General features: G+C 36.8%; 2 protein-coding genes across 2 annotated transcripts in view; one reads left to right on the top strand and one right to left on the bottom strand.

The window, feature by feature from the left end:
• Window positions 1-14,542: 14,542 nt before the first annotated feature.
• On the bottom strand, window positions 14,543-86,747 carry HFM1 (helicase for meiosis 1). The gene is made up of 37 exons (XM_029285721.1): window positions 86,561-86,747; window positions 60,864-61,070; window positions 59,057-59,104; window positions 58,476-58,546; window positions 55,292-55,424; window positions 54,095-54,246; window positions 53,568-53,645; window positions 53,326-53,487; window positions 49,397-49,597; window positions 49,221-49,309; window positions 47,775-47,818; window positions 47,582-47,683; window positions 46,155-46,300; window positions 43,832-43,926; window positions 41,673-41,806; window positions 39,036-39,083; window positions 38,044-38,124; window positions 36,664-36,755; window positions 33,781-33,887; window positions 32,298-32,345; window positions 31,774-31,871; window positions 31,114-31,245; window positions 30,102-30,187; window positions 28,701-28,784; window positions 26,471-26,628; window positions 26,277-26,380; window positions 24,887-24,990; window positions 24,343-24,399; window positions 23,903-24,041; window positions 22,515-22,633; window positions 21,315-21,397; window positions 19,750-19,853; window positions 19,044-19,280; window positions 18,246-18,337; window positions 16,747-16,849; window positions 15,292-15,508; window positions 14,543-14,606 (listed from the first exon to the last, which is right to left on the bottom strand). Exons 1-37 carry the CDS (start codon window positions 86,745-86,747, stop codon window positions 14,543-14,545), a joined length of 4,206 nt encoding a protein of 1,401 aa, XP_029141554.1.
• Window positions 86,748-98,855: 12,108 nt separating this feature from the next.
• CDC7 (cell division cycle 7) overlaps window positions 98,856-103,222 on the top strand; it is an 18,519-nt gene continuing 14,152 nt past the window's right edge. Inside the window, exons 1-3 of the mRNA XM_015824103.1 lie at window positions 98,856-99,102; window positions 99,986-100,070; window positions 101,800-101,883. Of these exons, the coding sequence (XP_015679589.1) occupies window positions 98,980-99,102; window positions 99,986-100,070; window positions 101,800-101,883 (292 nt within the window). The 5' untranslated portion in view covers window positions 98,856-98,979. The remainder of the gene's footprint in view (window positions 99,103-99,985; window positions 100,071-101,799; window positions 101,884-103,222) is intronic.

The raw sequence follows: 103,222 nt of genomic DNA, 5'->3' as shown, positions 1-103,222 counted from the left end.
AATAATAATAATAATAATAATAATAATAATAAAAAGTTGGAAGGGACCTTGGAGGTCATCTAGTCCAACCCCCTGCTCAGGCAGGAAACCCTATACCATTTCAGACAAATGGCTGTCCAGTCTCTTCTTAAAAACTTCCAGTGTTGGAGTATTCACCACTTCTGGAGGCAGGTTGTTCCACTGGTTAATTGTTCTAACTCTCAGGAAGTTTCTCCTTAGTTCTAGGTCGCTTCTCTCCTTGATTAGTTTCCATCCGTTGCTTCTTGTCCTGCCCTCAGGTGCCTTGGAAAATAGCTTGACTCCCTCTTCTTTGTGGCAGCCCCTGAGATTTTGGAACACTGCTATCATGTCCCCCCTCGTCCTTCTTTTCATTAAACTAGACATACCCAATTCCAGCAGCCTTTCCTTATATGCTTTAGCCTCCAGTCCCCTAATCATCTTTGTTGCTCTTCTCTGTACTCTTTCTAGAGTCTCAACATCTTTTTTACATCGTGGTGACCAAAACTGGATGCAGTATTCCAAATGTGGCATTACCAAGGCATTGTAAAGTGGTATTACCACTTCATGTGATCTTGATTCTATCCCTCTATTAATGCAGCCTAGCACTGTGTTGGCCTTTTGGCAGCTGCAGCACACTGCTGGCTCATATTTAAGTGATTGTCCACTAGGACTCCGAGGTCCCTCTCACAGTTACTACTGTTGAGCAAGGTACCCCCTATACTATACCTGTACATTTGGTTTTTCTTGCCTAAATGTAGAACCTTACTTTTTTCACCATTGAATTTCATTTTGTTAGATAGCACCCAGTGTTCAAGTCTGTCCAGATCCTCCTGTATCCGAGGAATTTGGCAGGCATGTCCAGTTGGGGAGAACCAGTTTGGCGTAGTAGTTAAGGTAGTAGAGTAAAAATCTGTGAGTTGTAGTCTCATCTTAGGCAGGAAGCCAGTTAGCTGACCTCAGGCCAGTCACTTTCTCACAGCCCTAAGAAAAATATGGTCAACCACTTCTGAAACACCTTGCCAAGAAAACTGCAAGGACCCCAAATTGAAATTAGTGTGCCCTCAGTTGTCTTTATCATGATCCCTCATGTTCAGGAAATGGGAATGAAAGTGATATTAAAAGGACCTCAAGATGATTTTTCCAAACATCCCCCCCTAAGTTCTTCCCATTTGCATCACTGGTTGCTGGTCTTGGGAGAGAGCAGATATCCTTAAAGAGATTCCATATGGAATAGATTCATCCTGGGTCATTCTTTTCTTTAATCTAAGCAATAGACATATGCTTATCATTTGCTTATCTGTTCTTTGTTAACCAAAAGAACATCCTTTTAGGGCCCTCAACCTATTGTTCAGGCTAAGAGATCTGTTTTGCTGACTGGCTCTCTCTTTTCTCTTTGAAGCATTTTATCAGACTCTCTTTTGTTAGTCTTGACTGCAACTTTTGTTCCCTATTTTCCCAAGGTTAATCTAACCTTTGCTTTGGGCCAACATTTCTTATAAAATGAGAAGTAAATTCCACCTTTCTGTCTTGCTCTAACCTCCCCTCTTGTCTCTTCTCTTTATCCATAGCTGAAGTCACTCAAGGAAAAATTCAGAAAGAGCCAAGTATGGATAGTAATAACTCATTGTGTAGAAATGCCAACAGAACTGGGGCTGTGGCAAGACCCAAGGTCATAATAGGAGAAAACATTGAAGAAGATTCAAATGAACTTTATCTTTCTGACTCTTTTTCTGACTCTCTCTGTCAATATTGAATAACCATGAAGTTGTTCCATAACTCACTGTTAAGCACCAGGAAATATACTGCTCACAAAAATAAAGGGAACATTTTACCATGGAACTGAAGGGGTTTGCGTTCCCTTTATTTTTGTGAGCAGTATATATTTAGAGGGCTACTAAAATTGTCTCAAAATGTTAATTGGAAGAGGTATAAATCACCTTAATCCAAAAAGTTAATAGCCATAGAATACTTACCTACTAGGACTGGAACTTTAGGGAGAAGAAGGTATTTATTTCACTTTAGATATATGCACATAAAATTTATCATCTCTTTGGGAAAGGTCAAATTAAGGAATAAACAATTCACAGATTACTGGATTACTCTATTGTTATAGATATAATAACAGAATCTTGACCATTGAAATTCTGCCAAGTATCCTTTTAATTCTAAAGAAAATCAAAGTGGGATTATCTTGAGTTTCTTTCTCACCCCTTCTTCTTTCCCAGGATTGTCACTTACTTCATGGGATTCTTTCATTCCTTGGATTATCTGCATACACTTCTACAAAATTGCATTCTTAAAATTTGTGGGCGGGGGCTTCCTAAATGCATAGCTTCTTTACTACCACTGTTTCTGTAGTTTTGTTAAAAACTTTATTTTTAATTCTGAAAAGCTGCTTTTGATTGCCTGGGAAGGACAAGCATGACATCTGTCATTGACCCATTAAAGTAGATACCTCTTTTTCCAAGACCACACAGCTGGAGCAGCTGGTATAAAATGCTGCTAAATGGCATTGCATAATTAATGAGTCATAGATAAGTGGTACATTCATGCTCCTATACTTCCCCTCTTCCTTTTGGGAACTGAATCTGAAGCCTTGCTCGTTCCTAAATCATCATATTTTTTTAGAAGTACAAGAAAGCATATCAACCTTTGACGTTCCTAGAATTCTTTTTAGCATTTTTTCAAATTATTACTTTTTAAAATAATCCTTTCCTAACATGGCCCTCTTCAGTTTCATGGGGACTAGAATTTTCATCACCCCCATGCTGGCTAAGGAACTAATGGGCTTGGATTAATTCATTAGCAGTCACCAGATTGTGAATGGTGTTTCATTTTATTTTTGTTTTTAATACGTAATCAAGCTTACAAAAAGGTAGTTTAATTAGTACAGATTTTAAAATATACAGAGTGGGTAAAATTAACACTACTTACACACATTTGGAAATGCAATCAATTTTTGCCTCTGCCAAGAATAAACTAGGGAGGGGAGAATGGGAATGACACAATCTGACCTTAATATGTGTAGTTCTCCAAACTTGCACTGTAGATACGTATATTTTTCAATATTCCTCTCTGAGCTGAAATCATGTCATTTATATGCAAATGAGACCACATTCTGCAGCTGTATCTTCTCTCCTGAAGCTATGGGAATTATTTGCACTTAATAATATCTCATAAATAGATTTTTGGCTTTAAACAGGTGGGGGAGTAGCAAATTGATCATATCAATTTTCAGTTGCAAGTTTCTTTTCATATTTTGAAGCTAGGCATCTTTTAATAGAAAGTTTCACAGTTACAAGTAAATCACAATTTCATTTACACAAACAAAAGCTTTCTCCCATGTATGTATTATTTTACCATCAATAAGAAGGAGGCTTTTTAAAAAAAAAAATAACACAAAACATAATTCTAAATGTTGTAATGTTTGATATTTTATAAAATGAACCATCCTCCTAGAAAGGCATAAAAGACCACTATCTTCTAAATAGCCTGGATAGTGACCTTTAAGAGTTTTTGAATTTTTCTATTGCATGGCTTTCTTGCCTGAAGAATTATATATGTTACTTGTACTAAACTCTTTGAGTTGTTCAAGTAGGGACTGCTAGGAACCAGGAATGGTAAATGGATGCATTAAAGAAATCTTTCTCCAAAAAATGACATTTTCAAGGTGTGGGAAGTCAGCCCCCCAGAGAAGGAAATATTAAAAGGGCAGAAAAATATATTTCCTCAAAGGATCTTAAAGAGACAGAAAAGCATGCCAAGTTTTTCTTGATAGCCCCAGGTCTCCCTCCCCCAAGCAGAAGCCAGCTCTGTACAAATGCAGATGTAAACCATCAGGAAGATTGAAGCTAGGAGACAAAGACACCTAAAATCTGCATACCTCACCCAAACTCTAAGAGTCATTAGCTGGAGACCCAGGGAAGCAAGATATGACCTTTGGGACATAATAGGATTAACCCATCACCATCAGAATACCAGAAAAGCACACTCAGACTCAGGTCAAAGTTCATGCCACAGGAACAACTCCAAACAAAAGGCTCCAGAGGGTATAAAAACACACTCCCTACATGTGCTCAACCCTTTTTTTTCTCTCTTTTCTGCGAGACCCATCTTTCTGTCTGGCTCTTCTCTTCAATAAACTGCAACCTTCTTTCTAAAGCAGTCGCCATGTTTATTCCCAGCTTGGACTGAGCCACGATGAAGACTTTCCTTCCAACAAGGGAACACAATACTATTGTGGGGCCAGTTTTGCAGATGGATATTTTTTTTTGATTATTGTCCAGACACATTTATTGTTTATTTATTAACTTACTTATCCATTTGTATACCACCCAGAGTCATTTTAGAGGGAGATGGATGGTCTCTAAATACGATCATAAACAAACAAATAGATAAATAAATTTAGGTACCACCCATCTCACTGCATAGCTGACTCAGGAATTCTGGGAGTTGAAGTCCATGAGCCAAGGTTGCCTACCCCTGACCTACAGTAGGAAAATGCTATGATATTGATTCCTTGTCTGTGTTGGCATTTGGAACCCTCACTTCTAGAGACATTCAGAACAGGTGGCTGCGCTCTGGGAAGAGGAGCGCTCTGGTTTGAAATTTATTTTATTTATTAGGTTTTTTTAATCCTGTCTTTATTACTTTTATAAGTGATTCCAGGCAGCGAACATACCTAATCCTCCTTCCTCCTCCTATTTTCCCCACAAAAACAACCCTGTAGGAACTGAGAGAGAATGATTTGCCCAAAGTCACCCAGCCAGCTTTCATGCCTGAGGCCAGGCTAGAACAAACAGTATCCTGGTTTCTAGGCCAGCATCTTAATAACCACTAACCAAACTCCAAATCAAAGATGCCTCATTATTCAATTATTTCCCTTTGCTACAGAATATGTCTTCACCAAGGGACAGTATGCTGGTATTGTACATCTTACCCTATAAATCAGTGATGGCAAACCTTTTAGAGACCGAATGCCCCAAAATTGCCCCCCTGCCCCCATTCCTCCTCTCACCCTGCCTGCTCTGCCCCTGCCTGCCCCCTGCCCCGCCCACCCACAGGGCCACGCGCCGCCTCCATGGCCTGCTGCAGCAGATCACTTAGGCAGCCCTGCAGCGCCATGTCAGCCATGCCCTCCATCCACACCCCGCAGCATCATCTGCATGCTATGGGGCGCTATGTCCCTGCTACCCGGCTACGTCCTTGGCTGCGCTGCTCCATGTGTGCCGTGCCCGGGGGCGATTCTCCTCCAGGGGGACTGCTGGTGAGGGGGGCCATGGGGGAGGTGGGGCTGTGGTGACGGCACACGTGCCCACAGAGAGGGCTCCGAGTGCCGCCTCTGGCACGCGTGCCATAGGTTCGCCACCACTGCTATAAATCATGACCTACAACTATCATGGCTAGTGTTGAATGAAAAATCTTCATCAGGGTCCAGTCCAAGCCGGAAATAAACAAAATGGAGACTGCTTTAGAAAGAAGGTTGTGATTTATTGAAGAGAAGAACCACAAAGACATGAGGCTCTGGAGCAGCTGACCACATGTAGTTCGGAGTGGTGGGGGTTTTTATACCTTCTGGGGCTTTTGTGTTTGGAGTTCCTGTTTCTGTGGCATGAACTTTGGCCTGAGCTTTTGAGTGTGCCCTTTTTGGTATTGGTGGGTTAATCCTTTTATATCCCAAAGGTCATATCCTGCTTCTTTGGGGCTGTGACTGATGGCTTACTTCCTGTGTTGGATTTCATGGGCGAGGGGTGGCTGGTTCTAATTCTATCACTCTGCTATGGTTATCTATCAGTTTTGCTGCAAGGGATTTCAAAAGATCCTGTCTTGAATGGGCTTCTGCCTGGTAGTATTTGTTCATGAATGGGGCCTCAGACTTTCTGAATGGGATTATCAAATCTTCATTTCTACAGACCTGACCTCTGCCTGGGGCTATTAAGAAAAACTGGGCCTGCTTTTCTGCCTTTAAGACCTTTATAATATTCCCCAAAATATTTCTTTCTCGGGGGGGAGGGCGATGCTGTCCTCCCACACTAGTTACACTTATTTTACAACAAATCCAAACAAAGAAGATTCATCTCCTTCAGGATGATTGCTTCCCAATGAGCCAGCAGAAGGATAGAAAACACCCAAATTCTACAGGGAAAGTGAACAGAAAGGGTCAATGGGAGTTTGCCAGGGCAATGAGCTAAAGGCAGTGGTGGGATTCAGTCGGTTCGCACCACTTTGGCAGAACCGGTAGCTAATTTTCTGTTGCCCAGTCCCAGAATGGACCTCCGGAAGCGGCATCCACACAGAGAACCGGTTGTTCACATATTTGAATCCCACCACTGTCTAAATGTAGTCTTTAACCAATTTTCCCTTTTAAATCAAGAGGTTAATCTGAAAGCCTGAGCATAAAGGGAATAAAGAAAATATAAGGCTACCACTAGCAATGCCTCTAGGGACAAATGAAAAGGAACAGATAGAAAGAAGTCTGCAGATCTTGTGGGATGTTTATATCACTGCCTGACAATAAGGCAGTGTTATTTGCAGCAAGTACAGTCTTGTGGCAGTCCTTGAAGCAAATGGCCCCATTTCAGGTGACAAAGAATTTGTCACATCAAATAAGATTTTATAGCAGAAGCAGGCAAAGAGCACACTTTCTGCAAAGAAGACAAGTGAATAAAGGAGTAACCCTACTGGTTGAGAATAAAAACTAGAAATAAGAGACATTAGAAGAGGTCTCTGTTTCCCTGCAATTCAGAAAGTATCCAGAGACTCACAGAAGAAATGGGTCTGAACCTTCCGGGGAAGTAAAGACATTAAAGGAGCAGCTATGTTCTGCAATAAGACAGAAGTATTGTCTTATCTTCACTTCAACAAAAAGCTAAAATTAGATCCAAATTGGTCCTTTTCTCACTTTACTCAGAAATATTGGAGTAGCTGATACCTCACTATTCCAAGGCTTTGAAACAAATGTGTGCCAGCAGGTGTGTGAAATGTATTGTCTACCAAAAGCAAGAATGTGACAGAACAACTTTCAACATTTATTTATTTATTTATTTATTTAATACGATTTAGAGCAGGGCTTTTCCACCTTTTCACCCATTGTACCACTTTTAGGATATGGCAACATCCGAGTACCACCAGTCGCCTAGCAAGGTGTCAAAAACTTGAGAAAGTACAGGTAGTCCTCAACTTACAACAGTTCGCTTAGTGACTGTTCGAAGTTACAATGGCACTGAAAAAAGTGCCCCCCAAGCCACAGCCGAGCAAGACGCCTGCCTGGCGGTGCTTTTCCTCCTGTCTGAGGTTTTCATTGTTGTGAGCATTTCTGTTGAGGATTGGCAGCAGGGGTGGGGGGTGTTTGGTTTTTATTTCCCCGTCTGCTGGGTGGTTGCAGCAGGTTTTGGTCACTTCACATGACCCTGGGACACTGTGACTGTCATAAATATGAATCAGTTGCCAAGCATCTGAATGTAAATCACAAGACCCTGGAGATGCTGCAACATTCCAGCTGATCGGCGCTTCTTCTGGGCTCAGCAGAAGCGCCAGGATCAGCACCAAGCTCCAGCTGGAGCCTGGCGCTCATCCTGGCACTTCCGCTGAGCCCTGACAGCCCTGCAGCTCCAGCCATCTCTCGCTCAGGCTTGTGCGGTGCTGCCACTTGTTCAGCTCATTCCCCTCCCCCGCTACCACTTTTCTAGGATGGTCGCGTACCACCTTCCAGGTGCCAATGTACCACAGGTGGTACCCGTACCACTGGTTGAAAAGCCCTGATTTAGAGGCTGCCTGACTTCAGGCCACTTTGGGTGGCTTACAAAAAGTAGAAATGTATCAAGTCCATTGAAGGCCATTTTTTCCTGCTAATTCACGCTAATTCACAAGGAAGCTATAAATATATCACGAAGACTTAAAAGATTTTGTAAGGAAGTATAACATTCTGGAAGTTTGGATGATGTTTTCATCCGTTCTTGAAGTCTATGGAAAGAGATGAGAAAGGGAAGCAAGAAATTGACTTTAAGTACCATGGGAGGAGAATTTTGGTCTCTGGAATCATAACTAGAATGATCTAGATCAGTGTTTCTCAACCTTGGCAACTTTGAGAGGTGTGAATTTCAACTCCCAGAATTCCCCAACCAGTGCGGTGGCAAATTGGATTAGGGGAAGTTTTAAACTATGGGATCGGAGAATTAAAAAAATAAATTACTGAACAGAGTTTGCCATAAAGACTTATGAGCTGCTAAAAGAATTAGGATGTAACAGTCAGGTTTTTAGAACTAATTGTAAAATAGTAATGAATATCAAGCAACAGATATAATTACTTTTCATTATTCAACATTTACTTTGGACCTAATCAAATATAATGGAAAGCACTTTGCTGGCTATTTTATGTTTCTATTTTGAACTATTTCATTTCAAAATAAACTACAAAATATAAAACTGCATCTTGCTCTTAAAACAATGTGCCTCCATACTACTGAGCTTATCTGATGTGTGATATTGTATGCTCTGATGTGTTACTGGAAACATGTCTAAGCAGTAAAAGCAAAAGTATTTTTCTGGCAATTCCTTTGAGGCCCTTTTTTTCAGAGAAGGGAGTTTTTTTAAAAAAAATGTTTCCCTTTCATGTCCAGGTGCAGATTCTGTCAAACTCACTTTATAATTCAAATCAATACACCTGGTAAGACAAACCAAACATATAATGGTGCTGAAATAAAATTAAAAACAGGTAGCAACATGTACAGTAGTTTATTACCAAACTCAAACCAGTATGATGGCAAATGTGACTCTTGTTATATTGAATTTTCCTTTGTTTACCTTGTTATAAGAAAAATATAGTTGTGATGCAAATTGTATAGACTCTTCTATTGAATAACAGCTTTAGCATTCTACTATATCATGGGGGTGGGTGAGATATCTCATTTCTTTCCTTTCTGAATAAGGAATGCCATATAGTGTTACATTTTAGTTCAAGAAATACGTGATACTAATGATTTACCGTAAGTAAGCATCTTCACTTGGAGTAATTTCTGTAGCAGCTAGATCATTGTCCCATATGAGTTCCATGTAACTCTAGTAAAACTTTGTTTCAGCAATCATCTTTTAGAGAAACTATAAAGGTACAGGAGTCCTTGGCTTTCAACCATTTGTTTACTGACCATTCAAAGTAGCACTGAAAAAAAAAGACTTATGACAGTTTTTCACACTTACGACCATTGTAACATCCCCATGGTCATGTGATCAAAATTTGGATGCTTGACAACTGACTCATATTTATGATGGTTGCAGTGTCCCAGGATCATGTAATCACTTTTTGTGACCTTCTGACAAGCAAAGTCAATGGGGAAGCCAGATTCACATTACAACCGTTTTACTAACTTAACAACTGCAGTGATTCACTTAACATCTGTGGCAAGAAAGGTTGTAAAATGGGGAAAAATTCATTTAACAACTGTCTTGCTTAGCAATGGAAATTTTGGGCTCAATTGTGGTCGTAAGTTGAGGTCTACCTGTAGGCACTCAAACTTCCAAAATTTCTCTCATGGCTTTAAAACAGGGCACCCCAAAGTGGTCAATATCAACCTCCAAGCTTCAATGGGACTATCTAAGGCAGGGATAGAGAACCTTGGCTCTTTTATGACTTGTGGACTTCAACTCCCAGAATTCCTGAGTCAGCATGGCTGGTTCAGGAATTCTGGGAGTTGAAGTCCACGAGTCATAAAAGAGCCAAGGTTCCTTGCCCCTGATCTAAGGAAATGATTATTTTTACTATGATTATTGTTTTTGGTAGCTATATTATACTTAGTTAAAGAAGGATTTATTAAATTATTTTTCTATAATAAATGATTGGAGATTGATGAACAAGCTGAAACTTTATCAAGGGGTCAATGAGCTGAAGAGTTTGGGGATGCCTACTTTAAAAGTCACAGACCATGCATGACCTTGGCATCCTTCCCTATCCCACTCCTTCAAGAGTCATGGAAACTTCCACTACTGCAAAATTACATGCGGGTATAACCTGACAGTTCTGTTTCTTTTGCTTTCCTGACTAAAACAGACTTATCTGGTAAAGGTTACAAGCAGTGCTTTTTTTCTAAAAAAAAAAAAAAAAAGGTGCCGGAACTCACACACGTCATACAACCCGCCTTGCCTACCCTACAAGGTTCCATCCAAAAAAGGTGCCGGAACTCCGTTCTGGGCGTTCTATGACAAAAAAAGCCCTGGGTACAAGTATGCAGTAGAGTCAACTAGGTTGCTGATAAGGGTGTAAACAGAGCAACTAACAAGCATATGCAAGGTGGACATTGTCATGTGTCTGATTAACAAAACACTTAAAAGGACTTTCAGGCATATTTTTTCCTAAAAGCATTTATTAAGGTTACAGAGACGTCAGTACAGCATGGTGGAAATGCTTAGGTCTGGCTTCTTTTCCGTTACGCATATACATTCTAAGCATTTCCCCCCCTTATTTTGGGGTCATGGTTCACATCTTCCAATCAACTTGGAAGATGTGATTTACTTCCGGTTTCTTTTTCCCGGGCTATCCTTATTCTCCTCCCTTTTTCCCTGTTGCCTGGTTTAACTATAAAAATACCAGACAGTCCTGCATATTGTCAAAGCAAGAATATACAGTATTTGCAGCGTTGACAGACATTTCTTTTTTAACTTCTAATCTGGAGGTTTAGGGCAGTGTTATCCTGCAGTTTTCCACAGTATATTATTCCTAATGTTGTTCATTTCTGATGAAACCTTAATGCAATAAAAAATGAACCACCAGAATAGGGCTTACAGTATGAAACCATCTCACATGTTACTATAAGAACAAGTTGAGGTTGGGCCAAAGTATGTTCCTGGAAATTAGGAAGCTAATATGGAAAATGTTCTGGATGCTGCCTCATGTTCTCCATTGTCCTAAGAAATGCTGGTATGGTTTCAGAGAGATCTTGGGGTTTTCCCTGTGGATTTGGTGGGTAGTTTAGCTGAGGCTTTGGGACACATTTCCTCTATGTGGCCACTCCCTATGTGCCAATCCAGGATGCCTCTTGGTTTATTGGAAAGCTCTTGGAAATGAAGCACAAGAAGAAACACTAAGCACCATTGGAGAAAATTTGAAGCAAATCTGACCAGACAGGTAAGAACCCACATTAGGGATTACCTTGTAATGATAAGGGCAATGAAACATTAATGTGTTTCTGCCATTATTATATCCGTTGATAGCCGTCCCTATTGGGTAAGGAGGGCTCTCTGGAATATCTGCTGAGCCACCATGAAGACTATTTACCCTATCTAGTGGATGGAAGTCATTCAAATCTACTCCAACTTAGACAGGGCAGGGCAAGCTGAGGTACATGAGGCACAATCTGGGGCTGTTCACAATCTGGGGATAAAATTGAGTGGGTGACTCCTGAGAAGGGGACAGGACTCTCTGTAATGTCAGCACAACCAGCTATTTTGCTTATTAGATTGAACCTCTTCAAGGTCATGAAAGCTGCCAGGAAAGTCAGCTGCAGTTGGGTCCATGCTGTGCTGTCAAATCTCTTTACAAAAAGGGAGTGACGCTTCTTGCCTTGAAAGTGGAGATGGTGTACCCTTTCTCAAGAATCTATTCTTGGACCTAACTATTGTCAATAAAATGTAAACCATTATATTTATTTTTGAAAATATCAATCATTATCATCCTCAAATTCAGTTGTCCCAAAAGTTGCTTTTTTAATTGAAAGTTAATAGCAAACCCTGTATGTTGAACAGGGGCAGAAACCTGGCAGCTTCACTAGGCAGGCCCAAGGTCGAAAGATACTGTATAATTGGGTATCATCAATGTACTGATGACACTGAACTGTAAGATGGTGGATGGCCTTGCCCAACGGTAAGATGGTGGATAGCCTTGCCCAACATGTAGATGTTGAAGAGGAGGGTAGAGAGAGTAAAACCCTGTGGCACCCCATAAAGGAGCCTATTGATCAATCTCTCTCCCCTGACTACATTTTATGATTCTCCTCAATGTAGTTGTTGAATATGCCCAAGGAAGAACTGTCTCAAATTAAATCCTGTTAAAATTAGCAGAATACAGGGGAACAAAAGGGCAGAGATTGTGGGAGATAGGCAAGTGAGGGTTGTTGAAGTGCACCCATTGTTGGAGTTGGGCAATGTAAACATTTAATTAAACATTAAACAAACGTTTGAGAACATATTGAAACAGTTATCAAAAAGATTCCCCTGAAATTGATTTCTGGGGGAGGTTAGACTCTAAAAGAAACATGAATCCAGCCAAAATTAATTAGTGGAGAAAACAATATTTTTTTTTGTTTGGCACAACACAGATTTTATACTTCTGTAGATTTCATATTTATTATAAGACATTCTTAACAAGAAATGTAGTTACTAGAGATGTAGTGGAAATTGTTTGTTAAAAGTTTTATTGGACACAGTCTATCAGAAATATGTTCTATCATTCATAACTTCAAAACTTGCTGATGGATTTCACTCTTATCCTGTGGTTGAATATGGAAATTAAAGCCTCTTAAAATAAAAAGCACAGTGTAAAGTATATTGCAAAAAGAACTGAAGCTGTTCCCTAAGGTATGAAAGACAGATTATTGATGAGCAGCATATGAAAATTGAAGGCAGTATTACATAAAGAAAAAAAGTTGTAAGAAGAAACTTCAAATTTATCTTTTGAACATTAATCACTTTTAAGACTGAAATAAAAACATTAATAACTACTAATCCCACCCTTGGGCAAAATTTAATTTGAGAAGCAAAAGAAAGTAACCCAGAGAGTAATTTTTTTCCATGGTGCTATCTGATATAAAATCTACCCAAAATGTAAGATGGGAGGATAATATTCCATTCATTTCATCTAAGAGTCAGACTGATAATCCTCATATATCTACTAAGAATTAAACCCCACTTATGCCATTGGATTTTCTCCCGGGTAGATAAGTAAACAGTAGGACTAAATCTGTTTATATTGATCAATTGTTTCCAGTATGATGGTGGAATGCTCTAGTAAGCTGCAAATCATTTTAACATCTAATTTTGAGATGAGAGCCACAGATGACTGAAGAGGAAAGCAAGTAATAGGTATGACTGAAGAAAGAACAAAGATTTGAGTCTAATATATACCAGTCGCCACACCAAAATTAAAAAAGACTTGTTTCTTTGGCTATTTTCATTACTGTATTAGTTTCTGAGAACTTGGATCTTTTAAAACTCAAACAATTTAATTAATCAATTTCTATTGATTGCCCTTAAGTTTCTGCATACAACCTGAACACATAGTAAGATTCAGTGAATGACAATGGAATATTTACAAACATTTGAGCAAAACTTCTTAGAGCTATACATTTCTGTTTTTATGATTGACATATATATAAACATAAATGGCCAAAGATCACTGTATGTGCTGCCTTTTGTTCTTTAGTATAATTTTTTCTTTAAGTAGAACCCATGGGCTCCTCCAAAGAAGCTCCGATATTGGGGAAAGTTTTTTTAGAGGTCACCAGAATTGCATGCAGAAGGAACAGCTGAGAAACATACATACAATTACAGTATGCTCATGGTTTTTTTTATAAACACCATTTTATTCTATGTGGTAATATCCTAATGTCCAATTAAAATATATATTTTGCATTATTCTGAGTTTATTTCTCCAATTAAGATGCAAATATATTAGACAGATTGAATCCAAAGATTTTATTCTGTTCATGAAAGAAGGGTTCTGCTTATGGGGGGGGGGTTGTTTCGTTTTATTCATAGAAAACTGTTTTCTATGACAAAAAAAAACCCCATTCATGAAAATATTTGGATCCAACGCATTCTTACCCTTGCTGAATAAAACCCAATTTGAGATAATAGTATTTAAAACTACAAAGAGTTGGCAATACACTCACAAACACACACTTAATTTTAAAATGCAAAGTTAATACAAGTAATTGACAGATATAAAAATCTGGAAAAAAAGTATTTTTTCCAGTAATAATTTAAGAATAAAGCTATTGTGGTGTAGTGGTTAAAGGTGCTGAGTTAGAGGTCTTGAGGCCATGAGTTCTAGTCCTGCCTTAGGTTTAAAGCCAACTGGACAGCCTTGGGCTAGTCCCACTCTCTCTCGGTCCTAAAAAGAATGCAAAGGCAAGTTGCTTCTGAAATCTTGCCAAGAAAACTGCGGGGATTTGTCTAAGCAGCCACTAGTTGTCGACACTGACCAAAGGAAAGAAAACAATAAAAAAAATAATAAAAAGTAGTTCACAAAGATATTTATTTAAGAGATATATTTAGCAAAGATAATATTATTTTCCAGAATAAAACTGTAAAATTCAAAATTCAAAAATAGTATATTTTGAATACAATCTTATCTAATGAAACACTTTGACATTTAAATAATATTACAAATTAAGTATATGAATAAGTAAATATATAGTGTTTTGGTAATTACGGTATTATCCATATAGCAATATTGACTATCAATGAATTATTATAAACCGAAAAAGTAGAAAATTCTCATCCTCAAAATTAAGATTGATTCTTCTCCACTGATAAAATATTATCTTTATGAACATTAGAAAAGGCCATCAAATATGCCAAGAAAAGGCTTAATATCACCATCGTCCTCAAGCTGTTGCCTAGGATAAAAAAAAAAATCACAAAGAATATATTATTTGTACTATATAAACCTTACAAAAATTACTATGTTTAACATAATATGGAAGAGCTGTTAAACCAAAATATTGTACTAAAGTATAAATATAGGCAGGATGTGCAAATCGAAAGAGAATTTACTCCTGGAAACCACTATATAATTTCAGAATGACAATGGTCCTGATATTGATCTGGACGAGGAACAAAGTGTTCCAGGGTTTTCTAGAATATTTCATTCCTAAAGCAATGAGTTTTGCACAACCCTAATTATTTGTATGTCTTGTCTTATGTCAATAATGAGCATTCTGAAGGGTATACAGAGAACAGTCAAATATCCATTAATTCAGTCAGGAAGAAAACGTTTAGAATCTATATCTATAGATTCTATATTTTGGAGCATACAGACACATAGCACTGTGTACTGCAATAGACAATCTTCTGTGTTTATGGTTTTACTGTTGTCTGAAATAAAGAAACTAGTTGAGTTGTGTCTATATACAGTTCCAGAGAGTTCAGATTTGCAGCCATACGTGGGAGAAGTCTGAGATATATAGTAGGAAGGTAAAAAAAAAAGTTGGTTAGTTGTGAGTTTATGACCGTTGAAATACATGTTCAGAAATCATTATGCAAATTTCAGTTTGGTGATTCTATTAAAATGTTTCTTAATACCTAAGATCAGCCCCCTTTGTCATATTTCTGCTGGTAATAAAAAAGTCTCCCTTTCCATCAATTTGGTAAGATCTCAAGGCTGTTTCTGAGTTTGCAGTTAATTGTGCCATTTTCAGATTTTCTGGTGGATTATATTCTTCTTGAAGTCTAAACTGTAACACAAAACCCCACCAAAACAAGTAGATATATTTAGCATCATATGATGAACAATTTACTTCTATATTACATAATTTTACACAATTGAGTCTTAAATAAAAACTTAAGGCCTAATATTATAACAGGGTGATTCTATGCCATATTGTAAAGAGGATATTTCTCAAGGGTCCAAGTATCAAGAGTGACATTAAATTCAGAAATATTTCCCAGTGTATTTCTCTTTACCACAATACAAATATCAAATAAACAATGAAGTCACAACTGATCTTTTCCCCTAGATATCTTCCCTGTAAAATACCCTAGTTCAGTGATGGTGAACCTTTTAGAGACCGAGTGCCCAAAACCTGCCCCCCCGCCCCATCCACGCTCTGCTCCCCACTCCACTCCCACTCTGCGCTCCGCCTCGCCCAGCACATGGCCTGCCGCAGCACATTGCCCAGGGGGCCCAGCAGTGCCATGGTGGCCATGCCCTCTGCCTGCGCCCCGCAGCACCAACTGCGCACGATGGGGCACGAGGGCAGAGTCTTGTCCCTGCTGCCTGGCTGCCATGTCCTTGGCTGCGCTGCTCTACGCGGGCCACGCTCGGGGGCAACTCCCCACTGGGAGGGCTGCTGGTGAGGAGGGAGCCATGGGGGGAACCGGGGCTGGGGCAATGGTACGCGTGCCCACAGAGAGGGCTCTGAGTGCCACCTCTGGCACGCGTGCCATAGGTTCGCCATCACTGCCCTAGTTAAACTTAAAATTGATAATTCCTTAGCAAAAAAGAAAACTATGTAGGAGAAGCTGAGGAGGTAGGGCCCGAGTAGATACTTAAGGCACTGTGGGCCACATTGGTCCCATGGATTGGCACCTTGCTATTCATAATATAGTAAATCAACTACAGAGCTAACTAGTGAAAAAAAATAAAGATAGCAAAACAAAATGTGGCCCCCTACTTCCCAAACTTGTAGATATGACCAGGACCAGACCCATTTCACCACTGTACTTAATTCCATCACAGCCATAAACGAGCATCCCTGCCTTCAGAGAGAGCTCCCCGTTCCATTCTATCTAACCAAAGAACAGAAGCTTCACTCACTGCTTATGCTATAACCTAAGGACAGCCTTAATAAAGAATTGCAATAAAATAACTAGGTAATTAAGGTATCATCCTTAATCAAAGTCAGGCAGTTGATTAGCATCTCCTTAACAATGAACTTCCGCAGTGCCGCTGCCTCTTCTGAAAGTGGCGCTTTTGCCTAACGACAGAAATGTCCCAGGCACACAGTCAAGGACCTGCTGAATTTCCCCAATATTTACCAACAAATTCAAATCTTAGGATTTTCTTCCGGTAGCCCTCAACTTCTATAAAACTCTTTGCTTTCCTATTGGTTGGCGTTCCACTTTCTTGTAAAACCAGGGCCTAGCAATCATTGAATAAATGTTTGGTTATTTCTACTCATTGTGGAACCCCTTTCTTTCTTCTGAATTTTTCACAACAGCAACAATCTTCCAGAAAATGTTACCAAATCAACTGCTGTTTCTGTCTCAGTCATGTACACAGACAAACGTCAGAAAAATTTAACAGATACAATTGGTAATAAACATAATAAAAACTAGGCATGTTCTCAATATACATTTAGCACAATATTAGACCAGCAAGATTATCAGATTTGAGTATCATCACTTACAATATTTTGATTTCCACAGTCTGTAAATAATTTGCTACTGGATGGAGGAGTCAGTGAGGGAGAGTAAGAATTTTGCAGGTAGATATCAGGTTTTGTGTTATCTATGGAATAACTAAAAAAAAACCCAGAACCCAAAACAAAATTAAATACTGTGAAATAAAAGATTATTGTATAAGATTTTAAAAATGAGTTATGTAACATTTTGAAGCATTTTCACTCTAGACATACAAGAAGGTGCATAGCAAGTGTAACAACTCTTATTCTTGTGAACCAGAAGTACTAAAATGTTCTACAGAACAGCCCTTTGAAAATAATGAACATATATTCCTGTGAAAAAGCAGACTGTTAGAGAGGGCCAGAAGACAAGTGGGGTAGTGTATCCCTGGGAGATTTACATTTGGAAGTCTTTGTATATGCAAACATAACTGAAAATATATAAGTAGAGGTAGTCCTCGACTTACAACAGTTCATTTAATGACTGTTTGAAGTTGCAACAGCACTGAAAAAAGTGACTTATGACCCTTTATCACAGTTATGACTGTTGCAGCATCTCCATGGTCATGTAATCAAAATTCAAAATTCAGATGCTTGGCAACTGACTCATATTTATTGCAACCATCATAAATATGAGTCAGTTGCCAAGCATCTGAATTTTGAATTTTGATTACATGACCATGGAGATGCTTGAGGACATGTGACTTTCTGACAAGCAAAGTCAATGGGAAGACCAGATTTACTTAACAACCATGTTACTATCTTAACAACTACAGTGGTTCACTTAACAACTGTGGCAAGAAAGGTCATAAAATGGAGCAAAACTCACTTTATTATTATTTTATTATTTATTATTATTATTTATCAAATTTATACCCCTCCCTTCTCCTAACGGACTCAGGGCGGCTTACAGCCAGTTAAAACAGATAACTAATACAATAATACTAATTTTAAAATATGATTAAAATGAAATATTCATTATTGGCCGTTTCTTTTTAAAATTATTTTAAAAACCAAATTAAAATACCCCTTAGGCCAGTCCGGCTAGCTGAAATAGCCACAAAATGTTGGGCTCAGTTGTGGTCATAACCTGCAGTTATTTTACTACATTTATAGATACCTTTTAAAAGGTACCCCAGGAGGTTTATTCTGAGTATTTTGGCAAAATGATGAGTTTTTTCTCAAATTCTGCATGCACATGTTTCTGGATTCCAGCGGAGAAGATTCTAAAACATAAAAATAATGCCAAACATCTTGCAAATAGTAGCCAAAGATATCTGACATTGATCTGATATATTTAGCATTTTAGTACTATAATAAAATCTTGGCTGATTTTGAAAAAAAAAGAAGGATTGGTCCTTGATTGATAAAAAAAAACCCAAATAGCTGTAGACTAAATAAGTAAAAAGTAATCCTGTAAAAAGGCAGTGGAAAGCCACTTCTGCATTTTAATACAGTCACAGGAGTTAAACTCAGCAAAACAGAATCTTTATCAAAACAAAATCTAATCAATCATACAGCTTGCTTATTTGTGGTTTAAATCTATCATCTTCCTTCGTGATATACTGCAAACTACATTTTTCTTTTTAATGTCCTGCTTGTCTATATTCCTAAAGTCAATACATGGAAAGATCAGATATGACAATTAAGTGTATTTGGCTCTAGTTTTCCAAATTATTAAGGAATTATCCGGGCATGCCACAATGGGTATGCTATGTTATGTTTTAGAAACTGTATTCTATTATTTTATTTATCCCTTTTTATATAATAAAAATAATATTTGAGCCACTTGTTAAAAACATTTTTTGCACTGTTTTTGTGGCTGGAGAAGTTTTTTTTTTCTTTTTTAGCTGAAACTAATAATGCAGATTTTATATACAAAATATTAGTACATAGTTTAAACTAAAATTAGATACTACATTTAATTTTTACCTGGATCTTTTAACTTCTGAATATTAGCAGTAAAAGGGTTGCCATGTACAAAACTCCCATCATCATAATCATTCCAAATTTCATTTCCTAATTCAAAATTTATATTCAAAGTTTCAGAAAACAAAGAGATGCTTTTATCTGCATCAGTCAAGTTGCTCATTGAAGATTCTTCAAGACTTTTGTTTGAGCTCATTATCGGGTTATTGTTTTCCTCAGACTGCTTGATAGCAAAGAAACCTAAAATTCGGCATAACAATAATATTCAAATGCAATTTTTTACATTATTAAAATAATACGTTTATCCAATTTAAACAAAAAGACAAGTGAACCCACAACACCATTTTTGGAAGCAAGTATTTAATAGGGAGCAGATATTTATTTATAAAATGTGCATTGGATTGCATTCATTTTTACAAGCTTTTCTAATTATTATATACTGATCTGAAACATTCATATTCAGATACTTATGACACTGTCTTGGACAGTACTTGTATAATTTTGTGTCAAAATCTACAAAATAAGAATAGTCTGGGATAATTAAGATAACCCAGTTATTCCTTTATGTTACTATATAATGAAGTAGCATGATATTCCCCAATACTTAGTGGAATTAATTTATATTATTGAAACTACAGGAATTAAAAGCATTGAACTGTGACTAAATTGTGGCCAAGTAAAATAAATGTTAGAATCGTTAGAAATGTACCATTCATTTTGCGAACTTCAGGTTCCAGTTGAAATCTTTGAGAAACATCAGAACTGTAGATGTCTTCTGCTAAAGGGGATCTTGGATGTTGTACATGCTCTAATCTTTAGAAAAATGAAAAATGAATTAGCCTTTTAGCCTCATAAAGCCTTGTAGCTGTTGTCATTAGTTTGGTCTTCTTTATGTATAATTTTAATCCAAGTTTTTAACTGTGCTCTTTGATATTCACTACCAGAGCTTGCAGATCCTTTGCATTTTCAGCTTTCCAAGTTGGGTCATCAGCATACAGCAGTTTACTGATGTTTCTTCTTCCAGTTTTAAAACCATTCTTATCTTCTTCAAAGTCCTACTTCTCTTAATGTATACAATATTCATGAGGGCTGGATAAGATATGGATTGGAATGTAGATTGACCTCTTAGCTATTATGTCGTTCTCCAGATTTGCTGGTGTAGCTTGGTTAGAACCTTGACTGATTCTTATCTTCCTTGCCATATTTCTGATTTCATCAGTTCCTGTAGCCTTCCTACTAAGTAAAATGTGCCAATACCTATTGATTCTATGAGTGCTGCTCTAACTTCACCTTCTAGTACAAGAGACTCTAGTAGAAGTAGGTATCTTGGATATTGAATTTCTGCTGTATATATTTTCAATATACTCCTTCCATCTTTGTTCTTCTTTGAATCAATTACTATCTGCCATTGGCATCCTTTAGCATACCAATTCGAGGTGGGAATCTCCTTATGAGGTCAAAGATGCCTTTGCCATTATCACTAAAGTGATCTTGCATTTCCAGCATCTTCCTGTATTGGTACTGCCCAATTATAAGTGCCTACTTGCTTTAGCTGGGCAACTTGCAGAATCTTTATGCCTTGTGTTTTTTAGCCCTTCCTCTGACAAACACCTCCTGTTGTGTGTGTGTGTGTCTGTGTGTGTGGTTAGGAATGTTCACTTTAAATCTAGATGATATACAGTATAGTCATAACTAACGCAGGGCTTCATCTTGGCATGCCCCTTAATTTCTTCCAGATATTGAACTTCAGTATACAGTAATTTAGCAACACTCTCAGATTATATTGTTTCCTAGTAAATCAACGGAATCACAACCTGCATACTATTTGTTCAAGTTATTCTGTATTCATTTTCCAAGCATGTTTTAATGCCCTTCCCTCTGCAGTTATGGATGGCACATATAAAGGAATCCCTTGTGTTTCAGGTGAAACTGAAACACTAAAACATGTTTTTCTAAGATGTAAATTCTATGCAGAACTGTGTTGTCAATTAATTCACTTTCTGGAAATGCTGCCTTGCCCCCAGATCAAGGTTATCTAGATGTTTTCTTAAATCACAGACATTCTAAAATCACTGTTTTAACATTCAAATGTTGTGCTGTAGTGATAAAGCTATGTCATATCCAGATTTGTTATTAAAGTACATCATGTATTAAACTGTTACATTATTATATTTTGGGATTGTATCAGATTTGTTCTAATTTATGTCTTACTAATCTTGAACCTTAATAAAGAAAGACAATGATGATAGATGACTCTTACTATTACTATAGTACCTTGGCAATGCTGGAAGAAAAGCTTTTGGAATATAACTAAATTGTTTAAGATCAACTTTTTGAGATTTATTTGACATCTGCATCTAAAATGTAGAAAAAGATTATTATTATTATTATAATAATATATACGGACACATATACTTGTTTCCTGTATAGAAAATGAGATACCATAACTAATAAAATCTATATATGAACATTATGTTTCATACTTGATATGTTTTTATATAGTAGAAAATAGCACTTTGGGTATGTAGTAGAGAAAGAGAGAGATCTACTTATCTATGGGTCACCTGTTATTCTCTCTCAGACTTAGATCTGGAAGCTGAAAAATATCTTGCTACCAACATGTACTAAACCAACATAGTAGATAACAGGGCATAACCTTCAGTGAAAATGGCTTTACATGGGAATGGATTGATCTGGAATGTTGATAGAGATTTTAGTGAATAGCAGCTTTGAATTATGCAAAGACCTCATCAAACAGAGGGTGGCTATAAATCTATTTATAGTTTATTATTATAGTGTATTATAGAAATATAATGTATTATATTTCATTTACTATCATGTTGTAATCGTTTTACGGTAAGAGAAAATTCCTACAAAAAGGAAGAATAGTTTGAAATCTGTACATTTGTTTAAGTTTAGCAAAGGGGAAGAATAGATGGCGATCCCATAGAAATAAAAAAGATTGCACTGTAAAATTTTAAGAGCAGAGCACAGAATTCATCCCCAAACCCTGCTTAGTTGGCAGGCAAGAAACACTGTCAAACTTTTGTCTGCAAAAAGTAGCACAAGGTACAATATTCAATCTTGATTTGCGATTCAATCCAACAATCGTATTCAAATTAGCCACTAATGCTTGAAGAAATCACATATGCCCAAATGCATATAACTTTTTCATTTCAAAGCTACCTCCTGTGGAATACTGGTGTCAGCTTCTACCCTACACTGATTCCAAATAAATTGTCTAGAAGATTATAAAACATTTATTTCCCAATAGTTTTTCTGGAATAATTTGTACTATCACCTTAATCTTTTTTGTAGGCATTTTTAATGTTAATATAATGTTCTGCCTCTTTTCCTATTTTACAGAAAATATCCAACATTAGATATTATATTTCACTAACTAAAATGCTCTTAATTGCAAATATAGCTATTTTTGTTTAAAAAGGGCACACATATTCTTCCAGATTCATATACCTTTAGTCGCTTGACTGGGGGAATGGCAGATTCAGCATTCCGGTTTCTTAAGTCAGTAAGATATGAAGAAAAAACTGACTCATTCTTCATGTTCGATTTCTCTGAAACTCCAATTTTACCTTAAAAATGTAATATATATTTTCATTTTATATTTAAATTTTATTTTTGTTACAGAAAACTAGAAATAAAAGAAAAATAGTTTATAGAAATTTTAAATAAACTCTTGTATGGCAACAGCCAGCCACTTCTATAATTGCACGTACCAATTATTTCTAAATAATTCTTAAATCCATTTTTAATGAAAAAACAAAAACCCAGAAGCAGTGAGGAATATGGTTTAGGTTTTTTATTAAAATGGGACATTTTTGAGTAAAATGCAATGATGATCTGTTCATTTTTATTGACTTTTGGTCTGTTTTTTATTTTACTCTTCCAGATGGATATTTTTAAAAATTGTTTGTGGGTTTGGGCTGTGTATTGTACGGCATCAAGAGTCATTAGGGAGTCAAGCAGTATTCAAATTGAATAAATAAATATTGAGGCAATGCCGTAACATTCACAGAATAAGGCAGATTAATTTAAAATCTTAGCTCAAAAAAACCCCACAAATAAACCCCAAACCAACAACCCTTTTCTGAATATATAGCAGCTTAGACCATCAATATTTTCTTAAGCTAGCCTAGGCATGGTCTTAACATATATACTGTGAAAGAATGATTACTACCTAGTTACATTTTTCATGGCTGTGTTTACTATAAATGTGCATCCAATCATTTGTTAAAGATACGTTTTTGGCAGTGAAACAAGAGAGAGACTTGGATATCTTTCTTTAAAATGTCTACCTTTTGCTATGGGATATCTGTAGCAAGTATGAAATAATCTTGAACAGCAAATTAGAGAAGGCCTGAGAAAACAGCTACATCTTGAGGAGCATTTTAAAAACAAAAGCTATATTGTTGTTTTAAGATGATGGTAGTTTCTGATCTTGTACTTTGAAATGCTTTTAGTCCCAATGGCATAGGTCCAATTTACAAAATTACTCCTCAAATGCCAGAATAAGGAATAGAATAAGACTCTAAGAAATCTTAAAGATGTCAAAATTATATATCAATTTTAAATTAGAAATTTAATTTTTTTTTAAAAAAAATCACATTATGATTTATGAGACAATATAATTCCTTACCTCATTCCTCTACTCAACTATCTGTCATGTTCCAAATGCAAAACATCCTCCAATATGCCCACTTTTAAAAGATCCACAAGAGTTTACATTTATGAGCATGTACACATTTTCTAAATCTAAACTCAAGAGATTGAGTGAATCCTTCTCATAATTCTTTATATGCAAACTGTATCATTCATAAGTTACAATAAGAAAATGAACTCACAACAGTCATGTCCACATGTTTCTTTATTTTTGCAGTGGTGATTGCATTTTCTATTTCCATTCTTTATGCTTACTGATTCTTGGCTACAAGTGGCTTCTTTTGTTTTATGATAGTTTGATGACATAAAAGGGAAAAAAAGCTTTAAACATTATATCACAATCAAATACATGGTAATCAGTGAAAAATCACAGCATTTTCACAATATTTTACTGTTATTTTTCATAAATTCTATAATGTAATACAAAAGTGAAGATGGAAAAGATAGAAAACATTTGAAAATGATCATGTAGGAAATAGGATATGAGGTGATAAGCCTACTAAAAGTTTACTATAATTTAAGTGAATTTATCCTTAATCTACAAGTGTATACACTGGCACTTTAACGTCAGAACGAAAGGAAAAGGCATACAGTATACATTCTGTTTCTAAAACTTTTGTACCAAATTAAATCCCACTGTGTTCAATAAGGCTATCACTAGAAAATTCATCTGAGAATCCTACAATTTAAATAAAAAACCAACTAAAAATATACAGATTAAAAAAAACAAGATATATATACATTAGGAATCCATTTTATATATTATTTTTAATGGATTGGCCTAAAGTCATAAGAAAATTACATGCTATTTAAAGTATTAGAAACAACCCTTAAAACAAAAAAAAATCCATCAGAATTTATCATCACAAAGAGAAAACCTCAGGCAAATTTCAAATATCTACTAAATAAGTGGGATTTGCATTTTCAATATTAACCCAAAAGCACATTGATTTTTCTTGTTTGCCAACTCATCTCATAATTATTTTAATATTCTCAATCAAAAACTTTTGAAGTAGGCCTATACCCTTTATATTCATACATTATTCACCATCAGACTGGGTTCTGACATCAAACACTTAACCCAAAATCTATTCTGCTGCTAGCAATAAATATTTAGTATGGAATTTTTGTTTACCTTTATTTGTTCTTAATTTTGATGACCCTACCGAAGAAGTTTGAGAGCTATCAGGTTTTCCACGAGTGATCATAATTCCAACCTTCTTTGGTCCTAAGTAAAATGGTTTATATTTCTGCTGAACATCCAGTCCAACTATTAGGGGAGAAAATTATATATTTAGCTTTGCAAATATATCTGCCTATATATGAATGGAGGGAACAGAAGAAAAAGCAAGTTTAATGCAAATCCCACTTTCTTGCCAACAGAATGTTACGATCGCTACATGAACTATGCCCTTCAGGATTTAAATCCAGCCACCACTCGTGCAGTAGCAAAAGTTTGTACTGCTGCAATGTTAATAAGGGTAAAACACCTCAAGAACTAAAGATCCTTATTCGTATTACTACTTTGTTTGTTATTTTCCAATACTTTTTAGAGAATGTATTTATTTTAATGTTTACCTTTTGTGCTGATCTGTGACCATAATAGATCGATTCTGATGCTGAATGTTACAATCGATGCATTTTATATTGTAAATAGTAGGCAAAAGAGTGTAATACTGGATCAGAAGCTAATTTGAATATTTAAATATATCTGCCACTGAACTTCGCCCTTTTTCTTTTTCCAATGTTTTCTTTTCTACTGATTGTATCTTTCAACAAGGCAGCAGAGAGTGGGAGAAAATATAGGTATGCATTCTATTCGATAACGATAACACTTTTTATAGGTCCACACGATCCAGGAGCTATATACTAGCTAAAATATACATACTGTACATAATATTGACTTGCCATTATAAAAATAAACCTAGTTTGTTTCATTTTTTTATTATTTTATATAATAAAAATTATTATAAAATAACAATTATTTTATTATTTATTGTATGTATAATTATTATTTTTATAAATAATACAAGGTGGTGAATATCCTTTCTCCTACTTTCCCCACAAAAACCACCATGTGAGGTGGGTTAGGCTGAGTGACTGGCCCAAAGTCACCCAGCTGGCTTTCGTGGCTAAGGCACTAGAACTCATGGTCACACAGTCTCTAGCCTAGAAGCTTAACCCTGGGCTAAATTAGTTTAAAAGCTTCAACTTCATTCCGAGCCCCATCCTTAAAACACAGTTATATAAATGTGTCATTATCTTCTATGACAATCTTTGTCAATCTATTGTTGGGCTTTTCTGACAGTTTGGCTGGGAGCCTAGTATCATTGTTTTAGGATATTTCAATCAATAACTTATGTTTCAGATCGCCATCGCTTTTTGTTCAAATTCACTGCATAACATTTTTGCATTACACAAAATAGTGTAAAGCGGAAATGTAGTTCCACTATAAAATCAGCATATATTGATTTAAAAAAACATGTAACCCAAAAGGTTCTCGGTTTAAAACTTAGAAGACTTATTTTTAAAATCCAAATCCATAAATGAATTTACCATATTCAGAACTGATTAGATTTATATTAAGCTCATCAGAATTAACAGCTCTTCTCACTTCAATCTTTTTTGTCCAGTTTCCAGTTTTCAGCAAAGCAGAATCCCTGCAAAGTATATAATGAATCAATAGCTTAAAATTGAATATACAAAAATGTACAATTGTTAAACTTTCAAAATAGTTTAAATTTACTCACATAATCCTTTGTCTAAAAATCACATTATTATCATTATCTCCTATTACTAGGGTTGCATAATGAGAATCTGGAGCAGTTCTTTTTATCTGCAGCTGTTCAAAGTTGGTTAATATGATTGTCACTATGATTTCAGCTACTGCTTCGTTGTACTTTACCAGCTTGAAAATAAATGACATACAATTCAAAAATAAAACTAGCTTTGGCATACAATATGGTAAAGAAATATGAATAGCTTCATATTGACTGGAGTCAGATACCATACTAAGCTAGTTCAATGTTATAACACATGTGTAATGATGCCATCCCCCCAAATACCACCATCAGATCCCAAAGTCTGATACATAAATTATAAAATGTAGAATGCAGAATAACAGAGTTGGAAGGGACTAGAAGTCCAACCCCGTGCTCAAGCAGGAGACCCTATACCATTCCGGACAAATAACTGTCCAATCATTTCTTAAAAATCTCCAGTGATGGAGCACCCACAACTTCTGAAGGCAAGCTGTTCTCACTGCCAGATAATTTTTCCCTACTTCTACATTGGACCTCTCTTTAATAAGTTTCCATCCATTACTTCTTGTCTTGCCTTCAAGTGCTTTGGAGAATAGGTTGACCCACTCTTCTTTGTGACATTCTCTCAAATATTGGAAGTCTGCTATTGTGTCACCCCTAGTTGGAGCATTTGTATGATGATCTTGTCACTCATAGATAATTTCCCTTGCCTTTGCCCTATTGTATATACCCATAGTATTAACAAGCATTTAGAAAAGCAAGGCATATCAAACTGAGGAGAAAACATGGATGATGAGGAGATGCCTCTTAAGTAGCTGCTATATCTAGTTCCTAGATCATTCTTGCTTTGCAGGATTCATAGGCCTAGAGATCATACCTGGGTGCATTGCTTTTACCCTCCATACCATAGAATTAAATAATCCCAGGCAGAGTTAGACAATAGTTCTTTAAGCGCAAACATCACTCATTAGTGTTATGGCAGATAATATGACCAAATAGTGTTATCTTGCTATATTGTAATGAAGCATCTGTTGTTCTTGCCACAGAGCTCAATCTCAATTTTTCCAATCTATGATTAGAAATCTTCACTATAGGCTTTTTAGTGTATCACACTTCATACTGTACTAGCTACTACATTTGACTCCAGTACATCATAATGAACTACTGGCTCCACAATTTAAAGACTTTTTTTGGTAATTATTTAGTGCAGCACCTAAATCACAAATGTAGAATAGAATAGAATAGAATAGAATAGAATAGAATAGAATAGAATAGAATAGAATAGAATAGAATAGAATAGAATAGAAGCTGGAAGGGACTTGGAAGTCTTCTAGTCCAGCCCCCTGCTCAAGCAGGAGAACCTATACCATCTTCAGACAAGTGACTGTCTAGTCCAGACATGTCAAACACAAGGCCCGGGGGCCGGATGCAGCCCGCGAAGTGGTTTCATGTGGCCCGCAAAGCCATCCTGGAAACAGTGAGGGAACAGCCCCCGCTGCCTTGGCCCTGGCTCAGGCCAGCCGGGAGCCAATGTACAATTTTGTGGTGGCCATCTTGGCACTTGCCCCGGTCCCACCCCCTTCTGCCAGAGACCCTCAGATCTGTCCCACTCCTGCCCAGGCCCCTATAGGCACCCTTGACGTGAATGATGTAGAACTGGCCACGCCCACCCAGTAGGGCACACCCACTCTGGCCACACCCACCCGCCCTCCTCCCCAGGACAACCGCAATGCTGATGCGGTCCTCAGTGAAATTGAGTTTGACACCCCTGGTCTAGTCTCCTCTTAAAAACCCTCCAGTGATGGAGCACCCACGATTTCTGAAGGCAAGCTCTTCCACTAGTTAATTGTCTTCACTTTTAGGAGGTTTGTCCTTAATTCCAGGTTGCTTGTCTCTTTGGCCAGTTTCCAACCATTGTTTCTCATCCTTCCCTCTGGTGTTTTGATGAACAACCTGACCCCCTCTGCCTTGTGGCAGCCCCTCAGATACTGGAACATTGCTATCATGTCACCGCTATTTCTTCTTTTCTTTAGACTAGCCAAACCCAAGTCCTGCAGCTGTTATTCATATGCGTTGATCTCCAGGCCTCTGATCATTTTAGTTGCTCTTCTCTGAACTTTTTCCAAAGTCTCAACAGCTTTTTTAGGAAGGAGAGTTTCTTCTAAGTTTTCTTTTCAATTCAATTCTTTTGCAATGAGAACACAAAACAAAAATATACCTGCTCTATGTTAAGTTCATATTTTGGAAGATGTACTACTGATTCTTTAATTTGATTTCCAAAAGGAGGATGTCTGTTCAAAATCTGGAAATTTAAATTCAGATAGCATTCATATTAATTTAGAACATAGACCAGTATTTGCTTAACAGAGCACAAAAGCTATTCACAAAACATTGTTCTCCTAGCATTATATTGTTATCATTTTTCTTTAAATCAATCAAAATGGCAACAGTGCCATTTTGGGATAATTTATGCCAGTTTGTCTGTCTTCCTTATGGCACATCCACACAAACGTATACCATTGGATTGAAAATGCCTTGTCGAATGTTCATTAAAAATGTATCTCGATGCAGATTTCCCCTTATCCCCAGCCTATTACTGAAACAATTAACTCCAGATTTTTCCAAACCAGATGTGGAAATGCTGTTTTCAATCTTCTCCCAACACAAGCCTTGCATGATATATGGTATTTTGGCAGCATCTATATTGACGACATAGTTAGAAGCAGCAATCTGGTCAGGGAATGAAATCCAATAGTCTCTGCAATATAACTTGCCCAGCAGGAAACTCTAAGCACAATTCTCCAGCCTCATTAATGAGGCAGAGTAAAAACTAGCTATGTAAATAGAGCAAATATATTCTGATCTTTTATATCCCACCTTACGGGTTGGAGAACAGGACATTAAACTGGCTATCTGGATATGCCTTCAGGATGATCTAAATAAATTTCCCATATTCAACCAGCTACTTACTTTTTTTTTCTTACTTTCAGCTGCCATTTCCAATCCTCCCCCACCACCAATTGCAGTTACCCACTGTTTGAATTTATCAAATGAAATAAGAATGGTAAAAACTATGTGTACTACAGCTATAACAAATAATTACATTTTTGTTCAACTCTCCTATCAGTTACAAATAATTCTGCAATTCTGGCAGTCTGAATTCCTTTTTTGTTTTTCTCACCTCAGATACCTTACTATACTAGTATCTGGACTTGAAAAACTATGAATTCCTGGCAACAGAATATTTTGAAAATGCCGCTTATATCATTACTCAATACATTTTTTAAAAATACATAATCTCAGGAAGAATGAATCTAGTATAGTGTGAACAGAAAGTCTCTTGGGTTAAGGCATTTTTCTACCTCTCCTCCCTATAACAGACTTATCAAAAAATCTGGAGTAGTTTTTGAAAGTATAAGGAAAACAATGGAGAAAAAAGACCTCCCTTATTACCACTTCTGCAGATGGAAATACTCATTTCACTGGAAAAACAGTTGTGCATTCCTTCGAGATATTTATATGATTTATTTAGAAAACAACAGAATACAAATCAGATAACATGTGATCAAATGTAAAATAGTATATGTAACACACAACATAAAAATTTTAAAATAAGTACCAATTCAAGCTCTCTTGCATTTATATCTTCTATTTTTTTAAAGGAGGTCAGTCCTGCATTCATCATTGTGTTTGATAAAGTCATGCCTGTTGAAAACGGAAATATGCTAAAGATTAATTGATCAAATTGCATTTCCTCATAACTTATCTTTTTTTTTACTAGTAAGCAAATATAAAATATCATTTAAAGTAAGCATAATAATATCTACTCTGAAATATATTTTTAAATGGCCATCTTGTCAGGGTGCTGTGGCTGATGGTTTAAGGATGGTGAGGTTTGACTAGATTGCAGTTTGGGTGGTTTATCCCTGGAGGTATTTTAGACTGAAGGGCAGGGTAATAGGGAAAAAAGGGCAACAACAGCAGAGATTGTTGGCAAAGTCCAAAGCACCAACAATATCTAGCTGAGTGACTGAAGCAACGGTGTGGTGGTTCTCCATCCACTTAACTTGAGAAGTAGCTTAATGATCGCAACTGAAAGTGCTGGGATTGCAGTCATTGAGCAAAGCAGTCACAGTTACTAACTGCTTTGCTCAACAACCAATATTACAGTCCCAATTTTGGTTGTTAAGCAAGGATTACCTGTAATTATTTTAAATCTGATATTTAAAAATACAATAGAAAATCTAGGAATCATCCTCAATATTATTTTGCAGTTTGTACTTCTAATGTATAACATACTGCTGTACAAAATTCTCATCACTGTTGCCACTTCCTTTTATAAAGCTAAGCAGCATATTAATTAAACTAAGAAAGCTAAGAAATATGCATGGATTCTGAATATTTTCACAAGTGATATTTAATGTAATATGATGCACACTTCCCCCGCATTTCAATTTTCCTCAATATCTGGAGAGCTTTCTGCAATCTGAGGATGGAAAAAGAAAATAATTCTATCATACTATTTTTATGCTATGAGATTGAAATGATTGGACTTTACCCTAAATAGAAAAATAGTCAACTTTTGTACTGTATCCTAAGTTGTAAGGTAGAATAATTTTTATGGTACCTACCAATTTTTTCTAGCTGCTTGGATATATAGAGTGAATTTTCCCAAAGTCTACATCTGAAGCACTTTGCTAAAATCAAAGCATTTAATAATACAATAAAGTTGTTTTGACGGGTAGCCAGAAATTCAGATAACCCTACACAAGAAAAGAAACAAGTGTAAAAAACAGAAAGAGATAGAAAAAAAACATGCTAGGGTATATTATCATTATTACATTATATGGTTCATTGCATAGTAAGCCAGATGTTCAGACTGGATTTGACATTTTTGTCTACCTACTGAATTTTTTTCAAGGACCTGGAATAGGCAAATGTAGATATTTTATGGTATTACAGATATCGTCGTAGGATGTAAGCTTATTATTATTATTTAAAATACATTGCTTCTCTTTTTTACTTTTATAAATCACTCAGACTTATTAGAAAATGAATGACTCTAGAAATTGTAATTAGTGACAGACTCATTTAGTGACCATCTCCAGTTATGATGGTGATTACATAAATAACTTTGTGTCCAGTCTTTGCAGATCTGTAAAGCAAAGGAAAGCTGAACATTGTAAAATTGCACTGTTCAACTGAGTTGCCAGTTCCATTTTTGGTCACTAAACAAGAATTAGTTGTCCGCAAATATGTAATAAAAATAGTCATTTTAAATTTTACCATACATTTTGTAAGTCTTATGCCATTTCTAAAAATGTTTCCTATATCTTGCGTCAAGGTGAAATCTTGGATGGGAATGCATCCTAACTGTGCCTGAATAAGACTGAAAAAGAAGTTATAAATTATTGAAAACACCAATATGTAAATATCATAAACAGTAAATCCATTGATTTTTTAAAAAAACAAGCTCAATAGCAATAGCACTTCATAGTGCTTTACAGCCCTCTCTAAGCAGGTTACAGAGTCAGCATATTGCCCCCAACAATCTGGGTCCTCATTTTACCAACCCCAGAAGGATGGAAGGCTGAGTCAACCTTGAGCTGGTGAGACTTGAACTGCCAAACTGCTGGCAGCCAGCAGTCAGGAGAATAAGCCTGCAGTACTGCATTGTAACCGCTAAAGCCATCACGGCTCTAGATAAAATCTAGAGAGGATGGAGTATAAGAAAATACCATACAATAATTCATCAATAATCCTTATTACTATTTTAAAATAATAATAATAATAATATATTGCATAAAATAATTACCAGTTTACTTTCATTTCTCTTGTTTTTATTTTTCCTTCCATTGGATATCTGTACATAAAATATACACGTTTTTAATTTACGTGCTAAATAAGTGGCATTAATTTAGAACATAAAATAAGATGCATTTCCCATTATCAAAATGATATAGCGGTATCATACATATAAACAAGAGTTCAGTAAGATTTATTTAAGAACTATGTTACTATAGAGTTATAGTTTCAGAGCAGGGTTATTGGACTTGTGGCCCTCCAGATGCTCTTGAATTAATCTGTTCAGTTTTGGCCATGTGGACTTGAGATGGGGTTTGCCAATCTCTGGGAAAATAAAATTTCTCCATACTTTATGGCTTCAAATGTGCACATTTTAACATTGAAAGCTCCAAGAGGTGTCTCTCCCCACCCACTGATCCCAGTGAGCTCCACATTTTTTGAGAGCTCTCAAAAACAAGTAAAGAGATGTTTGGACATTTCCTGTGGTGAGTACAACTGGACGCCTAAGCTTACTCTTTCATAATACAATCAGCAGAGCAGGCTTGCTTATCTACTTTATTGCATCTCTAAGTCAGGTGCACTGTTTAAAATGTTCTGGCTCCTACTGGCCATAAGACCAAGCTATTATAATTTTTTGTGATTCTTTTGTTGAGCAATTTGTGTATAAAACTGTTCTTACTCATTCTGAGTTGGAAGCTGGATAGAAAGAATCTTTAGATGACAGATATATCATCTTGTAATGTTACCCAAAACAATTTTGTGGACTGGAGGAAGTCAGTTCATTGGGATGGGAAGAGAGTAACCATCATTGCCAATTGAACCTTCAGTGGTGTTGATCATAGTATCCTTCTGGACAATTTGTATGGGTTTGAAGGCACAGTATAACAGCATTTCTACCCCTTACTGAGTAGATAGGTCCCATTTTGTGTTGGAGACAATAGGTTGGTCCCTCCAGTATGAAGTATCCCAGAGCTCAGGGTTTTTTTTTAAATCTTATTTAATATTCATGCAAAGCTGCTGGGAGAGATTATCTTTCAGTTCACAGTGAGACGATATCAACATGTGAATGATACAAAGCTGCATTGTCTACCAAATAGGAGATCTGGTAGAAGTTATGACTTGGTGTTTGGAAACTTAGAAGGGGAGAAACAGGTTCAGACTCAATCCAAGCAAGTTTGGGTTAAAGCCTACTAATCCCAAACAAATACCATAACAGATTCTTGATGAGATTGTGTTTCCCCAAGAACAGCAGGTTTGCAATCTGGAAGTCCTTCTGAATTTGGGGCTCTTGTTGGAATAGCAGGTAAAGGACATGGCCAGGAAAGTCTTTGCCCAAGCATTGAAATTTCCAATATGAAATAGAATTAATTGTAAGTAGGACAGAATTGATATTAACTTAGCGCATAGGTTTTAAGCACATACACTATGCAGAAGACAAAAATGTTGCTATAATTAAAACTACTCCTTAGTCAAAAATAATTTTAAACTTGTACCTTATGTTCATCCACTTTTTATCTTTGTTCAAGGAATTCAGTACTTTTTTCTCATTTGTTCTTAACTTGATGTCTGAAAATTCACTGCAACCAGATATCAATACAACCTGCAATAGTTTCTTTCATTAATTTTGTTCTATTTTTGTTCTATTTATTTCAATATATATATAAAAATTATCTAATTACTTGGATGGAATTGAGAGAAATAGGTTCAGAATTATCTCTGGCAATTCAGTTTTAATAGTTCACAAGACTTGATGGAGGCATTATTTAGTTTGTTTTTATTTGTGGTTGTTATTTTTATATGATTATTTAGCTTATCCATATTTGTGTGAAAACAGAATGCATTGATCTTAGTAGAATTTACTTTTGAACAGACATACGGTACATTGGATAATGTTGTTTTTATTATCAAGCCTGGAAGAATAATCTATAGTTTTTCCTGGAATACAGCTGGACAGTAATATGCAGCAGCAGGAGGAAAAACAATACATTCATGTAATGTACTGAGTACTGAGAAATTTACGAACCAAATTTTGAGAATAAAATATATTGCTTACATTGCTGCTGTTGTTTTATTATTCATTTCTTAACTTTATCCGAATTGTAAGTATCAAGATACTACATATTGGGTACATTTAACAGAATCCCTACACAAGTATGTAACAACCTAAAAAACAAAGAATCTGCTTTTAAAAGTATCCCATGCATTTGAGCCAGGAGGTTAAACAAGCTCTGACAGCTACTGTTGTTCTATTATGAGTTGGAATAACTGTTCATGACCTCGCATTTATGATTTAAGTTGCTTAAATTATTGCTTTTAACTTTGTATACCCCCTAGAGTCACTGCAGTGAGATGGGAAGTCATTTTAAATTGTATAAATAAATAAAATTTGATTGGTCCATATTTACCATAATTGTACAGTAAGGATAAAACCTGGCTTTACATATTAATTTATCTCATTACTGCATTTCATTGAATACTTTTAATTTTTTTCTATAAACAGACTGACAAAATATGACTGACACTTCTGAAAATCAGGATAATATCATACAGCGACAGTTGGCAGAGCATCATCATAAACCCATGTTTATTTATGTAACATCAAATACATTTAAAATTAAATGGGAACTAAATTTCATTGATACATAATCCATTGCTACCATACAAATGCCAAAATTCACAGTTCAGTGAATATTGTTCAAATTCTCATGCACAGACAAAATTGCCAAATAATATCTCAATTGGTCTAATAATGGGGGGGGGGACCACTATAGACAAACAAGAAAAGCAATGAAAAATATTTGTCTGTTTTGTCAGAAAATGCTTTTCTATGTTATATATCACTAAAAAATAAAACAGTTTAAATATCCTGCTTACATTTATTGTTTCATGTATTGCTGTGGTTCTCAAATAATATGTTTCAGCACAAAAACTCTGTCATAAAAACAATTTAATGGCTTTTTCATATTTCTTTCATTAGGTTTTTAGTCCAAATATTATCCAAATACAGGGGAAATTATGTGTGACATTTCAAGGCAAAGTGAGATTTAATTGCTCCACAGGGTAAGTATTTCATGAGCAAATTGCCTAAGCAAAACAGATAACTTCTCCCAATTTTTTAGAAAATTAATTTTTCATTTAGAAATTGGGGGCAGATTGGGTTCATTTTGTCCAGATTGATATTAAAAATGGATTAGATTATTTATTCATTTATTTATTACAGTAACTGTGAGCAGCTAATAGCATATAAAAAGAGTAAAAAATAAACATAGGCAACAATACATTGACCTTACTGTAGATCCGTAACATCCACTTTAGCTAGTCTGTACTAAATACTGTACTAAAGCTGAACCACAATAAATGTACACAAATAATGTAAGTAATAAAAGCAAAAAGATGAAAAGTTGTATCCACTCAGTATTAGTTATTTATTTAAAGTCTAAAATGTTAAAGTCTAAAATGTAATAAGATTTGACATCTGCAGCAAGAATTTTAGAAAAAAATATTACAGTACTTTAATATGAAACCCAGGCTGGTCAGTAGTTAAGGCACCAGGATAGAATTCAAGAGACCATGAGGTCCAATCCCACCTTGGGCACAAATCCACCTGGGTTTCCTTGGGCCTATCACTCTCTTTCAGCCTTAGGAAGCAAGCAATTACAAACTTCTGAAATCTTGCCAGTGAGAAATAATAATTTGGTAATGTGGTGTAATGTAATGTGGTCTTCTTTAAATCAACGATCCCCAAACTTTATGGCTTGGTGGCCTGGTGGAGGGTAGAGGGGAATTGGGCTATGAGTGGTGGGCCAATGTGCATGCGCGTACACGCGCAGCTTGACTTGTGTGAGCGACAGGTTGGCGTTCACATGCATGCGTACACAGTTCAACTTGCACAAATTGAGCTGTGCGCACGTGTGCATGCGTGCCGGCCTGCCACTTGTGCAAGTTGAGCTGCATGTGCATTTGCCCACAGCTCGTAGGGCCTGGTTCCAAATAGGCCACAGCCCAGTAGTGTAGGGGGCTGGGGAGCCCTGCTTTAAATAGACCATTCTTGTGAGCCACAGAGAACTGGTAGTCCGGTTCCACAAATGTTATTTTCAAGTTGAACAGATTGTTTTCCAATAACTTTGCATTAGAGTTTAATGTCATTCCTGATAATTGTATATAACTGTACTATACAAATTCTTTTAGTAGCTTGCACAATAATTAATGAAGTACAAGTAATTTCTTCTCCAGCTCACAACTCTGATCACAGATCTAAGCCAAATGGCATGAATTATGCAAAGTTTCAATAAAAAGCAACTTTCAAAAATCTGAAACCGTAAATGAGTTTTCAGCTTTGTAAGAATATTAATTCTTCATATGAATAATAACATTACCAGTTCAGATAAAGTTACTGTTCCATTAATCATGAAACACTTTTTTACAGTATCAAATGCAATATAATACCAAGCCATCTGTCGTCCAGTTTCTGTAGAAAAAATAAATATATAAAACAATTAAATATTTTTAATAAGTGAAATATAAAAGGCAATTTTTTATAGTTGAATAATAGCTTTAAATTACATGAACACATATGTTAGGAAAACCCTTTTTTAATAGTAAGTTCTTCTTTGGAACCAATTATCTAAAGAAGTGGGAGGTTCCTCTTTACTGGATTGGCTAGACAGCCATCAGTTTGGGATGTTTCAATTTAGATTCTTGCATTGAGCACAAGATTTGGCTCAATGATCTAAAGGGAACTTCCAACTCTTATTATTTTGTGACATAGATTTTAACTCAAAGGACTTTGAATTATTTTTAGCTACTCATCTTTATAGAATAGGAACATATCAAAAATTAGATTTAACAACAAAATATGTTTTAATCTATTCACTGGCCTTCTAATTACAACATGTTCAGTATACCATTTCAAAGAGAAAATGTTATTACTATTTAAGACAAACATTCAAAAAAAATTCATGAGTTTTCCACACTCCCAGAACTGAGAACAATCCCACAGAACTTTGAGAAATATTGCTCCCATTATTTTTTTATTGGCCTTATAATCATGCTTTTCTACAAATCTGAAAAATATTGTAGTTTTCTTTTGGTTGTCCATTGGTTAATTTTCTGGTTGAATTCCATGATCCTCAGAAGAAATGTGAATATCAATGGGAGTTTTTCACAGGAAGATGAGTCTAGATACTACTCTTTCATACATATGTGACAGAGACTTAAAGTCTCAAGTTTCTGCAACCCTTACCAATTTTCCTAGCTCAATCTAGTAATTCATATATATCTTATCAAGAAGCTGCCCTTAATTTATGGAATGCTCTAAGAAAAGGAGGAACAAAGTTTGTAACTGGAATTGGTCACAGTTAACACTTTTCTGAGACCTGAGAGTTGCAGTGAGTAGTGCCATGATACCAGTAGGCAGAACCATGACACTATAAATGTGGCTAACATATTTTGTTCTGGTTTTATTTTTTATTGGATTTTTTAAAAAATACTGTTATGCCTGTTTTATGGCTGATATTACAATTTTCAGGTGTTTACTGAGAATGACAAAAACTACATTATCAAATTTCAGTCATTATGGAAAGAAACAAATGGATACATAACAGAGACTTGAGAGATGTACGAAGTCTTGCAATTGCAGATTGCCCCAGGGCACAGTTTTTATGAGAACAATGCAAGCCCCCCAAAAACATTTGAAATATTAAAAAAATAAAAAATAAATTCCAAACATTCAGATAATAGAGATTGTGTAATATTACCTGTGGTTTTGAAATAGAGATTATCATCCATTTTGATCAAATCAAGCGATGACAAATCATTCAAATTCTTCAAACACAGTTCTGTCCAAATTGAAGTGATAATTTTTGACAGGCAGGAAAAAATCGTTTTTGCAGATAGAAAAAGCAGAAGAACATTTATCTATCTGCTGTGAACAGGCAAACCCTGATTCAACTCAGGCAAGGCAAGCGTTTCTATTCCCCATATTCACTCACCCTATTTCCCAGACATAAAACCAACTCCTTAAATATCTATGTAATAGCTATGAACATGTGACCAAACAAGAAAAACAAGTTTACACTTGCCCAGATAAAATAAAGGGTTTTCCTGGTGAGTTTAAAATCTTAGCCTCACATAAAAGTAGGGAGTTGCGGAGAAGGTTCTTCTCAGATCCACCTTTGTTTGGGAAAAAGCTTTGTTTTGGGACAAAGGGAAACAGCATGGCTGAAAGGGAAGAAAGAAAGCTCTTCTGGGGAAAAACCAAAAAGGAAGATGCAAGAGGGAGAAGATGTAAGCAAGATAGACTGAAAATGACCTCATATTCCTAATGAGCTAGATCCCAAGAAAAGAAGGAAACTAAGCAATGCTGAAGTGGAAGGAAGCCCAATACCGTTAAAAGTACAACTGAACTTTGGGATTGGAAGTGAAAGTAGATATGGCTTGGAACCAAAACATCTTTGGGGGCAGAGAAATAGTTTTGCTTTATTCAGAAAGGCAGAGATTCTAGGTGAAGGGAAAAGAATTCTAGAGTTGGTGGTAAGAGCAGAGCTATCTGTCTCTGGGCTAAGGGGGAAAAAAACCCCCGCTTCATTGTGGTTCAATAATCTCTAAGGAATCAACAGGAGCTAAGAGGATAAACAAAAGAATTAGCAGAACTAGTACTAGGATGCGAAGCGAAATGAGCAAACAAATTTAAATATCAAACTAAAGCCTATTTAAATACGTTGTTCTTTGCGTTTTCAAGAAATCTGACCTTGTAATTTTGCTTCAATTCCATTTCTGTCAAGTCCAGCTGAAAACCCTTGATTAAAAGAATATATTTGATTATTAATACTTAATTTGTAAAAGAATAATGTGCAGCTCCTTTGTTATAGAAACCTATGCAAAGTTTTGCAATCAACAGATTTGTATATTAAGCACACAATTTATTATGGGACACAAAAGGATGTCTAAAGAGATTTATAAATTATTTATTAATTTTACCTTTAAAATTATCCAAGTTTAAACAAAAAAAACCCCCACATTATACAGTCTGGCTTTTATTTATTTAATCATTGTCATCAGCCACAAGTAAATTAAAAAAGTATGTATGTATGTATGTATGTATGTATGTATGTATCTCTTTTATACACATACACATGTACCCTCTCTTCTTGTGCAATTTCCAACTTCTGGAACAGATTTCCAGTACCTGCTGGTACATTGCTACACATATTGTTGTCCTTCCAATATAGAAGGAACAGTGGATAAGAAGACCTACACATCATACACTATGTTTTAGACTGTATCAACCCATAAATTCATGCTATAGTCCATAGGTGGTCAGCTAATGATCTAGATCAGAGGTGCCAAACTGCCAGCCCACGGGCCAGATGCGTCATGCCAAAACCACGCCCACCCCATTGCTGGCAATGGAAAAAAAGTCGTGAAACGTCGTGACACATCACATGACATTGCATGTTTGACACCCCTAATCTAGATATACCAGAAATTTCAAATTTTCCTTGAAACTGGCTTGTAGAACTAAAGTAACTGCTGCTTGTTGTTCTCACATATAACAATCTGTCATAGTGCTTCACCTTAGGAATTGAACACCCTCCTCTCAGAGCTCTGAATTTCTCCTTTCCTCCTTTAACATAAGCATCCTAATTGCACCTATAAATATTTGTTCATTATTCATGAAACAACAAAAGAATCTATTCTAGAAATAAAAATGGCTTAGAAAATAATATTCAGTTTTCATAGTTCAAAATGCTTTCAGCATTTGACATTTTCCCTATTTTCTATTTCTATTTTTTAAAAACTCAGTTTATTACAGAAAAAGCAAGACAGCATTCAAACATTAACATTTGTTCCATTATATTTGTGGTAACAAATATAGACCTTTTTTAAAAAAAAAATACTTATTTTTGTGAATAATTTTGCAGTGACTACTACAAAGATTTTATATGTGCTTTCATCTCTCTCTCTCACTTTCTCTCTTGCTCTTTCTCTCACACATACACACATATATACAAAATCAGTGTGAAAACAGATGTAGTGAAAGGTGCTAAATGTCCTAACTGTTATCATTTAAGGGCATTTCAAGAAAGTAAGTATTTCATTTACCACTTTTTCTCTCCCCCCTTTCTTTCACAGTTCTAAAAAGCAGCTGTTCCACATACAGAGAGATCCTACTGTGCTGAACACTGCAGAATGCCTTATGCTGTGGTGATGACAGCAAGAAGGATCAGTGAAGAAACAGAAATTCTGCCTTTGGGGAAAATAGATCTGCATTCACTTGATATAAAATAGTTTATGAATTTTAATGTTCTCATTTGATCCTCTATAAAAACAAGCTTATTTAGCTGAAAACTTTAGAAAAATTATACAGCATTCAAGAAAGTGAATTCATCTTTTTCAAAAGCAGGCAACCTAATACTTACTGTAGGGAACAAAATACTATCTGTATCACATTCCAATATGTTACTGACACTTTAATATTCTGAAATATTGCAGAGAAACAGTTATCAGACTTTTACAAAAGAAATTGCAATATGGATCTGCAATAAACCTGTTAGAAGTCTAAGTATCCTCAAGGCTATATATGGAACAAGAAGAAATAGGAGCTTCAGCTACAATATCCCAGACTAATTTTCTGTTTCCAAGTTCTCCGGTATAATTTTAACTTTCCATTTTGACTGCTTAAATCCAAGCATGCCATTTATAAGCTTGATAAAAATTCTAATTTGTAATCCAGGATGTTAACTTATCAAGCACTTTACAGACTATGAAATAGTAAGTAAGCAAAAGATACATCAAGATACAAAAGAGGTTCAGTGTTCATAAAAGATCTTGCCAAATCTAACTGTTTTGAATTACATAGCTACAGATAAGGTAAGGAAAATGTATATAACTTGACTGGGCTTTAGTAATTTTTCCCAACACTTTTACTAAGTGTTGGAGGCATCTGTATTTTCATCTGTGTAACAAAATAATATGTTGCATCTATGTGTATGCATATAAGTATGCATTGGAATGGACAAGGCAGGCTGTCCACTCTTTGCTCTTGGTCATATGATTAAGAAGAATGAGAGAGGGGGGTTTAGAATGGAGATGCTAAAAACTATCACCCAACTGAATCTCCCATAGGGATGCACTGGGGAACTTTTTTTTTCCTGGAAAGTTTTTCTCAGTTCCCAGCTTGCTCAAGAATGTTCAAGATGAACATAAGCAATAAGAGACTACATATTCTGATCGTCTAGACTTGTACTGAAAAGGAAAATGCATAAGAAATATCTTTAATGTTTTCTATAAATTATTTCTCAACAGAAAACTGTTTTATCATAAGAAATTATCACATCACTTTTTAATTGTCTATTTCAATTCACAAATTTTAAGTGCCACCTACCATAATAAGCTGGATTCTTCAAAGCTCTGATATAGAGGAAAGTTGATCTCACCCATTCTAAAGCTATGTTCACATCAGTGATGGTGTGAAGCACTATTTCAGCATTTAAGTGCTCAATTAGATGTTTGTGCAAACTAATATGAAAAGAGAGAGAAAATGAAAAAATAAGATACAAATTAAATGCATAGAATATATATTATTACCAACCCAGTTTATTCTTAAATAGACTAGAGAACTAGTGATTTGGAATCTAGTGCTGAACCCCTTAAATATAAATATTTAAAAGAATAATACATTTAATTAAGTAATATTAAATATTAAGATGTAAATAGTTGATTTCATTTCTTTATGGGAGAGCTTAAAGACATTTTTATGTCATCCAAAGGAAAAAACAACAAAACCTGACAGCCTTCAGCATAGGCCTACTACAGTCTGATTTCTTCTAAGGATCTTGAATTCTCTAACTGAAATTTTCAGACTCAGAAGCAAATCTTAAAATACCTCAAGTACACTGAACATTTTATTCAAATGATAGAAGCTTGAGACAGTAGTTCTAAGTATGAAATCAAATACGAAACAATCCAAGTTTAAAATTGGATTTGCCCTAGTTGCACTAATTACATCCGGGGTGTCAAACTCAATTTCATTGAGGGCTGCATCAGCATTGCGGTTGCCCTCGGGGGGCCGGGTGGGTGTGGCCTACTGGATGGGCGTGGATGGAGTGGGTGTGGCCTACTGGGTGGGCATGGCCCACATCGTTCGCGTCAAAGGTGCCTGTGGAGGCCTGGGCAGGAGTGGGACAGATCTGAGGGTCTCTGGCAGAAGGGGGTGGGACCGGGGCAAACGCCAAGGCATGGGGAATTTCTTCATTCCTCACAAAGGGTGACACCTCCCCAGCATGCACCCAGGGGGTGAGGCCAACGCGACAGGGGCTGGTTCCTCGCTGTTTCTGGACGGCCTTGTGGAGCTAAGACTGAATGCATTTCAGCATAGATGGCCACCACAAAATTGTACATTGGCTCCTGGCCGGCCTGGGCCAGGGCCAAGGCAGCCGAGGCCGTTCCCTCACTGTTTCCAGGATGGCTTTGCAGGCCACATGAAACCACTTTGCGGGCCGCATCCGGCCCCCAGGCCTTGTGTTTGACATGTCTGAATTACATATTCCAGCAGACAGGAATTCTGTTGACACCTCTTGAACTCATGGTAACTTTTAATAATGCTGATTATGGTATTTTGTTGGAGTTCCTGATGAAGCTGGAGGATGGAAATCCCGCTTTATTAGGTCTGAAATTTCTGTTCCCATTTCTCCAGGTGTTACCAAATGGTAGCCTGGGAAGGCTTAACTCATTGGGAATTAGCCTGTGGGGGGTCTACAAGTTCAAATCTCCAGGACCAGATGGTTTACATCTAAGGAGCTGGCAGATATGATCTCGGCCACTGAATGAAATATTTCAGGGCTCCTGGAGAATGGGGGAATTGTCAAAGGACTGTAAAAGAGCTGATGTGGATCCAATCTTCAAAAAAGGAGGGAAAGTGGGATACAGGAAACTACAAAGCAATAACTGGGAAAATCTCTCGGCGCTGTGAGGAGAGCGCCCCGCTGCCTGCTGAAACCGGGCAAACTGGGGGCTGGGTAGCATTGTGCTTCTTTTGGGATTCGTGCCACCCGGCTTAGCCTCTCGGTGCTGTGAGCAGAGCGCCCCGCTGCCTGCCGAAACCCCTCCCCCGGAGCCCATCAAGCCAGATATGTGAAGTAGGCAACGACCATTTGCTGGCCACTTCCAGGCGATGGTGCATTTCTTCATTCCTCACAAAGGGTGACACCTCCCCAGCATGCACCCAGGGGGCGGGGCTGACGTGGCAGGGGCTGGTTCCTCACTGTTTCCAGACGGAGCTAAGACTGAATGCATTTCAGCATAGATGGCCACCACAAAATTGTACATTGGCTCCCAGCTGGCCTGGGCCAGGGCCAAGGCAGAGGGGGCTATTCCCTCACTGTTTCCAGGATGGCTTCGTGGGCCACATGAAACCACTTCGCGGGGTGCATCCGGCCCCCGGGCCTTGTGTTTGACATGTCTGTCCTAGAGAAACATTTTTAGCAATAATCAAACAAATATGGACAGCATTTCTAGCTACATATTAAAAAAAATTTTAGTTACCTGCTTTCTATTGTATCTGCACCATTTAACATATGAACATACTTGTCTCTTGTACTTAGCCTTGTCATGATAACTGCTGTTGCTGTTGTATCAAACTGTGGAAAATATATATATACAATACACCTTTTCAAGCATAACAGGAAGTAAGCAAACTGAGGTCTTTGAGATTTGTAATTCTAAAAGCTTTAGGAAAGAAACTTCTTGTTGTTTTTATTATTATTAGTTAATTCAAGACACTATATGTTATTGAAAATCCCGATAGGGAATTTCTGAAATGAAAAGAGGTTATAAAATACTTTTACTTTAATTCAATTAAAGAAACACTTCACAAATAAAGTGATACTTCACCCTCTATTAAAATATTATAAATAAGTATAAAACCAGGACTCTCATATAAGAGATTTTTTATGATCAATAAGGAGGATGGCAATGCGTCCGAGGGATTGCGGGACTCCGCACCCCATGGCTGATTTCGTCCTGCCAGGGGACCCTAAATGGCTTGTGTTGTCCGGACACTTAAATGTAATTCATTTTAAGAAAATTATAATTGACAAGAATGTTTTGAATATTGTGGGGAAATTAAGCTCAAATAACAACTTTGAAAACAGGACTTATAGTGATTTAATAAAATAACTTTTCAAAAATACAATTGAAACATGCTGATTATAAAAAATATTATACACTGATGTTAATGTTATTTTTATAAATACTACAAAAATATTTATATTTAACTTTGTATGTATCGAAAGTATTAAGAATTGTATTCACTCAATGTTGGTAAAAGGAAAATACTATTGGAAGAAGAGAAGATCAAAAAAATGTATCACTAGTTAGTATGTTGACTATGGAATTGATTGTTGTTAAATATATGAATCGAGACAACACGTTGTTTAACAAGCTCTAAAGATTTTTATTGTAAAAATTTATATATACTCTACTCTACTCTAAAAATTTGAGTCCCAGGTACATTTATCTGTAAAAGAGGCATACTGACACACTGATCTCCAAGACAGAAAGTTTTTATTGAGTTCTAAGCTTTCGTTAGCCACTGCTAACATTGTCAAAGTGTAAGCTAACATTGTGTGTTTGCTCCAGTTGGTGGCCTCTCAGCCATGCTCGCCAAGTCAATCGCACCAATTTGCTGTCTCATCCTCGATCTCGTAGTCGGTTCAGTCCGTTCTCCCATCTCCTCAATCATCATGGGTTCCAGCTGTACAGGCATATCAGTTGATGTGTAGTCAGGATCTCTCATCTTTTTACCCTGAGTAATTACACGGGTGTTGACAGCGTGTTGGACCGTGATGGTGGGGGGAGTGACCATGTGGCAACATCAGATGGTCTGACGCTATATGACAGGCATGTTTGGCCGGCGGGGCAAGTGGCAGGAGGCAGAGCGGTGAGAGCTTGGCGGATGCTGGTCAATGCAATTGAGCTAAGATCAATACGTCCAATCACATGTGGGCGGCGGATTGATGGACCTATTACGCACTCAATGGCCAAATTACCAACACTTAAAGGGCTATAAAACAAAGTCTTTCCAATATTAGCTTACACTTTGACAATGTTGGCTAACAAAAGCTTAGTGCTCAATAAAACTTTCTGTCCCGGAGAAGGAATATGGGCTGAACACTGTTCTAATAATTTCTTCATAAACTCACAGAATGAACATTAAAAATATCAAGTTTTGGATTAGAAATAGAATTTATATAAAAATTACACAAAATGGTAAAGTTGCCAGCATTATACTTCATATACATTTTTCTTGCAGCCTTGCTTATCAGTTGCAAAAGTTAAAATATAAAATTAGAGCATTCTAGCTAGTGCTAACAAGCAAGTTCTTTTTTCCTACTGATGTTTTACAGATTAATTCAGAAACATTAAACCTTCAATTTTAAACTCTAGTAACAACCATAGATTTTCTCAGCTATATTATTTTTTCAACAATAGCTCTAATGTGCTAATAAAATGTTTGAAAATAAGATGGTGAAACATTCATTTACAACATAATTAATATATCAAATGTGAGATATAATTTGGTGTAGTATTAAGGCACTAGGTTAGAAACATTGAGATTGTGAGTTCTAATTTGGCCTTGGATACAAAGCCTGATGCATGACCTTGGGCCTGTCATACCCTCTCTGCCCTAAGAAGCAGGCAATGGCGAACCAATTCTGAAAGCTTGCCAAGAAAACTTCAGGGATTAATGCAGGTAGTTGCTAAGAGTTAGCAATGATTCCAAGGCACACACACACAAATTAATCATATCAAACGCCAAATTTTACTAATGTCATATAAAAGTTGCTTTAAGATAAATTAATCTTACTTGAGGTCTTCCTGCTCTCCCAATCATTTGCAAAATATCAGTTTCACTGTACTCTTGAAACATTCCTCCAGCATAATGCATTGTTGATTTTATAACTACCAGGTGTGCTGGTAAATTTACTCCCATGGCAAGTGTACTAGTAGTAACTGCAAAAATCAAATATTAAAATGTTACAAGAGATGAGTTTTAAAAAACTGAATGTTTTTATAATGTACCAGACTTTCTCCCTTTCAATACAATGAAGTGAGAAAAAAAGTTTTAAGCTTACTTTTTCAATTCTCTATCATAACATTATATATTATATTTTGCTGATACAACCCCTATTATTTCAATGCAGTATAATCAAATACTGTGTCAAATTGTAGCAGGTTATTTCATTTTGCATATATCATATGTAGCAACAGTGTAAGTATATATGGCACATATATCTAAAAGGCTGGAAAGTGGAGATATCTGTAGCTCACAATTAAAATTTTGAGATATTGATGTGTGCTGAACTTGGTTTCTTCTTCCAATGTTTCATTACCAAAGTAGCTAATATCATCAGTGCTCTGAACAAGGTAGAAGAGTTTACACATATAAAATTTAACAAACACATTTGCTGGGGTCAAAAAACTGATAATGTTACTAGTTTGGTAATGAAATATCTATAAGAAGTTAATTAGTGAAACTGAAATTCAGAAAATCTGCAACAAAATAGGAATTTGACTCCAAGCCCTCTTCTTCATGTCCATAACCATGATTACTTTTCCATGCTGTGCTGCCTTTGTATTTAGATAACTTTGAATAGCAATTTTTTAAAAAAATAATTATTAATTTACCAACAGGCCCTCCCAGAAATCCAGAAACCAGAGTTTTCCAGAGTTATAATAAAAATTAAAAATGACAGCACATAAATATAAAAGTGCAAAAAACAGAACATCTCATCATGATATTTAATTTCAATATTATTAAGTGAAAAAGGGATAAACACCTATTCTAAGTCTTACCTTTGAAAGTTAGTTGCAAGCCAAATTGCCCTTCTGTTCCCATACCACATTTATAAACTATCATAACAAATTCCATTTTTACAAGTTAATGTTTTTTAAGATTATCCTAGTTTTAAAAAATGAACTTCCAAGCTCAAATTATCCTACTTTAGATATATTATGTGGACATCTAGTTTTCTGGAGAAAACTTTACTGCTGGGGAAAGTGGAAGGAAAGAGAAGATGACCAGCAGCAAGAAAGTTACAACAGTGAGGAGTGCATTGTTGGGGAGAGCTGAAAGGAACAAATTGTCATGAAGAAATTCTATCCTGAAAGTCAACATTGATGTGATAGCACATAATTAATCAATTAACTAATCAATCATTCAATAACAGGTTGACTGTTAACTTTTTAAAGAAATTAAGTATCAAAATTATTTTTATTCTGAAATGTACTCACAAAGAACTGGTATATCTCCCATATTAAAAGCTGTTTCAATTGTTTTTCTATCAGACATTTCTACTCCAGCATGATGATAAGCAACTCCACAAATTAAGAGATCTACAAATGAAATTCAAACTTGAAATATTGTTGATTTTTTCCCCTTATACATAAATAATTATAGTTTCTCCAATTAGCATAACTTACATACCCCTAAGCTTGGCTTCTTTTATTAAATTTGCAGATCTTTGTAATCTTCAGGGAGAGAACAAGAAAATATGGCAGTTGCAATAAGTCCTTAAATAAGTACAAAAAATTAATAGTTTTTTTTTTTTGAAAGATCACTCTGTTTGATTTCATCATGATAAACTTCAGATTGGACAGGGATGAAAAACAGGAGAAGCCCATTTATCACCTGATAAGGCTAAAAGGTTTTCACCCATTTCATGACAGCAATAAATAAACTCTTTTAGTTCAGAAAATTTCCATTTTTAAAAAACTGTTCTCATTAAAAATTATTCTCATACCAGCACTTGTCTTCCTTCTTCAATGAATGCATACTTTCTCTCCAGGCTTGGAGATCTGGCTGTGCCATAGAACCTATGCAATGGTTTTGTTGAATGTTGTTGGCTTTACTATTCCTTGGTTGTGAATTGTGTTATATAAATTTTACATGGTTTTATATTATTTTATATTTTTATACTGTATTCTTTTTTGTTTTGGTTTTAATTGTAAGCTACACAAAACCATATATTTGAGATGGGCAACTATAAAATTGAAATAACAAATAAATATTTTTACTGTACTCATACAGAGAAAGATCTATATATATGCAATTAAAGCAGTAAAATTACTGCTTCAAGAAATTGACTGAAAATCACTCCTCTCCTTTCTTTCCTCTCATCCCTCTTCAGATACAATTCAGGGGTAATGTCCGAACAACTCCTCTCTCCAAATTTCCCTATCTGTATTATATACAATAAGATTAATTTTCTCTTACATTAATACTTCTATTTATCTAACCTTCTCAGTATATACGTCTATAAATATGTATACAACCTCCAGTTATTCAATACTATNTCTCTTTTCAGCCAATCATAAAAAGTTCCCCAGATTTCATAGTAGTCTGACTCTGTCTTATCTTTAATCGTCATTGTTAGTCTATTCATTTCTGCACATTCCAGTATTTTCCCAATCACCTCTCCCTCTGGGGGGGCTTTCAGTGCTTTCCAATTTTGTGCAAACACAATCCTGGCTGCCGTAATTATATGAATAATTACGTGTATTTTTAAGGAAATTTTAAGACTTGTTATGTGGAGACTGGAAAAAACAATAAAAATATTCAGCACTAATGCTCTGATTGTTGGTATCTGCTACATAATTGCAGAGCGCAGAGAGATTTACTTTAGATATTCCAAAAGCAAATACTTTACAAAAGGATGAATTTAATTACATCATAAGTAAGTGATCTGATGCTATTAATTTGCATTCCCTGAAATAGTCCTATGGAAAATATTCTTAGCAAAATCACTTCATTATCTAATCACCACATGCTATCATGGGGGTAGTCCATTATAAATTGATGAGAAACACAGATTTTGCTACATACAGACTCTGCATATGTTGTAACTAGGAGAAAGCCTGCATTACAGGGTACCTTTGTTTTTGTTCTATAGTCATAATAAATTTAGCATCTTTTGCCAGTACAGAAGCAGCTTGCTGAACTCCTTTCCTTGTGGCACAGAACTGTAAATAAGAAAATCCATTGTTTATAATAATTCTGAAATGTACACTAGAACATGACAATTGTTAAGGGGAAATTGTGATGCATACCACAAGTGCTGGCTTTTGTTCAGAATATGTTTGAATAACACTAGCTACTTTATAGTTAAGTGTTAAGTCAAATTTGAATGCAGTTTGATTGCTACTGCAGGGAAATCCAAGCACAACTTTGTGAAGCTTCACTGGACGGTGTCTTTCATCTATTTTCAGGCATACAGCAGGCCTCTTGCCATCTGAAAGCCATTCTGCAATCTTTAAAGGAAAAGAAAACATGTTAGGATTGAAATTGGAAAAAGATGCCTTGGGCTGCAGTCCTGAAAGTACTTGCTCAAGAGGAACTATACTTTAATCATGAAAGCTCCACTGGCAGAAATATTTTTAGATTTACTGTACTGGGTATTCAGTGTGTTTATTTGTGTCATGAATACAAAGTACTGTTCCAGAAGTTTTACCAAGATTTACCAGCTAATACTGCTAAATACTGCCTATATGTCAGTCTTTCTGCTAGAGTGCTTCCTACGTTATATGAAGATGGGTGAGTGGAGAATGTTATTTATATGTAAGATATTAGATATTAGTGACAGATTTTATTTTCCTGGGCTCCAAGATCACCGCAGATGGGGACTGCAGCCAAGAAATTAAAAGACGCTTGCTCCCGGGGAGGAAAGCTATGGCAAATCTAGACAGCATACTAAAAAGCAGAGACATCACCCTGCCAACAAAAGTGTGTATAGTCAAGGCCATGGTTTTCCCAGTTGCAATATATGGCTGTGAAAGCTGGACCATAAGAAAGGCTGAGCGACAAAGAATTGAGGCCTATGAACTATAGTGCTGGAGAAGACTCCTGCGAGTCCCCTGGACTGCAAGGCGATCAAACCGGTCAGTCATAGAGGAGATCAACCCTGACTGCTCTTTAGAAGGCCAGATCCTGAAGTTGAAATTCAAATACTTTGGCCACCTAATGAGAAGGAAGGACTCACTGGAGAAGAGCCTAATGCTGGGGAAAATTGAGGGCAATAGAAGAAGGGGACGACAGAGAATGAGGTGGCTGGATGGAGTCACTGAAGCAGTAGGCGTGAGCTTAAATGGACTCCAGAAGATGATAGAGGACAGGAAGACCTGGAGGAACGTTGTCCATGGGGTCGCGATGGGTCGGACACAACTTCGCTACTAACAACAACAACCTTAGGTGTTCTGTATAATATTCAATCACTGCATCTCTGGCATTACAGTCAGAAAAACTGAGTAGAAACTGCAGTAAATGTAAATATTGAGAAAAGAGAACAATAAAATTTCAAAGTCACTTGCAGTGATTTATTGGCTGTCCCATGCACAACAGGAATCAGAAATGAGCATTATGAATATAGTAAATGTGATCCTTTATTCACTCAAGTAGATCATAGCAAACAGTTCCTTCTTCCACATTCAACCAAATAGCCAGTACACATATCCTAGATGTCCGAGCAAACAGGCTGGAGAATCCATAAATGCAAGTTGGGATTACTTCTCTTTTTTTAGCTATAGAGGACAAATACTATAATGTTTCTGATATTCTGGCCTTTGGCAGGTAATAATAATAATACTGACTGAACTTTCCTGAGGAAAACCAGGAGGAAATTACACATTGTTTCCCCTTTTGTTTTTTAAAAAATCTATCTTGAGACAAATAACAGGGAGGTAGCTAGACGTAAAAAGAAGCAGATCACTCAGAAAGGACCAAAGGAAAGAAAACATAGAAGACATTTTTCTGATTGCAGAAAAATGTAAGCAAAATGGAGACTGGAAAAATAACCACATGGGTTCAATAAGCTAGTTTCCAGGAGAAAAGCACAACCAAGAGATGCTCAAGCAGAAGGGATTGTGATAAGAGCAAAGATAACCATTTCTGACACTGGAAGTGAGGAAGAGTGATACATCTGAGCCAAGAAAAACTTTTGGAAACATGAAAGCACTGTTTGCAGGAACAATAAAAGTTTCTACCAGTGATGAGATTCAGTCGGTTCGCAGAACCGGTAGCCCAGAATGGACTTCCGGATGCGGCATCCACACAGAGAACCGGTTGTTCACATATTTGAATCCCACAGTTGGTTTCTACCTGATCAGAGCGGGACCCATGGTAAAAGCAGGCCAAAATATTTTAGTGTTGGAGGTAGGATAAAGCATTGAGGCATAAACCAAAAATCTGTAGAGAGCCAACAGGAGCTAAGATGTGCTTCTACAACTCTGACTGAAGGTTGCAAGCTATGGGAGTCAGAGATTACTTAGGACAAGCTAGCTGGATAAGCACAGTGAGAGAAATCATTTCTGTCTTAAATAAGATTAGGGTTAAATTCTGCTTTTAGATTCTTTTGTTTTAAAATATAGTAGTCTGATGCATTAGAGGATCAGGAGAGATATGACAGTGTCTGTATATCATATTTGAAGGGCTGTCACAGAAGGGAGAACGAACTTATTCTTTATTAATGGTTAAAACTACAATGAAACAGATTTAGGGTAGACATCAAGAGGGACAAAACTGATTGAATGAGCTTTTAACCAGGGGAACAAGCTGCAAGTGCAGTAGTTCATGGAATGGACAACAGATTAGGTGTCCCCTGGAAAATAACTGATGCTCAAATGGATTACCCCAAAGCAGCAGAAAGGATTAGGATATGAATTACCAATCTATATACTATTGGACTGAAATTCACGCAAAAGCCATGCTGACTGAAGTTCTAGGAAGATGCAGCTATAAACATTTAATTCCCCGTTCAAGCCTTGCTGTGCTGCCTCATCATGATGGGGAGAGTTCCTGCAAGAGAGGAGTAAACAATGTAGGGATTGTATGCCAAGTCCCAAAAGGATTATCCAAAGTTAAACAAGCCTCAGCAGTATAGGAATATGCTGGTGGTGGATGTTTATTTTAGTGACAACAGCAATTGAATAATTTTATACTATGTGAAAGAAAGCAATGATACACACACATTTTACTAAGACAAAATAAAGTAATTGGTGATATAGTGCTGGTTCTTTCAGGTTGGATGGCACTTAATATTCTACTGGGGAAAAGCTTGGGATTTTTTGGAGTACTAATGATATTTATGCCTCAGCTAGATTAAAGCTTTCCAGATATCTAGTTGCTAATGTTGCCACACAGGAACAGAAAATCCAAAGCTGCAAAGACAGAGCTACTGTGGGAATATGGAGTGTCAGAAGCATATACGTAGGAAAGCTCAACTCAGTGAAAGATGAAATGAATCAACTATTTGGTAAGGTAGCGCTCGAGGCTTGAAAAATATATTCAAGTGTTGTGAAGTGTCTGTACCTACAAAGACCAGAATCATGTTAGCAATAGTTTTCCCCAGGACAGTCTATGGAAGCAAAGGTTGGACTGAAAAAGCTGGGTAGAAAAAGCATTGCCTTTTTTGAACTTTGGTTTTGGAGAAAACTTTTGATCGTATCATGGATAGCCAATAAAACAAACAAATGGTTCATAGAACAATCATCCAGAATTCTCTCCAGATAAAAATGACACTGAAAATGTAACATATTAGACATATTATGGAAGACCTAAAGGGCCAGGTCTAGCTATGCTATGCTAGCTTATGCTGACACTGACTTGTGGTAAAAAAAAATCGAATATTTAGAGATGACAGTGTGAAACGGAAACCTTCACTGTGCTTAGCGCATATATTACAAACTTATGACCCACAATGCATTTTGGAATCCAGTCATTAGATTGCCAGTACTGTAACCTGTATTGTATTCAACAAATATGAGAGAAGTACAGAGTTTGCCCATCAAGCATAGCCTTTTAAATTTAAAGTACTGTAATTGTCTTTTCGGTACAACAATAAAGAAATCAGTTGATAAACGTTGATATTTTTCTTTTTGGGATGTTTGGTTTTGGAGAGCAAAGCAGTTGAACAGAGAAAAAAATCTTTTTGAAATATAAAGTACAGTATAAAGTATAAAAAGAAAAGTTAATTCATGTTTCTTACATCTTCTGCATTTGGAATCGTTGCAGAAACTGCCACAAATCTCATGGGAAATACTGAGCTAGGATTGTCAGAACTTTGTGAGAAAGAAGACTGAATAGTTTTCATCCGGCTGACCACAACTTCAAGAGTAGCACCCCGGCTCTCATCTTTTACAACATGTACCTATGGAATTAAATACAACTGTATATAAAACATATACTGCTTTCTGTCATTATATTTTAAGTCACCTGTTACTACTTTACCTCATCAATGAGGATAAGTCTCACTAGCTGAACTAAAGAGTTATCTCTCCATTTTCTAGTCATGCTATCCCACTTTTCCTGCAAAGTAGAAAAAAATGTATCATTGTAGTACAATCTAAATCATCTGTTTTATAGGATTAAAAATACCGTTGGTACTGTCAATTGCTATTATTACTACACCTAGCAATTAGCTTTAGCGTTATAAATACTAAGAATTATTTCAAAGTGTCTTTGTTTCAAGCTAGCAGGACTTTTATATAAAAAAAAAGTACTGCAGATCAAATTCAAACAGAATTTCAGAGTAATGCTGCATTTTCACCCTTCAGATTTAATTATTGTGTAGCTGATGCTACTCTACGCAGCAGCAAAGAAACCTCTCATGCATGCTATGTGACCAATTCACAGTGAAACTATAGATAAATCAACTGGAGACTGATCAGGCTTATTTCTAAACATAAAAATATAACTTGAATGGTACTGAATATTTCTAGTTAGCAAACCAACATTAACTAATTTTTGAAACTTACTGGTGTGGTCAAAATAATGTGAGCATGTTGTATTTCAAATAAGTCATCCACTGCTGTATCTCCTGTTAGCTCCTTACAGATGAGTCCAATGGGTCCAAATTTTAATTTCCAATCATCAAAGCGCTGACTGCAGAGAGCTTTTATTGGAGCCACTAAAAACAATACCAAGTGTTGTGAGAGAACAAGACATCCACAAAATAACTCCAGTACAATATCTCCAATACTTTTCCACTTTTTCCACTCAAAATTTCAAATTCAAAGTTAGGGCTATATTCTAATGATTTTTCATATACTATATATTCTACTTCTTTCACTGAACCTTAGCTGTATACTCTTTAAAATATTAAACTTTTTTCTCAAGTTTTTTTTTAAAGAGCATACATTTTTATTTTAGCTTACGTATTAATTTTGTAATAAATCAACATTTAAAAAGAGCAATTCTACATTCCTGGGGAGATTGGCTGCAGCGCCGTTATATCTCATGAATTTCTTTTTTGCTAACTTCGCCATATTTTCATTGTCATCAGTAAAGGACAATTATTCTGATGGCAGTACAGAAAGTAACAGATTGAAAAGGACCAGGCGACACCTTGCAGCTGCCAGATTCAAGCCCTGTTCCTGGTGCCACTAGACAATACAAAATATTTACCAAATTTGGAGCTTCTGGATTTATTTTTCTTACTAGTGAAATAAATAAAATAAATGTTTTAATAGAAAAATGCAATGAAAGCAAAGGATATCCCACTCCCTGAGCAGAACTATTTTTGCCTCTCTGTGCACTGCAGAAAGAGTATAGCCCAATCATTACATATCACTGTCTGCTTAAAACAAGGGTCACCTTTCTCTGTGCAGAAAGAATTTCCAGTATAAGTGACAGAAGCAAAGTTTAGACCAGCAGACTAAGCTTTGAAGGAAGATCTTCCTATATATACAACTTTACCCATTGAATCATATCAGGAAAGGGCACAGCTAAGTTTCTAACTACTGGCCTAAGAGGCCTTCCAGAACAAGACTTATGAAAAAATAAATCAAAACCACATTATGCACAACTATAAAACAAAATAAATAAATCATTATTAAAATATATAAACATAGTTTTGTTGCTGCCATAAGGCTACATGCAATAACCAAAACATCAAGCAAAAACAAAGTAGTTTTATGAGCAGTAATAATAATTTCAACAAATAGTATACTTACTATATACAATTTTAATATTTAACCAAGGTATTGGCACCTTGATTAATAATCTGGTAACTGCAAGCTCGAACATTACAGTTTTTCCAGAACCAGTTGGTGCGCAGATTACAAAATTTCTGTCTGTGTAAAGAAGCTACAAAACAGTAACAAATAGTAAAATATAGCACAGCAGCCAACAACATCTATTTTGACTTTAAAAAACCCACTTTTTTAAAAACACGAGAAGCAAAGGAGCCTAAACTAGAATATTTTATTTTTTTCTTTGCTTTGCCATTGAACAATTGTGAATAATATATGGTATTTAAAATGATTATGTGACATGGTCTGAAACAACATTGCTAACATAAAACCAATTCTCAAGTCCCAGGAGGAAATAGTGCACATAGGAGAAAAATAGCATATGACATATCATATGGACTAGCAAAATATATTAACATTTCAGCTACATAAGTAAAACACAGTAAAATATAAATGTTCAAAAGATTTATGTTCAAATACCGATGTCTAGGCTATCTAACCATTGAAGCTCAGTATCACTTATATTAAAAAAAAAATCAGATACTGGACTGGTATATATGCCCTCAGCTTATAACTGGTCACTATGTGATCTACAGTTTGACCTGGGACCCTGCAGTCACACTGAGGGGAGGATACGATGGCCTTTCTAGACAGAGAATGCTGGCAGATGCCATGTGAGGTGTAAATCCTACTCAGGATTGTCCATTCCTGATGTGGTAGTTCAAAGCCTGGCACCTTTTTTGGTGGGGTCATTTATGTGTTTTCCTATGTCTGGGCATTCAGCGACCCATTTGGCTTTCCATTGGGAATCAGTGTTAAAGTTCTTGGGCAGATGTTGTGCAAGTGCCATCAGGGGCTTCCTAGATTTGAGTCTTTTGGCTGATAAATGTCTTTAATATTTAATCTGTCTTTACAAATATACAATAAAAATTGTCAATCATATACATCCCTATCAACATAGGAGTTTGAAATATTGTATTTTCCTGTCTAAGTTGCTTATACCGTGATCTTATCATATTTATCAAAAGGTAAATCCCATAAAATTAAAAACTTCATTCCAAAATAAGAAGGTATAAGATTGTAGCTTTGGGCAATGATGACATTTGAAGAGATTTTGGAAAATATACCTTATAAATTTGCTCATTATACTCTAAAAATGTTTATTTCTTTACTGTAGCATAGGCCATAGATCACAACAAGAAAAGCAGGTCTGTTGGGATTTTAGCAGGCTGCTATAAATAACAGTGGAGCTATATTTTGACAGAAGATAACAAACTGCAAATCTCTGGAGCACAATGTAGGGAGATGCTGCATTTCCATGGTGACAGGACACATGAATATGATAGGAGGCATTGGTCAAGCTGTTCCAGGTGAAGGTTGGCTGTAAGGAAGTTTTGTAAGATGGTAGTGAAGCCAGAGCTACAGACAGTTCTGGAAGAAATGGATTTTCTAGACTCTTTTCAGACTGAGTTGGAAATCACATCAATCACCCTGCTGAACCACCTTTATTGGATCTTGGAGAAAGTGCACCCCTAACTGTCTCCCCGATGCTATGTAATTATGAAAATACATGAAATTGCTGTGTGAGATCATCCATTTGTTTGGAATGATGTGCCATCATCTGCAGATGATACTCAATTGTATAACACTCCAGACCAGGGACTGGAGATGGGGTAAGGACCTGGCCTGATGTCTGGAAGCTGTTAGAGCTTTGATGGGTTTTAACAACCTCAGATTAAATCCCTGCAACCTGAAGTTGTTGTTCGTTGCTGATAAATCTGACATTACTGGTTCCAACTGACTCAGAATAGGATTATCTTTCTCCTAAAGAAACAGGTGTGTAACTTGAAATTACTCCCGAACTTGCAGTTCCTGTTAAAGCAGTGAGCTGAGGCTATGGTCTGAAGCATTTTGTCCAGGTTTGATAGATGTGTCATTTGAGAACCTTTCTGAATTATAAGAGCAGGATATCAATAATGCAATCTTTATGGGTTAATTTTGAAGATAAACCAGGAAATTATAACAGATCTAAAATGTGACAGCCCATCCTGACTCTGGACAATAGATTTAACAATTTAACACCAATACTGTAGCCACCTCGTTAGCGCCCATTTTACCTGCAGATTTTAAAAAGTCTTGTTGTCCCCTTTAAAGTCCTACAGACTTGATTCCTGGATTCTTATAGGAACATCTTTCCTGGTAAGAGGGTCAGAGGACACTGAGGGTTCCCACCTGATGGGAAGTGATGTAAATGTAACCTGATAATGCTTCTCCTCAGTAAATGTCTTACACTGCATAATACCTTGCTTCCTGAAATAAAGAATGACCTCCTGGTCTTGAAGAAGGTGCTTTGTTGTTGTTGTTGTTAATTGCGAAATCATGTCCAACCCATCGCGACCCCATGGACAACGTTCCTCCAGGTCTTCCTGTCCTCTACCATCTTCTGGAGTCCATTTAAGCTCACGCCTACTGCTTCAGTGACTCCATCCAGCCACCTCATTCTCTGTCATCCCCTTCTTCTATTGCCCTCGATCTTTCCCAGCATTAGGCTCTTCTCCAGTGAGTCCTTCCTTCTCATTAGGTGGCCAAAGTATCTGAGTTTCAACTTCAGGATCTGGCCTTCTAAAGAGTAGTCGGGGTTGATCTCCTCTAGGACTGACTGGTTTGAATGCCTTGCAGTCCAAGGGACTCGCAGGAGTCTTCTCCAGCACCATAGTTCAAAGGCCTCAATTCTTTTGCGCTCAGCCTTTCTTATGCTCCAACTTTCACAGCCATACATTGCAACTGGGAAAACCATGGCCTTGACTATACGCACTTTTGCTGGCAGGGTGATGTCTCTGCTTTTTAGTATGCTGTCTAGATTTGCCATAGCTTTCCTCCCCAGGAGCAAGCGTCTTTTAATTTCTTGGCTGCAGTCCCCATCTGAGGTGATCTTGGAGCCCAGGAAAATAAAATCTGCCACTACCTCCATTTCTTCCCCATCTATTTGCCAGGAATTGAGAGGGCCAGATGCCATGATCCTACTATTCTGCAGGACATTTGGGTGATGAGGATGGAAGGCTACTTCTGGATATTTATTTATTGTCTTTTAGTTTTTGTTCTAGTTACTTCCCAAGAACGTAAGAATAGTTCAATACCAGTATTGTTATAATTAGCTCATACTTACATCGTCCAAAGCCTTAGATTGAATATAATTAAAATAAGGGAATTCTTTGAAAATATTTCTAAATTGAGAGGCTTAAAACTCGTATTAAGGAAACACTTTAGTGAAGTACGGGTACAATTTTATCTAAACATAAGTATAAAAAAACCTTCTAATATTCCACATTTGTTGCATTACATAAAATAGGTCTTAAAACAAAGGAATAAACACAAGAGAAAACTGAAAGAAGAAAACAAATGTCTTGGAGAAAATCTGTAATAAATATTTATAAAATTACCGATTAATTTACCAAACATAAACATTATTCATTTATACGGGTAAATTAATCCAACGACCCTGCTATGCTAATGGGCCATATAATAGTACTGCACCTCAATATATGAATAACATAGAGATGTTTATTATTCATGTTATGGATCATGACCCTTGCTATAATGATGAATTTGCTCAATTAGCTTTCCTGATATTATACACCCATATATAGGAACCCCTTAGCCACATGATGAATTTTTGGATTTTAAAAGACCTATTGCTTACATCCAAGAAATGTTATATAGTTATAGCAATAACTTATAAAAGGATACGGATTTCAGTCACAGGCCTCAAAATCACGGAGTCATTTTTAGATACCACTAGTAACAAAACAACAACAAAAAACGTTGGTTTAATTTTCTTTCTTTCTCATTCACATACACATTATACTTGATCTTAGCCAATATTTATTTAAACAGCACAAATAAAAACAAAGAAGATTAGATTCTGACCTAGTTGTACTTATTTGTGCAATAAATAGGCAGGGGAGGATAGACTAAATATTGATATTCTGTACAAATCTTGATATTTACAACATGAAAAATGGCAGTAGTAACTATCTTTTCTATTACAGTTTACTATGTTAACAGATATGTTGAGGACAGGCTGTAATCCCATTGGCAATAATGTAACATTGATGTTGGTTGGTGTGATGGTTGAAGTTAGCCCCATCAGTGAAGTAAATAGTAGAGGAAGCCAATGCTGGGAATAGCAATGAAGTGCTGAAGGAGAAAATTTCTTGTCAGCTGTTTCCTGGTATGATAAACAAGTATGTTATTTCTGGTGTTGAATAAATTTTTAACTTCCAGTCCAGTCAGCTTTTGTACATGAACTGGAAAAGACTACCAAGAAAAAACCAAAATATTTTGGACCAAATTTGCTTGATATCTAAAATTTTCAAAAGAGTGATCTGGTGAGATAAGTGTTTTGTATTAATTTGAAATCTGCAAACTACGATTCCATGCTTTATACAGTATAACAAACTTATTTACAAAATATAGCTTACAAGAAGGTAATGCTTGTAAAAAGCTTCTTTGAAGGCATTAATAAAATATATTCCTACTCCAATTTAAATAATTTCTAACCCTAACTTAATCTTTATAATTGTTTCTGGGGGCTTCTCTGATGGGTGTTTCTAAATAAAGCTTCTCTGATATAATCAAACCTTCATGATTTACAGGGTTTTATAAGTAACCTTCTGTGCTGTCACACTATTCCTTCCATACTTTCTTGTTATCAAGTAAATTTATAAGACAAAAAAGACATATGTCTTTGAATTGATAGCACTGTACCTCAAATTCCCACATACTTAGAGGTTTTTTTAAAATGTCATACAAATAGCCCTGGGTAAATGATGGCAATTGGTACTGGAATCACATTGAGATCACAAGTTCTGGCATTTCTGGTTGCTATGATTAAGTGAATCCCATGCTATTGCTAAGCATGTCGTCTGATTGGCGTGTGCAACTTCCTGTTGGTTTCCCTGTTGACTTTGCTTGCCAGTATGGTCACAAATGGTGATCGCATGACCAGAGGATGCTGCAATGTCCTAACTGTGCATTGGTCCTACTATAAGTATCAGTTATTCAGCATTGTTGTAAGTTTGAATAGTTGCTGAATGAGTGGTTATTAAACAAGGACCACCTGTACTTTGATATTTCTTCATCGCTATATAGATAGATTAAACTGATAGGCTTGGAACCAAAAGAGAAAAGAATATGTGAAAATAATATTTCCCCCCATCTATTTGTTTGGTCTTAAAATAGAGGAATACTGAACTCTATGTGACTGGCATTTTCTTGTACCCTATTATAACAACTTCAGTGTTATCTAGCTTATGTATACTTTTTGTGATTCATTTTTTTCTAATTTGCATTTACCTAATTTATCCAATTTACCTTCTACATAAGTAGTGTAGCCCTATCCCTAACCTTTGTTTTACATAATTCTAACAGATTAACTTTCTGTATTTCTGAATCTGATTCTGTTCATGAACATACATTATTCATAGTTATTGCATGAAAGCTGTAATTTAAGTACCTTTTTGCAGGAAAAAGTGTAGAAAAAAGTATAATTTACCTTCCATACTAGAGTTCTCTAAAATACGTGGTGCTTTTTTAATTTCCTTTGTATTTGTAGAAGCAGAAAAAATATTATTTATAGAAAGATAATTAAAATCTGAGTTTTGGACTTTCTGCACATTATTTTTCCATAAGTCTTTTTTCATCTCTTTGTTTTTAATAATATTGCAATATGTATCCATTTCTATCTTTCCACTGGCATTATCTGCATATGTATAAGAAGCTGGTTTAAATAAGCTGTAAAAAATGCAAAGGATTTTTTTTAATAATATACACAAACACACACACCTATTTATATGACAATTATATATTTTTGTTCTGTTGCATTGTTTCTAGTAACTAGTTTTTTAAAACTTTATAAACAACTTATATAACTTTGATTATTTAGTTGATCGGTCCATTAGTACAGGTAAGTATTGTATGCTCTCTTGCTGAGAGGTATTGCTCAGATCATCTCTCATATATCTGCTTTTTCAATCTACCCTAACATCCATTTCTACTGAGCTTCTGAAAAATTACATAACTTGGATATTGCAATATGCAGTAAATCAAAGTTTTCAAAGAACTGAAGAAGAAAACAGAAGGAAGCAAAAGCTTTCATTCTAACTTACTACAGTCTTGTTTTCATTTCATTGTTTATATCTGGGTACTTAATGAAGGAAAAACTCAATGAACACTATACATTCAATAAAAAAAATATATGCATCCCTCCTTGAACTCTGCCTAGCTGAAAGTTACTTAGACTTTCTTAACAAATTCTTGAAAAAGGACAATCTAATGAGCTGAAATAAATCACCAAAAACTACTTTCTAATGCCAGAGTAATGGGATGTTACATTCCCATTCCTGTAGTAAAAATTTTATGACTAACATCTATGAAGCCTAGGTTACAAAGCTATATTCTGTAAGATGCCACAGGACTATGTCTTTGTGAGCAAATTGAAGAGTGATGGCAAATCAGTTGTCCCAAAGATGAAACATTTAGCTTCCAATCCAAGAAGCTTCTTCAGTTCTAACTGACTGGTGGAAGAATTCATATTCTTTGCAGTCATCTGGTTGTTAGCACTCTGAGAGTCAGTGGTTGGTTCTCTGAGAGTCATTGAGGCCACTTGGGGTTTATCTGTATTCCCAGTCACCTGAATCAGAGTGCAAATGGGTATAGAAACTTCTTGGGATGTTTTCAAAACAAAAACAAGCCCAGTTGCCTTTTGGAAAAAAGCATTTTGGGGACAACCATGACTTGAATGATTGACAATCTCCATAGACGTTTGGCAAATAAGCTATTTCTTAACTCAAAATAAATTAAATTCTGTGTTTAAACCCTTATAAAAGATGTTTTGCCTAAGGCATTTCCAACTGCTGTACTAAAACATTGTTCCCAGATATTTTACATTCAAAAGAATAGTAATATGGTTTTGATAATTATTAAAATTGACACAGAATCATACCTTTTCCTGAATGTTGAACAAGCACTTTCATCACCATTTTCTTCTGGAAAATTAATTAATATTTATTTTTTAAAGGGCTTTATAAGACAAGTTCTGCTTATGTTCTAATCAACACATGGAGAACAATGGAGCTGATTCCAATCTGTTGCCCCCAAAAATATTATATTCCTGCCCCAATTTTAGCCGGTAGTTACTATAATTCTCTTTGTAAGCAGACTTCTAAAAATAAACAATATCATGCTTGTTATTAATCTGTCAGTTCAATAATGATTATATTGTACTCATTTTAAAAAATTTTTTAACATGGATAACAATTTTTTTATATCTTACATGCATATGTCACGTATAATATTCTTTCAAAATATATAAAGCAAATTATAAATTCAAATTAATTTTACTTTAAAATATAAATTCAGAACATCACAGTAAAATTAAGAAAATCTAAAATAATTTATCACATGATTTATCACTTGTTACTTCTATGTACACTGAGAGCTTATGCACTGGAGACAAATTCCTTGTGTGCCCAATCACACTTGGCCAATAAAGAATTCTAATTCGTGCCCACAGTATAAAAATGACAATAAAGGTTATCTTATCTTATCTTATCTTATCTTATCTTATCTTATCTTGTCTTGTCTTGTCTTGTCTTGTCTTGTCTTGTCTTGTCTTATCTTATCTTATCTTATCTTATCTTATCTTATCTTATCTTATCTAAATAAAGGGATTCCTCCTCTTTTTATAGACTGGCATTTCAGAAGAAATTCATACATTGAAGCACATGTGAACCTTCTGTTCATTTTTGAGCTGATTTCAACCCCAAAACACTTATCATATAGCATGATTTAAACACATAAACATATATTTATTTTATTCAATTAAATGTATAAATTGCCACAAGAATGATATAATAGGCTTGCATGTGGCCAGCAGCTAGCTAGCGAAGGGCCAGGCAGGGCATACTTAGTCAGCAGCAGGAGGAAGAAGATGATGAAAGTGACTGGAGCAGCAGAGTGGAGGGTAGCTGGCAGGGGCCTCAGAGGGCAGGGCAACTAGGGCAGATGGGATTGGTATTGGGCTGGAGCAGCTAGGGATTTGTGCTGCATTGCTAGGCCGGACTAGGGTGATTGCAGCTTTTGGGGATGGCTATGGATTCACACGGCACTGCCAAGCTGGGGTAACTAGAGCTTCCTGGAGCAGCTTCAGCTTTGCATGGTACTGCTGGGTCAGCTGTGACTTCATGTGGCACTCCGGGCTGGGGCTTCCCAGAACAGTTACAACTTTGTGCTACAGCTCGGAGGCTGTTTTGTCTAAGGAAAAGTATTACTCCAGGTTTTTCTCCTGGAGTAAGTAGCATATAGCTTTACAGATTCAATATATGTACAGAAGCATCATCATCTATTATCTATATTAAATCATATATGATTTAATTCCTTGGGTTTATCAGGACAAACTCTCTAAAACAAAAATGCTAAGTTTTATTTTCTATTTTAACTTTTATGAGTTGTCATATTAATACTAATCACGGATTCTACCTTTTTGGTTAGCTTTTGCAAAATCCATTTGTAGCTCCTGAGTGGGTGAAATTTCAAAAACAGATGGAACAGGTGCAATATCCCAGTTTGTTGGCTCTTCATTTTCTACATACCTTTCAAAATATGCATATACAAAAAAAAAAAAACCTTTAAGATGTTCCATTCAAATTGCTGACAAACCACCAAACATATTGACTTCTAAATTTGCTCTTTTAATATTACACTTGACGAAAAAGTGTTATATTTAACATTGAAGGTTTCTGTTAACCCACTTCAGTTAAGTATGAATTTGCTATGTGGTGGCCAATGGTGGGCAGCCATAATTCCAAAGACCCAGAGGTTTTCTGCTTGTACAACTATATTATATGTAGAAAAACAATTTAGATGCAGAACAAATTTGTAAGATAATTGAAACTTCAAAAAGTATCAAATATAAAATAAAACAAATCATTTATTGTGGAATAAATGTTCAAAGCTGTATCAGTATAGCCTATAGAATCCAAAGGATGAAAGTAATAGGTATCAATTATTTTTTAAAGAACCGTTTTAAACAGAGATGTTCAATTAATGTAATGGAGATTGGTATTTCATTGTACAGAAAGCATATATGATTGGCTCTGTATTCAGCCAATACTGCATTACATAGCTGCCAACATTGACACCATATTTTAAATTATCAGTATTTTTCACCAATCACTGGGCCAACTTACATTTGCGTTGTGCCTGGTCCTTCAAAAAATAAGTTATCTAAAGAAAAGGCTGGTTCTGTCATTGTTGAAATCTGATTTCTCAGTAAGCTGTAAAAACATGTAATAAACAATATTTATGTATTTCATGTCAGTTTATGCTCATTGTCCTCCCCCACCATTTTATTCTCATAGCCACTTTGTAAGGAAGTTTAGGCTAGTGGGTGATAATAAAGAGCTTCATATTTGCAATTATTTTAATCTGGGTATGTTTTAATATCAAATATTCTGTACCATATATACATATTCACCAAAAACATACATGTTCTAATCTATTATTAAAATGAGTATCATTTAAAATATCTACCCTAATGATTTAACTAAGCGCAATATATCAGGATTCATTTCCTTTTTAGAAAAGCTGGGAGGCCTTTTGGTAAATTTAAGGAGATGATGCTTGTTCTTGATAGGGATCACTTTAATTCCAAATAAAACAGTCCCAATTTTCATGAATTAAGGCAAATATATGAGTTTCAGGATAATTTTGCAGGATCTATTCTGGGTCGGTCATAGGACCACAGTTTTAGTCTTCCTACAGTAGCTTTCAACTCATGCTGGAGCCCATCCTCAGGGAACTTCTCTCTACCAGAATGTGTAGACAATTTTGTCCAGTAATGCTGTCTCAAACAGTTGATTTGATGAGCTATGTAATTTTGGAGAATACAGTCTCCCTCCTACCCGTTTGGGAAGAGGTAAATTTAATGCCACCTCAAGTTGTTTTCAAATTCTCTACTGGCATTTAAAATCATATGAACAAGCCATTTAAGCATTGTGAGTAGGCAAGGTAATAGTATTTCAAATCAGTGGCTCTCAACTTTTCTCTTTTTCAAATATAAGGAAAGGAAAGGAAAGGAAAGGAAAAGGAACACATTAATGATAAAGGAAACTTTGTGGAGGAATTCTGGGAAGTGTAGTTTTTTCCACGTCTCTCATTTCAAGTATCTCTAATGTATCACTGAATAAATGAAGAGAGACACAGACAAGAAAATTAAAAACTGAATTGCAACATGTGGAAAACGTTAAAAAAATATCTTATAACTGCTCCATTTTAGCTTCTCATTGTGTGACATGTAACCCCACTCATAAAGCACTATTGTCAAAAGTGAGTCCCCTCTAGTGGTGGGATTCAAATATGTGAACAACTGGTTCTCTGTGTGGATGCCGCTTCCGGAAGTCCATTTTGGGCCTGGGCAACAAAAAAATAGCTACCGGTTCTGCTGAAGTGGTACGAACCAGCTGAATCCCACCATTCCCCTCCCTCATTTTGGTGGAAAATAATATTTGACTAGAAGTATTTAGAGCATATATACTTCAAACGTTTAGGCCTGAAACTGGTTCACGGCTAAATGTAATTATTAATACAGTAACCTGAACTCTGATCAAGAATCTATTTGCAGCCAGTTTAATTTCTATAAATCAGATGTCTCATAGTTATTTCTTTATTAAATTTATATGTCACCCATCTCACTATCAAAGGGGCTCTCGGTGGCTCTAGGTCTTTGTATTCTGGGAATAGTTTAGGAATAACATACTGGCCTTGTCTCCAGTTTTCAAAATGTCATTCAGAGCAGTTCTACACAAAGAGAATTGTGATAGTCTATATCAGTGTTTCTCAACCTTGGCAACTTTAAGACATGTGGATTTCAGCTCCCAGTATTTCCCAGCCACTCTGGATGGAAAGTTATCATCGCATGAACAATGATCTTCCCCTAAATTTTAGATTACACTATATGTCATATGTGGCAGTGAGACACTGACTCCATGAGCTATTTTCATGGTGTGGAACTTTCCAGTTACTCAGGGAACAACCCAATCTCCTTAGAAGAACCATTTACATTGGAACCCATGAAACCAGATTCTAGCCTGATGCCGGATTTCCCAATAGTACCAACTTCCAAAATTTTCAGCAAGGGCCATCTTGGCTGGAGAATTCAGGGAGTTGAAGTCCTCACTTTCTGGAGATTGGGAAACACTAGCATACCCCAGTGTCATACACATTTGCTTTCTAGCTTCACATGTTAATGGTGGTAGATGCCAAAGGGCAAGGCAAGCCATAGTGGAATTTATTATCAAGAGTACAATTAGTAGTCAACATGGCCTGTTTTATTTCAGGGAGGCAAGGAGGGAGGAAGGAAGGAGCTGACTAGGAAGATACCCCAAAAATGTGATACGGTAGCTAAAACTAAACAGAAAACATCAGAAATCTCAAAGTAGTTAAAAAAAACCAAGCAAGCAATCTTAATGTACCTCAGTATGAGGGAAAATAATCGGGAAAAATAGATATTTGAGGGAAAAAATATTTTAAACTGTGGCTCAGGGAGCCAACCCTCCTCCCTAGATTCCTAAATGTAGGCCTAAAGATGGTTAGATTTAAAGATAGGGAACTTGTTGTTGATTCAACCACAACTGCAGATCTACAGTCTGGCAATTTTAACTGGATGTGAGAGGAAAGTAGCAAAAATGATACTGAATTTCTCACATGATTTTAACCTGTTATAATCTTCTTAAAATAAATTAAAATAAAGAAACAAAATGTATTTATTTTGATTAATTCTTCGGTTTTCGGTTCAAATCATTAAAACCATTTGCTAAATTTAAAATGAGAATTTTTATATCCATTTAATTTAGTGTTTTAGGGAAAACTATAATGATTTCTTAACATTGCTATTCTAATAGTGGTTCTGTATATCAATAGAAATTAACAGTGAAGCAATTATAGTTTAATGATGTATAATTCTGAGCCCAGATTCATCATGTAGGATGTGAGGCAACTGTACTCTATACAGAGCTATTTCACCCAATAAAAAGCAAACTACCTTCACAGAAAAAAAAACTGTACAAAATTGACTCCTATGTACTCTGAGCTTTGGCTAGTGTTCCAACTGTGATAAAAAAAAGTTTTTCTTGCCACAAAGTGATCAAAATATTTATATGAATAACATCAGAATAAAGTTGTTGACACTGATTCATAGTAGAGGGCTCATCGGTATTTGAAATCTCTTCAGATTTTAACATTTGAATCATTTTTAGTAAACCTCTAAAATATTAGCCATTAGAAACAATAACATATACAAAACCAAAACCATCATTATTTAACCTAAAAAATGCAGTGAACGCAACCCAATTTAAGCACTTCATAATAGAAATGGCTAGTATTTGTTAAATTGATAAAGTAAAAAGTGAAATTTTGTTTTATATTTTACTGCGCTGAAAAAAGTTAGAAGTCAGTGCCTTTTTTTTCTTTCCACCTTTACCCTACACATCTCTTTCTGTTTAATATTCCCCTACCCTTTTTATTTTCCTTTGTATTTTATATTATGATAGTCCTAACAATTTTTTTAAAAAACAACCTAATTTAAGCAGCCTAAAACTCCAGTACTGATTTCAGCCACAGAGTTTCTGCTGAAGTCACTTGGATTTTAAACTGTTAAACTTCCTGGATTTCATCCATCACAGTTTTCAAAAGCAGACCCACTTTTTTAATGATTAAAAAGTATGCTCTCCAATCCTTTTGGCTTCAGGCAAGTTTCCATCTTAATTTGTAACATCTGCTTTTAGCTGACCAGACTTTAAAGCAGCTATATAAACAGTTCATTTTTCAGAGCAATTTTTTTCCTCAGAGTTTTTTCCCCAAGATGGCATCTCCCTCTACACCCGTACAATACACACATCACATAAAATATATAGCAAAGGAGACTCTTAACAGCTCTGAGACAGTTTAATTTTTGATTTCCCCCAAGCTTAACATCTGATCGTCCATATGTTTTGAGTCTTTTCCCTCACAGAGATCACATAACAAGTCATAAACCTGTGTATTCTGCAGCAAAATATCCAGAAAGTCAAATCCATTCTAAGAATAGTATAAAACTTATCTTGTCTATGAAGAAATGTGAATAAAAAGCAAACACATTCTAAGGGACTTTGTTGCTGAGAAAAATAAATACAAATATTTTTCTAATGCCCAAAGTATTCAAGACTGAATTGCCATGGCAATAAAAAAAAATACAAGCAGTGTAAAAAAAAAACTTCAGTCTCCTTATGTGGAGAATTGTCTTCTTTTAGAATCTGATCTTTCTAAAAAAATCCTGCAAGTTCTATCTAAACATTAAGTTTTCAGAATAATTCTTATTAATCACAAATGAAACATTGCTACCTATGACTTTTGACTGTCCTTGGTTGTTGTTCTCAATGTTTAGATCTAAGAGAGTGTTTTTATCTCCCGATCCTTTTTAAATGAAAAATACCCCCAAGCCTCCCTAACTGTTCAAAATATTCCTGTTCGATGCATTTTTAATGGTCTTACAATAAGCCACCATAAGCAAGGCAGTTTGCTTGGATGCGATATTGTGATGGGGGTGATTTGACAATGTTTACTGACCTCAATACCCATCCATTTGACTCACTGTGTCCCGCAAACACTTACACACTTGAGTAAGATTGCTCATGCAAAAGACTCCCTTCAAGTTAGCCAAGTGTGTAAGTGTTTGCCAAATTGGGCCCTAAGAGAACTAAACACGGCTCCCTCTGGACCTCACCAATACTGTCGGTATGTTCGCCAGAGGGAATCTCCCAGGAGTGAAGTGACAACCTTTTCCTCTCCAGGGGCTGAACATTTTATGCAGGGCTGCCTCACTTCTGCTGGTTCAGGAAATTCAAGTCCCAAAGCTTGTCATTTTCAGTTAAACTCCATTCCTGTTTAGGAAACACATAGACATAGACACACACACACACACACACACAGAGTCCTCAACTTAGAACCAGAATTGAGACCAGAATTCCCATTGTTGATCAAGACAGTTCTTAAATGAGTCATGCCCAATTTTATGATGTCTTTTTACCATGGTTGTTAAGCAAATTATTGCAATTGTTAAGTGAACCATGTGGTCATTATGCAATTAAGATTCCTCCCTTGATTTTGCTTGTTGGAAGCTGGCTGGGAAGGTCGCAAATGGCAATTACATGACATGGGGACTCTGCAACCATTTGTAAACACATGCCGATTGCCAAGCACCCAAATTTTGATCACGTGACTGATTGTATATAGGAGGACTTGTTGTAAGTCACTTTTTTCAGTGACCTTGTAACTTTAAACTGTTGCTAAATGAATACTACCTGTATATACACACACATACAAACACACATATACCTGTATATATACATACACATATAAACATACACTTGTCTTTTATGGACACTAATACCTCTAGAAGCTTAATAAATGCACATTGCTGGCTGATAGGGCCAAGAAGAGGACTTTGAGGTGTTGAGTCCCTCCATTGCCTTCTGACATAATTTATTTTTGTTAAATAAAGTTCTTCTGATGATAAGTTATGGATCAAGAACCACTGAGGGCAAGAAAGGCTTGGATTCCATCAGAACCTCAGCAAGCCATCCATTTGGCTCCTGTTTACTCCTATGCCCCATCTCGTCAAACAAACATATTTTCAGCTCCTAATTATTCTATAGCCACTAAGATATTGTCATCACAACTAAACAACTGCCACTCCAAAAGAAATACTGTCAATAAATTCATAAATAAAAAGAAAGTCTGGGCTACGCTAGTATCCTTAATTTGGCTAATTAACAAGTTGCCAGAGTAGACAGTACCACAGGCTGAAATACCTACAATCTGAAATCATATGTATACTGCTTGTTTGGGGGGGGGGGGGAATTATTGAAAATAAGAAATGCCAAGCCGCAAATACACTCAGGATTTGCACTCTTGGACTATGAAATAACAATGGATATTTGCTCAGAGGAAAAAAATGGAAACCTGAATATTTACTTACTCAGCCATATAATGCTTTGTGAAAAGATAATTAAGCTTTATCGCATGTGCTACTTCCTTAAGGAATACATCTATGGCTATGAGTCAGACAGTTTGAAGAACTTTAAAAACACTCGATGACTATTTTTCCCCAATAGGGAAAATGTGAAAGAAAGAAGGGAGTTGAATTTTTTATTTCTGGTTTATAGAATTAAAATAACTTGTTCTCAATAACAGTGGGAGCTGATGTATGGAACTTTCTAAAATGCAGGCAATGGATTAGTGAAAGAGATCTGAACTAGAAGAATCAAAAGCTAATCCTATGTTCTCTTCTTCTTCTTCCATACAGTGAAGAAAAAGGCTTTCAACTAAACATGGTAATTATTAATAATTTAGTTGTAAAAGTCTCATTTACTCATATAAATTCTTATTTATGTACAGTTGTAATCACTATACCTAATCTTTATTGTAGGACTTTATTGTAGGACAATTTATTGTAGGACAATTTATTTTGTTTGTTTTTTATCCTGCTGCAATGGCTCTTAGCAATCACAATGTCACAATATATCAATAGAATTTAAAAATAAAATGAAAGTAGGAAAGAGAAATGAGAACAAGAAGTATTGATGATGTTACCAAAAGGTTCTTTTTAAAAAGTTCTGTTTTCAGTAACTTACAAAAGTTATCAGGAAAGGGCCAGTCTAATCTCAGTGGAAAATCTTTTCCATAGTATTGGCTCCAGGTGCAATTCAACGTTCTGGTCATCACCTTTATAGGCTCATATGACACAGGTCTAGGTTATCTGCGAGACTGCTTTTCCCTAAGGACATCTATCTGTCCTAAAGTCAGATAGGAGAGCACATTCCTAGCCCTTTCCCCTAAATATTGCCCTCTGATGGGAGTGCTGGATTATTTTTTCCAGCATGGCAACACTGACAACTAGAAACCCAGAAAGTTTTAATCCAACAGCATCATAAACACCATTAAGACTCTAAAAGGTCCTCAGCAATTTCTCAGTAACATTTGAGTTGCCATCTAACCCAAGGACTCAGCATCCAGGTTATGTCAACAATCACTTTTTCTTGTCTCCAGATATGTTTCTGGTAAAATACAGAAACGTTTTATCATTGTCTTCTCTTGTGCAGTATGAAGTGATGTCCTGTCCTCACTGAAATGATCATCCATCTTCAGCATCTTCCTATATCACTGCTGCCCAATATAGATACCTGCTTGTTTTATCTCTTAATGTTCATTTATCCCTCCCAAGAAAACCATCCACCATCATGAGTCAACACAGTAGCAGATGTAGTGAGGAAGTGCCTGTTTTAAATCAGTACAACTCTCCCCAGCTTTGATAGATGTAGAAAACATGGCAAATCAATTATGTAGTGATCCCAATAATACATTCAATTGCCAGATAGTATCTGATCAGTTTTTAAAATTAACACTCTTTGAACCTATTGTGATATGTAAAACTTTTTCAGTCTTGCCCATTTCATATCTCTGTTCAGAACACCCAGAAGATGAGCATCCATCACCACTACCCTGCTGGATTCTTTCCCCTTATGCCTTGTTTTCTTCAGCTTTATTTCTAAAACAAGGTTGTCCTCTTTCTACCTCAATGGAACTTATTTCTAATTAATTATCAATAGGTCTGGGCTCTTCAAGCTACAGACCAAAGAATTGTGAAACTCTAGTTCCAGGCAATTAACTGTAATTTGGGTTCTTTATTAATAAGTAGCCAAATACCATAGAACTATAGTGATCATACATTCTTTATTCTAAATTGTTATTATTTCAGAAAGCTGTCCTTTAGGTTTATTTAAGTTAATTAGTTATTTTCTTGGGTTTGCTCTTAAATTTTTCTTTGTAAAGCAAAATTATAAACAATTTTTAAAAATCCTTATGAATCTCTTTCAGAGTTGTCTCTTTTTCAGGTTTGTCCTTTATTTTTTCAAAGAAAGTATGGTCACTGTACATGTGACACATTGCATTTGTGCTCAGTGAAATTAGTTTGAAGATAGCATGGACTTTTAACTGAAGGGGATCATAGAAATATGTAACTACATGCATATAGATACATACTAAGAATCCGGCAATTGCAGCAATTAAATAAGAAAAAATCTTAATTTCAGAAAACGTTTTCAAGGTATATTCCTGTGGGAAGAATTTTGTGACATTTGAGAAAGGTGTGGAGAGATGCTAAGATACTAGAAGTGCTGGTTCCACCTATAAATATTTGACAAAAGCAACGCTGTATTAATTTATCATAACAGAATCTATTGTGTAACACAAACAATGCACAAAGATTTGCAGGAGAAAGCATAATGGACATAACCAACAGCAACAGCTATCAGCGTCCTTACCAGTCCCTGGTTCCCACAGACGCAAAAAGAGGATGACAAGGTGACTGGCAAACAGGAACAGTCTGACAAGCGGTTTAATATGACAAGCAAAGTCAGCGCTGGAAGTGACCTACTCCCAGTGCTTTACATACATTCCCTCCCCGCAGCTCCCCCCTCCCCCCAATCAGCCGGCCAGCATCCGGTGCCTGTTCTTAAAAGCAGCAACGCAAGGCCCTATCTCTCCCCTGGGCCGCCGTCTAGGCCCTGCCAGTTGGCTCCGTGCCGTGCAACAGGTCATTGGAGCCTTTCTGCAGCAGAAGTAGGATCCCCACCCCCTTTCCAGGCACCACAACAGTCAGTCCAGGCCTGGTGACGTCTCACGGCCCCCAGCCGATCGGCGGCCTTGCTGGTGCCGCACCACGAGGCCGCTCAGCTGATTGGCAGTGCTGGTTCCGAGCCGTGAGGCCACCCAGCTGTTTGGTGGCGTTCCTTGCCGGCATCGCCGGGCCTGAGCCACGAGGTCGCCCAGCCATTCGGAAGTCCTGGACTGCGAGGCCTCCCTGTCTGGCGTCGTCGCTGGAGTCGAGCTTTGCAACAGCTTATTTTGCCACTAAAATAATTTCACTGAAGTAAATCAGTTAATCCCTTTTGTTACTTGCTTGGCACACTTTAAACAGATGTAAAATAGCTTTAGTCATATTCCCTGTAAGCCTGTAGGGGGTTTCTAAGACTAATTACAACACACAATGATTTGAAAATACCTTATATTTGAAATGGATATTTGTGCAGAAAAGGGAGGACTTTATACTATAACAATAGTGTATAACAAAAATAAATGACATCTTTGAAAACTGTACATCTATATAAATAAAAATGTAAATGTTCGTTTGTTCAAAATCTTAAATCTCCAAAAGTTCTTCACCGATTGCTTTGAAATTTTGACACAACGTTGCATTCGAATACACGCGTGTTTTTATATACCTACTATTATATAGATGTCACACCTGTGACAGGTAAAAACATGCTTTTTTTGAAAAACAGGGCCATCTGTTGGACGTAAAAGCAACACACGCTAGCATTGTGAAATTAAACATATTACAAATGTGCGCTTTCTCTTTTCTTTCTTTTCCATTTAACCAGACTGAGCCACAGCAACGCATGGCCAGGTACAGCTAGTTGTAGAAATAAAAGTATATTCATATTGTTGTAAATAGTCCCTTGCGTTCAGTGCAATTTCTAGTGATTTCATGGCCAAATCCATATTGTTTTCTTTGTAGTGATAAAAAAAATAGTTTATCACTGCCTCCTATGATTCCCCCCCCCCAAGTTTACCAGTTTAGCAATAACATTTCTGGAAATTTTCCACCTGAATACTATTAAAACTTACTCTGATTAGTTCCTCGGGCCGGATCAATCAATGTCTACTTCAGATATAAGATCTCTGGCAAAATTAAAGTTACAGCTTTAATATCAATATCAATATATTATATTAAAATAAATTAAATGCTGCCATTTTGCAATAGGTCTTAATTCCTATCCAGAATTATTTTTTTATTGTAACTACACTGTTGCTACACAGACCATTTAACATTTCACTTCACAGCAAAATGTGAGAGACTGCAGGAAGCAGGAGAAGGAGTTCAATTTGTATGAAAATAAGCAACTCAGCCCAGATGTGGGGGCTGTGGGAAAGTAATATTTCAAAGAGACTCTGCCTTAATTGGCTTGCTAAAAGTCTGCCTGAAAACTTAATTTTACAGTTTTCAAGATTATGTTCTTACTCCTGACTAGAATTAAAGATGCCTTTCTAAAATCTGTGAAGTTCTCACTTCTTGAGTTTGCAAGCTATGTGGGGCTTGACACGAAAGCAGTGAAAAATAACTATGAAATCATTTCATACTTCAACAATAATACCTATATAAACTGTTCAGACAAACCATTAATGCAGTGAAATTCAGATTGTGAGAAATATTCAGAAGGAAACAGTTTCTCAAATAATACTTATCTCAAGTACTACCTACAAAAGATACCAAATTACTTCTGTTTAAAAATATGCTAAGCAATCGTGGTTTAGAATCAATACCAGTCAATCAAAAGTAGTAATTAATTCTTTCTAGTAATAACAAAATCTACGTCTTTTGATTTCCCCTTCCTCAATTCCACTATTATTTATAAATTTTGGAAATTGTAAGTTAAACTGCAATTCAAAACTCATTTTGTCTGGGAGTTTTGCTTAGTGAACTCACTCAATAGGATTTAATTTTAAGTAAATTACTATCTTAAAGCATACTGAAATATTAACCAAGACCATTGAAATGGAAATGTGGATTTGAATCAAGAGGGAGTGAAAATACAGAATTGGTTATATTTGCTGGGCTGACAATAAATACTTCCAATGAAATTTATAGGCAATTATATTATAAATCTTTTGGAATAAAGTTTTAGAATAAAGTTACGAGACAAATCTGGGGAAACAAGACTGCATTTAGTACTGAAAGGAACCATGTCACACCATATTCACTAAGGGAGCCCATTCAATGAATATAACCAAAGTTTTCCTGTAGAGACCTCCCTTAAGGCTATTAGAACAGATTGCATAAATCTGCATGACTATTAAACCACAGTAAAGTGTTTTCTGTGTCTCTTTGCTCCATCTAGTGGCTGCTTGGATTTTTGCAATTGGGTAAAGCAACAACCTAAGATATGCAGATGATACCACTCTAATAGCAGAAAGTGAAGAAGAACTAAAGAGCCTCTTGATGCGGGTGAAGAAGGAGAGTGCAAAAGTTGGCTTGAAACTCAACATTAAGAAAACCAAAATCATGGCATCCGGCCCTCTCAGTTCCTGGCAAATAGATGGGGAAGAAATGGAGGTAGTGATAGATTTTATCTTCCTGGGCTCCAAGATCACCACAGATGGGGACTGCAGCCAAGAAATTAAAAGACGCTTGCTCCTGGGGAGGAAAGCTATGGCAAATCTAGACAGCATACTAAAAAGCAGAGATATCACCCTGCCAACAAAAGTACGTATAGTCAAGGCCATGGTTTTCCCAGTTGCAATGTATGGCTGTGAAAGTTGGACCATAAGAAAGGCTGAGCGCAAAAGAACTGAGGCCTTTGAACTATGGTGCTGGAGTCCTGCGAGTCCCCTGAACTGCAAGGCGATCAAACCGGTCAGTCCTAGAGGAGATCAACCCTGACTGCTCTTTAGAAGGCCAGATCCTGAAGATGAAACTCAAGTACTTTGGCCACCTAATGAGAAGGAAGGACTCACTGGAGAACAGCCTAATGCTGGGAAAGATTGAGGGCAATAGAAGAAGGGGCCGACAGAGAATGAGGTGGCTGGATGGAGTCACTGAAGCAGTAGGCGTGAGCTTAAATGGACTCCAGAAGATGGTAGAGGACAGGAAGGCCTGGAGGAACATTGTCCATGGGGTCGCGCTGGGTCAGACATGACTTTGCAACTAACAACAACAAAAGCAATATTATGGATATGATTCCATTGCCTCTTTCCACTTGTGGAAAGATATACATATCTTTAAGATTATTCTAGAGGATGGGAGAGCCTTTTCAGAAGATATGTGGCATTCGTGGGTGAAGAAAAATGAGAGAAGTCTGTTTTAGATGTCAAACAGAAGTTAAACTAGGTACATAGAATATAACTCTTTATCCCATTATTTTTTTAAAAAATAAGCTATCCTGTCATGCACCCACAATCTAATACTTGTTTCTTTTTCTTTTTCAATCTTTTCTTTTTTACTTATGTAACCTCAATTTCTATATATTTTGGTGGGTTAATATCTGTCTTTCCCAATCCAATGTCATTATGGATTTGTTTGTATTATACATGTTAATTTGTGTATCAGTCTTTGGAACAGTTCATATCAATATGGCAAAGAGAGTTTGGCCTCTCAGTCATATATTTGCAAAAGATAAGATGTTAGAAATTGTTAACTTCTGACCTTACTATTTATATCAGTGTCTGGATACTGTTGTAAAACTTTATATTGTATTTAGCATTCGATTCTGACACTAAAGCATCATTTCATTTATATGCAAATAAGATACTCTGCGAATTCTTCACAGAATAGTTTGAATTATTCACATCTTATTAACAAAGCTTCACAAATACAGTCTTTTTTTACTCAGTTAGTAATAACCAACCAAAAGAACATGTATTTGTAACAAATAAAAAAACTTTAAGGAGATCCTAACTGTAGATTATAAGTATGCAACAGAAACAATGCAACAAATGCATTATCTAGATCAGGGGTTCCCAACCGGGGTGCTCACACCCCCTGGGGGTGCAAGACGATATTCCAGGGGGTGCAAAAACTTGGGTTTTCAGAATTATAGTGTATATGCATAATTCGTTGCCATTATTTTGAACTTTTGTAAGGGGTGCAAGAATATATCAGAAGCATTCTAGGGGTGCGGGGTGTAGAAAAGATTGGGAGCCACTGATCTAGATAGAAAAAAGGTCCTTACCTCTGCACCATTCTCTTTGGTACTCAGCATTTACTTTGATAAAGTAAATTAGTATGAATTAATATACCATACATTTATTTAATTATGTACTTACACTATTTATATGTACCTAGTAGCCAAGCTAGCCGTATGGTTTATAATTAAAAGAAAACAGAACAGAATACAGCCAACAATAGCACTAAACGCTGAAAAACAAACTGAGCTGGGGAAAAAATGGGAAAAGATCTTCACTGAATAAAATGTAATCAGACAAGCCTGATTACACCAAAAAGCCCCTTTCTCTAGCAGCCATTTGCTATATCTGACTCGGCTTCTGGATCTAATTCAAGATGCTGGTTTTAACCTTTAAACCCATGCATGAATCAGCAACAGTGGACCTCCGACATCTTCTCTCTTGACCAGAATCAACCCATCCTATGCATTCACCCAAGGAAGGTTGCTGAGGATCCCCACACTCTATGAAGTGAAAACAATAGAGATCAGAGGTACTTCCTGATGGTGTCCTCCCTGCCTCCTGCAGTTAGAACACATATAGTTTCTATTCAGAAATATAACCCTTTTAAACTTCAGTTTACAATCCTACACACAAGCCAAGTGAGATTTATTTCTAACCAAACTAGGAAAGGGGTTACATAATTAATTTTGTAAAAAATATTAGGAATAAGGAACAAGGAGATTATATATATTCTAGAGCAGTGGTGGCGAACCTATGGCACGGGTGCCAGAGGCGGCACTCAGAGCCCTCTCTGTGGGCACGCGTGCCATCACCCCAGTCCTAGGCCTTCAGCTGGGTTTTATAAAACCTTTTCGCTTTAGGCCTCCGCTGCCGTGTGCAAAAAAAAAAGGTTCAATCAATCAGTCAATTTCAACTTCTCGCAGGAAAAAAAAAGATCTTGCAAAGTTGGAATTGATTGATTGAACTTTTTAGTCCCACCCAGTCTGCCGTTACCACCGCAGCCACGCCCACCCAATGGGCCACGCCCACCCAATGGGCCACATCCACCCAATAGGCCACACCCACCCGGCACTCGACGATGCATAAGTGGGTTTTGGGTTGCAGTTTGGGCACTCAGTCTCTAAAAGGTTCGCCATCACTGTTCTAGAGGATATATATTACAGTTTATCCCAAATCCAGCTCTTTTTACTTTCTGTAATGGTGTGTGGGAATAACCTTGGGAGAACTGGCAATCAGATGCAAGCAAGGGAATGGCCAGATAAAAGGCAGTTTAGTCCACTGCAAGCTCAGAAGAGACCCTCCCTAGTTTCTTGGGAGAGGCAGGTGGGAGAGAGAAGTACTTTCAGATTTACGATACTCTGTTAATATAATCTTACAGTAAAGTAGAATTAGTTTACCTGGTTATGTCATCTGATCTACCTTGTGACAAATGATGATATAAAATGGTTGCTTGCTGAAAACTGTTTGAATACAAAGATCAGATTCTACAGATAGAAGATGCTTTCTCCAGAGGACAATTACTAATGTAAGGAGTTATTTATCATGAGACTCCAGTAAGATGGGAAACAACCACCAGTAGGCTAAATTTGATAAAATGCAGGAGGCAAAAGTCTTATCAACAAATCATCTGTGGATTGCAATCTCAGGGTTGGGGGAGGTCTGAAAGTCCAACTTTGTAAAGTAGGACATGTAGCTTGACCTCTTTGGTTATATATTTCAGAGAGATAGATATCGTTTTTCCTTGAAAATAAGACCCAACCCAAAAATAAGTCCTAGCATGATTTTTCAGGACCCTCTTAATATACGCCCCACCCCCAAAATAAGCCCCAGTTAAGATCATCAGCCAGACGGACGCATTTAGTACCGTATTTTCCCCAAAATAAGACCTAACCAGAAAATAAGCCCTAATGCATTTATTGGAGCAATCTACCACAGAAATAATATTATTCCCCAAAATTAAATCAACTTCAGTTCCCAATTCAGTACAATTATTAAAGAATTTAGCAGAGAAGAGACAGAAATGGTTAGTAGCTGTGTAATTTTATCCAGAGATTTATGGCTAACTTTCATAATTGTACAAGAAAAGCCATTACTAATTGGGAAAGTTGCAGATTATATCAAGGTGAGCGCAGGAATATATCAAGGAATTTCACCAGGAAGTTCAGCATGTGGTTGGAATAAATTAGGTCGAGCAAATCAATTTTAGGAAGACCTATTGAATGAACTCTGGGCTGAACCAGTTTGTCAGGGCAAGACATATAGTTTAGCAGAATTGTTATACCACCATGTAATTATAGAAGAACGCTATGAAAAAAAAATGTCTTTCCATACTTGCGCCCTCTTTTTTTTTTCCTGATTCTTTGGATCTTCTGTTGTCCCAACTATGTCATTAAGACTACAGTAATTAGAACCCTCCTGTTTGCTCCAAAGAAGCAACAGAGGTGGTTTCGGACTCCATTTGATTGAAGTGAAGACTCCATTTGATTGAAGTGAAAGGTACTTTTACTAAGAGATGCTGCTTGCAGTAAGGTCAGGCAGAATCTGAGGTTTCCTGGGCAACAATACAAAACTACCCCCTTCCAACCCATCCCACCCCCTCCCCATGACCAGTCCAATCCAGCCAATGTGATGTTGCTATGATGTTTTGGGAACGCTGAGCTGCTTGGGCTGGTAACTCTCCACACTCAGGATAAACAACCTTGGAGATGCCTGGCACAAACTGGTTCCACATATCTCTGCTCTTCTTCAGTTGTCATACCCCTCCCTAATTCCCACAAGCTGCATACAGGTTTATTGCCCATTTGTTCCCACCTCCCAGCCCTCCCCCCTAGTCCTTTTGATGGCAGGACACCATCAAGGCGTCAAGCCAGAGATGATGGAACTGACAGGTGGGCTCTCAGTTTATTGTGTCACCTCAGGTGACTTCTTCCTTGCCTACCTTGCTAAACGTGCTTGCCCTGAATCAGCTGTGAAATATTACCTGTGGAATCAAAGCCTACATTGCTATGTTTCAGAATTTGAGGGGAAAAAACCTTTTCAAGAGTTCAGAAGGGAGCCATCCAATAACTAAATAAAATTCAGATATCCAATGCAAGAAACAACTTTTTGCCTGCGATCTTAAGCTTTCAAACAAGCCCGTTTGTGTATCTTTTTTCACTACTGATCTCAGGAATCATGGTTAATTTTATTGATAAGAATACTACTCAGCAATTGCATAGAAACCTTATATATATTTTTATGCCTTATATGTTCTCATTATGTTGGGGTTTGGGATTGGCTAGAAACTTTTAATTTGGATATTTATTAAGATGAAGAATTGTCTTACAATTCTTCTTAAGAATTCTTACATTAAGAATTGTCTTAATGTAATCTCCTACATTAAAATAAGTGGTAAGATCATTAGTTGCAGGAGCTAAAGTCCCATTCCCCCATTACTGTAATTGTGTTGCATGCTTTCTAAACCTATTCCTGGGACTTTCTTATCAATTCAGTTTCTGGAACTGCTTCAAGCCAAAATTCTGTGATACCAGAGTTGGCTTCTTTTGCTAAAATTTGCTGATGGCAACATTAAGAAAAGATTTATTAGAACTTCTTAGTCTACTGCCTTTGTTCTACTTTGCCAAGTAGAAAGTGATGTTTTAAGGATCTCTTGTGACTGACCCACACTTTTTTAGTTGACACTAGAAAGAGAGGCTGCTTAAACAAGCTTATTCTATTTACTGAGCAGCATGCCTTGCTAAGTATGCATAGCGAGATATCAAACTCCTAGCTATAAGCCCAGCTAGATAATTATTTCCTGCTTTTGCCCTAACTAAGTGCCAAATATCTGTTAGATGCTTAACAATGCAGCTAATCCTTACTAATATATAATATTTTAATTAACTGCAATTGTGCTAGTGTATGTGTTCCCCTGTGTATTCCTCCTTTGCTGTCTGACCCCAAAATACTAAAGTGACAATAGAAGATGGTTTACAATTTCACACTTTTGAAAATGATAACCATCATTACTCACTGTAATTTATCTCTGGTCTTCTGGAACATTTCCAAAGGCAAATATTTTTTTTACTAAACTTGACTTGTGAAGGGCTTGGAATTTGATCCATATGAAGGAGAGCCATGAGTATTTAATTGGCTTTGACACATGCTGTGGGAGATTTTAATGCATGGTCATACCCCAAGGACTGTCTAATTAGCCTTTTGTAGTCATGAGATTCATGAACAATGTATTTTCTGAGCCCTGGACACTTATATCATGGTATATTTAGATGATATGTTTTTATTTTCCCAATTTGACTGTCCACACCAATCATGTCAGAAATGTTTTGGAAACACTGTGCGTACACAGGCTATTTGCTAAGTTTGAAAAATGTGCTTTTAACATCCCTGCCTGGATCTCTACAGACAATCTGCAAATGAATTCTACTAAGATGGACTTCATGCTATCCTGCTATCCTGCAAAGACTACCAGGGATGAGCAATGGTATTTAGGCTTCTGCAATTTTTACAGGTGCTTTATACCTGATGTTGCTGAAGGTTCCAGATTTTAATTCAACCTTACTATAAAAAAGGGGGGCTTCTGCTTAAGTGGATTGCTGACTCAGGAAGCACTGTAGCATTGGAAACAAATCTTTACCTCCCAGATTTTGCTGCGCCATCTGGACCACACTCATTCTTTCATTGTGCAAATCGATGCTTCAGACTTTGCCTTAGGTGGTATTTTCCTTTAAGACACTACTGAGAGGAGAAAAGATCCCTTGCCTTCTGCCATTTATTCTACACTGCTTTTACCAGTTGAACTGAACCATGATGTTTTTAACAAGGAACTGTTAGCCATAAAATATATTTTCCAATACCAGAAAGATCTTTTACAGGGTTCAGCACATCACAAAACACTCTGAACTGATCGTAAGAACTGAGAAACCCAGAAACTCAGTAATGTCAAATCAGTTTGGTACACTCTTTTCTCAATTTTACCATTGTCCTCAGGGATTAAACATTTGACCACAATTTTGGTTATTGCGGATATTGTTATTAAGATGATGCACTTCATTAAAAAAAACAAAGTGAACAAGCAGAAATTCATTTACTCTGGGTATACCATATAAGCGGATGAAAGGACCTATCAGCCAGGTGATGTAGAATTCATCTAAGTGCCCAGCAATTTTTCCCCTGAAAGAAGATATTAATTTTCTCTTTGAGGTGTAGTAAAAATGGCAGTATAAAAATATAGGCCCAATTAATTTGATAGCACCAACACCGCAGAGACATTTACCAGTTAGAAGTATCTTCTTTCTAAAACTGACAATGGAAATGTATCAAATTTTGCTCATAAAAAAGCATTACTGTGCAAAGGAATTGAGAAAGTTGTGAAATAATTTTTGATTTGACTGGCTGCAACAAAGATACTTTTCAAAAAAAAAATCATAAGACATCACGAGAAGGGGGAATTAAGCTTAGAAAAGTAGACTAATTTAAAACTTTTTCAGCTTGGACTGACTGTGACACTAGAAATGAATGTATTATTTAAAATGAATTTTCCATTTCAAATGATTTGAATGGTTTCTACCAATTTCAAACAAAACCCTGCAAGATTGGTAGTCAATAGATTTATATGAAGCAGGAAAAAAAATCTGGTAAATCTGATTCAGTACTACCAATAGAAGGCACTGTATGACCAATTTTGGTTTTTTTGAAACCCATGGTCTTTCCTAGTCTGAAAGGATAAATGAACATGAAATGGTGTACCTGTATAATTCATAGTATTTATAGGACTGCTTTAATAATTATGACAAGGATTGGCTCTGGTGCTAATGTTTCCATGATATGGAAATAAAGAAATTACAAGGAAAAATTATCTCAAAGGTGCTTTTTCAAAAGCCAACTGGACTGTTTTTCCCCCCGAGGAAGAACATATTTTGCTTCTCATCCAAGAAGCTTCATTGGTTCTGGTGGGGAAAAAAATAGAAAATCAAGCTGAAAAAAAGAAAGAAAATCAAACTGAATTCAACAAAAAAGGTATACATTTGTCCCTAATATCATTGGCTTCACCCTTCTCAGAATTATCCCACATTTGAAAAACTTAGCTTATAAATGTGGAAATAAATACAGCTTTACAAAGGCAGGTAAATATATATTTCCAAAACTGTAAGGAATATAGATGTTGTTAATTGCATAAAAAAAACATGGATAGCATATTCACAGGTGAAATCTGCTTTCCATTGTTCAGAAAATCAGAAGAGATAATGCTTCTGTAAGAACAAAATGATAGTAAGATTTAAATTAGATGCAGAAGTGAATATATAGCCCACAGAAACATTTTAGCAATTTTCTTCTAAAAAGTTACTGTCAAGAACTCGAACCAATGTTTAGTAACCTGATAGTACGACTGGGAATAATTAATTTGGAATGCATTATTAGTGGATATCTCTGCATGACCTGCATTAGGTAGATGTTCTACGTTAGAAAGAACAGCATGTAAAAAATTAGACTTAGCTTGCTTGCTGAATATTACTGAAGTATCTGAAATAACAACAAAATATGTTATTGAATTCAAAAGTGGATGTTTTCAAGGACTGGAAACATTTAAAGAAGAATGTCACACACATGTAATACCTTGCAATCGTTGTTAGTGATTTATGGATACACAAAAGTGCCATTTGTTGTACTTAAACCTAAGGAGACATTGCTACATTTGGAAAACAGTGGGGTGTTTTCTAAGATGGAATGACCCACAAAAGGGGGTCAATAGCTTTCCTATTATTCAAAAGAATACTGGTAATATAAACATTTGTTAGATCTACAAGATTTTAATAAGGCAATCTGCAGATAAGTCATATGACACCAATCACTAATGTGGCTTTAGGTGGGGTAACAGATAAGACCTTATTTACCATCTTAGATTAAAGATAGAGAGATTGGCAAATTAAACCTCTATCACCTTGACTCAGCCAAGTAGAAAAGGACAGATGGCAATAGAAGGACTCTGCCTATACTATGCAGGACAGGGTCACCTACCAGCCATTGTCCTGCCAAGAAGACTAGACCTCCCCAGTCTAGAAGGGCAACTAGACTGGGCCAAATTGGGAGCTACTCAAACTTGGGAGCTACTATATAAATTTAATAAATAAATAAATAAATAAATAAACCCAGGCACCCTGTGCTACTCCTGCCAAGGAGTGTGAATTTGAACAGTCAACCATTGATTTCTTAGGATATATTTCTTAGAATTGTTGGTCATCCATCAAGTCTTCTACATCCAATTGGAAAAGGCTAATGAAGATTGCAAGTGATCTGAGGACAGACTCCATCAATCTGGCTCTTCTTTAGCCATCACAGATTTAGTCAAAAGATCTCACAACACAACATTGATAGCAAAAACTGATGTCTAGCTTTCTGGGCTCATTTCCATCATCAACCTAGTGGTCTTTCAAATTAAATTACCTCCTGGCATCTGTGTATATCTAGGATTCCATCATTCCCTCTTGGTACCTGCATTGGCCAAAACCCCTTACCAATCTGTGGCAACTTCTACCACCACCTATCAATTCTCAGGTGCACACCTGGTGCCTCAGCTGCTAGATGAAGTTGGTAGAGTGAATAGAGACTTGGAAGCTAATATAAAAGCTAGTATATATAAGGAAGTAGCAGAGTCTTAAAGCCTCACAAGCCTTTCAAACATGCAAACCAGCCACAGTCAGCAACAAATAATTGTTTTCTCCTTCATAAACTGATCATCATCATCATTTTAGCCATTGCCTATCCACTGTAAGATGAAGGCCTCTTCCTCATGTTTCCAATCAATATGGTCCTGAGCTTTCTTTTGCCAATTGGGCCAGCTATACTTGCTGATGTCATTGATCCATCTTATTTTAGGTCTCTTTCATGGAAGCTTTTTATCAAGTAGGGTCCATTCTGTGATGGCCTTGGTCCACCTGCCATCAGTTCTTGCTATGTGACCAGCCCGTTTCCATTTCAACTCTCTTATTCTCTTGATGATATTGTATAGTTTTGTTTGTTCTCTAATCCATGTGCAGGTCTTTCTAGCTTGTCTTGTAATGCTGACCATGTATCTTTCCATGGCTCTTTGCGCCACTCGTAGCTTTTGTATTGATTGTGAGGTTAGTTAGTTTTCGATCAGTGTGTGCTACCTGCTCTTAACACATGATGATGAAACATGGACATTAACCTCATAAACTGATAAGATCTTTTAAAACTCTGAAATTACTGTAAATCCAAAAGTGATTAGAAAGTGAGATTAGATAAACCCAGTGTCTTAAAAAGCTCCACCATGGTTGAGAGCTTGTTGACTTCTCTTGTCTCCTGATGGATGTCATCCTTTCCTTGTTTGGAGAGATTTCTGTCAGTTTTTAATATCTTGGCTCTTTCTGAAATGTCTAGACTAGGTTTGGCTAGTCTAAAGAAAAGAAGAAATAGGGGAGACATGATAGCAATGTTCCAGTATCTGAGGGGCTGACACAAGGCAAAGGGGGTCACCAAACAAAGCACCAGAGGGAAGGACGAGAAACAATGGTTGGAAACTGATCAAAGATAGAAGCAACCTGGAATTAAGAAGAAACTTCCTGACAGTGAGGACAATCAATCAGTGGAACAGCTTGCCTCCAGAAATCGTGGGTGCTCCATCAGTGAAGATTTTTTAAGAAGAGACTAGACATTTACCTGTCTGAGATGGTATAGGTTCTCCTGCTTGAGCAGGGGGCTGGACTAGAAGACCTCTAAGGTCCCTTCCAGCTCTATTCTATTCTATTCTATTCTATTCTATTCTAGTCTAGTCTAGTCTAGTCTAGTTCACCATTTTCTCCCCAGAAGTCAACCCCCCCAAATGTTCAGTTATCCCTAAAGTTATTTATAGAAGTAGTGAAAGTGGGAAAATGAAATGGAGAAAACAAAAATAAATTAGCACCTCAAAATGACCACTGTCTTCCCATTTCAACTTGACCTAGATTGCTCTCTTTTCTCCTTTTCCTGATCCCATCTCAAATTAATCATCCTCACCCACAGGCAGAGCCTTCTATAATCCTATCTCTATAATCCACACTCAGTTGCAATGGAGATTAGCATTTTTACTTCAAGGCTGAAGATATAATAGCGAACAAAGAATGTAAGCAAAACAGAATCTTGCTTGAAAAGTTTACTTTTAATAGGAGCAGGCAGAACAGTCCAAATCCAAACCAGAGTTTTGAAAGTCAGGTCAGAAGTTCAAGGTTTTTTATACAAATAGGATTCACAGGAATGTCATACAGGAGTCAGAGATCAGGCATTGTTTCCCGCAAAGGGAACATGGATCAAAGCTCCTTCTTAAATCAGATGTAGCCAACCATCATCAATCAAGAGATTTACTTCCTTGCTTGGCAAGAAGCTCCATGGAACATCTCTGCTCTCCTCTCTACTGACTGGGTTCAGGCCTGGGAGACTTTATGTCATTGTCATTTGACTGTTCCAACGATTTGGGTGATGCCGGTGTTTGATCAGCCTCGTGTGATTCTTGATTTGGTATCTCCTGAGGCTGACATTCCAGATGCCCAGCTGGAGCAGCTTCTTCCAATTCAGATTCAGAATCTGAATCCTGAGTGTGGGTCATGATATCGTCAGAAGAATAGAAGCTGTGCTTACCAAATCTGAATTAAGTCCAAGGGCAGCCTAGCAAAGAAATTGTAACGCATAGCAAAATGAGAAACTACAATGTTCCATTGTCAATTGAGTTATCACGTCTGGTTATTCCCTTAAAATGGATTCCTTCCTCTGCCCAACTGCCTCTCAAAGTCCAGCTTTTATCTGACAATAGACATTAGCTACACCAGTGGTTCTCAACCTTTTTAATGCCGCGACCCCAACCGGTCGTAAGCCGAGGACTAAACTGGTCATAAGTCGAGGACTAAACCGGTCGTAAGTCGAGGACTAAACCAGTCGTAAATCGAGGACTGCCCAACCGGTCGTAAATCGAGGACTTTCCCTGCCCAGGAGCGCTGCGCATGTGTGGTTCAGCCCCCTGCGCCGGCCAAGGCGTAGCTGGCAAGCGGCAGAGACTGAGCAGGCCGACCACCAGCTGGCCCAGCCCAAGGGAGGTAAGGTACCAGCCGGAAAAGGGGGAAAAAATGGCAGACAATAAAAATGGCGGACAGCGTTGCTTGGCGACCCCCATGAAATGGTCGATTGACCCCAAATGGGGTCCCGACCCACAGGTTGAGAACCACTGAGCTACACAATCATTTTCATTTATAAGGATCCACCTAGCCCCCCCCCCCCGCCCCGTTCAAGAAATTGGACCTCTCGGGTTTTCCCACCCTACAATCTCTCCATTTCTATATGAAAGTCTTGTTTTCCCTTTGTTTGGACTTCCTCTTTCTTGTAAAGCAGGGCCCAACAATCATTGCAGTAGTAACTGTGATTCTTCTCTGTGTTGTGTTGCTTCTTTTTGGTGGCATCCACAATACACATTACTCTGAATTGTTATTCAGTATATAAGATTATGTGATATATTACAAATGAATCTATGTTTTGTTGAATTATTTTAATTTTCTCTCCTTTCCCAGCTTCCCATCACAAGGAAGATGTGATGCTAAGTTTGTTTTATTGTGTACCTTTTATGTGTGCAAGAAATGGTGCTCATGTTGATAAGAACATTCATAGATTTCCAGAACAACCTACAGGTATGGGCTGGCATACATTCCCCAAAGAGGCAAGCTTCTTTATACTTTTAACAAACTTCTTCCTGGAAGAATAAATCTAATAAGTAAAGAAGCACGAAAGAAAAACAAAGCCCATTTTCAGTTCCAGCATAAAAATTTAATTGAGGGAGGAGGGTGTACAAGGTATACAACCCAAAAGCACAAGCTAGTTCTATTCAAGGCTCACTATTGAATCTAATTTAAATAAAGACCATCTTAAAAAACCCAAACTGTTTGTTTGAGAGAAGAAAACTTGATTTATTTCCAGCTCTCAGGGTGAATATTCCTCAGGAGAGCAGCAAGAAAACATTTCACAAGCAGCAGTTGCTTTGAAATTTCAGATGCGTTTTGCATATTTTATTAAAATGCTATTTTAACATATATTTTTTTTCTTACAGTATTATTTATCGCTGGGGTGAATATATGTTTTCCAATATGAAAATATGATATATGATTTATGTACGCAGATAATACATGTGGTATAATTGTAGGGAAATATTTGTACACAGTAATTATGATTTGCCCTAGTTTATATGCTTAACTGGCTCATACGCCTTTGTATTTCTGGATGCCTGGGTCAGGGGAACAAATTCAAAACTTTTAATGAGACCAAGTTTTTAAACATACTAAATCTTCTCCAAAGCTAGCATTCATATGTAGTACAAGGGTATTCCAATTACATAAGGCACCTTCTGTATCTAGTTTGTGTTTTGGCATTGTGTTTCTACTGGAAAAGATCTGCTTTTCTCTTTGCAAGTATATACCAAATCCAACAAAAAGCCACATCAGCTGGAAGGATGGTGGCAGAAGGCAGGAAGAAACCTTTTATGCCCTGTGTCATTCTTTCTTCCTTATCTTCAGACAGAATCAAATAATCCAGTGTATCTGGCTGGTGCCAAATTAGGGAAAGCTGGATTAGATATCCTTTGAGAAAAATTAGAATTTAACACAGCAGAACGTTATTGTGAATTCTCCACGGACACCTCTAAAAGAACAACCCATTGTAAGGAGGTATATAAAAAAAATTGTTATTTTTTTTTTCCTATATAGGGAAAGCTATACCCACCACCCTTGAGTGCAGAAACAGAGATGATGTGATCCTTGATTCATTCCCAGTCCATGGCAAATGCAATCTGCACCGACATTTTACACTTCTAGTTCACACGTTATTTTCTGACCAGAAACACCTTAAGGCAGTGGTGGCGAGCCTATCGCACGCATGCCAGAGGCGGCACTCACAGCCTTCTCTGTGGGCACGCGCAGCATGCCCCGGAGATGGCAACTGTCCCTCTTCAACCAGCTGCCCGCTAACTCGCCGAGGTCCCACGTGGCTGGATGCATCCCAGCACCCATGCGCTCGCTGACCTGTGTGTGCAGGGGCCGATGGTGTCAGGCAGCAGCCGCCCTGGCCCCTGTCTCACCTTGCCCTGTGACAATGGCGCCTCCTGCCCACCGCCCCACCTGCCAGAGACCCCCTGGATCTCCCCCAACCCTGCCCGGCCCCCACAGGCGTCCCTCCCCACAAGCAACATCGAGGTGATCACGCCCACCTTGGCCACACCCACCCAATCTGCCATGACCACCACAGCTACGCCCATCCAGAGGGCCATGCCCACCTGGCACCTGGCGATAAATAAGTGGGTTTTGGGTTGCAGTTTGGGCACTCAGTCTCTAAAAGGTTCGCCATCAATGCCTTAAGGCCTTCAGAATGCATACTTTATAGCACTTAAATCTAGTGACAGTTGCTGCCCTTAGCCTGCTAATTTCTTAGCTGTTTGGCAGCTGGCATTTTTTAATTAACATGTGCTTGATCCAATAATGGCCTCTTTTATTTACTTATTTGATTGATTGATTGATAAAACTACCCAGCTCAAACACTGTGTCTCTGAGTAGTGTACAATAACAACAAAACAAACATTAAGCCAAAATAAGAATCACATAATGTTAAAACAGATACAATTAAAATTTGAATATTAATTATAAAATGACATTATAATGAAAGAAAATCAGAACGGGACTCTTGTCAACTGGCCCCAAAGGTCTGGGGGAAACCCCAGTCTTAACAGCTTTCCTAAAGGAAAGCAGGATCATGTTATATATGAGTGAGATCACTGCAGAGAATGGGCACACACCAAAAGGCTGCCTAGGTCTCCTACGATACAAAGATTTAAAAGACAAAATCTGGATCATGTCCTTCTTGTGGGAACATATTGGCGGGCAGATATTGTTGGAAGAAGGCAGTCCCACAAGTAGCCTGGTCCTATGCTATATATAGCTTTAAATGTGATAATCAGCACCTTGAATTATAACCAGAAGCCTCCTGGAAGCCAATGCAATTTATAGAGCAGCAGTGTTGCGTTGGCGTAATGAGCTGGGCCCGTAACTATTTGCACCACTGCATTCTGAACCAACTGAAGTTTCTGGGTGTTTTCATAGAGTACATTGCAGCAGTTCAAACAGGAGGTACCTAAGGTATGAGTGACCATGAGCAGGAATGGGTGCAACTGGCACACACAAGATGCAATTGTGTAAAGGCCCTGCCTGGCTATAGCTGCCAGGTGCTTTTTGAGCAGAGCTGTGAGTCCAGGAGAACCCCCAGATTACATACCAATGGCTAACAGGGTAATGCCACCCCATTCAGAACCGAAGATGGAAATACTTCAGCTATTGAATCCACGAGACCCCCAAATCCATTAAATCTCAGTCTTGGCAGGGTTGAACCACAATCTGTTGTTTCCTACTATCTCCTCATATATAATCAATTTCCCTTTAAATTCTTTTTGTAAAATCAGGTGCTGGAAAAATCTTCAGAATTGATCTCTTCTTCTTACTAAAATCAATATAAAATACAGTTATGTGCATTAAATTGTTTTAAAATTGTAAATAATTTTTAAATTGTTTATTATTGCTTATCCTTTTCACATGGTTTTTTATTATGTTATCTTTGTACTGTATCTGACTTTGTACATAACCTACAGCAGTGAGGCAATTTATATACGTTATAAACAAATGAATAAATTACTGCAATAATACAAGTGTTTAAAGCCAGCTGGCTCAACAAGGACATTAAAACATACTTGGAAGCAATTTTTGAAAGAAAGCACATATAGAAAGCACCTGTTTTTCTATATTAAAACAAATCCTATATTAGCATTCTTTTCTGTGCTTTGAAAAAAATAGTTTCATTTATGTGTTAACTAAATGACAAAGTTTAAGGTAGTTTGTGCTTTAAAAAAAAGTATTTATGCTTCCAAACTTCAGTTTAAATGTAGTGGAAAGTCTGTATTTGACCAGGAGTCTTGCTACAAGGAGCTACCTTGTAAAGTTAACCGGCTTTGACAAGCCCAGATGTTGTTCTTTTCTCCAAACCAGTGACTTGATGGAGCTCAAAGTGATCATGGAACTATGATTTCTACATTTTCAGCTCTAATAGGTAAGCACATTCATCCAATAATACGCACCAAGGAAATGCATGCCATGAATTCTCCTGACCATTGAATTGTTCAAAAGATTAATCCTTTATCTGTAACTCAGTGTACATCAATACAAGACAATGGGATAATTTGAAATGTAATAATCTGTCATATATTGGCTACTTCCAGTTCTCCATTGAATTGGTTCATCTTTATTTTATATTTTGTACCTTGTTTCCATCTGTAATTCATTTGTTTTATGGCATTTTTAGCTTTAAAAATAAAAAGGTTGATATTGTACGTTCTGAAATTATTTACTAGGCTAATGTAAGGGGTAAATAAGTTCTCTTTCAGACATAATATTTGCCTTTGAGATTACTCCACTGGAAAACAACAAATGGAAATGGAAAAGGAGAAATAAATGTCCAAAGAACTGCACCAGCATGGAAGAGTGGGACAAATTTTATAACCAGAAAGTTATAGAAGACAAAGAAGAATCAGACTGTTGTTGTTAGTTGCGAAGTCGTGTCCGACCCATCGCAACCCCATGGACAACATTCCTCCAGGCCTTCCTGTCCTCTACCATCTTCTGGAGTCCATTTAAGCTCACGCCTACTGCTTCAGTGACTCCATCCAGCCACCTCATTCTCTGTCGTCCCCTTCTTCTATTGCCCTCAATCTTTCCCAGCATTAGGCTGTTCTCCAGTGAGTCCTTCCTTCTCATTAGGTGGCCAAAGTATTTGAGTTTCAACTTCAGGATCTGGCCTTCTAAAGAGCAGTCAGGGTTGATCTCCTCTAGGACTGACCAATTTGATTGCCTTGCAGTCCAGGGGACTCGCAGGAGTCTTCTCCAGCACTATAGTTCAAAGGCCTCAATTCTTTGGCGCTCAGCCTTTCATACTGTAGTCCAAAAGGTGATAAAGGAAATGTTGGTGATAGTGAACAGATACTGTAGGCATCTGCACAAGGATGGAAAATTGGCTATAGAGCTACTGTAGTGATAAACAAAATGTTCATAGCCATAAGATGGAGGAGGAAACAAACATTTCAACTGGGCCTTAAGGAACCAAAAATTAGGAAGAAGATTGATGTCCTTTTCTGTAATGATACAGTCAAAGTGGATTTGGGTTTAAAAGTATCTTATGCAATCAACTACTGGACAAAACAGAAGTCATGTGATCCTAAATAGAAAGGCTATCACTCCAATTCTGAGAGCTGAATTCCACACTTCTTAAAATGTGTGGCAAACAAATCAGTGGAGAGGCAGATTCCTGCAAATAAATCAGGCTACATATTAATGAAGAGTAACCAAGAATATTTTTCAGAAGCACTTAGGCTAAAAGGAGTCCAGAGAACTGTTTAGCTCTAGACTTCATACACCATTATCACACCATGAATGAACAAAGAGGAAAGGCAAATAATATAGTTTCTGTCCCCAGATTTTTGCTATCGGCAATATCTGCAGCAAACCCTAATAACACCAAAATGACAGCACAACATCAAGCAAAAACTGCATTTATGGACTTGGGTCAGGACATCCAGTTCAAGCACATTTAAATTCCATCATTTATTTGGTTACCTTATCATGTATGTACCATCATTAGAGATATAGAATATACTGGTGTCTGCTAAATCAGGGGTCTCCAACCTTGGCAACTTTAAGACTTGTGGACTTCAACTCCCACAAGTCTGAAAGTTGCCAAGGTTGAGGACCCCTGTGCTAAATAGTTTGGTTCTAATAGGGCTATGCATACTTTGAAACAGATACAGAAGTCCTTTGGAGGACACAAGGGGACACCTCACCTCTATTAGTTAAATTTAGATTTCCATGCACATCTGAGAAAAGATGCCACTATTTTAAGAATTACATTAAATTTAATTAATGGATTTACTAAAGAAGCAAACAGGTCTTTTTACATTCCTTCAGGAAGACATTTTTTAACAGGTACTGCTTATCCACATTATGTAATTTCATAGCTGTCATGCTTGCCCACCCAAAAAGAGATGACTGCTCGTGCAATAAGAAAAGATCCATATGAATTAAAGGAAGTGGATAAAGTTTGTCCTTCAGGACCTGTTTTGGGCCCTTTTAAAAACATCAGCTTTATAGATTAGAATGAAGGTGGAAAATTGAAAAAGAGGCAGAATTGATTTATGGCTGTTGCTTTTGTCTGGAAAGATGGAGGAACTGCGTGAAGTGTTGATAAGAATGACTGTTTGCTACATAACCACAGACATTAGTCTTAAACCACCCTCCAGTCACACAATGATGCTTAAGTTTGTGAACCCTTTTGAATTTTCAATATTTCTGCATAAATATGACCTAAAACACGATCTCTTCTTCACACAAGCCCTAAAATCTGATAAAGAAAACACAATTAAACAAATGAGTCAATACATTATACACGTTCATGTATTTATTGAGGAAATTGATCCAAATCTACCTGTTTATGAACAAGTGCTTTCAGAAATCTACTTTTAAGTCATGACATATTTCTCCTTCAAATGAACTGATAATCCTAGAGGTTCGTATACAGTACACATGCCGTACACAAATACTGTATATACATTTAGATAATTTTCCTCAATGAATAAATGAACAAGTATAATATTTTGACTCATTTGTTTATTTAGGTTCTCTTTATCTAGTTTCAAGGCTTACGGAAAGAAGAGAAATATTGAATGTTCAAAAGGGTTCACAAATTTTTAAGCACCATTGTATGTTAGTGATAGGGCAGTATTAATTAAGGCCTGAAAACCTCGTGTGGAAAGAAGATACTATTGTTATGGGGACGAAATGGAATAGCCACATAAATACATCTAAAGAAAATTAAATAGTCAAAAAAAGAGTGTACATTCCATTGATTAAGAATTTTCAAAAGATACACATTCTGTTTGCAGTTGATATATTGATTGTCTGGAAATTTATTAGTTTTGAAAATTTTAAACTTACTCTTGTTTTTCTTGTATATAAGCAAAATCTTAAATAAAATACTTCCCATACTTCCATATTTTTGCACATTTCAAAGCCAGTTGTAATCATAATTCATACTTGGCTCCACTTGGCTGTCTACTATTACCTCAGAATAAACTGTGAGGTAAAATGGAAGTCTATAATGATATCTAGGAGGGCATAGTTCCTTGATACCTGAATTAGGCAAATCCAAAGTTGTGCAGAACAATATTATGTTATATATAGTATTACTAGTATTTGTACTAATACTGTGAAAATGTAACATACAGTATGTAAACTTTTTCCTCAATACTGAAGCATATAGAAAAGATGCATGGAAACCTGACATTTTTAAAAGAACTATAGGAAAGATAAATATAGAAAATTATTCTATAATCTTAATATTTTTAACGTATGGAAATACTTCTAAAATACAAGCATTTTTCAAAGCATATTAAAATACTGACTTATGATATTTATATTCCAAGGATAAACATGGAAGCCATTCTAATGTAAGATCCAAAATATATTTTCTCAAAGATGACTCACTAGTGCTACCTAAATTTTGATTACTGTAGTGAAGTTTATTCTTCTTTCAATTTCACTCAAAATAGAAGCACCGTAGAAAGCAGAAAACTGAAACATTTTCTTCACCTTCTTTTTAAAAGTATAAAAAGTAAAGTATCTTCTCAGAACAAAACTCTAGTTCCTCTAGTCATAAAAACTACCAACATTGAAATTATCCCACAAAGACTAACTTTTTAAACTGATAGTGTTCAGTTAACAACCATTGGTTTCTTAATATTATTCTATATACAGTATAACTGACTTGGATTCATGATTGTGCTGTAAAAAAGCACAATTTTGCCTGTTATTTTCATGTCAATTTAAAAAAAAAATGTACTGAGAAAATACCACTTTCACCTTTTTATGCTGTTAAAACAATGTCCTTTGTGATGTAATCATTTGATTATTGCTTTAACTGAGTCCATCAAATTACTACATAAAATATTTCTATCACTTATGGAATAGTCATGCTCCCAAAGTGTTGGGGACAATGGACCTGGCCTGTAAATATAATCAAAGGTAAATACATTTCTGTATCATTTTCTGCTATGGGAAGAGAATATGTAGTATTATTTGTAAAAATAAACCTGATTATTGTTATGGAAATGTAATGTTTTAGGACAAGGAGCCCAATAGTTTCAGTGTCCTATGTAGTTAATTTTTGCCAGAGATAAGATAATGGTTTGGGCTCTTTCTTCATCAGATTGCCTATACCTACAGTATTTCATTATGGAGAGGAACGTTCCATCTGCCTTGAAAGAAGCATTGGCTTGCCCATTTCTTAAGAGACCTGCCCTTGATCCAACAATATTGGATAACTATTGACCAATGCACAACCTCCCTTTGAGGAGAAAGTATAGGGAAAGTGGTAGAACAACAACAGAGGAAAAGCGGTACTGGGAAGAAATCACGTTGGTCATTTTATTTATGACTTCTGACAATGCACGAGTAGCGTGAATATAACCATTCCGTCCTGCTATCAATCTCAACACCCTTTGACACTGTTGACCACAGGATCCTTCTAAACTGCCTATGAAAGCTTAAAGTGGGAGGCACTTTTCTGGAATTATTCCACTCCTTTGGAATAATCCTATGGAGTACTTTAAGGCTCAGATCTCTCCAGTATCCTGTTTAACTTCCACTAGAAGAGGTTCTCTGCCATCACTGGCAGAGAAGGTATAATCAGTATGCCGACCTACCTTGGGTATGCAGTACCCAAGTATACCTTTCTGCCTCAGACTGAATATGATGGAAATCTTGATCCAGTGTCTGGAGGCTGTCAGGACTTGCATGGCTCAGAATCAATGCAAACAGCTCAGAGTTAATGTTGATTCAAAAGCCAACCGGTTCTATAACAATACCATCCTTGACTCTTTATGGGATTGTCCTCCCTCAAAAGTTCAGACTTGCAATCAGGGAATCCACCAAAGGACTTTTGCTGAGCTTTAGCTAATACATCACCTTGAGCTTTAGCAAAGGTAGGATTATACTCGGAAGATTGTCGCTTGGTACCTTGCACTTGGATTCACTCAACATGGGGCTGTCCTTGAAGGCTACCCAGAACCTTTAACTGATGCAAAATGCAGCTGCTTGGGTGCTTAATGGACAGCCAGTATTGCCACTTAACATTGTTCCATGTGAGCTACACTGGTTGCTGAGTTGTTTCCAAGTATAATTCAAGGTGTTACTTATAAATTCATGTATGGTTTTTGGTCTTGGTACCTTAGAGATCCCAAATCTACTCTGTCTACCTGATCTGGATAAACAGGAGTGCCTGCTGAAGGTCCCATCCCATTAGGAAGTAAAGTGTGAGGAGGTATGACACCAAGGAGGTATGTGAGGGGCAGGAATTCTTGGTGGCTCCTTTGGATAGCTATAGCAGGGTTCCCCAAAGTGGTCAGTATCGGCCACCAAGTGTCAATGGGGCTATCCAGTATTGTTATTATTACTTGTAGTATTGCTAGTCGAGTACAATTTATTATTTTCATATAATAAATGTTTAGGGATCAGTGAACAATCTGAACCTATATAAAGAGATCAATGAGCTGAAAGAATTTGGCCTATCCCCTGAAGCAAGAATGGTGTCTACTCTATGGCTTTCCAAAGATTATTTTAAAACCTGGCTTTTTTGGAAGACCTTTTGCGATTATAGGTTCAAGATATGCTTGCTTGCACCTATGCTTGCAGCCATCTCCCTTTTTTTTTTGTCAAAACAGACTTTTGTCTCGTCTATTTTTTTTTTTAAAAAAGAAATACTGTTATGAGAAGTCAAGTGGTTTTTTTGGAAGTATGCCAACCTTCTAACAAATGTACATATACAGGGAGATTCAGGAACTTGGCAAACTGATACTAATGATTACACGGCTTAAGGCAATCATTTAGTCAATGGGAAAACTGACCCAATAGAATGCCCAGAAAACATTCTCAAAATTACAACTGTGTCTAACTGACCCCAAATGTTGGCAATCTCTGACCCAGAGACTGCTCCTTGCCTTCTAGTTTAATTTACACTTTAAAAATCCATTATTTTTTATTTTTACTAGTGAGAAATGTTTTCAGAGAGAACAAAGCTCCAAGCCACTGAGGGGCACAGCCCAGGCCATCCTACAGTAATTATTTATATAGATAGCTACAAGATAAAGCTTCTTCCCCACTGTAACTTTTTCTTCTCAGATCAGAGACTGGAGACCACACTGTACAAGATAAAACAACTGAATGCAAGGGTATGTAACTACAGGCAATTTGTGATTATCTGTGGGAAGGCATTCTTTTATTGCAGCCTGCTTTAGGTGAAGTTATAGCACTGTTTTTAAACAACTGTTTTATCTAGCGTTGTTTTATTCATTAAATATAAATTTAACAAATATTCTACCTCTGGCAGCAAACCAACCAGAAACTTCCAAGAGATTCAAAAAAAGGATTAAAGCCTTTGCAGAAAAGACATTGACTTTTATGTATACTTTTGAAATCAGTACCCCATTTCCATACATTTCCCCTCATTTTCAGCCCCGGACAAGAAAGCACCTAACCCAAAATTTGTGGGGAAGAAGGGGGTCACACATTGCATTTATGTTTTAACAAGGTAAACTCTGCCATCTTATATCCCAGTCCCAGGGAGTAGATTTGCACACCGCACCAAACCTGTGTTTTCCAAACTTGGCAATTTTAAGATGCGCAGACTTCAACTCCCAGAATTCCCCAGCCAGTATTCTGGCCGGGGAATTCTGGGAGTTGAAGTCCAGACATCTTAAAAGCTGCCAAGTTTGGAAAATACTGCACTAATTCATATATTAAGATTGGAAACAAGCAAGCATGATGTGTAAACAAGGTGGACTTAGCCACTGAGGTATATGTCAAACAAATCATGTGTGAACTCTCTGGAAATAAGCACACTACTTCCAGACCCACCCACCCCCTTTTTTTAAAAAATACCAAGACCTTTTCAATTGAATGTAGGTGATTTAGCTTCCAGGAATTCTAATTAAGAATAATAAGATCAAGCCTCCCACCTCCCTTCGCTCTGCCCACTAAACCCAACCCAGTCCAAGAAAGTTGCTTTAAATGCCTCAACACTTCAGCATTAAAAAAAAACAAACCTGTCCCTCCCTCCGCCCACCTTTCCCTCAGTACAGTGTTTCTCAACCTTGACAATTTTAAGGCATGTGGACTTCAACTCCCAGAATTCCACAGCCAGCAATGCTGGCTGTGGAATTCTGGGAGTTGAAGTCCACATGCCTTAAAATTGTCAAGGTTGAGAAACACTGCCTCAGTACATTTTCTTCTGCCATTACCGGCAGAGGTCATTTTAAAATACTGAGACAAAAAAAAAGAAAAAAGAAAAAAAAAGAAACCACCCTCCTCCCCGTTCCCGCCCTTAACCCAGCGGAAGGAAAGGGACGCGGCTTCCATCCCTCCTCTCCCCTTTCGCCCTCTCGCGTGTGAAGTAACTTCCCGCCTCTCCCAAGATGTCGTCTGAGTGACAGCACCAGTTCAGCCAGCCAGCATCTGCCCCTTGTCACGTGTATCCTCTCCCCTCCTCCCCCGGTCTCGTTCTCACGGGCCGGCCTCTTTCCCCCTTTCCTGCTGCCAACCGCGCGCTTGGCGCTAGGTACAAATGGGGGAACTGGAAGTTCTCGGAAAGGGCGGCTCGCGTGTCGCCGCTGGTGGTGGTTGTTGCACACGGTAAAAAAAAAACAAAACACGCCACGGGAGATGCGGGATCCTGCAGGGGAAATCGGCTGGGTCGTTACAGTTGGAGAGCCCGCTTTCACGCCACTAAGCGGAGGAGTCGCGCGTGTTTTGGAGGGCGAGAAGAACAAGGAAGGAAACAGCCCAGTAAGGCGTTAAAACAATGATATCCTTTCCTCGAGGCTAACAAATTAATTCTGCGGGGCCTGAAATTGGGGTCTGGGGGCTTTCTGGCCGGGACATGGCCTCACCTGAAACATGGCTTGATTCTCCCATCGTAGAATATATATTTCGTTGTGTTTTACACCAACAATCGGGAGGTCTTTGTTTTAGGTAACGTGTCTGGCTGGGTATTATGGGAGATGTCTGTTTGGTCTACTAGTCTAGATGGAAAAAAGCTAATCCAGTTTCTCAAAACCAAACTGGGAATTTTGCATTACCAGAAGATTTTATTTTTATTTTTATGCAGCACTCTGATCTTATTGTGTACTAAAACATGGTCCGATCTATTAATTTTCTTTCTTTCTAGTGCAGTTCGGTTTTAAGTAAAGCTACACACTGCTGAACAAGCCTCACTAGACCCCCTAAGGACTTCCAAGTATCCAGGATCAAATTATATTACACAAAGAGAGCATGTTTGGTGTAGTGGTGAAGGCACCGGACTAGAAACCAGGAGACTGAGTTCGAGTCTTGCTTTTGGAGTAAAAGATTGGGTGCCTTTGGGCCAGGCATTCTCTCAGCCCAATTTACCTCATGAGGTTGTTTTGTGGGGAAAATAGGAGGAAGGAGTATTACGTGTCTTCGCCTCATTGAGTTATTATAAAGTAATAAAGGTGGGATAAAAATAAAAACAACAAAAAAGTCCCCTGGCCTATGTTTAGTATAGGCTCCACATATGCACACCCATTTCTCAGACTTATTTAGGGGAAACAGGAAGAAGCTTATTTATGTGATTCTGTTAACTCTTAGGAAGCCTCAGACATTACTTTGACAATATTTCATTCTGTATTATTTGTTTCCTTTCAAATAGTTGGTCATGGAGGCAATTCATCTAGATGAACAACCTCCCTTGAATGCTGAAAACTTATTTAAAAAACATGAGAGCAACAAGAAAGGTATGTATATTTAACAGCAGTCTAAAAACTTCTCATTATCATTTTCCTGAAAATTTACGCTCCCTTCTCATTTTGGAATCTTGATTAGGTTTTTGGACACGCCACAAATGATTCTTAAATTTTCATAGTACCCAAAGATGCTTTTCAAAAGGCAATTGGACTTTCTTGGTTTTTTTCCTTGAAAATGTTTTGCTTCTTCTCCAAGAAGCTTCTTCAGTTCTGGCTTCATTCTCATGTATGTTTTGTTGGTTGAAAATCCTCCTGAGGTTTTCAGATATTCCTGTAATTTCAAATTTACTGGTTTATTTAACATTTCAGAAGAACTCTCTTTCCGTAAATAATTGATTAAAAAAACAGAAGCTGGATTTGCACATCAGTCTAAGCCATGAGATGTTTATTTGGCTTAGGCTTAATGCATATATGGAATTTGTTTATAAATATAACTAGTTATAAATATAACTAGAATACACAAAACTTCTTGGAACTGTAGAGGGGTTTGTAAGTACCCTATTATGTTTATGTAGAAGTTGTTACAACTTTGCAACTCTAGCCAGGACAAAACTGCCAGGACAGTAATGCCAGCAATAGCAAGAGCTGAAACTTCTGATAAAACAGTCCAGGAAAGACTTAAACTATGATTTCAAACACAGCATCTTAGCTATTCAATCTCTTTTCCTCTTCTTCCTGCTTGATAGTTGTTTAACATAGCTACCAACTCAGGTTCAGTTACAGATATACAGAAAATAAATACAACATCACTGCCCTGCCATCTAGTGATAGAAACACGAAAAGCCACAACTTTAGTTTTTCTGAATTGAATTGAATTTCCTCAAGCTTCTTATAAAGTTTTGGTTTGTAGTCCACTTTTGTGATTTTATCTCAAAATAATAATTATTGATTATTTGGGACTTTTCAGTCAGATTTCAGGCATACTATAGCACCAAGTTAGCATTGGTTACACTTGTGGATGACATGTGTAGGGCTCAAGATGGGTGGTTCATCCTGTCTTGCCCTCCTTGATCTCTGAGTGGCTTTCAATATCATCAATCATGGTGTCCCTCTGGGCCATCTTTGGAGGGAGTTGAATACAGGGAACTATTTTTTAGGGATTCTCCATTTATCCAAGGTTGTTTCTAGTGTGGTGGGGGAAAAGTTGAATGACCGAGCCCTTCGTGTGAAATGCTTTGTGGCGCAACTCTCTCTATCACCAGACATTAGTGGAGTTAAGTATGTGTTCATTTATTTTGTGGAATTGTTTTTGTGTGCCTCAATTTTTCTTTTCTGAATTGCATTATTTTTAACTTTGGTCATAATTTTTTTAATAGTGGGGTTTTTTTTGTAAATTGATAGTTCACAATCCAGTTATCTGTTTAAGATGGCCATATAAAATATCTCAATAAAAATTTGGGGGGCATTAGCCATACTTCAGTATCAGTTTTCAGCATGTTGATAATATAAACTGGAGGTGATGTTTAGGGTCATTTGTCTTATTACGTAAACATTTATTTTTTAAAATTTTGATTACTATTATATAAGTTTTATTTTATTTTTTAAATTTTGAAATGCTAAGCAGCTGAATTTGAGCTACAGGTTTCCTAGCTCTCCTTAAAGGACAGCACTTGGTGCTTTCAATTTCACTATTAAATCATTACATTGCAAACATTATATAAAAGTAAAGGACAATGATTTCAATTTCTAAAATGACTTTATTTTAAAATTTTCTCCATAGGAGCACTTACAGATATTGAAAAGCTTTATCAAGCAGTACCTCAGCTTTCAAATGTGTTCAGAATCAAAGGGAAAATTGGTGAAGGTGAATATGATTTAAAGCTTTTTGAAAATCAAAGTTAAGAGGACTATAGGTCATCTACCCAAATTTTCTAGAGCCCTTTTTATATACATTATTTCAGAGTTTAGTATTAATTTTTGCCTGCTTGGTCAAACTACAGACTGGATTATCTGAAACCTTATAGATAATGTGTCTAATTTTAAAATTTTAAACAACGGGAAAAAAGACTAATCAGTGTTTTGGAATACAGGGAGAATTTAATTTGGCCATGTTACTCTACAAGTAAGCTTCTTAGCCACCCCTACATATTGCTAGTTTGCCTGGTAGATAAGTTCTCTTAGCATCATAAACATTTCCATCCTACAGTGAATAGTAGGTAGGAAAGAGTTAACTCAATTGTTTTCTATGTCATAGTTCAGATTCTTCTTCTGTCTTCTTTTTCCTCCGGGAATCCCAGAGGGGCTTTTTCAAAGGCAACTGGACTTGTTTTACTTCTCATTCAAAAAGCTGAAGAAGCTACTTGAATGAGAAGAAGCTTCTTTGATGAGAAGCGAAACATCTTCAAGGAAAAACAAATCCAATTGCTTTTGAAAAGGCACCTTTGGTACAACCATGGCCTGGACGATTGAGAATCTATATAGACATTTTCCTCCGGGAACTGCTTTAAACTTTTACCTGCAATTGCAGTAGGTCCCCTGGCTCTTAGATAATAGCATTCCTAAACAGTAAACACTGCTTCTTCAGGTTATAGATCAGGGGAGTCAAACTGCCGGCCGGCGGGCGGGACGCATCATCACAAAACCGCGCCCACCCCATTGCCGGCAATGGAGAAAAAGCTCCGATACATCGCGCGACGTCACGTGACATCGCGAGTTTGACATGCCTGTTATAGATGGAAACCTGCAAGGCTGAGTATTCCCCATAAATCCCCACTGCCACCAAAAGCCTTAGAAAAGGCTAAGATAGAAACTGGTTATTCAAGATGCTAGTTTTCCATATAGGTAGTCCTTGGCTTATGACCAGTTCCTTAGGGTGCATGATAGCCTGCATTTACAGCAGTTTGCACCATTCTTGTGATCATATGACCGCATTTTATGACACCTTTGGTGAAAACTTCCAGTTTTCATCGAAACTGACCCATAACAAACCCATTGGCTTGTTTAATTTATTTATTTATTTATTTTATTTATTAATTGCATTTATATCCCGCCCTTCTCCTTACGGACTCAGGGCGGCTGACAATTGAATAAAATACTAACATATATACATATACTTAATTAAAATTTGATTAAAACGAAATATTTAACATGTCCAATTTAAAAGTAATTAAAACCCCCTTTAAAATCCCTCAGGCCAGTCCCGC

This window comes from Protobothrops mucrosquamatus, unplaced genomic scaffold, assembly GCF_001527695.2.
Source record: "Protobothrops mucrosquamatus isolate PMUCROS unplaced genomic scaffold, P.Mucros_1.0 scaffold2118, whole genome shotgun sequence".
NCBI classification, from domain to species: domain Eukaryota; kingdom Metazoa; phylum Chordata; class Lepidosauria; order Squamata; family Viperidae; genus Protobothrops; species Protobothrops mucrosquamatus.
This window is presented reverse-complemented; position numbering and strand designations above follow the sequence as displayed.

What these genes read in the sequence shown, in the direction of transcription:
- HFM1 (XM_029285721.1), bottom strand. Translation starts at nt 86,747, where the DNA reads ATGACCCACACTCAGGATTCAGATTCTGAATCTGAATTGGAAGAAGCT. An exon ending in AATTGAAGCAAAATTACAAG is followed by an intron (nt 38,125 to 39,035) that starts GTCAGATTTCTT and finishes CAATTTGGACAG; the next exon opens with AACTGTGTTTGAAGAATTTG. An exon ending in AGAGAAATGAAAGTAAACTG is followed by an intron (nt 31,872 to 32,297) that starts GTAATTATTTTA and finishes CTTCTTTTTCAG; the next exon opens with TCTTATTCAGGCACAGTTAG.